General features: G+C 36.0%; 3 protein-coding genes across 7 annotated transcripts; 2 read left to right on the top strand and 1 right to left on the bottom strand.

Annotated features, from left to right (window-relative positions):
• Positions 1 to 8,471: 8,471 nt before the first annotated feature.
• On the top strand, positions 8,472 to 58,201 carry LOC137390786 (protein unc-80 homolog). Its single transcript, XM_068077104.1, has 32 exons — positions 8,472 to 8,507; positions 8,593 to 9,025; positions 10,648 to 10,790; positions 11,177 to 11,329; positions 11,887 to 12,022; positions 15,776 to 15,868; positions 17,466 to 17,637; positions 22,510 to 22,560; positions 22,858 to 22,991; positions 24,300 to 24,427; positions 25,005 to 25,135; positions 25,987 to 26,207; positions 28,430 to 28,627; positions 28,920 to 29,023; positions 30,766 to 30,915; positions 32,219 to 32,272; positions 32,421 to 32,487; positions 33,847 to 34,032; positions 34,628 to 34,809; positions 35,087 to 35,263; positions 37,545 to 37,659; positions 39,438 to 39,556; positions 39,839 to 39,957; positions 41,137 to 41,201; positions 42,393 to 42,521; positions 44,745 to 44,867; positions 47,167 to 47,339; positions 51,550 to 51,762; positions 52,705 to 52,863; positions 55,333 to 55,471; positions 56,114 to 56,222; positions 58,120 to 58,201. Exons 1-32 carry the CDS (start codon positions 8,472 to 8,474, stop codon positions 58,199 to 58,201), a joined length of 4,494 nt encoding a protein of 1,497 aa, XP_067933205.1.
• A 2,745-nt stretch (positions 58,202 to 60,946) lies between these two features.
• Positions 60,947 to 111,854, top strand: LOC137389799 (protein unc-80 homolog). Of its 5 annotated transcripts, XM_068075901.1 has the most exons (30): positions 60,947 to 61,030; positions 63,348 to 63,531; positions 67,297 to 67,434; positions 68,146 to 68,333; positions 68,678 to 68,830; positions 68,979 to 69,171; positions 69,380 to 69,501; positions 70,957 to 71,034; positions 72,858 to 73,010; positions 78,495 to 78,679; positions 79,564 to 79,693; positions 79,993 to 80,049; positions 80,541 to 80,648; positions 81,358 to 81,465; positions 83,511 to 83,764; positions 84,646 to 84,847; positions 86,234 to 86,339; positions 89,354 to 89,451; positions 94,468 to 94,710; positions 96,567 to 96,684; positions 97,283 to 97,480; positions 97,667 to 97,762; positions 98,231 to 98,476; positions 100,327 to 100,494; positions 100,854 to 101,135; positions 104,572 to 104,757; positions 107,886 to 108,065; positions 109,799 to 109,840; positions 110,414 to 110,517; positions 111,142 to 111,854. In XM_068075901.1, the coding sequence occupies exons 1-30, from the start codon at positions 60,977 to 60,979 to the stop codon at positions 111,493 to 111,495; spliced, it is 4,728 nt and encodes a 1,575-aa protein (XP_067932002.1). In that variant the 5' UTR covers positions 60,947 to 60,976; the 3' UTR covers positions 111,496 to 111,854. The 5 variants fall into 5 exon arrangements, with proteins under 5 accessions (XP_067932002.1, XP_067932003.1, XP_067932004.1 ...); XM_068075902.1 differs by lacking the exon at positions 109,799 to 109,840; XM_068075903.1 differs by lacking the exon at positions 110,414 to 110,517 and having other exon boundaries at positions 111,142 to 111,363.
• Positions 73,059 to 78,110, bottom strand: LOC137391576 (uncharacterized). Its single transcript, XM_068078089.1, has 2 exons — positions 77,986 to 78,110; positions 73,059 to 73,977 (listed from the first exon to the last, which is right to left on the bottom strand). Exons 1-2 carry the CDS (start codon positions 78,007 to 78,009, stop codon positions 73,126 to 73,128), a joined length of 876 nt encoding a protein of 291 aa, XP_067934190.1. The 5' UTR covers positions 78,010 to 78,110; the 3' UTR covers positions 73,059 to 73,125.
• Positions 111,855 to 128,811: the final 16,957 nt, after the last annotated feature.

Genomic DNA, 128,811 nt, shown 5'->3' with positions numbered 1-128,811 from the left:
ATTGTTAAATAATTTACTTTTCCATTTTCAATAAAAACCGTGATTCACCCTCTCAGTAACTTGCTGATAAGTGAATAATTTTTTGAGTTGTTCACAATGAGAAACCGCTGATGACCAAGAAAAAGTTCATGGCTTTTGTAAATAACCACGTAATGATAAAATCTAGCACAACATACTAGCTATTAGGTATCTTATTACTAGCTATTATTGTATGTTACATTATAAGAATATAAGCTATTAAAGTTGTAAAGCAGCTTTGCCAGTTGTCCTTACATAAACTGGGTAGCATTTTTAGGGAGTTCAGTGGGTTTGTGAACTGAAATGAGGTAGACTAGAGACTGGAATAGAGCTTTGTTACAGTTCAATTGCTTATTTTTGCAAGCTATTTCTATATTGCTTATCTTTATAACTTATTTTGGTATATTAATGACTACAAGTATTAGATCTTCGAACATTACAAAGCCCTATGAAGACCAAAGCACAGAGGTAAATTTTTTGTTTGGATAAAAAGCTCATCTCCAGAGAATTCCTAATTTGCCTAACTTTTGCCCCCTTTTTTCACTGGCTCTGCATTCTCGGTATAGCATCAGCTTAGCTCTGAAGTCAGGAGTGATTATCACAGTTTGAAAAGTGCATTGTGTAAGGTATGTATTTAGTATTGAGTTTTGCCGATCCTATAAGCAGTTGAGTAGGGTACAGGGTAGTGGTGAGTCTGCTGATATATACCTTGCTGACATTAGGCACCTGGTCAGTAGATCAACATAAGTTGATCTACTTATTAGGTGCGACTGCCAGCTTAACAACAGATGTTGTTACGTAATTAAAATAACCTGTGAATATCGAGAAGCTAGAATTGGCAAAGTTAGTAAGCAAAGCCAGGGAGGTAGCTTTACTTAGGCGTTGAAGTGAAACCAAAAGCTCCTAATACTTGATTTACTGAAAAAAACTAATTTGAGTTTTTATACAGCGATAGTGTGGTGATATCTGAATGCGCCAGTGCTGAAGTGTCTCCATTGGGTGCTCCAGTAAAGTGATGGTTGTGGGCCTCCTTATGTCAAGGTTCTATTTTCAACAGGTCAGGGACAAAACAAACCACGGATGATAAAAAAACAACTGTTATTTGTGGCACTATTGATTGTGCATATGACACCAGTTCATTAACATTTGATCATACAGCCTTCTTTTCTGCCACTTCAATTTCACGTAAAAACAGATAAGATCATTTGAACATCAAAGAATTTATGGATGAAGCAGCAGGAAAGCAAAGCCTAAGAGCACGAATTAATGCTACGGTGTTGGTTGCCAAGGCCGTTTGTATGGCACAAAGATGGTGTATATCACAGGTGTTTTGCTTCCAAAAAATGATACTGAATCAAAACAGAATGGAAGCTCCATATAAGGATGTGTTGCTTTGCTACTAGTTTCTGTAAACTTGGTAAAAACTAAATTGCGATTATGTTATGCTTGCGCATGTGAACGGCATATCACATGTGAGTGTCGTACTAGTACTAAGAAGTGTGAAAATGGTGGTCAGCAAGGTCATAGATGCTATGCTCATGATTCTGTTGATCATTTTGCTCTTAAGTATCCTAATTATTCAGGAAAAGCCAACGAGGAGAACCTGCTTCGGATATTCACCTCGAGTCAAAACAATAACATAGAACCAAGAACATATCAATGGTGTTAAATACGAATCACTGGCAAATTCTGGCTGTCAGAAAACTACTGTCTGTGTATCAGCATGTTATTCAATCTGTGGTTGTAAGACAGCCAACTAGAGTCAACTGGCTTGATGTGTTCACATCAACCATAAGAAGCATGGTAGCTAGCGTTCTGGGGTTGCAAAGCTCATCGAAGGAAATCGATGGTAAGAGGACAATCTAAAAAGAAGAACCGGTGTGTTCAAGAGTATTGCTACTAGACAGCAGATCAGTGGAAAAAATTGTATTTAGTGAAAAGTCGACCGTCACCATACAAAAATCATTCAGAAAATCATTGATGAAAATCCTTTTATCATCAAAATCTATCATCAAAATCAACGAACACGTGTGAAAGAAAACTGGTGAAGAGTTTCGTTTACGGTCTTGCCAACAACCAAGCAATTTATTTCAGTGAAGTTTTAGGTTGTGTGACAGGTAAAGACGCTGACCGCCTGAAGTTTGTATTTAGCGTGTTGAATAATGATGAAATGTGTAAAAAGATGTCAAGGTTTGACATAAAAATACACACAAGATACTCATAACCCTTTCCGCCTACTTTTTAGCACATTGAGTTTGCTCACGGAACTTATAAGGAGTAACCAACGAAGTTTCTCAAATCTATATGTGTCAACCATAATGTTGGTCTGTCTGTTGGTCTGTCTATTTGTCTGTCCGCGTGTCCACTTATAGAGATAAAGTTTTAGGAACAAAAAATCCGCTGCGCACTGAATTTGAACTCCCAACCTCCAGTTCTGCAGAAACCTTCAGAAACATTGAATCTCCAGGTCAATGTTCAATCTCCAGTTCAAAGATGAGAAAAAGCTTTTGCATGTTTCAAGCCAAACGAAATAGAAAAGTGGTTGTACCATAGAAATAATGCAATTTGTCACTATGTCAAAATAGTGAAGCAATAAGTTGGTTGTTGCAATATCAAAATGCTTGATTGGCCTGCACAGAACCAAAATATGAACCCTATTAAAGATTTTTGGTATAGAATGGAGCAACAGATTAGAGGCCAAACAGCATCTATCACCAGGTTTATCACAACTTTTCATCATAAAAGAGCTTCAGAAACTTGTTGCTAGTAAGCCCAGAACGTACTCAAAAACATTGGTTGGCCAACCAAATGTTAAGCAAAAGTTCAAATAAGCATCATCCTAACTGCCCTTTTCAAAAACACCTACCCTAATACTTTTAAAGAAATTGTTAAAATAATATGGCTTCAAATCTCAAAGATACAAACTAAAATTTATGTAGTACTAGCTGAATGCTTGGCAATGCACAAAAAATAAAAAACAGCTTATAAACAGTAGCAGATAATGTAGTTGTCATTGGCTAATTTCTTACCGAATGAATTTGAATAACTTAAGCTAGTAACTTAAGCTAGCTATAATAAACTTATAAACTAGTAAATCTGCAAACCTGGAAGTTCTGAGTTCAGTTCCAGTGCAAAGCGGATTTTTCATTCCTAAAATGTTATCGCTATAACTGGACACATAAGCATCGGACCAACAAACGCTGAGATTTATATATATATGCTCCCGTATGTACAGATTATTACTGTAAATCTAAAAAATTTATACATATCACATATGTATAGAAAGTTAAAAAAAACTGGAGGTACTTAGACTCGGGTAGGTATACTCATTCAAAAATACAAGTTTTTAAGCAATTATGTTTACATATCTTAACTAGGGCAAAATAAAAATTAATTTGATATATACATTTAGTTCACAATTGTTGGCAAAATGAATGATATGTAACAACGCTGTAAATGTGAAATTTAGTTTTCCAACAAAGAAGTTTGGCATATTTTGTACATCATTGTTATTGCAAGCTAATTTTTATGTTTCAAACTTTTCAGTCGTGCAATTTGCTTATTAATATCTGGCAATTGCATTAAACATAGGCACAGAAAAATTGCAAAAATTTCTTGCATGTATCTACATGTATATAGTTATACAAGCTGAATTATCGGCATTGCATGGGTAATAAAAAAATTTTACAAGAAAGTTTTTTGTTTCTTACTGTGTACTGTGTTTAGTTATGTGCACCCGTTTATTTCTGTGTAATTCATCCTGTACCGGCTACAGTGCCTACTGAATATCTATAATGTTTTCAATAGTGTTGTTGGCTATGTGAATTTAAACCTTTTTCTTCATGTATGGGCACACATTTGTCTTCTGGTATGGCTTCACGCATAACGCTAACTGCAGTGCTAAATGTGAAGCCATGTAAGATTGGCATGGGTAATAAGATTGTACCCAATTAATTTCACAGTATAGTCAGTTGGACAGCGTAGTGTATTCAATAAATACATGTCGGCAAACCATGAGGTTAGGAGTTCAAATATAGTGCGCAGAAAATTTTTCATTCCTAAAACATTATCTCTATAACCGGACACAAGGACAGACAAACAGACAGATCAACATTAAGATTTATGTATATATATATATAGATTTGGGAAACTTTGTTGGATACACCTCATGAGTTCCATGAGCAAACTTAGTGTGCTAGAGAGTAGGCAGAAAGAGTTATCTTGTGTGTATTTATATATCAAACCTTAACATCGTCTAGTGCTCATATCACATGGTTATGAGGATCAATCAGCTCTACTATTATATCATGTTACATTCTCATGACTAGTTAACAGAGAGACTAATTCTGCTGTTGACAGGAGTTTACAAGAAAAACAGCAAGTTCTTCTTAGAAACAAACCATGCCGGACACTGAATACAAAAATGTTAGAACCTGGTTAGTATTAGTAAATCTGTTAGGATCTGGTTAGTGTTAGTAACTCTGTAAGTAGGAATAGAGGTATCTGACTATTGTAGTAAATAAACCCCTAGTTATATTAGTACATGTTATATATTAATATTAAATATTGCTATGAAAGTATAAACTATGATACACTAATGAAATAACACTAAATCTGTAATTGATGAACATGGTCACTATTAGTAGCAGCTGTTAATCTGTAATTCTTGAAGATATTTTTATATAGAGACTGTCTGTTGACCTTATAAGGTTGGTTATTCCTTCAGCTCCAAATAGATTACATAACAACTTTACTTTAGTAATGGGGCAGATATACTTAATAATGAGCTAAAGCTTTGAATTAATTTACTAGACTTGGCATATTGTTTCACTATCAAAATTGTGTCTGATGGAATAAGATTGTCATACTTGTGTTTGTGGTACATGCATTGTGAACATTTGATGTCTGATAGTTTTTCACAGTATATACATGTACATCTCATAAAAACATATAACCTGAGACAATTATTATGGTATTTGAAAAAAGAATTGCTAAATGACAGGCAGAATTTGAATGTAGATCATCAAATGGAAATAAGATCAATGGCATGAGCTGAGAACCTAATTACTTGTTCTACTACCACTACATAGCATGTGAATTAGTATGTTTTTATCTGAAAAATTGATTACAGCATTTTCAAATTGCAAGATATACTTTCCATCATGTGATTCAATCACTTGTTGTCACAACTGAGCCAAAAAGTATTTGCTTACAACAGAGGGAGTTGAAGCAGACCCGGATAAAGTTCAAGGCATACAAGACATCCACAAACAACAGTTGGGAGCTAATGTGAAAAACTTTTTAAGATAAGTTAACTACTTGTCAAAGCACATATCTCAGTTATCACAGATGGCGATGTCGCTGAGAGAGCTAACTGAAATAGAAGATGAGGATTTTGTGTTCAGAAAAAAGGATAGGAGTGTTTGAAACAAACTCAAAAAGACAATAACTGAAAACGTCATGCTAAGGTATTCTGACCCTTTGCAACCGGCTGTTATAGAATGGGATGCAAGTGAAAGTGGTCTGGGGCCTGTATTACTACAAGATGGAAAGCTGGTATATCTTGCTTCAAAGACTCTATTGGATGCAAAGACAAGGTATCACCCTCCATAGCTGGAGTGATTATTTGTGGTATTATCTATGAAAAGCATGACCTGACTATACTATCTGTTCATAAGTTCCTAGTAGACCCTCATAAACCCCGAAGGAACGACTCCACAGAGTAGGCCAGACAATATAGCCTCTCTCATGCCACCACGATTTTGTTGGCGAGGCGAGATGTCCAATGCAGAGAAGCATGATAGGCTCATGAAAGAACGAGGTACTCGAGCTGCTATATATAAAGAAAAGACTTTTGGAACTGAGGTTGACACAAAAAATGAAAGACGCCATTTGCCAAGATGATTACAAATTTTTAAGAAGTTGACAATCTCTAAGGAATTTATACTGTTTGTAGGTCAGTAAAATTTATGTTCATGGTTGTATTCAGAAACAGCGTGAGTATCTTTTCGAATTAGTTACTAGCTGTTGAAATTCCTTCAAGTATTATTTTTCTGTTTTGTTCATACTTTTTTTCGCGATGAGATTTTGCATTCACTACTTTTCGTCTTGAGAATAAGCCTCTCTATCACTTGAGAGTACTGATCCTTACATATTGAATGAAATTTTTCATGGGAATTTTGTTAGTGCTTAGTTTACTGCACCATGACGGCTAGTTGCAGCACAATAAATTTTTCATTGTTGCATATGTAAAAATTTTGCCAGGTTAGCAGACAGCAAATTAACGTGATTGGTTAGTTTGAACAACCATTGTTCTAGCTCGCCCGCTTATGCAGCATAAATACTGCTATACTTGTTAGACAGGTCAGCTTGTGTTTTGTTCCTAAGAGACACATGGATGTATTACAGCAAAAAAATTGTTTATTCGTTGGAGAAATATTATCACTTTATGATCATCAGTTAAATAATTGAAAGCAAGCTCAATGAAGGTTGCAATGATGATTAGAATTAATGAGGTGTTGTTCTTATGAAGAGTTTAGTTCCTTTCTGTTGGGTTCAGCAGGTAGTATTATAGGAAGCGTTGGGTTCAACGCACTCTGGTGGTTTCAGCAGAGCACAGGTGAGTTGGTTTCAGCAAGTTGGATTGTGAGAAGCAATGGGTTCAGCGCACTTTGTTGGTTTCAGCAGAGAACAAATGAGTTGGAATCAGCTCCTTGTTGGGTTCAGTAGGTTGTACTATAGAAAGCGTTTGGTTCAGCGCACTTTGTTGGTTTAACAGAGCACAAATGAGTTGATTTTAGCTTCTTCCTGTTGGGTTCAACAGGTTGTACTATAAAAAGCATTTGGTTCAGTGCACTCTGTTGGTTTCAGCAAAACACAAGTGAGTTGGTTCAATGATATACAGGCCCCACTGTATATCATTGGTTGTATATCATTGGTTGGTTCCAGCATTCGCCTGTTGGGCTTTGTCACAGACTTGTGAGTCGGTCTCAAGAACGTAACTTAGAGACGCTAAAATTGAGAGTTGTTACCGCCACATTCCTAACAGTTTTGCTTCAACTAGTACAAAAACCTTGTCTATGTTTCCAAAGGCCAACCCTTTTTGCGTTAAAATCTGAAAGAATAACATTGCAGTATATATTTGTCGATATATATATATTTCAGCAAACTTATCATAATTGAAAAACACCAAAAGATCTCACCACGATTTGTTTGAAAATTTTGCACACATACTCTATTGATCACAGTAACAACTTGGCTTGAAGGTTCGTCATGAAAAGTACGGTACTTGCTTTTCTAAAGTCTAAAACGCAACGATCGGCAGCCTTGACATTGTAGCGTAACCTAAGACTTCGGGATATAATTAGGTTTGTAAATTTTCGGACTAGTTCTCGTCCAGCTACTCGTTTGACAACAGGAACTTTCGTCTATTGGCAATTCCAATAAGAGCCGCTTTAATAATTTCCGGAATAGTTTTTATCAACATTTAGTACCGCTAGTATAGAGCCCAGACTGCCGTGATAAAACAGTCGTCTGTATTTGGTGTATTTTTTTGTGGATACTAAAAGACTCACATCAGTTTTGGTTTAAAGCATGTATTTATAGTATTGAAAAGCCATCGTTTTTTTCAATAGTACAATAAAAACTGAATATACCCTCAACTCTTAACCAGCTGTTATCAGTGGATTAATTAGAGAGTTTGTCATTAACTTATTAAAAAAATAATTAGTATTTAGTTACGATTTTTTATCGTTATGCATTAAGATCGATGTATGTTTATATTAGATAATGCTCCACAAGTCAAGCTTGCTTTAATAGAACACTTGCGTATTTGTATTCAGCTAACTTAATAACTCGCCTTTGTTTTGCAACTACATTCATTTTGTTAGAAAAATGTCACTGGTTTTGCTCATGTATTTATCTCAATATCGTATTTGTCGCTAATGTGTGTTTTTATATTTATTTTAGTTCTTGTAATACTCTACTTTCCCATTACATAATGCATCTCCTATGTTGTAATTAGGTTTTGGAGATTGAGATGTGGAAACTTCCTGGCATCACATGGTTTTTTTGAAGTGAAGCTTTCAAGATGTCAGAAGAATCTTCTGAAAAGATACCAGTTTGCATACAAACATTTCTTTGGCGAACGTCTAGGTACCTACAGGCTCAATCTAATTTCAGCAGTCTTCTCTTACCCTCTTTTTGCGTATCATAACTTAGCAGTGTAAAAATCTTTTATTTTTTGTTGCTTGAAGCAGTGTAATTTATAGATGTTGAGTCTTATATGTACTTTTGGGATTGCCTGTATTTTTTTGCTCACGGCTCAACTACAATTCTTGCATATGAACAGATTCGTTGTGTTTGTTATTTATAGTAAGTGCTGTTTTTTATTTACGGGTCCGAGACATCCAATCTCTTTTAACTCTTTCATTTTTTGTAGTGCTTATTTCAACATGCGACAGACAAAACAGTGGGAGTCCAGCAGCTTGGTAAGTTCACAAATATTATCAAGTAAAGATTCCCTAATTGTTTATCACGCTGCTTTAGTGCATTGAGATATATTTTCTTTTTCAGCAATTTGAGAGAACTTTGGTGCAGAATATACACTATGGACTGTCTACAAGTATAACAGACGCGTTAAATGAAACACCACGTTGGCTTGTTCTAAAAACAGCACTTCCTTTTGTTATGCATTGCTGCACGCAGGTAGTTGGCCAATTTGATGACTCGTTCAACAATTTTGAATCCAAGATATTATATACAATGCATTGGCTGCTGCTAGATGCTGCAGCGGAGTGTGGTGTACAGGCACACCATCCTCTTAGCAGTCTACAACTTTTTGTTTACCTCTTCGCACCTCTACTTAAGAGGCTAAAGCCTCGTCACTTTGCATCGCTTAAACTGCAACATGGGCTGAAGATATGGGATGCTCTGTGGAACTACAGTCAACCATCTGTTCCAGGCATGTGCTCTGCTGTGAAGAGACGGAGGAATCGTGCACAAGAAGGTTTGGTTCTATTGCTGATGAGATATCTTTGTTATTTTAAATAATGTATGTATGGTAAGAAATGTTGAAAGCTCACAAAAACAACTTATTTAAGAATAATCAGTTATTAGCAAAACGAGGGAAAATATATTAAAAGACTAATGCATAAAAAAAGTGTTCACTTTATGCTTTTATCACCATTCCATAAATACCCAACAAAAATGCTATCATGTAGATGACCAACTGCTACTTGCATTTGGTCCTTATGATTTTTATAACAATCTCAATGCAGGTTTTTGGAATAATAAAAATAATTCTAAAGCTATGAAGCATTGGTACTATTTCAGGATTGCTTGTAGGAACCTCAAAAATTTTGTGATATACATTTTCCTCTTTTACTATTGTGATCATAGACATTAATACTTCTTCATAATTGTGAGCATAGATATCAATATTCCTTCATAATTGTTAACATAGACATCAGTACTCCTTCATGATTGTTAACGTCGACTAGAGATGCCCCGATTCTGGTATTAATATCGGCACCATTATGGAGCTTATGTATCTTAATCGACATTGGCCGATATTTTCTTAAACAAATCTGAACTTTTCTACAAATCAACTATTGATCATAGAATAGTATTTAGCATACCACACTAACAAAGATCTTAAACTACAAGTTTCCATCCTTCATTAGATGAATTCTTAGCCTCCCAAAATGTTTGTTTCGTGACCCTTTTTTAATCAACATAGATGATTCATTTTATGGTTTTATTCAAGATAGAAATAAAAGGTGTCGCATATCTCATTTACAATGGTGAAATTTATTACAGCCAGCAATAAACAAAGAAAATTGGAATGCCTTGTAATACTTCTATTTGCTAGCATTGCGAAACTAATTTGTGCAGACAATTCATAAAGTTACATCTTCTCCTAATGATAGTTTGTTTCCATTCCTTTGGTTGCGTTTTAAAGTTTGTTTGTTTCATTTTGCCATTACATTTATACATTGAGTTTTGAAGTTCATATAAATAATATTGATTTACAGTAATTAGAGAAAAATAGATTTGCTTTAAGCTCGTGTATGTGTTCAGTGATAGACAAAAGACTTAGAGAAAGAACCGAAATGCTAACAGTATTTATAAATTACAAGAAATGTTCACTGATTTTGGCAAAATTGGTTACAAGATGCGCAATATTTGAATATGATGTATTTTTTTCACAAATAAATGCGAAAAAGTAAGCACATTTATATTTTTTGTAATAAAATTAAAATTTGGATTGGTATCTGATTCGGATTAGTTGTCAATAAGAGTCGGTAAATCGGATGGATCAGCTGGTGCGTTATGAATGTTTCTCTAGCATAGAAATCTTCAATCTTTCATGATTGTTAAAATAAAAATTTTAATAGCTGTATATTATTCATTCAAATCTTTATATCACCAATGTACATGTAAAACCAGCTTTTTTTATCATGTTTGTAATTAATTACATAGATGTATTTGTTAATTAAGCTCAGATGTATCAGCACTTGTTAGTCATGATCATCAAATTTATGAGCCATGTTTTTAGTTTCAGAGTTGAATTAACTCAACTCGTAGTTTGCATGAATATATGCAGCTTTACGTTATTTACCACTGCAGAAGATGCCGGACTGACAGTCCCTGATGACTATGCGAGTCAAGACTCTATTTACTGCGGCATGTCTTCTGATTACGCCCGAGATTTTGAGATTGACCGATTGGACACACTCCAGGCAACATATTTTGATGTCGCAGTTTTGCAGGTAGAGCTCATTGTACACATTGATATTGCTAATTATATCTGCATTGTGTAGCTCACTATGCCTATGCCATATTGTCCACTGTAACTCGTATTGTGTTGCCCGCTGCATCACACATTCTGTATACATAATGCTGCCAGTTGCAACCCACGTGGTGTGACTACCTGTATCTCTGATCTTGTGACCCTTTCTACCACACATCTGTGACCTCCTCTACCCAATATCATGGTATCCATTATACCCAATGTTACCCTACATCATGGGATTCACTATATCACACATCATTGGATTATCTACATCATGACACACACAATCCTTGAATAGATATACACTGCAGAGCATGCAATATATAAAGTCACTTGAGGCGCTATGTTTGATGCGTTTTTCAGTGTCTGATGAACAGTCGGTGGGCAACAAGTGGTGTTCTTTGGGCACTTTGCTACATACAAAAGAGGCTAGAAGAAATCATACAGTGCCACCTGCAGACAGTGCAGAGCATAGAATTAAATCGTAGTACTTCCATGCCTTTACCAATGATTGAGGTGAGATTAACCGATCAAATTTAAACAATGTTTTTGCTATGAAAGTTAATTTTACTTTAGATGAGCAATTCTTCTTGACTGTAGAGACAATTATCAGGTAGTTAGAATATGCCACTATATGAGCTCGTTTCCCACTGGCTAAGCTACAAGTGTCCATGTTGTCTGTGGTGCTACGTTGATGTGAATACCTGTCGCAACTTGAATTGATTTTAAAACTAAACATACCTAATCTAGTATAAGAAGCTGAATTCGTTTAGTAGGTTCACATTTACTTCATATATATTTGCTGCATAAATGTTGTTTGAATATCTAGAAATAAATTATTAGGTTAAAGTTTGGAACAAAATAAGTCACTATAAATCAGTTATAATTCTTGTTCAATTGTATATTTTAAAGAGAATATTATACAGTGAATAACTATGTGCACCTTGTAAAGATTTGTCAGTCTTGTTTTCTGTTTAATGAGGTGCAAAAATTGAGGCGTTCATGGCGAGCATTATACAATCATATAAATTACTGAGCCGGTGTTGAACCACCTATCTGAACCACTGCTGCAGGTGAGCACTGATGGATCCTCTGCACAGGCCTACAATGAACAGCTGCCATCGCTAACTTTGCCCAAAGATGATGATGAGCTGTTTATTCCTAGAATAATATCAGAAGACACACTACTTCAGAATACACGTACTAAAAGTATGTTCAATCGCTATCAGCTCTAACTCTAACTTTAACCTATTACGACCTGCCATTATCAAGTTGAACTGCATCTTGGAATGCATCCTTTATTTCTGCTTATTTGAGATATGTTATAGGTTAGTCAGGAGACATGGATTATATCTAGATGAGATATGTGATGGGTTAGTCAGGTGACATGGATTATATCTAGATGAGATATGTGATGGGTTAGTCAGGTGACATACATGTAGATTATATCTAGATGAGATATGTGATGGGTTAGTCAGGTGACATGGATTATATCTAGATGAGATATGGTATGGGTTAGTCAGGTGACATGGATTATATCTAGATGAGATATGTACTGGGTTAGTCAGGTGACATGGATTATATCTAGATGAGATATGTGATGGGTTAGTCAGGTGACATAGATTATATCTAGATGAGATATGTGATGGGTTAGTCAGGTGACATGGATTATATCTAGATGAGATATGTGATAGGCTAGTCAGGTGACATAGATTATATCTAGATGAGATATGTGATAGGTTCGTCAGGTGACATAGATTATATCTAGATGAGATATATGGTAGGTCAGTCAGGTGACATAGATTACCGTAAATCCTCTAATTGAAGGCCACCTCTATTTGAACGTCACCTCTATTTGAACGCCACCTCTATTTGAACGCCACCTCTACTTGAATGCTACCTCTACTTGAACACCACCTCTATTTGACCGCCACCTCTATGCGCCCGCCACTACGAGAGAAGGGTTGCAAAATAGTGCGCCACCCTCTATTTGAAGTTCATGTGCCTATATAAAAAGCGGTTTAATTTTACGTTGGTAGATAAACTTTGAAAGCAACACCATAGAAATAATTACTGTCTCAGACTAATAGTAGTTTCTTGTTTAAAGCAGTCTTAATACTTTGAAGAATATGCATATAAAAACGGTCAGCAAGTTCTGAGCCAAAGGTTACATTTAACGAGCAAACCTTTGCGCGTTGCATTTTTCAAAGTGTTGCTCTGTCAAAAAATTGATTGGAGGCAAATATCGACTGGCTCATCAATGCAGAAGAGCGTTGAGGCCAGATGATATTGTGGAATGTATTGGACAACTAAAAAATGTTCATTCCATCGACAACAATTAAAACGCTACTATCCGAGCAAACGATGGAGATATTTCTGTTTTAAAAATTTTAATTTTTGTTTCTGCATGTAATATAAGTATGGTTCGTTTATGTCATTTGTTCATGATCTTTGTATCATTTGATGGATTAGCATTATATAACTTATAAATATGCAGATTTATAGCATTTTATTCAATAGCATCCTTGCGGCTATCTTAACCCTTTTGCAGGTGATACGACATTAATGTCGTTTTGCGATAGTGATTCTAGTGGGTAGTGCGACATTAATGTCGGTATCGTACACACTATGTATTAAGACTTACTATTGGTCTCTGTTCATTTTTCTATTCAATTAAATACTTTCTAAAGTAAAAGAACACATGTGAGGACTTGAATAACTACATTTTAGACATGTATCTTTTTATTTCAACTTGTTTTGGGCGATCGTTATCAAACGCCCTTTCTATGTTTTTTTTACTCATTAAAATACTAAGCCTTTTTCCTCCGAATTGATATTTATGCTTTACGATCATTGTCGATGCCCTTTCTATGTGCCTTTTTTACTTAGTAAGATCCAAGCATTGATTTTTTGTGAACACAAAAAAAGATTTTATAATCATGGCTTCATCTTCCCAACGACCAGCTAGATCAACTCGAAGGGCACAGTTTGTTTTGGCAGCTTCTATAGCTGATGACTCAGACAATGACTCAAACTTTTCTGATGTCAATCTGATGATAGACAGTATGGACTATAGACCACAAATAGACTGTATGGACTATGGATATGTGCTATGGACTAAGTCTAAACAGTGGCTAATATGCATTACAAAGTGTGGTTCTACTTGTAAAATGCTTTATTTGTAATATAAATACAGAATATGTTTTATTCAACAATATAACATTATCGCAACAACAATCAAATTTTTCACTTTTTTTTTTAAATTTACATGTGCAAGGATAGTTTAAATAGCTCAAACAGGCACAAAGAGTGTAAAACTGTTTTTAAAATGCCTTGTTATATGATACAAGCCTATCATACAACCATAGTGTAGCAAAAAAATATCATTTCAATAAAATTTCACAGTTTTCATTTTTTCTTAAAATTAATCCACTCAAGGCGATCAGAAATAGGCTCAAAAACTCACCTGCGAAAGGGTTAACATGGCTTACAATGGATCGATGCTCATAACTCCACTTCTATTGCACATAAAAAGCTAGTTTTGGCTGCAAACTGTAGCAAACATATCAATGAGTGCAACGAAATTTTGTGCAACATTGTTAAATATAGATAAAAAATACAAATATGTTTTCAAATTTAGAATGAGATAAATATTGAAAATGCCAACAATGTGCCAAGAAGGACACAGGCTATAATATCATTGCAGGTCAGTTGCAAGCAATAAATATCAACTGGTAGAGATATTTTTCTGTTTCTTGATGCATATTTATTAAGAGATCTTTGACAAGTTGAAGGTAAGTTAGCAGATTTTTTGCATCCAAAAGGTTTCATATCGCTCCACCGGAAAAAGAGAGCAAAATATAGGCGACATTCACTTTGCCCATAATAGTGCTTAATTTATCTTCCGAAAATTTTGACGCGCCACTTAAGAAATAGACCGCCAACCTCTATTTGAAGGGCCCCTCCGATTGACGCCACTATAGAAGAAAGTTGGTTCAACACTATACAGGGTTGACAAATAGAGCGTCATGGCATTCAATTAGAGGTTTTACGGTAGATCTAATCTATGAGTGTCATGCTAGTATCATATAACTGGAGGGTGCTCTCTGTGAGGGGTGTAACAACAACCTCTGTTTTGATGACTTGCAAATCCTAGATTATGTTCGCCTTGCTCATATTGCTAATAGGATATCCTAGATGACACACACTTACTTTGATAGGTTGATATGTATAGTTAATAGTAGCTTATTAACAATTCATTTATTTCATTCCAAAAATCTTTTTTAAATGTCACTCATTTACATCCTGGCCATCAAATACTATTTTTCAAGTTTTTATATGGAAATACTGACTTGTTGTCTTTAAGGTGCAGCAGGTTTAATCGTGTTGACATCTGAGTAGCAAAAATTTAGTAACCCGTATTAACCGGTAAATACCGGCCATTTATTAACTTTTGACATCATTAATTATACTGGCAGACATTGTTACAACCCAACCCTGTTATCAACATGTTAACTAAATAAATGTATTCTGTTTCTACTTCTTAGAAGACATCCATTGTTTTGTTTGAGCTAGGAGGTTTATCATCACCAACCCTGCAGCAGTCGTTATGGCTGATATTACTTCCTATATACACCTAGCACACTCGTGCTCTAGATCAGTTGGTTTACTATAGATCAGCTCATCAATAGATTATCTACTGATCAACAATTATTGACAGCTGCAAGTTGGTGCTGATTAATCTGATCTATCTAAGACTACGCCGTAGCTTAGCTTATCGCACCTGTACTTGTTCGGGAGGCTCTGTGGCATCAGATTATTCTCGGACTCGCATGCAGCCCAACTCTTCTTTCACCATATTGTATTGATTCCTGTTGATTAGTTTATGTGCCTCTAGGTTTGTGTGGCTGACTGCTAGCTCAGCAACGTGTTGTGTCATTATTCTTTCACCTCTGTAATTAGCTCACCCCAACAGTAGAAAGCCCGTGCACAAGAGGAAGTCCAAAACTTTGTCTGCCAATAAGGAGAGTTGTGAAACAGCGGAACGTATTGAGGGTATGACCATTCTTTACATTCTAGTTAGCGTGGCTCATGTTCTGTTTGCCCCCTATTTTTGGACTCACAGCTGTCTAGGGTCTACACGTAGATATGTTACTCAAATCTGTAATCTCCTAGTGATTAAATGAGGTGATGGGGCGCGGCATATTGGGAATGAGAATATATAAAACTTCAAGGAAACCTTTTAAATTTAGTTAGTAGGTACACTCGTCTTGTAACTCTTTTATCTTTTTCATTACTGGTATTGCTGCCAGCCACCTATCCACAATCATTATCATAATTGATTTTCTTGAAACATACAAGAGGCCTTGAAGGTTAGGCAGCGGTAGGACTTGTGTTTATTATACATTGCTGCGCTGTCCTGCCGCCAGTCTCTTATAGTCTCTATAGGAGCTCAGCTAAATCTATAACTATCAGAGATACACGCTTGTGCAGCATGCTGTTCAGAGAAACTAGTATGTACAATGATACAGTGCCAATTCATCTCAATTAATTAGCTCTCTTGTTCGATAGCATTCAAAGCCCGTTTTATTACGGCTGAGCCGATTACGAGTAAATGTTAGTCGCAGTTTCTGGGTTAGTTTCCGTGTACTACTGAAAATCATAAAATATTGCTCACTTCTGCTGCAGATGTGGTAATAACCCAACTTCCTGTGTTTTCCTTCTCCAAACTCCATTGTTACACGCATGATTTTATGATATTCCTTGTGTCTTATACCTGGTAGCTCTACATCATTTTCCTTCAACTTATACAGACTCTTTTTGAATTAGAATTTTGTTTTCAGTTTTAGCCTGAGATTAAGGAGTCTATAGTTTCACATAGAAGAAACTCTTTAGTCGGGAAACAGTGCATTTTATTTAATTAGCCAATGCAGCAGTGTTTGAATATGGTTTGAGTGCATGAGGATACATTTTTAAATTGCATTAAACTATATTAATGTTAGGTGACTGCTGGTGTTTTTAACTATTATTACATTCCTTAGTCTGTGTATGTTTTCAGCTAGCGACACCTAGACAAGTCTCTCAGCTAGTTCCCCTCTACATTCTACAAGCTTATCGATTGTCATCCGTTATTTTTTTCTGTGCTACTGTCCACTCCTACTGTATTACAAAGATTAACAATTTTGTTTGTTATTAATACATATATTTTTGACATCGGTTTTATGTTATTCACAAGTACAATACTCAGGATGTAGATTAATAAAAATGAGTTGTATATTAGTTCAAAATAGCTAAGAAAGGATTTGTCAAATTATCAGGAGAATCTCAGCTGCACAATGCCGATATTTTATTACCTGTGCTTTGTCGTTCATATCTCAAAGCTGTGAAAGGTTTTAGCTGTACAGGCACAAGAAAAGGTCATTGCCCAATCATAACGCGCAATTGAATGTTAAGGAATTTGAACTAAGCAGTTAGATTTAGCAAATATCTATGATTTGGTCTTTGTGTATATTGATTGGCTGAATATCCAAGTAACTACGAGTTGAAATTTTAGAATCAATTTAATTTTCTCAAAGATCGTTGTCATGTGGAAAGACAAGTGATGCATTTTTCAAGTTTTGGTGTGTGAAGTAAATGTTATCTCTGTACGCAGTGACGATGCATGCAAGAAAATTTGTAGACCCTTTGGCTGACATCAAGGAAAAGAATGAAATGCCTGACTGGTCCACAAATGCACTTTTCACTGATGGTCGCAGCTCCACTGTTGTGAATGGAACGACTGACCTCAACGTTCCTAATGTGCGTTTTGATAACGGAAAACGCGGGTAAGTTGCTTTAAATGTACCCATTATACTTTTGGGTTTCTTACAGTAATAAATATTAATAATGCATACTTAACCATTGAAATGAATTTTTAAAAAAATCATTTTTATTTGTTGCAATTCTTTTCGCAATTTGTTTTTTTCAAAAGTTCTTTTCTTACAGTAATAATGCATTCTTAACCATCGAAATGACGGAAAAAATTTCACTTTTGTCTTTTGCAACTGTCTTTTGGCAATTTGGTTTGTTGCAACTTTTTCAAAAGCTTTCCTCATGTATTTATTCAAGTATAAGACGTATGCATGTGATGCATGCACCCTTATATTTGATGCGAAAAACAGCACAACTTTTTTTAACATTGTTTATTCATTTTAATCATGTAATGAGGGATCATAGTCATATGCGACGTCAGAGTTTAATTAGATGCGATGCGATGATAGCTGGTAGGAAATACCTCAGAAAGATTTATTTGTGTGTAAGTCACACCTGAACTTTTGGGTGATTTTTTAGTACAAAAACTGTGACTTATACATGAATAAATATGGTACTTACACATATCAGCATGCTTTAAGCTATTTATTATAACTCTAGTTTCTTCTTATAGAACTCTTGAAGTATATTGCATTATGGGTTATCGTGCTAAGCTGCCTATTTCATGCTCGCTGTGCGAGGGCTTTTATTTATCTTTACTATATCTGTATCTCACTCCAGCCTGCTGCCTAGATGATGCGCTAATAGGCACTAATATTGTAAGGAACACTTTGTTTACAGTGATTGCCTTCTGTATACCTCGCTCTCAAGGGAGATCATAATAGCTCCGTTACACAATTTATATCATTAATTTGAAAGGCCACAAGGCTGTAAATTGACTTTTGAGTTAGTGTTAAGTGGATGTGAACAGTCTAAAACTGGTTTGATGATCAGCTCTAAAACGGACGATGAAGTCGCGTTTACTCCGCGTAGCATAGGTTTATTGCTCTTAATCAATGGTGATCCACATGTTAGAAACAGGAGTTGAAGTCTCTTCTTTCGATCAACCGATCCCGAATATGCAGTTTTCAAAATGCTTTTAGCAAGGCTTGGTTTTCACGCATCTCGCCAACCTTATAACTGCTAATACTGTGCGACACTAAACATTCTCATTGATAGCGCTTATAAGCTCTTTGTCTCAAGTGCTCATTTACTATTCAGCGCCTTAGAATATTGCTAGTGCTGCTTATTCGTGTTACCAAAAAAATCTTGCATCAAAAGATGTAACTGTAACTTTACATGGGAAGAAAGGAAACTGATATTAACAGCCCGTTATGTTTATGAAAGACCTGACAGTCAGCGTTACAGAGAGGTTGTTGAATAAGCTGCCGATTGTGCTCATTTTCATCATCTTTGAATTTAATAGAAAAAATTTACAGTTCATAATTGGGGAACATCGAATGAGAACCATAAGAATGAATAAATGTAACATTTCAGCAGACGAATATATTAAGAAAACCTTTTTAAAATTTCGTCTGAGGAATCACATAACAATGGGATGCAATAAGTAATATAATCTTCTCTTATCGCATGTGCCATAGGGTCTTCTAGTTGAAATTATTATTTAACCCTTGCCACAATATAGAGATAAACAAAATTTTCTGCTGCTCAGTTGTAAGTTTGGAACACTGCTAACACGCTAACGCTGTAATAAGTTGGCAACATTAGCGTAGGCCTGTAGACAGCCCTTGCATGTATTCTACGCATGACAGTGATATTGATTGGCTGTGTCTGACCATAGCCTAGACTTGTATGAAGTCGTATGCTATGATTATGTAAATGACAATCATTAGACTCCACTGATTGCTACTCCACTATTCTAGCCTACACTGACACCAGTGCTTTATTGCATTGATATTTCGCTGTCTGCTAATGTAGTTCACTGCCGCTTTACTATCTGGCTTCAAAGATTATTCGACCGTTTGTTTTCAAGAAGCTATCATCTCTATGTTGTCACACGACATTCTAACCAGATTTATAGGCTCAGTAGAGTGTAGACATTTGTGGAGTTGGGGGATGTTGGTTGTTCATGATGTTTTGTCACATGTTTATCATCATTGGGTATTGACTATTCTTCAAGATATAAACAAAAGTTAAAAATAATTTTTTCATCGGTTGTCAACATTTCAGTATCTTTGTCCGCGATTCATGCTTTTTAAAGATGAACTTACACAAAATTTTAGTAGATTTTATCAGAAAGTATCGGTATTTTTCTATCATTTGCGATCGTTTTGTATGTTTGAGGTGATCTGACTGTCAGGATGTTTCAAGATTTAAGTCGACAAAACCTGATCACGGTTAAATCGCTCAGAAGAGAAATGCGTGCGTAATGATGTCACTAGTTGTTTTCCTTGCTATATGTGATATGAGCTATTGTGTTTCAAGTTGCATGATTTTGCATCTTGAACTAGTTCTTTGTAACTAGTTACAAAGAAGCTGACAGAATAGAGATGTGCAATGCTGTAACTTGAATGCAATAGCTGATATCAACTATAGTAACGATAGCAACTAGTGATGTCATTGTGCACGTATTTTTTTTCTGAGCTCTTTAACCGAGATCAAGTTTTGCCAATTTTAATCTTGAAGCATCCTGGCAGTCAGGTCACTTTAAACATCAAAAACAATCACAAATGATAGAAAAATATCGATACTTTTTGATAAAATTTACTAAAATTTAAGGTCATTTAAGGTTCATTTTAAGGTCTATTTAAAAGCTATGTAATGGCTACATATGGCAGTAATAAGCAAACCCCATCCTGTCACCTGCTTTACGCCTTGACCTATATACCCAAAGGTTAGATTTTCCGTGACCTTTTGATGAAGTTGGCCTTTTAATGTGTCATACCATATTCCAATACAATTCCTAATGTGTGCTAATCTAAATTTCTGCTGGGTCTGTATGGCTTGCAGTGAGTTTGGTGCTCTTTATTCCAATGTTGCAGGAAGCCTTACAACTGTTCGTGGCTTTCGATGTGGGTTAGATTTTGTGTTATGAGGATGACCAGAATTCGGAACCTCCCGATTAAATTTGACTGAAAATATACTTTAACATGTAATTTTACAAAAAAGTTATTGATTTTTACATTCACATTTTATTCTATCATTAACTGTACAATATGATAATTATAGTGAAATTGAAATAAACGTTTTATTGGTCATTGAGGTACCAATATTAATGCGTCTGGAATTATCATTCAGTTTTTACCATTGCTCTCTGAATAAAAATAAAATATGAATTCCAAAATGTTATCAAGGTAAAGTGAAACGACTTTTGTTACAGTTTAAATATAATTCACAAGCCATTTAATCTTTAAGCACCAGTCCAGTTATACAGTTATTCACACCTGCAAAACAGCGTCACACACACCATTGAAAGTTGCCATGGTAGCAATAGGCTCACTGAGCCTTGAAACACCAGCGTTGCAAAAATGTATCCATAGTGAACATGACACACTTATTCTACTATGATTATCACGCCAGCAGCGCTTATTTAAAATTATCCAGGTCTCTATCTTCAACAATGAAAAAACAGTTACGATATACACTTCATTGGCAAAATAGAATATACATAAACTTGCAGAAGAGGTCATTGCGAATTGATCTTTATTAATTTCAATAATATAGACTGGCTATAGCCCTTTCAAAATATAGTAATTCTGATGATGGTGTGTATGAAATAGTGTGTATAAACATGATGATTGTCACAGTGTCCACTTTTCAGTACATAACTACATTTCTGTGAGTGATTTACGATGTGAACAAATAACAAGACTGGGAGTAAATTTTCATTTAAAATAAAGTTTTTACATAATATAATACGTAAGTTTACTAATAAGTAAATTTAATGTGCTTTTGAGCTATTCTTGTGACTTGTCGATTTTTTAGTAAATAACGATATAGCAAAACAAACGTTAAAAAAACTAATTAATTTCGTTTGTAACAATATATTATGTATGTAGTACTTTATTGGCAATAATTTCATTTCACAAATAGAAATGTTTTTCAAATTAGGCCATACAACAATAGTAAACAATATGAATATTATCTTTTTCTCAATTATAATTTTTTTCATTTTTACATCAAATTGAATAGTGTTTTAAATATAATATCTAACAAGTATGTTTTATTTATTTTTAATATATGTACGTTCATCGCGTTATATTCATCGTTTATTCGATTGTGATTTACCATTTACGTTTGTTATCTAAATAATGATTATTGTATTATTTCTAAATATGATATAGTAATATTAGAAATTATTATTAATGTAAAAGGTACATTAAAATATCACCTGCTAATCTCAGACTACAACTGCTACTAGTAAATATTTATTGTTCATATTCTATAAAATCTTTATTATTAGTGTTTCAAATGTTTGTTATCAAGAATTTAACAAGTCACAAAAAGAGTTACGAGTTTTTATTTAGAGGAATTGATAAGAAAATAAATTTTAAATATTGTTCAACAAATATAGATAAATTTATTGACTGCCGCATTTGTTTATTGATGCAATTTTATTTGAAATAGATCTCTTTTTAATTTAATGAAATATATGTTGTTATTTTCCATACATCAATTAAACAATAATTTGTTTACTTAAATTGGTTTAGGAATTAAGGACTATAATAGCTATGTAGACTACCTGGTATAATGCGCTGCTGGTGCAACTAACATATGCCATTTCAAATAGACCTTTAGGAAACATGCCACCTAAAGTGAAAGAAAGTAAAAGTCAACGAACGCTACGCAAAGCGCAGGAAGAAAAGGCCAAAAAAAATAAGCAGTGGTGTGGCAATTATTATTATAATATGACTGAGGAGAAGAGACATGCTAAGAGAGAGATGAAGTATTCTAAACACTAACAGTGTACTATATTCTTGGAAGTCAGTAAACATAGGGTGTCATGTCACGCTGTGTTACCAAGTTCATTAGTGTCTTATGACTATCATGTTGTCGTTTTGTCACATGCAATTGCATCTCCACGAGATGTTAAAAAGTCGTTAATATATCATGTACTAATAAGCGAATTTTAAAAATGTTTACAGTTTTAGATAGCTATGGTGCTATATTATGACATGCTAAAATTTGAGAAAGTTTGAAAAACTGAAAACTCACTAAATTTTACACAAAATTCTCATAAAAAATCTTACCCATATACTTCTCTCTCTTTTAGCATCTTTTTGTTATTTTAGCAGTTTGTTAAAAAAAGCCAGCACGACAACTCCCGCTCTAAAAGTCACACCACCAAATGCTCTCAATTTAGAGTCATCTTCACTCGACAATCTTCCTAGGAGCAAGTCGGAGCCAGCAACAATTAATGCATCCTCTGGTATGTGGTAGTACTGTAAACTCTAGTTCCTAATTAACCTTGTTAGACTAATTCCTAAGGGACAGGTTCGAGTTTTTTGTTTTAGGAGGTTGAAGTGTTTCAGTTGAAAAAGTTTCTTTTAGCAGAAAGATTTTGTATTAAATTTTATCGCTGTTTTTGAATTTCCATTATTCACATTGTTAGTAATCTCTGTCAGCATAAAGGAGCTATTTAGTGATCAACAAAACAGCTGTTTCTTCTGGTCAGTGGCTCGTCTCAGTTCAGCTACCGCAGTTTATCCATTTTTGATGTTACCTTTTGGCAGTTCCAGTTTCAGTAATGATTGAATTGAATAAAGTAATACATATACTGTATTTTGCAGGAAGGAGTCTTTGAATTCCAGCTCTGAGTAAATAGTTCGCTCACTCGCTCATTTTTAAATCGCTGTTCCACAACATTTTTATTTGCATTTGCTCCAAGCTTGTATTTAGAAAAAAACATGCTCGTCAGCATCCGCTCCTTCATTATGAATATATAATTTCTACTCGGTTAATTAGTGTTGTTCTCATGCTCACCAACTACCATATTTTTGCCATCCATCCAATTGTCATTCAACATTCATTTCCTAGCAGGATAAACTAGCAGTTGAATCAGACTAGAGAGCAAGATACAGCCTAGAAAAAGATATCGCTGATAATGCTCTGAAAATGAACTGTTTTTTTTTGTACACCCTCTTATTAATTAAGTAGTCAATTAAACACTATGCATAATTATGGAAGAGATTTGATTGTATATTTAGTTAGTCATATGGACTAGTAGGTATTTTATTTGAAGGCGTAGACTGACAGACCTACTGGTTTTGTGTCTGTTGGTGAGATGGTAATAAGTAGCCATGATTAGTCTACCCGCGGTTTGATACATCGACATAAGGATTATCATGTAAACATCTTTAAAGTATGTCTATATTGATTACTAGCATTAAGTCTGGTGATGCCCGGGATTTCTGTCATATTTGATCAGATATCCTGTAGGTTTACGGAGCTGGTTTTTAAAAACCTGATGGAGTTTTTTAATATTTTTCCCCAATATTTTTAGTGACCTAGTATAATGCGTGGAACACATACCATGCGTGTGAAGCTCAGATGAACTCAACCAAAAAAATGTGGAAACGCTAGTGTTTATGCAGACTAACAGACAGACAATGAAAAATTGGGACTTAATTAATATAGATTTCTAACATATTGTAGATGTTTCTGTTTTCTTTTGGTCTTTATGTTGAGCTTGAATGTTTTTTTTGGCTTGCTCTAGTAAACAGCCACTGTGTTGCAGAGTTCATGGAAGAAGTGGCTGGCTCCGTCCATTACATAACTTCAGATGGCAGTATCAACCATTTTGTTATACTGCAAGCCGTCTCACAGATTATGCTGAACAACAAAGAACAAGACATCGCGAACGAGGTTTGTATTGTAAGGAAGTCAGTACTTTACTCTGACCTCTGACCTTGTTTTATTAGCCATCCTTAAATTTCTTGTTACAGAAATTACAATGTTGCTAAGCTGAGGCCTATCAGTGTCATTATTCTACTTACACGGTTGAAATGATCTAGCTTGTTTAAAATCCTAATTTTAGCTTAACAGTATAAAAAACTCATTGTTCTTACATCATATATCAGCTAGTCTATCTTGCGCAAAAGTGTTTGATCATTGCTAATCCTTGAAGAGCTAAGTTAGTATTATTGATGTTTGACAGTGAGTTGTACCCTAAAAAACTGAAAAATTCTAGACCTAACAACATTTTAAAAATTTGTTATTAAATTTGAACATCCATTATAGCAATCTTAATGCTATTGTCAAGAGTTTTTGCTAAATGGCTTTCAATGGATTTTTATTTTGCAATATGACCAGTGCCTATGCACTTTCTTGGTTGGGTTCAAGTTTAGCTGAAGAATGTGAAATTTTAAATTTTGTTTCTTAGCAGCCGTTTTGATCACCTTCTATCTAAGACGTCACCTAAACTGCTGCCTCGTTGTTGTAGGTCTTACAAGTAGTCGACAAGCTGCTGCAGTTATATGCCGCTCTTGAGCAAGGTAAATCACCTCTCAAGAGCCCTCCCAAGTGTTCGCTAAATGATGAGCAATTCCTCTTGACTGTGGAGACAATTATCAGGTAGTTAGAATATGCCACTATATGAGCTCGTTTTTCACTGGCTGAGCTACAAGTGTCCATGTTGTCTATGGTGCTACGCTGACTTGGATACCTGTGCATCTGATAATGTGTCATCGTTAGTAATCTGCAACTTGAAATGATTTTAAAACTAAACATTCCTACATGTATCTCTTCTAGTATAAGCAAGCTGGCTTCACTTATTAGATTCATGTTCATGTTGACTTCATATATTTGATGTAAATAAAGTCTGCTTCATGTAAATAAAGTCTGAGCACACAGACTGAGAACTTCAAGCTTGTGTCTTGTTGATCCTCTATGCAAGTTTTATGCAGACTATTAATTAATATACAAAATATATAGAAAATTGATTGTAAAATTATATTTATTAATTATATGCATCTATATATTTATCTATATGATTAATATTATTTATGTACAATTTGTATATGTATTAGTTATATAAAAGATATTTATATTTTTGTTTTATATACATACATCGTATATATTATATATTTATTATATAAATATTAACTACCAAAATAAATAAAAAAATTACGTGTTTAATTTGTTATCATGGCCTTTTTGTCATGATAATAGAACTGGTAGCAGCTCAGCTGTGATTGGCACATAGTTCTTCTCAAAGCAAGTACAACCAATGGATAGATTGCAAAATCTATCCATTGGCCTTATGAAAAATCATCTCCCCTTGAGTAGAAGATTATCACATGGGTCTAAGAGGGTGCAACTTTTAACTTTTCAAGCAAGTGTTTGGTACGGTACAATTTCTTAATACAGACATCAGTGATAGCCAATACTCAATGCATTTTGTTGTCATGTGTTGTATATTACAGGTCTCTCGTCGCTTTAGGGTGCTCTACCTGTTCACCCCAAAGTGCAACTGCCTCTAACGCTAGTAGAACTCAGGCAAATGCAATGCTACAGAGCCTTCAGCGGATGTGTAATGAACGTTTCTGTAAATTCTTTAAAGAGTTTGCCGAGCGCAAAGCTCTTGAAGACATCATCGATTTTTTTCATGCATCCATGAACTACTGCACGAGGGAGAATGTGAGAAGTAGGTATAATATCACTTTTCTTGGTGCCCAGGCTTATCGACGGTTGAGACATCTATACGTACTAGTTCAGTTTTTCATTACAATGTGAATATATGAAATATGGTTGTTAATAAATTTGCATTATTATGAGTAGTGAAGAGGACTAAAAGTCCTTTAGTATGTGTGTCTTTTCAAAGAAACCTGTGTACAATGACAGTCGACAATTTTTGAATGAGATGTCAGTAATGAACATGGATGGGTGTGCTTCATTTCCAAGCTTTTTAGCTAACAAGAACCACTGAACACACCAGACATAATCATCTTGCCCATCCTATATTTAGAAGATCTTTATATAACACAATTTCCTTTAAACGCTATTGATTTTTTATGTCATTTTGGTTCTACATGGTCTGATTAGCTTTTATTGGCCGGTGAAATAAGTTAAGATAAAATCAGTTACCATCTTATAAATTTGTGCCACTCTTTAATGTATAAGTAGGGTTACGTTAGCAGAAGTTTGTATAATTCTTTATTGCTATAAGTAATTGTCTTGTGTCTTCAATCTCTAATTGTAACAACTTCTCAAGTATCATGCATTCAAACAAACATATTTCAATTATAATAATACTTTTTCAGCTGACTAACCTTCAACTCATACTTTTATCAAGTGCTTCATCTCCATATCGTCTCATTTTATTTATTTTAAAGATTTCTGTTATTTACCTTAACCTTACCATTAACTTTTTGGCTGGCAGCTTACCAACAACAACACCCTTGTTCTGTGATGTTCTTTTTTAGAGCTGCTAAAGTGAAAAAAGCATTCATTGCGGATAAAATTTATAGCCGCTTCTGCTTGAATTCAGTTTAATAAATACTTTACGATATTATAATGTACTTTAAATGCAAAATTGGAAATAATTATTGAATAAAACTCAAATATCGAAATTTATTTAACCTTAAACACCTTATATACATGTATACATCGATAGGTATTTTAAAGACAAAAGTTTCAATATTGTAGGTATTACTCGTGTATAAGCCAACCCCGTTATTCCAAAATATCATGGAATCATTATATTGCCTTTAAATGGGTTTTTGCTATCCGAAATAAAAACATAACTTTCAAAATTTAATGTCGTTTTATTCGATATGATAAATAGAGTCGTGCGGCATTTTTTAAATTGAGGTTTGGAGTGTGCAATGACGGCGCGTTCAAACGCGAGTTAAGCATTGCCTGTTTTCAATCACCAGTTTGCTACTTTATAGTGACTAGTAAACAGTGAGTAGTAAACTGACCAGTAAACAGTGAGTAGTGAACAGTGATTAGTGAGCAGTGAGTAGTAAACAGTGACTAGTAAACAGTGAGTAGTAAACAGTGACCAGTAAACAAACAGCGAATATTTATCGAGCAATATTTATTTGGAATTTACAGTTGTAAAGTGTCGTTTGGCGTTTTTCTAAATATATCATTTATTAAATTTAAAACCAACCGTTGGCCGTACAGCACAACAATGGCAGCTGCCATGTTCTGATTGAAAGCACCGTTGTTAGCTTGTTTGCTAGTAATATATACCGTATTTTCACTGATATTTGATACCATTAATTCTGTGAAGTAACTTTAACATTTATATATAGCTAGTGGAATGCCGGTAATAGAATAATTGAATTTGAGTAGCTTACCTGGAAAGTTAGATCTTTACTAAAATCTTTACTAAAATCTTCACCACTTTTTGGGCCAGCTTAATAATTGTTACGCGTAACGATCAACAGTGCTAGTTATTAACCTTAAGCAAGCGCGTATCTTAACCAACTTAACTATTTGCCCAATGAATCTATTGTATACTGTGTAGCTTAATGGTCAAGTTTGCCGCCTCTAGATATGGAGGTCCCGAGATCAAATCTTGTTTCATGCAGTTTTTTCATTGCGAGATTTTAATTGCTGTAGCTGGTCACAGGGTTTAATGAAAGAACTAAAAGGCAAAAAGACAAACGTTGAGATCATATAAATATATATATATATATATCATATATATATATATATATATGATATATATAACATTACTCATGTATAATGCCAAAAATCTTTTACCTTGAAGTCGTCTCCCAGAAACTCGACTTATGCACGAGTATATATGGTAACTGCAATATATCCCTCTATGTATGGTACAAAACTGTAAATAATAACTTGTCTAAGCATATATTCTTTTAAATGTTGCTGTTTATGCGGCTCCATTTCATTCAGACTTCAGCAGCAAACACCCGTTCAGCAGCAGACAAAGTGGGTTCGCTACAAACTTTGGCCATAGTATCTCAGGTGAGGGTCACCTGGGTGTGGAGGGTATCATCGTGGTGCAGACTCTCAAAGTGTTTGTTAGCCGACTCACTACGACGCTCAGTGACCCGACCAAGTCGGATAACGTGGTAAGAGTTTATCAATTAGGTATCAGATTTGCATGAGGATGTTAAAGTCATGGTGGGAAAAACTTGAAAATAACTTAGTTTATTTTATGATCAATCGGTTTTGGTTACAATCAGTTAGTTTTTATTCCAAAATTCACCCAGTTTTAAATGTAAGTTATCAGTCACGTTCCAGAATGGTCAGCTAATCATTTTCCTTATTTAGTAATGAATACATATATATTACTAACACTTTATGGAGTTGGTTTTCTTTATACTTCACCATTCTCCACACTAGAGTAACTCTTAAAATGCCACTTTTGACTGTGTTCTAGGCAAGCCAAGCATAGCTTGGGTTCTCATACATTCCGAACCATTCTGGTTTGCATGCAATGCTATTGGGATGCATTTTCTCTTTCAGCCTCAGACAGAGACGGAGGTAGGCCCTAGCTTTAGGCCCTAGCCCTAGTAGAACCCAGCTTGTTCATGCTAGCATGTCTGGTTGAACGAATGTTTTGTCTCGCTCACCGTGTGTCTTTTGCTATTCGCTTAGCAATAAAATCCGGTGCTGCTTTAATTCTTGGGAAGTCACTTGTACATCTTGCTCGTGCTCTGTTTGCTTAGTTTAACCTTGCGTGGTAACAGCTTATGGTAAAATACTATCAACATTACTAAGCCTGTCTTACCTGCATCCATCACATCTTGTGTAAGCATCATATAAATGCAACTATGTATAGGATGCAAAGCTACAAACTAGTGCGCACAGTCTTTCATACGGTGTCTCTCTTTGTATGATAGTTTGTATTATGATATGGAGTGTATCATAGAGAGCTCTTTCTACTATCTTGTAACAAAAGCTTGCTTTGACCATGGCTCTGTTACTAATAGACTTAGTAATTGATGCCTTTGTGATATTTACACACATTCAACTCCCTTATTACCATGTCTATATATGCTCGGCCTGTAATACAGCACCTTATTGTCTCTGTTTATATTCACTTGCAATGACTACTATGTAGTGTCATATACCAACAACTATAACGGCAGCAAACTAGTGACAACAAGCAAAGGTGGTTTTGATTAAGTCACTATCTATTATTGATCAAAAACTGGAGACCATTCATATTGGTTTCTTCAAATCCTTTTGGCCCATGATTCTTGCTGAGCTATATAAAATGACCGCAGAACTCCTGGCGTTGCACGAGTAATAATAAAATGTTTTTGCATAGAAATTTTTGTTCAATTGGCTAAGTTTTTTTACATAATGAATTTGAGTTACTTAAGCTAGTCTAAATTTTTACTATAATAAGTGCCGTGTCCATCCTTTTTAAGCCAACTTTAGGAAAAAGATTGCGTCATGATCTCTCACGCAACCATGATCTTTAAGCGTGCTAGATGAAGTGTGAAATGTGCGATTTTAACCAATTGGCATTAAAGATTGGCCGGTGCTTAACTATGTGCACAATTATTCCATTGTATAGCAATGTGGCCGCTTGGTGTACCTGCTAGCTCGCAAAGCTGCAAAACTGGAGGTTCAGTGTTCAAATTCATTGTGAAGCGGAATTTTTGTTTATAAAACTTTATCGCTTTAATTGGACACACCAATCACAGACCAACAATCGACAAACATTGAAATTCATATATAAATAGATAGATAATATTCAGCGCTGACTCTGTAAAAGCTGTTTTTATTTTCAGAAGCTTAGTGCTACAAGTTTGTTAATTAATTTATTTGAATTTATTTGTTGAGTTGTGATCTGATCGATCTGCCGTTGTTAATTTTTTTTTATAAAATTTTTACTTTGTGTCCGGATATAACTTTTTAGCCTATGATTAACATGGACTTAGTGTAAACATTGACAATGGTGTCAGGGTTGTCATCTCGCTTTGGAATAATCGAGACAATGTTGGTGAATGTTTTTTGACATTTTTTAATACAATAGCAGACAGCAAACTGGCTAAAATAAAAAATTACTGTTACATTTAAAAAGATATTAAAATACACACTCGTATCTTTGTAAAGATTATTAGTTGATTTCAAGTGAGAAATCTATTTCTTTTAGGGTCACAGTGTGTATAATATTTTGGATGCATTCTCTCACATTATTTGCTATGTTTTGTTTTAACGTTCTTAGATGTGATAGCATAAATCAAATTTCCAAATGTCAATATTTCTTGTAGCGTTTGTCGTACAATGCACGAAAGTTTCTCAACTACGCGTTGGAAATTCATGGTGGAACATTTCGGCGAGTCGCTTTTAGCGGTCTGCTTGATCCTGCTCAGAAGCTACGAGAGGAAACGAAAGCTGCTGTCACTGCTGCCTCTACACCTGTTGGCGGCAGGTAAGCAGGTTTTTCTGGACTTTCTACATGATTCAAAACACAACCTGAAGTGGAGGATAGTGGGTAATAAATGCTGGACAATAAAGATTGGAAAATATAAACTGACAGATAGTGTATGATTAGGGTGGCACACAATAGGTAATCGATCGTCTTTCATTTTTATGGAAATAGAGATACTACAAAGAATCTAGTTATATATTAATATAGTACAGTTAAATAGCTTTGTAAAATAATAGATAACAACATATTATAATGATAGTCATAATGCTAAACTTGCCTACATTTGTGTATGTCATCACTCTATTATTGTTCATCACTCTATTATTTTATTTATTATGTTAGAGCCTAGGCATTTGACATTAGGAAAAATTGACTGCATTTACTGAGGTGCATTATGAGATATTAATGTAATAAAATTTAATTACATACATATATATATAATATTAAAAATATAATTACATACATATATATAGTCTTATGGGCCTTAATATTTAAAACCTTGGTCTAGTATGTTGATCTCTTCTTATAACCATGAGCTAAGTGACCTGTTACTAAAGCCTGAATGGATAAATGTGAGATACGTTGTTATACTTACTATGGCAGTTAGTAGGCGTCAGTTAGTATGAGTCGGTAGGGAAGTGTCGGTTGCTAGGCGTCAGTTGGTAGGCTTCAGTTAATAGACAAAAACTTGCTTGAATACTCATTTGTTACATGTCTACAGACCAGCATTCAGCGCATCAAGTGAACAGTCTAAATTATAACATTGATAAAATTATAATAGAACAATTGCATTGCCAACCCATTACCTACCTGATTTCAAGCTAGCTGTTTAAGCTAGAAATGTAGCAGTCGGCAGCCATTATGGAACTATGTTCTGATGACTTAGTTATGAAGCGATAAGAAAGCAATGATGTCTTTATATTATATAGTGTATTTATGTCTTGAAATTACATGTAAAATTATGTTTTGTCAAATTTTAGTCTGCTGACCAACTAGTTCTTCAACAAATGCCCTTGTTCTAAATATGATGTTAATTTTGTTTGTTTATATAGCTGCTTATGAGAACAGCAGTGTGATTTATTATAATACAAGTGCATTTTTTAAGAATAGGTTCTTGTTACCAATTGATTTGCATATTGTCTAATTTTCAGAGTTTTTTGCCTCTTTTTTCAAATTTGTACTCTCTCTGATCTTGCAGTTTGATATTATTAATCGCTTGTTATGATTGGTTTTGAATGACCAGACGATAAAAGTGAAACTCTTACTTTCGTAGATACCCAAAAATACAAGAGAGAAAACAGATGCGCAAAACGCGGAATCCTCTGCGAGACTCTATGACAAACAGGGTAGGTTATACATTAAAGTATAAGTGGTCACATTTATGATTTATAAGGCTGACCTTTTGTATTTACTCATGTAGTTGCATGTTGTTTACCTCTATTAAAAGTTGGAGGAAGCCAAAGGCTCAGAGGTTTGAGTGGCTTTTTACTGTAGAGAGCTCTTAGTGATACAGAAATAGGGGATGAATCTGAAGCAGAAGTGAAGGGTCGGCTGATACCAGGTAAGAATCGTCTTATCATGGTCACTTGTGGCTAAAGATTTTTTAAACACTCATTTGTGCATGCATTGATTATCATTTGCTGGTTTTCTGTGAAAGTGAAACAAGTCTGCACAAGCTTTGATCTATGCATATGAGCTCAGATTTAGTATTAGAGAAAGTCTATTTTTATTATATAATGATAGAAGTGAGGAATAAAAACAAAGGCGAGGCATGAGTATTGAGTATTATTTACAACAAATACACGACGCTTCTCTCGCGTAAACCTCCTATTACATAAATTCCAATTAACATAAATAATCTATGTAAAGTTTTTGCTTTGTATTATGTTAGAAATTCCATATATAACATAAAGCGTCAAATCTCTGCAAGTTCTCAAATACAACTTGAATAACAAGAGTTCAATAGTTAGCCTAAAAATATCGGTTTCTCACTTGCCGCATTTTGGTGAGAACAGACAGACACCGTTTTTGTTAGAGTAAAGATAAGGGGTTAGTTTGAGAAGATCATAGAATGAGTTAGGCAATTTATTTGTATTTTATGGTTCATATGATGGAAATCCCTATAACATAAACGTTCTTGGGACGGATCATCGCCCAATATTCGGAATGCTCAACAGATTGTCTACGTGGTAGGAGTGTCTAGTGTATTTTTATGACCTGATGAAGGTGTCTCTGTTTCACTGCAGAACAGGCTGGTATGTAAGGGAAGGAACGACAATGTGAGGGCTTGTAGTAATAGCTTGGAACATGTTATCCACCGTTTATCTCATCAGCGTTTTTTCTTAGCAGTCGATTGATTCGTTAAACTTCATCAACATTCAACATGAGAAATAACTTAACTTGATTTACATTCAAGACACGTTTATTCATATCTTCGCACCCTGTCCAAATATTGACAGGCTTGCACGATCGCGTGTAGTCACCTTATTACTACCCCATTACTGTTCAGCCACCACACCTTGTAGTCTGGTCAGTTGTAACATCATGTGAACTTTATTATTTTATAAGTGTGAATAGTCGCTAGAAAGGACAGATATTTGTATACGCGTTGATTATGTTTGATTTAGGATTATAATCACCAGCCGAATGTTTCCTAAGCAGCCTGTTCAAAAAAATTTTTTCGTGTAATACTGCTTGGCAGGCATGTTATTAGGATGGTATGTGGCTGCGCTACTAGTTGATGCTCAATTAATGCTGACTGCGGTGTTAGCTTTAGCATTGAAAGATGACTACTAACCAGTTTCACTTTTTCTTCCTCACACGACTGCCAAGAACCTGATAGCACTAGACGACATGTGTCACTCCAGCTAGCATGTGCCCACTGTTGTATGGAATGCCTTGTTGGCTTTGTTGTTGTAAGGTGCTAGTGCAAGGGCATCCAAATCAGATGTGGAGGACTCGTATACTGATGAAGAGGATGTCAAACCTAAACTTTCATTCCAAGCTGTGAGTCAGGCAACTTTGGCAATAGTCAAAGCCAGACGAAAGGTTAAAGGGCATATTAGAATGATTACCGCTAAGCAATCTGCAAAAGATGCATCAACTGGTGGGTTTAGTAACAAGCATCTTACTCTCTGCCTGGCTCACGTGTGGTTAGTGTGCGCACAGCAGTAGATATAACAGTAGTGCTCAGCTCGGGCACCATGCCAGATGAGCTTGTCTTTCTCCGTTCACTTATCAAATAGAACTATGCTAAACTTGTTGCTATCTGTTATCGTTTTTTATAGTTAAAAATCCTAAGCAGGAGAACACAACTTTGTCAATATAGCACATGAATTTAAACTCAATCTCAGTGTTTATCTATCTTGTAAAATTTAGGAAAGTGTGAATAAGAAAAACCTATTTTATGCTTCAGGATTCTAAATAATAAAGATTTGCGTATTGCTTTATTCCAGCAGCTTGCTTTGAGAAAAGTATCTACCGTATTTCATGTTTTACACTCAACTGAAAAGGTTTTATCTAGTGCTTGAGCTGCTCTTTGTCATACTAATCAAGCTGTCTTCAGAGTTCCTCAGTCAGACCCTCACATACCATCTATTGTACTCATTGTGTATTATGTTTTAGTCGTAGCAATTCCGTTATCTCTGTAGCCAACAATTCATATCTTTCTTTTTTCTTTTAATTATCACTGTCGTTTATAGGCCTTTCACGAAGAGCTAGCGACCTCCTCGCAAATAGGTCTTTTCAGAATGAGACGAAAGAGAAAAGAATGGTTGATATGTATCTCATCAGATCTGGTATGCTGAGATTTAGTTTTCTCACCTCTGTCTGTCATCCAGGCTCGATACCTGATCCGGAATTCCTTGCCGCACTTCTACAGCTGGTAAACATCACTCCTCTTTACTACAAAATATCGTTTAGAAACATTCTGACTAGCAACACTTAGACTAGGAATCATCTGTTGGTCTGCGAAGTTTTTCTCTTTCGATTTCCTCGCTAATTTATTTATGTTCGGCATTTAATAGAAACTTTGCCAATTGCAGTTCACCTTTATTATTGTTTTATAAAAAAATTTGAATTTGCTTAAACCTTTAATCTTTGGTTGAAAATGCAAAGTGTCACATCTGTTGTGCCAGCATTTTATTTTTGTGCGGTTTTAGGATGCCCCTGTAGCGGCCCGAGCTAGCATGTATCTCGAATGTGCCTACTTTGTGAACCAATGCACTCAAGGAAACTGGCCATCATGGATGCAGACGAACCTCTCAACTCCAGGAGCTTACAAAAGAACTATTACTCTGCAGAGGACGGCTGCAGCTCTCTTTTACAGATGGGCAGAGGTGGGTGAGCATCTGAATGAACATATATGGTTCAGTATGGCTTTGAGTGTTTCAGCATGATAATATAACAATGTATGCTGTGGTGCCCATATGATGCAACATGATATCATAACAGTATATGCTGTGGTGCCATATAGTGCAACATATCATAACAGTGTATGCTGTGGTGCCCATATAGTGCAACATATCATAACAGTGTATGCTGTGGTGCCCATATGATGCAGCATTATATCACAACAGTGTATGCTGTGGTGCCCATATGATGCAACATGATATCATAACAGTATATGTTGCGGTTCTATGTGATGTAACATGATATCGTAACAATGTATGCTGTAGTGCCATAAGATGCAACGTGGTATAATAACAGTATTATTGTATGCTGTAAATTTATTTAATGTGTTATGCTAAAGTACTTAGCCTAACCGATAATGTTGTCCGTTATAATGGTTTGTGATTATGATCCCTAAAGCTGCATTCAACCATGATAAGCAGCATGTACTCTATATATACATACTGTTATATATATATACTGTAAATATGTACTGTTATATATATATATACTGTATATATATATGTACTGTTATATATATATACTGTATATATGTACTGTTATATATATATATATATATATATATATATATATGTACTGTTATATATATACGGTACATACTAGTATATACATATACATGTATATACTAGCTAGTTTATATATACTAACCGAATGTCCGTCATTGCAAGAGTAATAGAATAGTTACCTAACAAATTTGAGTAGCTTACATTTACCTGGAAAGATAGATCTTTACTAAAACAATACCTGCGTTTTTGGCCAGCTTAACAGTTGTTACGCGTAACAGTCAACATTGCTAGTTATTTACCCCAAGCAAGCACTTCAAGTGTGAGTATCTTAACCAATGTAATTTGCCCAATGAATCTATTGTATTCCGTGTAGCTTAATGGTCAAATTCGCCGCCTTTGGATCTATATATATATATATAGATTATCTATATATATATAGATCCAGTGGTGCAATCACCAGACTGCAGATCTCATTAGGCGTTGAGATCTACAGCCTGATGATTGCGTAAGCGAAAACTGACAGTTGCTGACAAAAGGTAAGTACACTATCTAATTCCCTACTAATTTATATGTATAATACTAGAAATTCCACTGTCATACAGCCCACGACCAAAGTGATAATGGAAAAAAGAAAGGGTACTGTTGGTTGTTGAAAAAGTAGTTCCCAGCAGGAATTGACAGAGTATAGTGTAAATGAGACTTATTTGAAATAGAAATGTTCTAGAAATAGCTTGAAAAGCTTGGTTTAATACAATAATAAATCACACCTAATCACACAAAAAATCACACCTAATCTACTACTATCTCAAACCTGTTTTACAAAGATAAAAAAATATTAATTTAAGCTGTAGGCCTAACCTACTGTAATGTATGTATTTTACCAACAACGATAAGGAAATATGTTTATTAAAATATTAATATATTAAACTAAAATAAAAAATGTTCTCGTCATAAAGGGGTGTTGTAGTTTGGCCCTAGCTTGTACATAAGTTGTAAATATTTTCGGCTAACGTTTTAAATAATGAAACCTTCGGTGATTGGACAAAAAACATAGGCTGATAAACTGTTTACCACAATTTCGTACCTGTAATTCGGTCTATGCCTCAAACAGTCTACGTTCATTACAGAAACCTTCGAATAAATTCGATTACATGTAAACAATGCCATAGGCTGGTGAAATGAGCACGGGTTTCTCGTGAAATGCGCACTGCTAAATAGTTCTACTATCTGTTGCACGGCTTTATTGGCGTATCGTAGGCCGGTCTTAACTTTTATTAAACCGAGCTTTTCAAGCGTTTTGTGGCAATTTTCGTCCTAATTAATCTGTCTATTTGTGTATAATCCGATCAGATGGGTAAGTTTTAAGATAATGCCGATGGTTTACAAAGACTTGGTAACATATTTAAGTAGGTTTAGATGTGTTTTGTATCGTTATTATACTTTAACGACTCTACAAAACTATGGCTAAATTTGTTGATGAGATTTCAAAACAAGGGTTCGTCTCATTGTTGATGAATAATTTTCGTAAGTTGCGTGCACATGCATTTATCATAAAAACTCCCAAACTTCGCGTCCGCTCGTTTGGTCGTGGGAATATATATTATATATATAGTTTACATATTATATATATAATATATATATTTATATATATATTAAGTAGCAATAGGACACACTAAAAGTTTTTTATGGTTATGTCGAGCAGGCAGTTGGATTGAAGCTCAAATCAGTAATAGAGAGCCAAGGAAAGGATGCTTACTGTGTGCTAGATGACAGCAAGATCATCATGGATAGCCAAGAGGAAGATTTTCTAGATGAAGGTGATTTTATAGCATTTGTATTACTCATGTTTATTAATGTAATAGTAATTAATGTAATAATAATGCCTGCACATATCTTAATTTGTGAATTTCTGTAACTGTACAGAAGCGGCTGTCTGTTTATTACACATGTATATATGCACTAGTTGAATGCCTGGCGTTGCACTAGTAATAATATACTTTTTGCACCGAAAATTCAATTTTAAACAATATATACAACATTTATGATTCTACATGTAACTTTTACATGAAGGTGTTTGTTTATTTCTGTGTATGCTGTAAGTTTCATTAAGTTTATGTTATATATACATATATTTATAGCATTTTGGGAAGTCTGGGCACATATTTTTTTTACTAGTTCAAGCGTACTAGCTGAAGTGTGAGTATTTTAACCACTCGCCATTAAAGATAAGCAGGTGTAATAAGTATGTGCACAATTATTCCATAGTACGGGAAGGTGGTCGAGTGGCGTAATGGTTAGTGCACCTGTCTGCAAAATTGATGTTTTCGCTTTCAAGTTCAGTGCGAAGCAGCTTTTTGTGCGTATTTTACCGCTATACGACATACGACAGTCTTACAAACCAACAAACAAATACTTAGATTTATATACCGTAAAACCTTTATTTGAACACCATGGCACTCTATTTTTCAACCCTTCAATTTGATGCATTTGTAGATATGTAAATTTTTGTCCAATTGCATTGACGTGTGGTTTGATTTGTTCAGCTGTTTCTATCACAAAAAAGATTTTAGTTTTTTTCATTTTGAATTTATTTTTATTTATTAAATAATTCCAATTGTACAAGCATATAAGGAATGTTTTGGATATCAGACTTCTCTGGTGCGAAGGTACAGTACCTGTGCACTCCAGGCTAGTCAAAGTATAAGCTTTCAATGTCTAAAGTCAGTTGCAAACTAAAATCTAGCATTAGTAAATAATGATGTGATTTCCATGCTTCTGGTCAGTGCAATGTGTATGTGATTCAATCCACAAAAGGCTGAAATTGCATGTCGATGGACATTATTATGCGGCATACCTCAGCCAAAGAGTCTGATGTGTATCAGTAGGCCATTATTTGACTCTCTACCTTGAGGCAACATCAATGATGTGCTACATAGTCGAAGGATGGTGAATATCGCCATGTCAGTAACTTGCCACAACTGGACTAGCTGGCTGGCTGATTAATCTATACATTGATGATCTTAGGCTGAATTAATGCTATTTATACGTGACACAGCCCCTCAACCATAGTGTTTCATTATGTCTAGAGGTTACATGCAGATGACCCAACCAGAAGTACCGGAGGTCTGCAACAGACATGAAACAGATTTTCTCACAAACTATGGTTGTGTTTACAAGTCTGAAAAACTGGCGAGGAGTCTAGCTATTTCTGTCATTATATATACTATATTATATGATATATATTATATTTTCATGTTATAATACTCATTTTTCAGATTAGCATTCGTAATGCAACAATATTCACGACGTAGTTATTCACTTTACAAAATTAATGCAAGTTTTTTATAGATAGCTTCTCTCACAAGTAATTCAACCATGTTATCTGCTGATCTCTGGGAGATAGTAATATGAATCTTGATACGTGTAATGTACATGTACAGTGATACGTGTAATGTACATGTACAGTGATACGTGTAATGTACATGTACAGTGATACGTGCAATGTACATGTACAGTGATATGTGTAATGTACATGTACATCACATAGCAATGAAATATGCAATATGTCGTTGTATTCTATTATATGTGCTTGTAGCATCATTGAATCCAACTGGAGAGGCAAAGGTTTGCCCTCATGCGCTAAAGATTATTGCATCACTGCTAATTTATGAAGTGACTGTCTTTCTCAGAGAGGTTTACCAGAATGCACCAGTGGTTAGTACAGTTTACTAATAATAATCTCTGCACTTTTTGTGTTATTCACGATTGCTTGAACTACCCATTGCATCTTGTATTATATGTGTGGTTTATTATGCTTGACACGATATTGATGTTTTTATTCAAATAGTTTGACTTTAAAGTTATTCTCTTTCTCTGAATGTTTTTGCGATTCCGTATACTTGCATTTATTGTGATTTCAAAAAGAATTTTATTTCAAACAGCATAACATGCATAACTATATGATTTCATGCTAAAAGGCGATATCTCTGTAACTAGGTTGATCCTCAGTACCTCAAATCTTGGCATGGGAAAAGTCAGGGCAGGCGCACCAGTTCGGCGGCAGCTGCCCCTCAAAGACCAGCTTCCCCTTCACCTGATATTTCAGGTAAAAACCAGTCACTCAGTTGTGTTGATATCCCTTCAATAATTAGGTTGACCAAATCTATGCTAGGTTCATAGGCTTTATTGACCGCCCTGTTTAGGAGTCCCAGTGTTTAGGAGTCACCTCATTGGTCTATAGTTAGACACGTGGAGTCATCGGATTGGTTTGTTAAAGTACATGTATGGGCAAACACTAGATGACAAACAGGTTTACTAGTGGCATTCTGCGAATATAATATTCATGCCAGATAATTTAGCTTGTATTCTTGAGCTGTTGGAAATGAGCTTTCCATCCGCAGTAGCATAATGTTACTCCGTTGTTATGCGTAACAGGAAGCAAATAATTCCTACATGTTATAGAGCTATTAGCGAGTCTAAGGGACTAATTTGGTGTTGTGATGGAAAATAACTCCTGTTGTCCACTGGTTTTTTATTGACTTTGACGTCATTTATTGTCGTGAAATTAGGTGTTGAAAATCTAGTTTCGAATAATTTAGTTTTTGATGGTAGGCCTACCGTAGAGAAATAGATAAAAAATTTGCAGTCAAGAAGTTTATTTCCATGTAAATTTAATTATATTTAAATAGTTGTTTCATTTTTAAACCATTCTGTTCTCATTGGGCCTAGCTGAAGCTAGAGATAATACGCTGTCACACAGTACATATTTATTTCTTTAGTTTCCCACTGAGTTCTTGCCTTACCGTTTTTTGTTTTTATTACAGTCAAACGTATTCCTCTCCGTAACTTGACAATGGTATCTCTTTTTCAAACATTGATATTGTTTGTTAAAAGGTTTGAGCTTTATTATGTCTCACTATTCTTCCACCTTCCGTAATCCTACACAAAATTGCAATTGGTTTACAGGGTTTCGTCGATCAATTCTTCGAGGTAGGAACTTATGCACTGCTGTAGCGCAGCTCTTAGTCTCGGCTTTTTTAGCCTAAATTCTTGTTTAAGCATTATGCACCTCACTCCGCTGGCTCCGCTAGCATCATTGGCACCAAGCTCTCTTGCACATGAATATGCGTAATACACGCAAGCCATAGACATTCATCATCACTTTTTACTAAGTAGATGTGCGTTTGATGTTACTGGCATTGTCCTGACTGATTGACATCTGTTGACTCATGACCTACGTGTACATCTGATTGTTCATGTTTCGATACAGCTTTATCCGCTGGTACCTCCACCAGCGGCAGCCATAAAAAGCCCAATCGCTGGGCTTTGGTCTCGGCTTCAATAGCTAAAGTCAGGAAAGGTATATTGGACTGTCATGATGCTAGATTGTGTTATGAATCATTGCATTTCCCCTGCAAATATTACGATCATCACAAATTCCAAAGACATTTCACTGAGCAATGGCTTTCTTCTGTCAGCCTTTAAATTGCTAGTCCGACAGTGAGCGCCGACAGCGAGCGAGTTCTACTAGGTCACCTACTAGGTCAAATTATGCCATATTAGTATTCACTGACAGCGTGTCACCAGATGAATGTTTTGGCAGCAAAGCCCTAGATTGATTGCGGAATGGCAGTCAGGCACAAACTGAGGATAGCAGCAGACATTGGCTAGCGGGATCGCTGACTTGCTTGCTTGGCATCGCTTCAAAACTTTTAATATGATAAATTCCAACAAGTTTCCAGCTAATGACAATACTAATGGCAGCATGGTGGTAAAGATGGTTGCTCAGTGAAAAGTCTTGACTGCTCATAACAGTTCTCAGAGCACACTAATACATCTGACTAGGAGAACTAACCTTTCTGTTTTATTCGTGCGTATAATTTACATCTTTTGTCCAGAGTTTTCGCTCGATGATTGCCTCGATGATTGTTGGATGGCTGCTTACCTTTTGCTTGTTTCTTGCATGTCTTTCTTGGTTGTTTCTACTAATATGACAATGGTCGCTCATCTTTTTCAAAAGGTTTTCTTTATCAAAAAACTAGCTTCAAGTGTTTCACATTTTGTAGCTTGTTTGTGTTTTTATAGTGTAAAGAATTTTGTTAGTGGCTGTTGTTAGGTGATATAAAATAATGGTTTTCCTTGCGTGGCAGCATACTAACTACTTTCAACCAAGTATAATTTGCTGTAAAATGATAGTGATCACATGATCTTGCTTCAAGAGTTACTCTTCATTTTTGGAGTTACTCCTCCGAAAATGAGCATTTCCTGGCAAGAAAATGTTCATTTTCGAAAAATTTCCTTGCCAGTAAATGCTCCAAAAATGAACAGATAAATTTATGTTTGCATTTATGTTTTTAAAATCTTACCTTCTCCACAATGGTACTGACTGCACATGTATTCACCTGTATTGTGGCATCATTCAAGTGCATTTCAACACATTTTGGCCAGCATTAGGCTTGCTCAGAAAAATTATTTTAGCAACTTATGTAATTTTGTCGTATCTCACATTTGGATGTTTAGTAAAAGTTGATTCGATGTGACTGTCTTGTAGACCCAACTGTTTCTAGTGCTCGTTCTCAGCGTATCTCTCTTGTGGGCGGGGCTGAGGCTCGCTCTAGTGGCCTCTTTGGCAGCACAAGCTCCGTAAACTCTGCTGGTGACTCGGCACATCATCGCAAGGGTAATCTTGTATTACAGTATCCAACAGCAAATCATACTAAAAAATAATTCGACCGTGTTTTACAAAAGCTGAACCTACTCAGTAGTTTTTCAGTATATACAACGACAAAATCTTAAATACATTTCTGAGCAAATGTGGCATGCTTTTAAACATCGACACATGGACCAGAAAAAATGAGTAATGTATTACCGCTGTACATGGAGCAAGGTTTTATTGTTTTCGTGGTAGTTGCAAAATTTTAGATTCAGTTAAACGGTTTCTCCCGGCACCTCCTAACCTTAAAAACAAAGCCATTCCTCTGTTTGGGTTGTACATTGTATATAAGCTGCGGTTAGTTGCTCAGCTACCTGCAGGGCTTTGGAATGGACCCAATAAAAATTATTCACCTGCCAGCTAAATGCTGATTGATTTTTACATTTGTGGCTGCTCTGCCAATTTTGTGCTTGCTGCATGTGCAAAGATATATGTTTCTACAAAGTGGCGGACTAATGGGTTTATATATTGTTAAAGAGTAGCATGAGTAATGGTTTCACATATTTGCAAGATGCTGTCCAGAATATTAGTGATGGTCTAAAGATTGTTAGGAAACTGGATTTGGATATTTTTCATAATATTTACTATTGTATTGCCTTTGTACATATTTTTCATGTTTTTTTATGGTTCTTCGATTCCAGCATATGAAATTTTTGTATCTTACTGGCTAACAAAGTACTAGAATCTGATTCCTACTCGACTAGCATTTCCTTGCAGTTGAATAACTATTTACTAACACTTAACAACCAAGTGGCAAGTGACTAACAGCTGAGTAATCATTACTAGAACCTGAATAAAATGTACGTAAACACTAACTAGAACTAACTAGATTTGTAACTGACTAGCAGTTAGCACTACTAGCAACTAACTGGTCACTGGCTGGTAATTGACTGGCGATTGACTGAAAACTGGCTACAAACTGGCTAGTGACTGACTGGTATTATACTGTTGATTAAACCACAAACTAAATACGTATTTATAGTTTTAGGAGTGTTTTATGTGTAAGCCCTGCTACATGTAGCATTGCTTATCTATTTGGTTATCTAGACACATGTGAGTAGTATGCCTATTAGTGTGAAAAGTCGGGATGCTCATGATCAGGAATGTTATTGGAAAAAAATGTGTCAGAGTATTTTGTTTAGGTTATGGAATACAGAGTGTGGCTAGTGGTAATACAAAGTGTGGCTAGTGGTAATACAAGGTGTGGCTAGTGGTAATACAAGGTGTGGCTAGTGGTAATACAAGGTGTGGCTAGTGGTAATACAAAGTGTGGCTAGTGGTAATACAAGGTGTTGCTAGTGGTAATACAAAGTGTGGCTAGTGGTAATACAAGGTGTGGCTAGTGGTAATACAAGGTGTAGCTAGTGGTAATACAAGGTGTGGCTAGTGGTAATACAAGGTGTGGCTAGTGGTAATACAAGGTGTGGCTAGTGGTAATACAAAGTGTGGTTAGTGGTAATACAAGGTGTGGCTAGTGGTAATACAAAGTGTGGCTAGTGGTAATTCAAAGTGTGGCTAGTGGTAATACAAGGTGTGGCTAGTGGTAACACAAGGTGTGGCTAGTGGTAATACAAAGTGTGGCTAGTGGTAATACAAAGTGTGGCTAGTGGTAATACAAGGTGTGGCTAGTGGTAATACAAGGTGTGGCTAGTGGTAATACAAAGTGCGGCTAATGGTAATACAAGGTGTGGCTAGTGGTAATATACTGTGCCATTCATATGCACTCTTGACTTACACCTCAACTTGCACTATTGACTGAAAGATCAAAGTTGTCAACCTTTGTATTATTCAAATTGTCAATGTTCGTTAGTTTATCAAGGATGCTTGAAGGTCATCAACAGACAGTCTTGTCAGTTTTTAGCTCATTCGCAAGCCGAAATGAATGCTCAGTCTTTCGTTTGCTGACCAAGTTATAGCCACAGTAATTACTTGTTTCAACGATTTTTCAGCAATCTTCTCTTAGACAAGCAAACATTATGGTAAAAGCTACTTTTGTGCATACGTACTTCTTCATCTATGATATGACAATACCTTCTCATCAGCCGTCTCTCTACGCCATGAGATTTGCCTTGGTTTATCAGTTACTCTGTGCATTATTTTTGGCCTGTAAATAACTAACCAGTTGAGTTCGGCATATTGTACTGTCTGTTTAAATTCCTACTGATTGCCATATCTGTCTCCATTCTTTAGCTTCAGCAGGCACTAACAAACCTAGTAAAAAGCTGTCAACATCTGGGAGTGCCGGTTCAAGCACCGGTGTGCTCATGAGGTCAGCGAGGAGCATCAAGCTGAAGTCTAAGGAACACGGAGGAGGTAAAAATATTACTGAGTATGGCAAATGGTTACCTATCATAATGATATACATGTACATATACATGTATGTGTATTTTCTTCTAGGCCAAGTGCTGCCACTTCCCGTCATTTTTAGCGTAGTAACCTATCACCAACTGGACAACTTCATTGAAAAAGCCACAAAACAATCTAGACTCATCAAAGCAGACTACTAGAAGGCTAGCATTTTGGCCAAATCAGCGGAATCTAGCATAACTTTTTAGTACTTTACACACAAAGGAAATAAAACACTAACTAGCCCACCAACTAATGTTGGGGCATACATGTAGGTAGTGATCTATTACACCCTTTCATGCAATGAACCATCACCAGGAAATATGAAGTGTTGCACCTGCATTATTTTAGCGCATTTTTTTGTTTTTTTATTTGTGCACTCAACTTTTAATTCTGGCTATATTCAAGTGGAAGGTTTTAAATGCTGTCTCATATAATTGAGCTAAAAACCTATTGATAACACTTTCAATATTTTTTAAAATACTCCACTTTATTTCATTTTTATTCTTATTTGCTAAAAGATATATTATAAAGGGTTTTGCCACGCTTCCTTTACCTATGCCGCGCCTAAACAACACCGTATGTTTCAGAAGATGAAGATATTTGCTTTCACTTGCAAAATATACAGAATACAACATTAGCAAGAAAAGTGCAAATTTAACTATGCTGGCTTGCTGTTCGGTTCCATCTTATATAGGCGGCAAGCTCCGCCCTTTCACATCATCTGTGCCAAGCCAGCCCGGGCTGGGCTGAACCACGTCATCCTGGCATGAGTCGGTCTAACATCCATCACAATATCTTCACTTCAAGCGCGATGCTGCTGTCTAGCTTGATGCAGGACATGCTAGTGAAAGTTGTGACATTTCAAAAGTGTTTAATACTGTTTCACTATTTTGATAAGCACAGATAGTGTCGGCTATAACTGCTTTTCGTTTCAGCTTATTAAACATGCCAACACTCTTATCAAACTACTTGTACAACTAATTATCAAGTTTTTGTTCACTCTATTAAGAAGTTATCATCTCATGTGTGCATGTTGTATATCACAACTGTCTGATATCACAACTATCACTCCTGTGTGCCTGTTGTCTATCACAACTGTCTGATATCACAACTATCACTCCTGTGTGCCTGTTATCTATCACAACTGTCTGATATCACAACTATCACTCCTCTGTGCCTGTTGTCTATCACAACTGCCTGACAACAGTCTCAATGTTGGGATTGTCTGTTTAAACCATAACTGCCACGAACAACTTTTATCATATTTACTAGGTAAATCAGACATGCTGATTCCGATTTTGTAATCAAAATAAAGATTAGGCCGCTAACTTTCAGAGTAATGAAGAACTTTTTATAGCGTTTTAATATCGGTCTCGAAAACAACACGATCGGCATAACAAGCTCCGCCCATAAATACTTGACGTAACCTAGCTTTTTAGGAACAGAAGTTACGTAGGGATGTTTAGACCGATTTAGAATAATAGAGATGGGTGTTTTAAAATCCATTAATATCTAAATTCAGCCTTAAAAATAATATCAGTCTTTTCTGAAAGGTAGATAAGCTATTTAGCATTGCATATTTAAAAAGCGCAATAACAACGCTAGCTCGTGATAAAACCGCGCTTTTTGAGCTCATTTTTCTCGGCGTCCAGCCCATTTAAACGTCATGTAACAAGCTGCGAGCAATTTTAAATAGTTTATATCCCTTTCATAAAAAACTGAAACTATTTTACAGGCTGGATTTAGATAATAATGGGTTTTAAGACACCCATCTCTATTATTCTAAATCGGACTGAACATTCTTAACTTCCGTTTCTGAAAAAGCTAGGTTTCGTCACATATTTATGGACTGAGCTTGTAATGCCGATTGTGTTGTTTTTGAAACGGATATTGAAACGCTTTAGAAAAGCCTAAATGACTTCGAAGGTTAGTGGACTAATCTTTATTTTGAGTGCAAAATCGGAATCAGCGTGTCTGATTTTCCTAGAAAATACGATAAAAGTTGTTTGTGACAGTTATGGTTTAACACTGATCTGCTAGGTTGTAAGGTTTTCAATATGGCACTTAACTGAGAATATTAGAAAATAACATGTTTTGGGGCGATAGAAATTTACTCTTGGGCTATTTATGTGGGATTGTGTTTGCAGTTTTCTGCTCTCAAACTACTGCGAGTAAAGATTATCCTTTAATAATGCTGCAACTGTATAACTAGTGAATTCCATCCTGTGGGAAGTTAAGCTATTTGGATAACTTTTGTTTGCAGCTGGGCGATCTACTAAAGGTGTGCAGAGTGGAATAAGTCTTCCCACGTGCAGCGATGGTCACTCAGAGGAGGCTGCTGTCTTTCCTATGAGCGGTGAACCCGCCACGACATCAGAGCAGGAGAGTTACGCCGAGATATATGATGAGTTACACAACAAACTCAACTGGCTTGCAGTATGTTTGCTTTTTTATTCTTGTGTTTACCAATGCCGATGTGGTCTTTGTTGTGTTCAAGTCTGTGCTGCTTACCATCAATTTGAAGTTGTAAGATTCAATATGTACGTTTGATTGTAGTTGGTGAATGTATATACAGTCATACTTCGACTTACGAGCTTAATGCGTTCCGAAACTGAGCGCGTATGTCAATTTACTCGCATGTTGGTGCAATTTATTTATATATAGAACAATTAAATATAAATTGATTGGTTTCCATACTCTAAAAAATGCAAATAAAACACTCAAAACAAGATATTGTAACAGAAAAAACATGTTGGTTATTGTCCTAACTTACCACATGCTTTCAAAAATCAAAAAATAATGCAAAGAAATGTGATTAATTAAAATGTAAAATTAAATAGGCCTACGTACATACAATAGCAGCTAAGGCTAGCATTTGCCAGAGAGGGAAATATAAGTTATCTTTCATTACAACAGTTGACTTTGATAAATTTGGATTTTATCGAAGTCTTAAAAGACAAACATAACAGCAAATTTTCATTTTTAACTTAACTTAGTTGGAAGTTTCTCGCTGGTTAGCTAATTTTTCCTTTGTTTCGCTCTCACGACTAGTCGGCTGTTCTAAGATAAACCTATCTAAGGACGTTTGCCTTTGTCGCTCTTTCAACATGTTGCGATTGGGACGAACACAGATGTCGTCACAAAGTGTTAATGCACGACCACTAGCCAACTTGTCCGAATGTCTATTTTTATAGTTTTGATAGATAGAACCGGCCTTTTCACATAGCATCGTTTCAGTTACGCTGTCATCGGCCAATTGTTTATCTTTCATCCCATGCCTGAGCAGTCTCTCCATCAGCGGTCGTGAACATCGCTGCGCCGTTTAGAAACTATGGTTAGTCCTTTTGCGAACTAAATGCCCTGAATATAATCCTTCTGTTTGATAATTGTGGATGTATTTCTGTCATATTGCTGAGCTAGCTCAATCACGCATACACATTTCGCATATTTTTCAATAATTTTCCGTTTAATATCAATTGTTATCATTTGCTTTTTCTTTGCATTATCTTTCATTTTACTGACACACTTTCGGTCTACGCACAGTACTTTTAATTCACATAATTCTGCACCGAAAATCGCGCACAAAAAAACACAGTATAACCTGAGCAGTTGAAAAATACAGAGTGATGCTGTTCTCATAAAACACCTCTGGCATACTTGGCAACTGAATCACGTGCTCGTATCTCAAACATGGCTTGTATGTTAGTGCTAAAACTTGCTTGAAAGCTTGCTCGTATCTCAAGTTTCTCGTACGTTGGAGCACTCGTAAGTTGAAGTATTACTGTATTACAATACTTGCACCTAATCACATGGGAGACAACTCCCTTTATTAAAATTAGATGGCACAAGCAGAAATGATCAGTAGTTTGTTTGAGTACAAATGAAAAGTGGGAGGAATACCAGTGTGTGAGTTCAAGTGGTAAATATATTAGATGTAGTTGTTTCTGGCGTATTTGGATTATCGCCGTGTTACCATAGAGTCAAAATAAAACATGGAATAGATATTGCAATTTTATGCTAGCACAAGTTCAACAAAATAATAGAACATAAAAATTTTTATGTACATGTATATATATGGAAAAGTTTTATTTCATATCTCCTCTGCCCTTTGGGTAGATTAGCCCAGAGGGTTCACTCTCAACTTTTATCCCCAAGGGCTCGACGGAAAAAGCACGTTTTAGAGGGGTTTTTTGGTGGCCTGACACTCTAGAGTGTCGTTATATAAAGAATATGTTTTTCAGCTTGGTACATGAATACCCCTTTTCACACAGTGGAAAGGGGTATTCTTGAGTAAAAAAGGGGCAATTAGTCTGTGGAGAGGAGGTGATAAGGGGTAGTTTTTTATTTATGTGTAAGTCAGTGGAAAGGGTGCATTTCATATCATCTCAGACTAGACCTTGGGGATGAATAGAAGAGAGTGAACCCCCCTTGGTAGTTTAGCTACTGACACGCGAGACTCTTACCAGAGAGCTGGATGTTTCAGCATTCACCTTAAGATTTTCGTCGTTCCAAGTAGTGAGCTTTCTGCAACTGATTGTTATTCCTTGTCACTGGAAGCTGGCTAAGCCTACCTGATTAGTCAATGTTATTATACCCAGAGCTCCTATGACAACTGGTATAACTGATACTCTCATGTTCCAACATCTTTCTATTTTCTCTGTGGGTGGTATTTTTCCTTCTTCCCTTTTTTTAGCTAATTACATGGCAATTACTAGGTGAGTGCCGGTATTGTATTAAAAGTCTTAGCATAAAAAATTGATTTGTATTTAACACATACAACATTTACCATTCTAACTTTCAAACTTCATAACATGAGAAAAATGTTTTGCGCAGTTCAAATAAATTGAGAAAAAAATAAAACAACTTTTAAGGTGTTTAAATGTGAAATAATTAGCAATTAATAGCTAGATAGTCTGTTTTGCTACAATGATTACAATGAACAATAAATTGATACTGATGCAATTAATATGAACTGATGAAACAAAATAAAAATCATAAGTATGCTGAAAAAGGTTTTAAAAAAGGGTATAAAAAATGTTAGTTGCAGCAGAAGCTATCCCCCAAAGCTTTTAATACAACGATACTGGTACCTCTTGATACTGGCGCAGACGTATAGCAGTAAAGCGCAGTGAGGGTACTTTGTCCGATCGAACAGAAAGAGAATATAGAGGTGATTCCAACTCGAGATAGCAACTATACAACTGCCCATATGAGAAGTTATGAGAAGCACAACATACAACTGCCCATTTGAGAAGTTTTAACTATTCACAGTTTTTAACAATTACCTTTGAGAAGAACCGGAAATTAAAGGGGCAAAAAGGCACATTCGAAATTGAAACGTCACATTTTAAAATGACAAATAAAAAAAGATAATGTATATAAGGCTTTTAAATAACTTCTAATAGAAAAGCAGACGCAAAAAGCAATAATTATTAATAATAAAAAAGTACATGCCTATCTTATATCCAGCAATCGCGATAAGAATAGTTAAGATAATTAAGAATGATAAGGATGCCTTAGCGTAGTGGTTAGATGCACCTGTATGCAGACTTGCAAATTAAAGATTACAAGTTGAAATCCGGTGCGTTGCAGGTATTTTTCATTCCCAGATTTTGATCGCTATAACTGAAAATATCGAGGACAGATGAACAAAAGACAAACACTGAGATGTATATAGGGTTGTCAATGTCAATTATTTGGGCCTTCGGTCACCATCTATAACCAAATGTTTTTAATTCTCATTTATTTTGGGTTTATTAAGCTTATATCTGAGGTTTCCTCAAATATTTTAATGCTTGAGCTTGCTTAGCCATGATACAAACTCAGCTGAATTAGTAGGAGTTTACTCTTTCAAGTGTATTGCATAGGGCTCATCTAGAGCAGAATGTGAGTCAGGAGCCTCTTTCCTTCTATCTTCTATCTATATATATGAATGTGAAAGTATGTGTGTCCCTCCAGCTATAGCTATTATTAGAATAGCGTAGCTGGACAATGCTGATGCAACATAATGGCTTACTGGCTTGTTTAGAAGCCTAGCGCTTATTAACTAGCTTATTGGAATTTTTCATTGGCAATGTGCCAGGCTAATAGCTTGAATGTTACAGTTGTTTGACAAAGTTTTAAAACCTTTGCAGTTGTTTTTATTTTTCTCTTAATTTATTTCAACTACACAAAACACTTCTCTCGTGATATGTAGTTTGAAAGTTAGAATGGCAAATGTTGTTATATGTTAAATACAAATCAATTTTCTGTCCAAAGACTTTTTGATTACCCGAGCAACGCCAGGTAGCGCAGCTAGTAAATTACTATAATATTGCTGCGAAATGCAAACAATTTTCTAGCCATCCAGCAATTTATCATATGAGCACTTTGACATTTTTTTCAACCATTTTTTCTTTTAATGCGATAGAAATAGCTAGTATATTGTTATCCTAGGACATCATAACATAAAATAATGTCATACAATAGCAGCTTCTTCAACAAAACTTGTTATGTTTAAATTTTGAGATTTTTATATGTATTTTGCTTTGACCTAACTGAAGAAGGCACCTATATAAATTAACAAGACGTTTTTGTGTTTTCTTTACCATCATCTATTGTAAAGACATTTTTTGCAAAGGTCAAGGTTTTTTCAATTACTTTGCAGCCAATAATTCAGCTTTCAAGCCAGTCAAATTTCATTTGTGAGCACACTGGTGGATGTCACCCTTACTGCCTGATGAGACAGAACAAGAGTTGTCTTCTCCTCACAAAAGCCCTAGAAAAGATATACGAAGTGGATGTGGGCAAGATGGAAGAGCCTGGAATGTTTTTTCCAACCGTAGCAGTTAGTGAGGCTAAACGACCATCAGTGACGAGAGTAAGTGTGTCCTTACCTTATGAATGATGTTATTCCTTTCTGTATCTCTACGTTCTCAATTCTTACGATGCTGTGGTGTTAATATTGTAACAAAACGTCAGACTTTAGTCTATGTGCCACGTAGAGCAGCTCAAGAATGGTCAGAATTCAGCCTCACTGGTTCTCTGAACCTTTCCTTACATACTGGAAAATGATTGTATTATGCATTAATTTGATTTCGTAAACTCTCTAAGTATTTTTTAAATTCTATCGAGTTTGTTGTCAGAGTAAAATGAAAAGCTTAAATTAGGTTGCTGACAGGAAGTGCAACTAATAAATCTTATGCTTCTTTATTACCTCAGATTGAGATACAAAATAATATTGAATTAACAAAAGCAGTGCATAGTTTTTTAATCCTTGATCAATGATACTAAAATTTCATCTAAATCTAAATTTCATCTATTTTCACTAAAAAATCAAAATATTTTATTCGTCGATCAATTAGCAATATTGTTGAAAACCCTGATTAATTGGCAAAAGACCACTACATACTAACATCTGCTTTGGTTCAATCAGTGATCACTGTATGACTTACATTTATTTCTGTCTGAATTGTAGTTTCTTTTAAATATTGCTGAGTTGCTGTGGTTTTCCTGTGATGTTCACCATACTGCCTGTATCTGTGTTTCATTGGAATGTTTCTATACTTTGTGTGTGAAAAGATATTAGCATGCATTTATAGGTAATTATCAGTTTAAACATACGCGTGTAAAGTGGTTATAGGGCTGATTTGAGCGAAACCTCTTGCTAGAATCCCAGGCTACGTGTAAACATCCTTGTAATCTAAGCGTTCTCCAGAGTCGCATGATATCACACGCAATTAATTGTGTTATAGTATGCTCCTCGTTGGCTTGCATGGTTTGCGGTTTTATGCATCTTGTTTTCCACTCTCTTTTCTACCAGTTCAATAAGTCATCTTCCCAGATGCTCCTCAACAATGTGGTTGAAGCGACCATTGGTAAAAGACGCAGCTTTGACAAGACCATTCAATTTGGGGCCCAGATTAAAGAAACCAAGAAAGTGGCACAGGTTCCTCCAGTTGTTCTTTACCTGCGTAAGCATGTAAGTATGGCACAATTTCCTCCAGTCATTTTTTACCTGCGTAAGCATGTAAGAATTGCACAGATTTCTCCAGTCGTTCTTTACCTGCGTAAGCATGTATGTATAGCCAGGTTTTATCTTCACTAGTTTTACATCCTCAAAATAATAAATGTTTTGAGCTTATCTATGCAAAGCTTTGGTTTTTATCTAGTCTAGTACTCTGACAGTCAGGTGTGCCGTGAGAGATCGTCATGTGTGCCAACAAAGCACAGATAATAAGTATGCGCACAATCATTTTAAAACATGGAAGGCGAATGATTAGAACAGGTGGTAGTGCGCCTGTTGGTAAAGCGGCTTCGAATCCTATATGGTTCAATCTTTTCCGCAACCTTCAATCATGGTGACGAACAGAGACGAATCTAATTATAGTAAAGACGAGAGGAATGTCTGGCGTAGCTTATAAATAGTGGCAGGTAATGTAGTTGCCAATGGCTAATTTGAGTAAGCTAGTATCCGTATTGCTAAACTTACTAATAAGAGCCATGAGAGCAAGCTTTAGTGACGTTGCGCGCAACACAGCATTGTTACGCGTTATTTTACCTAGATAATGCCTATTTGCCCAATGATTTCGTTGTATCTCGTGTAGCCTAATGGATTTGCTTGTGGCCTTGTGAGTGGGAGGTTGCGAGACCAAATCCTCTGCGGTGCGGATTTGTCATTGCTAGATTTTAATCGCTAAACTGGACACACAGATCAAAACAAAAAGACCAACAAATGCTGAGATTTATATACATGTATATAGACTAGCAGAATTTCTGACATTGCATGGATAATGAAAAACAGCTTATAAACAGTGGCAGGTTATGTAGTTTCCTAATGGCAACTACATAATAAGAGCCGTGAAACCTGCTTGTAAATGTACGTTACATTATGTTATGGCCTCTCACACGAACAATCATGATCTTTAAGCATGCTAGTAGAAACCAATAGTATTTTTTGTAATTGCTTTATGTGTGAGTAATGACTATGTGCACAATTAATCCATTGTATCGCAAGTAGGCTGTCTGGCTTAATGAATAGAACATATGCCTGTAGACCTAGAGGTTTTAAGCTCAATTAAAGTGTGAAGCGGGTTTTTTATTGCTATAACCTTGTCACCATAACTGGACACACAAATGGCAACCAAACAGACAAACACTGAGATTTTTATAGTGAAGATTAAAGCAGTAATTACATTAGCTATACGATGATCAGGTACAGATCATACATGGACATTAATTATTTGAATTACCGTATATCCCTGCATATAAGCCTATTCTAGAATGCAAAAGGTTTACTAAACTAAGGGGTCCGACTAATACTCGCATAATTCTGATTGAAAGCAAATGAATGCGAACTTAATTTCAACTGCTACAACTCAAACCTTTATTAACTCAACTTTATTAATAAAAAGTACAACATAACAATATCGGGTACCATTAACTCTTTTGCTACCAAATTATTTTTTACGAAAACAATTAAATATTCGATAAAACTAAATATTTGACATTGGCGATATAAGTTGTCATAGCATTTGAGCAAATTAGGATAAAACTTCACATCACCTTATGCCATAAATAGACCACAAACGTTTTGCAGAATGACTTCGGATCCTTTTTTATCTTCTACATACAGTTGTGGTTAACAAACTAAACATGTTCCAAGTCAGACGAGTTACTGCTATACTATTGCTTACGGCATAAAAATAAATAAAATATGGCATAAAAATAAATAATCACTGTCACTACTACTATTGCCCAATAAATACTCACTGTCACTACTGCTATTGCCCAATAAATACTCACTGTCACAACTACTATTGCCCAATAAATACTCACTGTCACTACTACTATTGCCCAATAAATACTCACTGTCACTACTATTGCCCAATAAATACTCACTGTCGCTACTACTATTGCCCAATTGATAATCATGAGAGGTCCATTGATTTACAATTTGTGAAGCTTATGTAGATGTAATGCATCTGATCATCGCGAAGAAAAAATAACTATAAAATGCACTTTCGCAAAGCGAAACTAAAGTCACCGTAAAAAGCAAACATTTTTTCTATTGACTCAACGTGAACAGATGATTGTTTCTGTTCAATTAGGGGAGACACGATAGGCTAATTATACTACTCACCAATCGAAAATGTTTTGTGCTAAGCCTCTATTTCCGCAACCTTTTTCTTTGGTAGGTATGCACGGTATGTGCAAATTCCTATAAATCCCTGATTTTAGGGCTGTTTTTCTAGGGTTGGTTTATAAGTGGGGTAGGCTTATATGCGGGGAACAGTAAGTATGTAGACTCGCTGGTGAGCTATCCTTATTCACTTTACAGCTTTGAATAAATCTTTAAGACAAATCTGATCTAGCATGTGTAGGGGTGACAACTATGAAACCTGTTCAAATCTATTATGAATTTGCTTTCATGAATGTGTAAATGTTTTAGGCTAACAGCCTCATGTCTATTCCGCTGTCGATTATCATGAAGAGTGCTGCCATCATGAAAGAAGAGGAAATGGTTGGTGCTGCCGCTGTTGCTTGGGAGTTTCTGTTGCAAAGGGACAAGGAGATAGTTGCCACTGCAGGTAGAAAAGGCAATAATGTTATGCATTGAAACCTCTAACAGGGAATGTACAATGTAGTTATAAGCAATTATCAGCTACTGGCCACATATCTGATACTCATATGCCTGCCACACGTATACATATAATTCTGAGACCAATATTCTGTATTGCTACTTATTGTAATTGCCACTTATTTGATGACTGAAAGTTATGCTGAAGTTTATTATACTCAACTAGCAGTAAGCTCAGCGCTGCCCAAGATTTCTTTCCTTTTTAATCAGATAGTCAGCAGGTGGGTGTTTAACAGGCTGGTTCTCACGAACCAGGTGAAGTTTTAAAACGGAATATTTTTAGTCGCCTGGCAGAAGGCACAGAGCATATGCGGGTGTAATTTGGATGAAATCGGTCAAAAAAATGCGGAAATGCTTGGCGTTTCTGCGGACTAACAGATACACACAATGACACAGTGGGATTTATTAATCGAGATGAATGCTTGCCATTTTTATATTTCAGTTTATTCGCAGGCAAGTAGAAGTTATATGCTCTTACCATATATGCCCGGCTTGTTTAGCTATTAACTGTAAGACACTTGGGAGTTATCTACTTTTTATTCACATTTAATTTCTTACATTGTCATTGCCATGTCTATGCTATGCATTGTAGCATCTATTGTACTGATGGCTGCTGGACAAGTTGCTCAAGGTGTTCAAGATATGATTCTCAATGAACTACATCATGCTAATCCTGAAAACAGAATAGCTGCTGTTAAGAGGTTGGCAAATCTTTATATATAACTCGTACAGCAGACCATAATATGTTCTACATCATAGGAGAACTCATACAACACATGATAGTATGTACTACATTATAGGAGAACTCATACAACACATGATAGTATGTACTACATTATAGGAGAATTCATACAACACATGATAGTATGTACTACATTATAGGAGAACTCATACAACACATGATAGTATGTACTATGTACTACATCATAGGAGAACTCATACAACACATGATAGTATGTACTATGTACTACATCATAGGAGAACTCATACAACACATGATAGTATGTACTACATTATAGGAGAACTCATACAACACATGATAGTATGTACTACATTATAGGAGAATTCATACAACACATGATAGTATGTACTACATTATAGGAGAACTCATACAACACATGATAGTATGTACTATGTACTACATCATAGGAGAACTCATACAACACATGATAGTATGTACTATGTACTACATCATAGGAGAATTCATACAACACATGATAGTATGTACTACATCATAGGAGAACTCATACAACAGGTGATAGTATGTACTATGTACTACATCATAGGAGAACTCATACAACACATGATAGTATGTACTATGTTCTACATCATAGGAGAACTCATACAACACATGATAGTATGTACTATGTACTACTTCATAAGAGAACTCATACAACACATCATAGTATGTACTACATCATAGGAGAACTCATACAACACATCATAGTATGTACTACATCATAGGAGAACTCATACAACGCATCATAGTATGTACTACATCATAGGAGAACTCATACAACACATCATATATCATGCAATATATCATGTAGTATAAGCCATAATTTAACCTACATTATATCTCTGAAGAAATATTTCCATTTCTTCAGAGTTTATATTTTGTTCAGTACACTATGTAATTTATAACATTAAATTATATTAAGTGAAGAATTTAGTTCTAGTAAGTTTTTGGTCAAACAATGATAAAACATAAACACTTAGAAGGCCGACTGCAAGTTGTTGTTGTTTTATTTCAGTTATCAGCTCTGCTAGAGATCATGTGGTCGGACACACACTCTTATTGCACTTTCCTTTTCTACTTTCCATTCTACACTTACAGTCTCAACTTTGCAGCTGCAATATCTGCTCAACTCTTCTCCAACTTCACTTCAGCTGCCTAGCCTCACTTTATTACCATTTACCAATTCTCTCTTCAATCCCTCAACTCTTTCCCATCTTCCCTTTTGTCTCCCATTCTCTCCCTATCTATTTGTTATGACACTTCAAATTATCAGTGAACTGACATGTCTTTTTCCTTCTTCTTTTAGGAAATGTTTGCAAGAGTAAACTTGTGGTTCATGTCAATATTTCCGTGACATACTCTGTATAACATCTTCCTTGTAGTGTCTGTGTCAGCAAGATAGGATTACTCTGTTTAAGTTACACACTATCCAGGCCTCTAAAAACAAACATATTGGGCTTGTTTAAGGACTCTAGTTTTGGTAGTGGTAATGTCCAGGGTATGCGACTGTTGATTGAAATACATGTATACATGGAATATGCTATATTAGCTTAAGCCTTGTGTAGGTTGATCGCTGGGAAAAAGTTAGTAAATATATCATTGCATTGTAGGAGCCTTCTGAATATCACTTACTGCAAAACTCAATTTGAAAATACTCATGCTGATTTTCTGTTGCTCACTAATGACCATGCCACTCTTTAAAAAAGCTCATAAGGCGGGTTCTTTACATCCCACATTGTCAACTAAAGTTCTTGTTCCATGATTTTAATTTACTTTTAAAAACAAGTTCAGTGCAGTATTGTTATCTGCGTATCTGGTGTAGTTATATCATTCCATGAATACTTTAAATTGTGTTGCAGGTTCTACGTGCTTTGGACATACAGATATCAGGTTTGGTCAAGGCTGGAGTCTGGAGCTCAGTCATGGTTCAAGGTAACGTGACTAGCTATTAGTTCAGCTGTCTTCACTGTCGTCTGTTGTGTAATCTATTTTAAAGATATATTCTACGTGTTCTACAGTGAATCCATTGTATCCTGTGTAGCCTAGTGGGTTATTAGCTTGTCATCTTGTGAACAGGAGGTTCTGAGATCAAATCCTTTGGGATGCAAATTGTTCGCCGTTAGATTTTAATTGCTATAATTGGACACTCGGATGAAAACAAAAAGACCAACAAACACTGGGATTTATTTATATATATAGACCAGCAAAATGTCCTGCATTGCGTGAGTAATAAAAAACAGCTTATACACAGTGGCAAGTAATGTAGCTGCCATTGGATAAGTTGATTAATTAACCAATGGTAAAATTGGCCATATGCTCGCCGATCTATCTCAAGAGTAAGTTTGTGGTGGAAATTAGCAATTTGTGTTAAATAGAGAAGACTAGTTGCTATTGGTTGGCTTTGCTTTCATCAATGTTTGAATTCTGACATTGTCATTCACCTATAGCATATCTTCAATATTTGACTTGTCAGTTCTATCCACTTGTCTGTACTCACTCAACAGATGTAATCACTAAAGGAATTTCTAAGCTGTTCTTTTATATTTAAGACTAGCTGAATACCCGGCGTCGCATGGGTAATAAAATAATTACCTATTGAACTGGAGTAAGATACCTCGTAAGCTAGTAGTCAAAATATTTATTAAAACAATAGTGGTGTTTTAAGCCAGCTTAATAATCGTAATGATTAACTGTGCTAGTTGATAACCCCAAGCGCTTTAAGTGTGAGTATTTTAACCGATGTAAAGAATGTCATCACGATCATTCATTGCTAGGCTCAATTGAAAGACTGTAGTTTAATATAACTCTCAACGACTCAATGCCTTCAGAACTGGAGGTTCCGACGTCATATCCTCGGCAAAGCGGATTTGTCGTTACTAAAACTTTATCGCTATAACTGGATAGACAGACACTGAGCTTTATATATATAGACTAACAAACCTTTTTCGGAAGGAAAACAGTTAAATATTCATGTTCGGTATGTCTGGCAGAAAATAGCTGAAACATTTTAATTATTGGTATGCTCTTTTTTCGAAGCTTCCATATTGTGATTGTTTGAAACTTCACTTCTGTATGAATTGTTGGAAATTAAAGTATTTTGATTTCATGAGCTTAGTTTAGCAGGTTTTGACTCTTCATGTGGATGCAAACAGTTTTTCTCTTATTAACTGGTAGAACTGTACATTCAGGCATATCACGGGCATCCTAAAAGCCAATCAGTAGTGGTAAGTATATCATGATGTGCACATACAGATTGGTTGACTGCGATACTCTCTACTAGTGAGCTCCTTTCTGCATGACTTCTCAGAGCTCTTGCGTTCTAGCACTGCTCTCTATTTCAACATAAACCTTGTTTGCTCGATATAGGCTAATCAAGAGAAATTCACTCGCACGTACGTTTCCAGCAAAGCTAATGAAAAACCAATTGTCCAGCTAATTGGTGCACTGAAAAATTAAGTCACTAAAATATTTTCTGCTTCGTAAATTTTGTTCTGATGGAACTTCTTTTCAACATTCTTTATCGCAACATTACTGACAGCACTTCTGCAAATTCAGGTCTGCATTCAAAATATAGCTTCATTTTTTGTGATGCCTTGATTTGAGCTCCGTCAACTGATTCTAGATAACAGAGCTCTCGCTTTGATTGAGAGTTTGGTTAATATGTTATGCAAGTTTCAATTTACTTGGAAATAATTAATTTTATAGTAATTTCGTACAACTAAATTGAGTGAATTAACTGTCTCTCGGACTTCATTCTGTGACTGACGCAAGATTTTAGTGTATTAAGTTATGTCAAGTCATGCATCTGTGAATATATACCCTAAATATTCTTATTCAATTAACCTTTTTTGTATATTTGTATCGTAGTGTATAAAATATCTGGTGTTTATTATATATTGTAACAGACCCCACATTTATGAGGAGTACTCTCAATATCAACTTGATCGTAGTATATTTCACTGACCATCATTTTGCTTATGATGATGTCATGCCATCTTACCTAGATTTAAACTGCTGAGTTACAATTTGACTGTTTCGTGTTTGTTTGTACTCTTCTCATAAATTTTGTGCGATTACAGTATGTGCAGTTCTCTGGCTCAAAGTTGTCATCATAAAACCGGTGATTCAGTGATTAGATAGTCTCATTGGGAAAATTTACATTATTAATGTTTCTGAGCTTAAAGATGGACTTAGAAACAATTTCAGAAAGTATTGGCATTTTTTAATCATGTGCGATTGTTTTCTGTTGGAGGTGGTCTGACTGCTAGGATGTTTCAAGATTAAAATCGACAAAACTTATTTGTGGTTCAAATGCTCAGATCAAGCAAAAGTGTGATTATGACATCTATAGTTGCAAAGAGATCGACAGAATAGAGACGCTTATCGCTGCAAATTGAGAGCGATAGCAGATATCAACTATCTCAATGATAACAACTAGTGACTTCAATTTGCCCGGATTTTTCTTTTGAGGGGTTTAACCGCGATCAAGTTTTGTTGATTAATCTTGAAACATCCTCACAGTCAGATCACCTTGAGCATCAAAAACAATCACAAATAATAGAAAAATACTGATACTTTATAATAAAATCTGCTATAATTTTGTGTAAGATCATCATTAAGTGTGTTTATGTTTAGCTGATGCCACCATCAATAGATTACACCTTGCCTTCTCCTCCTGTCGGTCTTCCTGGTCAGATCGTTCCTGACCCTCCGTGGATGCCGCTGTACAAACTCAAGTTAGAGGAGCTTGCTGCCAATCAGGAGGGCTCGGTGGGTTCTCTATTCTGATATTGTATTAGGATATTCTGAACACCTGAGTAATTAACAGACTGCATGCTTGTGTTTATGCTGCCAATCAGGAGGGCTCGGTGGGTTCTCTACTCTGATATTGTATTAGGATATTCTGAACACCTGAGTAATTAATAGACTGCATGCTTGTGTTTATGCTGCCAATCAGGAGGGCTCGGTGGGTTCTCTACTCTGATATTGTATTAGGATATTCTGCACACCTAGGTAATTAACAGACTGCATGCTTGTGTTTATGCTGCCAATCAGGAGGGCTCGGTGGGTTCTCTATTCTGATATTGTATTAGGATATTCTGAACACCTAGGTAATTAACAGACTGCATGCTTGTGTTTATGCTGCCAATCAGGAGGGCTCGGTAGGTTCTCTATTCTGATATTGTATTAGGATATTCTGCACACCTAGGTAATTAACAGACTGCATGATTGCTTTTATGCACCAGCTTATTATTTTACATTTTGGAATATTATTGAAATATTAGTAAAACATGCTATGGTTAGTAGATGATAAATCCGTTATTTATTAGCTTTGTTAACCAGAGTTGATAAATCAACTCTGGTTAACATAGTTAATAACTCTGGTTCTGACTCATGACTCAACTCTGGTTAAGACTTGTGACTCAACTCTGGTTTCGACCTGTTACTTAACTCTGGTTTCGACCTGTTACTTAACTCTGGTTCCGACTTGTTACTTAAAGATTGACTTGCAACAAAATTCACATTACAGTTATTTGGTATCAAAAGATTCACCATGTTTTACTCTGTTGTGTTGTAGGTGCAAAATATGTGGGAATGTGATCACAAGCTCTTAAAAGCTCAAAAACGAACAGTTAGTCGCAGCCACACGAGACCACCGTAGTTTGGATTCTCTTTCCAAAACGGCTCGAATGTGACGTAGTTGTGGTAGATGGTTTCTGTTTACACTTTCATGCAACCTTATTCGTCGAAATATTTTCGCAAATATATTTCACGCATTCAATAAAACCATGTCTATTGTTCTTACGCGTCTATTTTATTATCATTGTAATGCTGTCACTTTTAGCACTGCTATCTTATAACTTACCGTAAAAATTCATTTAATTTTTTAACCTTATCTCAAAGGAGTACATATCATTGTCTGATAATCATGACGAGCCTGTTGGTCACCTGTGATAATCAAAAATTGCTGCAAAAATTATTTTCGATGTATTGGGTCACATGATGAGATTACGACTTGACGATTAGTTCAAGCCGAAACAAAACTGTAAAGTATCGAGCATCTATATTTGATACGGGGTCTTCGGTAGAACCCGAAGAATTTGTCATAAGCTAGTGCTACGATAAGTTGGTATTGAGCTTTTTATTGGCCTTTCGATTCATGTGAGAACATCACCGTGACAAGACAATAAGCAAACTGTCATGACTACGTCAGAGAAATAAACGGGTTCTAAATAAAGAGAAATCTACGGCGGCTTTTCGTTTCTGAGCTTTTAAGAGCTTGTAATCACATTTCCACATATTTGGCACCTACAACACAGCAGAGTAAGACATGGTGAATCTTTTGATACCAAATAACTGTAGTGTGAATTTTGTTGCAAGTCAACCTTTAGCTCTGGTTCAGACCAGTTGCTTGATTCTGGTTTAGACGTGTTACTTAACTCTGATTCAGACTTGTTACTTGACTCTGGTTGAGATGTGTTACTTAACTCTGGTTCAGACTTGTTACTTGACTCTGGTTGAGACGTGTTACTTAACTCTGGTTCAGATTTGTTACTTGACTCTAGTTGAGACGTGCTACTTAACTCTGGTTCAGACTTGTTACTTGACTCTAGTTGAGACGTGTTACTTAACTCTGGTTCAGACTTGTTACTTGACTCTGGTTGAGACGTGATACTTACCTCTGGTTCAGACCAGTTTTTTTATTTTGGTTGAGACGTGTTACTTAACTCTGGTTCAGACTTGTTACTTGACTCTAGTTGAGACGTGCTACTTAACTCTGGTTCAGACTTGTTACTTGACTCTGGTTGAGACGTGTTACTTACCTCTGGTTCAGACCAGTTTTTTACTCTGGTTGAGACGTGTTACTTAACTCTGGTTGAGACGTGTTACTTAGCTCTGGTTCAGACTTGTTACTTAGCTGTGACTAGTTGGATGGTTTGCTAATGATTTCGATTGAACAAACATACCTTACATACACTTCCTCTACATCTATGAGCTTTGATCTAGTCGATATGAGATTAGCTTAGCTGTACAAAGGACAGCAAAAATTAATGTAGTGAGTAAGCCAAATTCCTACGATTTACAGAAATCTCTTGTAACGGCAACGAACACAAGACGTAAGCAGCAACAGGAAATGGTAGCCATGGCTCTTGTGGCAGAAGAGTGTAAGAAGAGGGAGGCTAGAGAGGCGTTTCCTCTAAGTAGTGTTGCGGTTAACGTGCAGGCAGCTCAGGAGTTCACCAAAGTTAACCAGCTGGAGTCGGATGAAAGTAAGATTAAAATGATATTCTTTTTGCTCAAGTTTATGTTCCATTCTGTTTTATTTATAATTGAGAAAGTTGCAAGCCACTAATCAAATGATCCAGTAGTAGGTCTTGGTTAAAAAGCCAAAAAAACCAAGTTTCAAAAACTCTAAATTGACAACTAAACTCTAAAGATGTTAAGATAGTACTAATTTAGCGCAGTTAGAAATGGTTTAACAATAAAATGGAGATATAGCAACCAATGTTTAAAAGAAAAAATGTGACAAGTCAACTCATTTTGAATGCAAATGAGGTCAAGTCGCAAAGTTTTTTTTAGCCCTTTGTTATAGAAAAATTTCTCAGATTTTTAAAACTGTTTTCGGAATTGAAATTGAAGCACTTTGATCTAAGATACAGCTTTTATCGAAGGTGGTGTACTAAATACGGTCAACACAAAAAACTGAGAATTTTGTTTTCAAAGATGACAGATTGGATTTTAAACAGTATTATTTGTTGACGTTTAGGAAGGTCTAAGCCACATTGACAATTTTCACTTTTGTAGCCCATTGTGCACTATATAAAATGCCTCATTTGTTATTGAAAATGATACGACCTGTCACAAATTGGCAGCCGACTTTTGGAAAATCAAATGCCTGTATCAAAGAAAGCCACTTCGCAAAGAAGCTGATATGTTATTACGGTTGCTCACTACGTATGAATGGATGCCGAATACACAAATGAATGAAAGTTCCGCTGTTATTCCACACTTCCCCTGCTGGTACCAGCTGAATCAGATTTACCTGCCGTCATGTGTTTATTTTTCTTTTCAGGTTGAAAAAGCAAATTTGGTGATTGTTGGTTAATATTGTTTAGATAGTAAGTTCCTGGCTCTAGACTGTCTAGTTACTTGCACAATTATGTCTGGTCAAGTGATGACTCACAATTAGTGATGCACCCAGTCTGGTCAACCCACAGCCTCTGATTAATGGTCTGTGAAGTTTAGGTCAATCGTTTACTTTTTCTAAGAAATGGACATCTAGATTTAATAACAGTTAATAAGAACAACACGCCAAAAAATTTAGATAAATGTTATAAATCTGATGACATCATTAAGTCTTATTAAGAAACTAACAAAGCTGCTATGTTGGAGTTTGTTAAGTGTTAACATTTAAATTATCCTTCTATCGCATATTACAGCGTTATTAATTTCGCTATGTCATAGGTGATATTTATTTTAGAATAAGTTTAATAATAAATATAATAAAATAAAAATCATCTATAAGTATTTGAAATTTACCTACAACTGACTGCGCAACCAGTTGCTCGTGTGTAACTCGCCAATGAACAGATTTAGGGTAATACAATTTATCAGCCAAAGATCGAGCTTTTTAAGTATCGCTGTCATTTGACTGAACATTCTAATTGACGGAGCAGCATGTATATATATATATATATATATATATACCCTCTTTAGCCATAAAAAAGAAGAACATCAAATTGCTATGAATTTATGTAGCGAGGAAGTGATGTAATATCATGCTGTTTGTGTCGGGCACATTGAGACTCGATGTTTGTAGGTTTTATTTTGTAGCAGAAAATTTATGTTGCATGTAGAGCAAACTCTATTTTATGCAATTAAACTAAATTCTCTTTTTATGGATGTCTCATTTGTAAAGGTTTTTCTGTTAAAGACTACTGTAAGGCGTTTAAAAATGCCATCTAAAAAAATTGTTTTTCTAAGTTTAGCGACTTTTAGTTTAAGATGAGTAGTTTCTTTCTAGCTCATTTGCCTTTAGTCTCACAGCTATGATGATCGAATTAATAACATATCATATATATTCAGCTGTTTATTATTACTCATTTACTTTCATTCCATTTTTTATAATAACAGCAGTATTATGGCTTCATTATAGCTCAACACGGAACTGCTAAGCATGACAACTTTTGTACGACAGCACCGCAGCAGCCATTAACTTTTTCATCCGCTCTCCGCAGTCCCTCATTCGTATCCGGCAATGCCGGATCGAAGGGCGCGGGTGATACGGCTGGCTTGCGCAAAACGATTTCAGGTAGTATTCGTGGTGTTTAGAATGCTCTATATGGCTGTTGTTCATGTTCTCTATTAGTTGTGACTGGCTGGTCTGACAGCTACTCGGAATGTATCCAGTGTCAAATGACAGTTTATTAGCATGAGAAAGTTTGTTATATCTCTAGACTCTATAACAGATGTTAACAGGTGTTTATTCACCTGTTAACATTCATCAGCTTCAACCTAATCTGCAGAAGCTTTCATTGTTAATATCGAAACAGCGTACAAAGATGTTAGCTGTTAGACTCCTGTACAGGTTTTTTATGGTACAAAAATGGCAGTAAATAAAATGTTAAGCATGGCACTGCTAACATTTGTTTTGTAAAGAGTCTCTAGAATGACCTTTGCCACATTTAATTATTTCTCAAGTCATAAGATTTTGTATGTCAGCTTTGTAATTCACAAATCAAGTTGAACACCTTTAAGCCTGGTGCTTATTTTATTATATGCCAAATGCTCCTCTGAATAATGACATCACTACCAGGAATCCAAGTCACACAAGGCTAGTTGTATTTGAGCTACAGAGCTATGATAAAAGATTTTTTAACTTATAGAGGAATTTTAAATGCAGTTCGTTCCGCGCTGTGTGTAACACTACTTGTGTCTGGACACTTGAGAGGACATTTGTTAGGTTATCAATGGATGTGGTATCCACAATCTGCGTTTACTGACTAGAGCCTACTAACTTGTCACTTGCAACTAGTCTAACCCTCATAGGTATGAGTTTTTAAAAAGGTAGACTCTGTATTGTAGATTTGTTGCCTCGTATGTCTATCATTTTGAGAGTAGATAAATCCTCTATAGTGGTGTGCTCCTACATTTCTTAACTCACTCATTATTTATATCTGATAACATCAATGAGTTGTTTGTGAGAGCTCATTGCGTTCTGTTATCATATTTTCTTCAGTTATTTTACTTGTTTTATTCTTCCAACTTTGTGAATAGGGGATTGTTTACATGGTATTATAAGGTATTATATTAATATGGTATGACAAATCTACTATATATGGTATATCATACATAACGGCTCCAAAGTTTTCCAAGCAAGTTGTCACAATTGATGATATGTGTTTTACCAAACACACCGTGGTAAGGCTTTATTGGATTTCAGCTATTTTACTTAAACTCGTTTGCTAAAAGAATAAATTGAAGATGATCAGCAACTCTGGTGACTAATCATAATTAAAGTTTTCCAACTTTTCTTTTCAAGTAAGTCTTTTAGATCATCTAATCATTTTTGCTATATTCTAATCTGAATCATTTCAATATGGCTGTTTATGAGAGACGCAATGCAGGTTACTAGCGCTGATGGAATAAGATGACTCACTCACCGATTGGTTATACTCTCCAGGAACTAACTAGTTGTTATCATTTATATCATTGCCTATCTTGGCTTGTTCTCATATGATTGAAAGATAAAAATATGACATCAAAGTGAGTGACAGTACAATATATATTCCAAGTGGTTTGAGTCCAAAGGTACAGTCATACTCTTTAATACTTGGTTTATCTGCTTGATGATACTTTAATATTTCAATTGCCCTCCATTCAATTTAGTCAGATGTTTTGAAGTTCACGCTCCTTCTAGCAGTTAGAGACTAGTTTGTAGTTAGAGTGTAAATGCATTCAGCAAGCATGATTCGTCCGAGGCTTTCCGTCTATGTTGTTAACAGGTTGTAACTACTAGTTCTTTCTTTTTGTAGCCTCAGATGAAGCCCAAGAGGCGGTTCTCGCAAGGGAGGTGGTTACTGCCCACTCTGTATTTCCTACATGCGTGTGTTTGGTTGGATTGGCTATGTTTGACCTGTTAGAAGACAGTGAATCTTGCAATGGTACTACAGGTAAATCTTTTTCAGTAATATAATGGAGTTTCTTTTAATTCAATAGATTTGAATAGGCTTAAAAGGCAAGAGTTGTTGTTTTATTTACCCTTGACAACCTAAACTTGAAAATAAGGATTCAATCTTCGTCGATCAATATTCTACCACAAGATGTTGTTAAATGGAACACCGAATTAGGTTTTATTAATATAAGAATATCACAAATGTGGTTATAGAATTTTCTTTGTAAACTCAATTTTGTCAGATCATCGCATACATCACTACAATCTTCTACAAAGCTAAACATAATATCTTTTGATCCAAAAATCACCCACCTTTCACCTCAATTTTCCCTTCACCTTATCTTATTTTTTACCTCAGCTCACCTTCACTCTAGCTCATCTCACGTTACCTTCTACCCTATCGTCTTCTACCTCATTTCTCGTTCTATCTCAACTCATCTTCCATCTCATGTCACCTCGCATAGTTGTTTAATGTAACTTCAACGTGATTCAAGGTTTGAAGAGCCTGATAATCTTCGCCTTAGAAACTTCTCCAATATTTCAAACTGCTTCACAGATCTGATGTGATATTATCTAACTTCTTTCATTACCTACAGACTAGCTATAGACGCACCCAAATATTAGGAGTAGTAATTGCTTCAGGTTCTTTTACCATACTTATGCACATTTCATTGTACTGATTGATGTAAAGCATTTGATGTTCTCACAGTTGGATGCACAGTGGAAAGTGTGATCAAAGCATGCATGGTAGAAGATGCATCTCTTTTCTTCCGTTATCTCTTTGAGAAACTCACGGATCCTTCAAGAAGGAGCGATATGTTTAAGGTCTTGAGGAAGCTAGTTGTGTCTATTCCTAATTTACCCTCCAACGCAGCCTACATTCTCTTCAACAACTTGGTTAGTGCCGTCTTGATTTACTTCTCCCAAAAATCCTCTGCTTTGACCATTGGTTGGTTTTGCATAGCTTCCAAATCAAAAACCTTATCTTAGAGTTTCACTTTTATTTAGATTTAAAAACCGAAGAAATAGCTGCACACCTTGACTTTTGTTAATACTATAGTAAAATCATTTTTAGAGACCGCATTCAGGCATTAGCTACAGAATGTTGTCTGAGTTATAAGGTAGGATTGTGAGGGTCATTGCATTAGCCATGTTGGCATTGCTTCAAATATTTCTGCTACATGATATGATCATTATATAATATGGCTTGGAGTTCTAGTATCTCTTAAATTTTTTACTAGGTTGGATACGTGCTCTTCTACCATCGAACTGCTAACATCACTGCCAGCATATGCATAAACCAAGCGATGTCAGTCATATGGCAGCTGGTTCCCAGCGTTCAAGGCCTCAACTTCAAGGATCTGAAAACCATGTTGAAAAAGGTTCAAAGTGAGGTAGGTGTTAGCTGCATCTTCTTTTGTGTATATGGTTGCTGCTATTAACCATAACTTTGACACTGCTGAAAGTGTGTTGTATTCTGTATTATTTATCGGTATTACCCTCTTTGACACTACTGCGAGTTAATAAAAAGGTTTTTGGCAGCAAACTCTGATGATCACGGCTCATTTAACATCTGCTAAGAAGATCATCGTGCATGGCATAGATGGTGCTCTTCCACCTCAACAGTTTGTGGTTCATGAGGACACACAGTTTAAGGTCATTCTTCAAGAAAGCTTGGAATATTTTTCCATCACCGAAGAGATTGATCATTATCAGCTGGCAGATGCAAAAACAAGTATGGCTATAGGATGGATGGTATTATTACGCACCATCACTTTTTGTACCGAAATGACATTTATTATTGGTAGTTTTTTCACTTTCGTTTTTGCTCTACATGTTTGTTCTCACTTAGGAAATTGCTGATGTTAGTGTATATTTTGTTCTATGCTATTAGCATTTATTGCATGTGTTGCACTGTACATTGGGTCATTTAAACTCGATAGGTCGGATGCGCTGTGGACACTGCTATGTCCGAGACTTCTATGTCTTTAGAAGAAACAACACGCCGCAGTTGAAGCTTGTAAAACTACCACCTGCAGATGCCTCTGCTATTCTGCAGAAACAGGTGCAGTTTTCATCTATCTTAGTTTATTTTACTGGTCATAGTTTATAGAATTTAGAATATGATGTCACTTGGCTGTTAAAAGTAAGTTTTTATGAGTGTTGAGTTATGGAAGGTTTTTCAATCTTTTTGCTCTGGTTCATTGAATCAGAGATGTACATGTTTTAGTAAGTAAATTCATGAAAATGATTGAAAAGTTTTGTTGTATTAAAAATTTATCTTTATGAATTAGGCATATATTTAGAGATCTCAAGCTGTGGAATTGGTATGCGAGACTCAACCATTCTTCAGAGATTGTAAATGCGGTAAATTTATATTATGTGGTAGTTCAAATAATACGGCTTCACAGAAGTCTTTGGATATTAAAATTTTTAAGCAGCTACTAGCTAAGATAAAATTGTTACAAAACTGAGTGATAGTATTGAACAGACATGACTTGGTCTAATATTACTAGTTATATAACTCTGTGTATGAAATAACTCTGAACAACCACTCAGACTGTGTTTTATCTATCTGGTCTAATATCACTAGTTGAATAACTCTGTGTATGAAATAACTCTGAACAACCACTCAGACTGTGTTTTATCTATCTGGTCTAATATCACTAGTTAAATAACTCTGTATATGAAATAACTCTGAACAACCACTCAGGCTGTGTTTTATCTATCTGGTCTAATATCACTAGTTGAATAACTGAGTGTATGAAATAACTCTGAACAACCACTCAGGCTGTGTTTTATCTATCTGGTCTAATATCACTAGTTAAATAACTCTGTGTATGAAATAACTCTGAACAACCACTCAGACTGTGTTTTATCTATCTGGTCTAATATCACTAGTTGAATAACTCTGTGTATGAAATAACTCTGAACAACCACTCAGACTGTGTTTTATCTATCTGGTCTAATATCACTAGTTAAATAACTCTGTATATGAAATAACTCTGAACAACCACTCAGGCTGTGTTTTATCTATCTGGTCTAATATCACTAGTTAAATAACTCTGTGTATGAAATAACTCTGAACAACCACTCAGGCTGTGTTTTATCTATCTGGTCTAATATCACTAGTTAAATAACTCTGTGTATGAAATAACTCTGAACAACCACTCAGACTGTGTTTTATCTATTTGGTCTAATATCACTAGTTGAATAACTCAGTGTATGAAATAACTCTGAACAACCACTCAGACTGTGTTTTATCTATCTGGTCTAATATCACTAGTTAAATAACTCTGTGTATGGAGTAACTCTGAACAACCACTCAGACTGTGTTTTATCTATCTGGTCTAATGTCAATAGTTAAATAACTCTGTGTGTGAATTAACTCTGAACAACCACTCGGGGTGTTTATCTATTTGGCCTAAGATGACTAGAAATTGCATGGAAATATGCCATTTGTACATCGCTAATCTAAATTTAATTCGTACTATTTTGAGGACTTGTGTTGCATCTGCAGGCGATGAGCATCAAGTTCACAGAGCTCTGTAAAGTGGAGCTGGCCAAGAACATACTCAAGTTCACCAACCATGCTCATGTTAGTACCAGTAGTTATTAGATATATTTTCTACCTGTGGTATATTATGTGATAGTTATGTGTCTTTGTTTTGTTGCTAAAATCTGATTTGAAATCAGCATCAAGGAGAGTCAACTCTTGTTTGCTAAATGTTAAGATTATCTGTGAGAGGTGAATGTGTGATTGACTACAAACTGAATTGTTTAATCAAATGGACTGACTATAAACTGAACTGTTTATTCAAATGGACTGACTATAAACTGAACTGTTTAATCAAAGGTACTGACTATAAACTGAACTGTTTAATCAAATGGACTGACTATAAACTGAACTGTTTATTCAAATGGACTGACTATAAACTGAACTGTTTAATCAAAGGTACTGACTATAAACTGAACTGTTTAATCAAATGAACTGATTATAAACTAAACTGTTTAATCAAATGTACTGACTATAAATTGAACTGTTTAATCAAACGGACTGACTATAAACTGAACTGTTTAATCGAAGGTACTGACTATAAACTGAACTGTTTAATCAAATGGACTGATTATAAACTGAACTGTTTAATCAAATGTACTGACTATAAATTGAACTGTTTAATCAAACGGAATGACTATAAACTGAACTGTTTAATCAAATTAACTCACTAAAAATTGTTACATACATACATGAATACTTTACATATATACCTTGCATACAATAAGTATTGTGCCAATTTGTAAATTACTGAATTTTAGTCATGCTGTTTATGTTGGCTTTTCTGACCTTGGAAAGTAACAAAGTTATCCTTACAAGCTTTAATAGCTGTGTATGTAGCTCGTTGTCACTATATTGTTGAGTTGAATCACTTGAGCTGACACTGCCTATCATGTTTCTGAAAAACCATTTTCACACTTTTCATGAGAGAAGGATGAGAAGACTTGTTGAGCTTATATCCAGTTTATACAGGCTTGTATAAACTTGACTGATTCTTGTTATTTATTGCACAGGTTAATTCTATTTCATTATTCAACATAAATGAGTACATGACATTTAACCCAAATCACGTGTAAACATTTTTATTTGGTTTTAGAATGTTCACCTTTTAAAATATTTCTTTAGGTTTTGAAATATGGCTTTCTGGAATATCAGTTGAGGCCAGCTGTATCTTTTAGATCAGGGGTAAAATTGGTAGTTTAAAGAGTAGAATTGGGAAAGTCAACTCAAATATTTGATAAATTATGTATGTTTATGTTTATCTTTAAATTGAACCATGAGGTGCTGCAGAAATAGATCTGTTGGAAACTGTAAACATAATGCTGCCATAAAAGAGATGCAGGTGATATACATGTAGGTACTATATTGGTGCTTTATATACATTATATATGTTAGATCAGCTTGTAATATATATGCTGTGTAGCAATGTGGGTCTTTCAAGCTTTGCTGCAAATTATTATAAACTTTTTACATATTTTCCAATATTTGTTGTGATCTCTTTGATGTGATATACACTCACTGCAAACAATGCCACATTTGAAGAACTTTGCTTGCTGGTTATCATGTCTTAGAAAGTTGGCACAAACACGCCTGGAATCATCAGATTTGCCCATCAATTTTCTGCACGATGTAATTACTCTTCATCTTGTGGTTATTAGTAATTACTGACTGGTTGAGTGCAGATCTACTGCTATCAGTGTATGATCATGTTTATAACCACTGGTACTTTGTTCACATCACTCTGTGCAGGAGGGGGAGGGGGAGGTATGCATAAGATAAACGTGCCTTGTTGATGGGATTACACAGCTAAGAAAGCCTATGGTTGCTAGTGCCAGATGTTGTGATTGCATGACTTTGAGTTTTAGATGGAGAACCAGGTACTGTTTCTGCATGAGGAATTCAACAAGCAAGCTGCTTTCCCTCGAAAGGCTTTAGAGACTGAGTTCTCATATTTTGTGTCTGGACTGGGGGATGAGATGCAAGGCATCGATGTCACTCACAAGATGTGCTGGGTTCAGGTTAGTGGCTATACTCGTTGTACCCATAGAGAGTTTCTAGTTTTAGAATGTTTGACTAACGGTTATATTATGATAAAACAACTTTGACCCACAGAGAATCAAGTGGTGATAGACTTCATAGAAGTCCATCAATGAGAGCAGGTACATTCCCAAACAAGAGCGGAGCTCGTATATCATAGTCATAAATAAGTATATGCTTAGAAGTGAGTATTAGTAGGTGATCATGTTTATCAATGGAAACATACAGTGGACGGTATACATCACTAATTAGTGTTTCAGAGTACTTCATGTTGTCGCCCATGAATCGTACAACTCTATCATTTCTCGTATCCGCGACTATTACGTTTCCTTTTATGTCGGCGCATATCGATGACGGATTGTGTAGGTTTCCTTGGAGAAATCCTTGCTTGCTCACATTGTACTGCACTGTACCATCGAGCAGGTGTTGCGCTATCGTGCAACTGGATTGGTCAAGAGTTAGAATGTTGCTTGGCAGCTGGTATATACTATAGAAGGGTCCATCTGGGTTAGAGTATGGATGGGTTGGAATTTCTAAAAAGTGTAGCACAAATCCTGTCGCCGCATCTCGGATGCTGACGATGCGTTTGTTACCACTACCCGTGTGAGCCATGATCATGTGACCGTAGTGATTTACATTGAGTGAGTGCGTCGGCATTCCTATCTCAAACGTCTTCAATAGTTCTTCATTTTTGCTCATCTTTTTCACCTGATTAGTTGATTTATCAAAGACTGCGAGAGTTTTGTCATTCAGTTCAGCGATGAGGGATGGAGTGGTAATGCGCTTGCTGAACAAACTGTTGCCAAAGTTGGATTGAAGGAGGGCACCAGCTTCACTGTAGACTAGAATCTTGTTTGTTCCTCCGTTGATTACCATGTAACAGCCGTCACAACGGCAGCACATGGCTATGAAAAAGCTGTGTGGTTCAGGCACTTTAATAGTCAGAACCTGCAAAACAGTGTAGAAAGGTGTAAGAACATTAGTTTCGATGTTTTCATCTCTTCAGTGTTTATACCTACTTACGCTATATCTAGTTATGTTACATCTACTTGTGCTATATCTAGTTACGTTATATCTACTTATGCTATATCTAGTTACGTTATATCTACTTATGCTATATCTAGTTATGTTATATCTACTTGGGCTCTATCTAGTTATGTTATATCTCGTTATGTTATATCTAGTTGCGTTATATCTAGGTACGTTATATCTACATAGTCCCACGACCAAACACGAGTGAAGCGATCGTTTGGGAGATTTATGATAAATGCATATGTGCACACAACTCACGAAAATTATTCTTCAACGGCCGTCGCAAACCCTTGTACCGAAATCTCATCAACAAATTTAACCATTTTTCAATGGAGTCGTTTAAGTATAATAACGATACAAAACACATATAAACCTATTTATTAAGTCTTTATTATTTGTAGAAAATTTCCTAAACCTTTCCCATCTGATCAGATTATACATAAATAGACAGATTAATTCGGCCTAAAATTGTTATTAAAACTTGCCAAGCCTTATTTTTATCAATATTAAGACCGGCAAACGAAACGCCGAGCGACAGAGAATAGAACCATTAAGTCGTGGGCATTTCACGAAAAAAACGTGCACATTTCACCAGTCTATAACATTGTCCAATTGCCGATGGTTTCTGTAATTAACGTAAAAGTACTGAAAAGTAATCGTTTCTTTTTTTGCTGATTTCAAAGTAACTGACATTTTGGACACTTATGAGTACTTTGGTATTCCAACTGATGTCCAAAGCAGTGAAAGTAAAGGAAACGACGATGATATTAATTCTAACGATTCTTATGAGATTATTACAATATTTAATTATAAGAGTAATTATTCAATTTTATAAGATTTAATTATAAGAATAAGCATTCGAATTTACAAGATCGAAGTATATAGCGACCGATGTTGGGCAATATGTTACTGTTATTATTTTTTCTAAATAGTTTTGTTAAATAGATTTCTTTTAAATCTATAAATATCACAACTTTTTGATATTGTTAGCTATGATGTTTTGAAATGTAAACAAAATTGTGCATTGGTTTTCTATTATTACCGTATTACTATATTAATAATATTGGTTATTCTGATGATATCAGTGCATTTTACTTCTAATATTGTATTTCTCCTATTGCGGGGGAGAGATATAAACATATAATCTTTTCCTTTCATTATTGCTGTTTGTTGTGCACAATAACACCCAGTACATTATAGCTACTATTGCAGTTATCCTATTGCACTGCAGTGCCATTTGACTGCTAATATTGCATTTCTCAACCATCAGTACACTTTCTTTTTTTTCAATATCACTTTGGTCGTGGGCTGTATGACAGGGAAATTTCTAGTTATGTTATCTCTAGTTACATTATATCTAGTAACATTACACCAAATGATTGTTATATCTAGTTATATTATACCTAGCAGAAGCAATTGTTTTGCATAAAAACTGAGATGGTGCAGAAAATTCTTACATTTACTAATCTGTATTCAAAAGATATCTGTATGCACCTATTTATAATCAAAGGTATCTGTATGCACCTATTTGTAATCAAAGATATCTGTATGTATTCATTTGTAGTCAAAGGTATGTATGCACCTATTTGTAATCAAAAGTATCTGTATGCACCTATCTGTAATCAAAGATATCTGTATGCATCTATCTGTAATCAAAGGTATTTGTATGCACCTATCTGTATTCAAAAGATATCTGTATTCAAAAGATATATGTATGCATCTATCTGTAATCAAAGGTATCTGTATGCGCCTATTTGTAATCAAAAGTACCTGTATGCATCTATCTGCAATTAAAGTTATCTGTATGCACAGATCTGTATTCAAAATATATCTGTATGTACTTGACTGTAATCAAAGATATATGTATGGATCTATTTGCAATCAAAGGTATCTGTATGCACCTATTTGTAATCAAAGATATCTGTATGCACCTATCTGTAATCAAAGATATCTGTATGCACCTATCTGGAATAAAAAAAATTGTATGCACCTATCTGTAATCAAGGTATCTGTAATCAAGATATCTGTATGCATTTATCTGTAATCAAAGATATTTGTATGCATCTATCTTTAATCAAAAAAATCTGTATGCACCTATCTGTAATCAAGGTATCTGTATGCACCTATATGTAATCAAAGATATATGTATGCATCTATCTGTAATCAAAGGTATCTGTATACGTATCAGTAATCAAAGATCTATTATGAAAACATTTTATCCTATAAAATGTATAGTGTTTATTGAATCTTGTAATAGCACGTTTTATGTCTTTTACTGAGACTCGTAGGCTGTGTAAGCATCAAATAGAAACCTTGTGACTACAGCTTCTGTCATACAGCCTGTCATATGCTTTAAATTCAATTGATCAATGTTGTGTCGACGATATGTTGCCACAAAGTCGCTGCAAGATGTAATATGATAAGAGGTTCTAATATTTTTAATTGAAGTACGTTGTGTGGTTTTATAAATGAGATGATAGCAGCCAGATAAATATAAGTTGGATACTTGAGTAGCGCTCAATCACATTGGATCTAGACAGTATTATTTAGCCTGTGCCTTCTCAAGTTACTGTGGAATCAAAGGTTTTGAGCACCAAACATTCATGCGCAGTCACCCTAAACCTGAATGCTCAAAAACATAGAATAACAGGTTATTTAAATATGTTAATACTCCACAATAGATCTCCATGTTTAGTCTTTGTTTCAATTTAAATATAGCATATTTTCAGTTAAGACTCTCGGCTCACGAGTGCGCAGCTAATCTCTCTTCTTAGATTAACGGTGCAATCATCCACCGCCCTTTGTAACTGATAACGCAGGTGTGTGATCAACTTTCCGAAATGGCTAGTTTACGATTTGCTGCATAATTACATTTTATGCAAATAGGCTAGACTCTATAGCAACCAAAGCAATTAAACAACATTGTTATATAAAGGATTTGTCTCTCCGTTTAACTGATTCTCAGCCATTAGTATCATCTAAGTTACTGCTGTGGGCAGTCATTAATTATCATAGAGATGTGCATGTTACTTGTGCACATCTGTGGGTGCTTTCACCAAATATCATCAGTCGCGTCTGCAGTCAATATTCAGCTCTCCTTCTATGATACTCGACAATCATGCAGGATTAGCTTCATTCTAATTTACCTGCTTTAGTAACATAAAAATAAAGTACAGGCTTTCACTCGATCAATATTGTGTTTGAAATACTGAGTTGTTTTAGCTTTTAGTTTGCAATTATCAACATTTGAGTACTGCACCATGATATTCAATTGCATAAGCATGGGAACCTCAAATCTTTGCATACATTAGATTAACCCAAACTCCTGAATTACAGTACTAGCAGTAGTGTAAGAAAGCTCTCCATTGACTTCATGATTTTGAATTGCGTGTGCGTTCATTCTTTAAAAGTTGTTTACAAACTATCAGACAGTTGTTTACAAACTATCAGTTGTTTACAAACTATCTGACAGTTGTTACAAACTATCTGACAGTTGTTACAAACTATCTGACAGTTGTTACAAACTATCTGACAGTTGTTACAAACTATCTGACAGTTGTTACAAACTATCTGACAGTTGTTACAAACTATCTGACAGTTGTTACAAACTATCTGACAGTTGTTACAAACTATCTGACAGTTGTTACAAACTATCTGACAGTTGTTACAAACTATCTGACAGTTGTTACAAACTATCTGACAGTTGTTACAAACTATCAGACAGTTGTTACAAACTATCAGACAGTTGTTACAAACTATCTGACAGTTGTTACAAACTATCTGACAGTTGTTACAAACTATCAGACAGTTGTTACAAACTATCTGACAGTTGTTACAAACTATCTGACAGTTGTTACAAACTGTCTAACGACAAGCCATAACTTCAAATTCTTAACTTTAGTTCACAGTGCATAAGTAACTTACCTGGTCTATCCTAGCACACGACATCTCTCTCTCTCCTTGAGACAATCGTTATCTCGCGGAAGAGTGAGGGAGTATTGTAGCTACGACTGGACTGGTCTATGGCTATGTGGAGTCACAGACCTGCAACTGGAGGATATGGGTCAGCGCACAGCACTAGTCACTGCTTAGTGATTTGCTCCGCATGCTCCTTCATGCAGCTAATGCTGCATGACCTTGACTCATGGTTACTATTCACCTTATTTGTTTAACAGCGCTGCACGAGCATAATTCATTGATAAGAGAGGTCAACTAGGCGGAATAGAGCAGGGGAGATAACACTCCAGTGAATGCCTTAGCCTCCACATTGAGTACAACTAGTTTACGAGTATTTTATATATTTCCCTGTAAAGCAGGGTTGTCTACCAAGAGCATGATAGTTCACCTGTCTAGGGACATCGCAGCCTTGTCTAGATTGGCAGACATTTCACTGCAATAAATAAGTCCATTTTATTGTTACCCACTTATTTCAGTTTTTGAACACCCTCTTCAAGTCGATGCCTGGCACATTTGGATGGACAAATGAGCTCAAGCTCTTCCTCAATGTAATCAATGGCTGTCTCATACTCAACTGCGCTGACCACGGGATGCTGAGGATGTGCATGGCTATCTACCTTAATCTTGCCAACCATTTTAAGCAAGTCTTTTCCACAGAAGGGTAGGTTCTGCCTTGAGCGAACTTAATTAGACAAGTCGCCTGATGTTTAGGAGTTGTCATTTCAGATTTATGCTTACCTATGAGAATAGCCCTTTTTTTATTCCTCTTCCATATATACTACCCAATACTGCTTAATAATACCTAATCCACTAGCTTTATCTACCTACTGTAAATGATGCGATCACCTGCAACAGCTTTGAGCTCATATGCCAATATAGCCTGAGCCTCACAAATCCTATATACAACAACCTATACCTAAAATGTCTCACTGTTTAATAATTTAATGGCTATAGATATAGAAAAAGAATCCACTATTTCACTTGAAGCTCAACTAGATTAATGTTTATCCCAGATTTAGTTATGTGTTCTAAACACATGATGTTAGTAGTTCTCAGTTGGGTTAACATTAACACATGATGTTAGTAGTTTTCAGCCGGGCTAACATTAAAAATGATGTTAGTAGTTCTCAGTTGGGTTAACATTAACACATGATGTTAGTAGTTCTCAGTTGGGTTAACATTAAGACATGATGTTAGTAGTTTTCAGCCGGGCTAACATTAAAAATGATGTTAGTAGTTCTCAGTTGGGTTAACATTAACACATGATGTTAGTAGTTCTCAGTTGGGTTAACATTAACACATGATGTTAGTAGTTCTCAGTTGGGTTAACATTAACACATGATGTTAGTAGTTTTCAGTTGGGTTAACATTAACACATGATGTTAGTAGTTTTCAGCCGGGCTAACATTAAAAATGATGTTAGTAGTTCTCAGTTGGGTTAACATTAACACATGATGTTAGTAGTTCTAAGTTGGGTTAACATTAACACATGATGTTAGTAGTTCTCAGCTGGGCTAACATAAACAAAGGCAATGACACTTTTAGGTTCCTGCTGATAATGCCAACTATGATAAAAGTGTTCAACACTCACCTAAACTACCCCACCGTCAGATCTGCGCTCATATTCCTGCATGCTCAATTCTTCAAGCTGCATCGACGACCCTACTTGCTACAGGTATCACACATGTGTGCGTGTGTGTGTGTGCGTGCGTGTGTGTGTGTGTGTGTGTGTGTGCATGTGCGCGTTTGTGTGCGTGTGTGTTTGCGCGCGTGTTCGCCACACATCGCACAAATTTTGCTACATGTATGCTGTACATCACACATAGGCTGCTACAGGTTTCGCATGTGCATGCATTTTTGCTACGATTTACGTAAAGGTTAAGTGATATGTTTTCAAAATATAACCTTTCTGTTGGCTGTACTTTGTAATAGATTATTTTTGGCAAGTCTAGGATGTGTACAATCCTTTTTCAGTTTCTGGGAAGCTATGAGCCGTTTATATCCTTTGCAGAGACAAAAGAAGACAAGCAGGTGTGTCTTAAGTCTTTTTTTCCTATTTGTTTAGTTCAGGAAAGGTTGCACACTCGACAATTGAAATTAGTAGTCATCAGTATTTCAATATCTAATCACACAAAGGACATACCAAGGAGGGCAATTATATAATTGGGTTAAACCTTAACTCCAGCCTGGAGAAGTCATCATTGTATCACGTTTTTAATATTTTTGTGATACATTTTTAAGATAAAAACTGCCTTCATCAGTAAGATGAAAACTGCCGTCATCAGTTGACCAGTTTTTTTTCAGTTTTACCAAAACTGGAGGTAAACATTTGAGAAAATGCAATTTCAAGATAACCTTGTCTGATGAAAGAAACTATACTATTGAGTAATTTTTTTTGGGTAATAAACTATATGTTCTGGTTTGCTGTAAGTTCTAACTGCTGTCACAAATGATGTCTGCACTTTGTCTTATTGGTTTCTATTGCTGGTGCACTGGCTTGTGTTCTAACCTCTCTCCTGCAGGCGCTGTCAAAGCAGCTGTTCAACTTGTTGCACAGTCTAGAGAAGCAGGAGGAGGATGTGCTCGGCATTTTACATCTGGTCTGGGGGAATGAGCCTATAAGGACTTTGGTATGTGTTAGACCTTGAAACCTTGTTGTTGTGGTTACCACTGCGCGCAAGCATTTTCTACTGAAACAAACAATGTGTTTAGTTTTGTATTTGTGCTACTGGCTAGCAGAACCATTTGGGTGTGTCATGGATCGTATTAAAACTGCGATCATACATCTATTTATGATTGCCTTAGCATACATATTTTTCAATATGGGATGTACATTTTAGGCAAACGTTTGAACTGACGTGTACATATTTACGCGTACAATAATTTTTAATTAAATATGTCGATAGAAGTTTTTAGACGAATCGCAGTTTTGTTTAATGCGAGCTTCAAATGTAAAAATCACAAACAATATGTAAGCTAAGCTAGTTTAAATTTCACGCAGTGCACATTAAGGTACACTGGATTGCCTATCTTGATCACCATTTTTACCTCCTGGATCTGCAGCAGACTTGGCATCAGCGGTACCACATCTGTCATATAATGAGATGAATTTGTTTGTTGCATCATGTATCGGCGTTCTTTTCCACATACCCAACTTGATGACTCACTTACTGATAGACACTGTAGTTGCGTGTGTCCCGGAGGTGTTGGTTTTTATTCCTCAGGAAGCTTCATCGTCATCCCTTACTAGCATTTCAAACAGCAAGTACATACTACATTCTAGCATGTTTAATGTTATTTGTGTACATTATGTCATGGAAATTCCTTGGTTTGCTGTAGGACTTTTGTTACGATGAGAATGAGGAATACAAGGTGCTGGACGCTATCAACACAATCATAACAGTCGTGGCCTATCAGACGGAGTCACACAGATCTACGCAGATGCTTGTAAGCTGTTGCAACTTCTAACCAATGCACTCACCTCTTTCCGCTTGTCGGTAAAAGTCGTGGCAGGTCCTGATTATGAATAGCATTCTTCTACGATTGACTTTGTTTTCGCCTCAATTCTGTCAGCTGGCAGCAAGTTACCCGTAGTTTTGCATCTGCTCGTGAGGATTTCAGGTGAGGTCAGCAGTTTTTGTCAAGTAACGCAGTGATGCTAATATATCAGTAGGTTTTCTATTGCACTGTTAAAGCTCATCACAGCTGAGTACAATAAGGTTTGTGTGTGGACAACCAAACAGATGTGGAACATGCCGATAAGGTAGAGGGTAACCTCTACTAAGAGTGACTAGCTTTCTCATTCTGAACTGAGAAGTGAGATTATCTCTACTAATAAACCTCACTTTGTCATTGTGTGTGCACATGTGTGGGTGTGCATGTGCATGCACGCACATGTGTGTGCATGCATGTGTGTTTGTGCGTGCATGCGCTTGTGCATGCACGCACATGTGTGTGTGCGTGTGTGTGCGCACGCATGCACATGTGTGTACATGCACATGTGTACATGCACGCGTGTTTGTCTGTGTGTGTGCATGCACGCACAAATGTGTGCATGCACGTGTGTTTGTGCGTGCATGCGTGTGTGTGCATGCACGTGTGTGTACATGCATGTGTGTGTGCGCGCTCATGTGTGTGTGCATGTCTGTGCGTGCATGCATATGTGTGCATGCGTAAGTGCGTGTGTGTGCGTGCGTGTATGCATGTGTGTAGGAGTGTACATGCGTGTGTGCATGCGTGTGTGTCGTGTGTTAGCCAATGTACATGTTATGTATTTCCACATTTCTTGGCTGATTTTGTCCAAACTTCACAAGCATATGTTCGCGCCTTCCAACAAGTCGCTAAAACCATTTGGTTTCAAAACTATCAACAACTATCATTATCATTGTTCCTTAAAACTAGTTTTTTAATCTGATTAAAAACTCATGATTGTGCCTTGGCATGTCTTAAAGACAAGTGCCTTAAATGAATGCTTTTATGGATTTTTGTCATGGAAGCTGTGTAGCAATTTGCATTAAAAATCTACACTGTTGCTGCGGGCTGTTGCTGCAGGCTCTCTGATTGAAAAGGAAAAAGATCCTGGGGTATGCCGGGCTTAATGCTGGTGAAATATGAATCAACATCAACATCGCAACTTAAGTATTTACAACTGTATACGTGGGCTGAATTTGGTGCAAGCTGTGGTACAAAGGCAACTTCTGCAACGCACTCTTGCCAAACAAACACAAAGATGTCACTGTACTATGAAAAGTCCTATTAACTGGCAAACATAGACCTGTTAACTATACTAAGTATAGTTAATAGGTCTATGCTCGCAAAGTACATAATCCTGTAATGTGAAGGCTTACATAAACTTGGCTTCTACTAGAATAGGGACTATCCAGATCCAGCCAGGTGCCAATTGCATGGTATTTCTGAAAAGGAACGTTAAACACGATTAAATAGCTACAGTCAACTCCTTGAAGTAAATAGCTACGGCCTACTCCTTGAAGTAAATAGCTACAGTCAACTCTTTGAAGTAAATAGCTAGTCAACTCCTTGAAGTAAATAGCTACAGTCAACTCCTTGAAATAAATAGCTACACTCAATACCTTAAAGTAAATAGCTAGTCAATTTCTTGAAGTAAATAGCTACAGTCAACTTCTTGAAATAAATAGCTACAGTCAACTCCTTGAAATAAATAGCTATAGTCAACTCCTTGAAGACATACTCAACATTTATGTAATGTATCAGAACTGGCCGGGTATATATGATAAGAGCTATAAAAAAATTCTGTATGTTGCTGGACGTGATAGATATTGCTTAAGGATGTTCTCTTACCATATTTTACTTTGCTCTTTGGATTAAACTGCAGTCAATAGTGAGGGTCATCAACTGCATGTGTGATTGGTTTCAAATATGCTTATACCCAAACTATTGTGTATACAATGCAGGAACAGGTTATTAGAGTGCTTTGAACACTGGGTAAGGGTTAGCATTCTCTGTAATTGAAGGTGGTGCTGGAGGCCATAATGCCGTGGTACATGCAGTCCTTGCTGACGCAGGCTCAGCAAAATCCATTTCATGATGCTGTTCAGACAGCAACAGATGAAGTTAGCCTCTATTTCAAGCTGTCTCAGTCTATTAGAGCTCTCATCATTGGCTCAGAAGCTTTGATGAAGCCAATGGCAGCACACCGCAGTTTGGAAGCTGTTACAAGTCTCTCAGGTCACAAGAAGGATGCTGAGGACTCAGTGTTTAGTGCCAGGTTAGCCTCTGCGTGTTCTAACTGGGAGTTGTCCTCTTTCTATTATCTCTTTTGTCAACTTCTTTTCCTCTCACCACTCCCCTGTACACATCAATAACTCTATTACTATTTGGAGTTGTCTGCTCTGGTGTGGTCGGCATTGTGGGCTGTATGTGGTCTCTAAAGTGTGCATGTAATTTTTTAGCTATCATTAATATCTTCTCCATTTTCTATTTAGCTATCCTACCATTCTTTGTCATTTTTGTTATAAATTGCAAGCAATCACGTTACTGTAATCATAGTGGGGAGTTAGTAGATCTGTTTTGCTCATGTTATACCAGCTCATATTTATATTTGAGCTAGATTTTTTTCATATTTTTGAAAATTTTTAGCTATATTCAAGGACAGCTCTATCTACATGTATAGTTGAGTAATGTTTTATCTATAGTTATCTTTAGTTTAATCTAGGTTTTATTTATATTAGACTAGGTGATTTATAACAATATATATAAATATATAAAACCTCAATAAAGATGTTAATATAGACGTATACCTATTTAGCAAGGCTGTGCATATATGTATTTGCCAAGGTTTCTTGAATGTTAGATAAGAGTTTATCTGTAATACACTAGATTTGTTTATATTAGGAAAAACTTTAAACTCCAGAATAGAAATGGTTAAAAAAGAACATTATCTGAAAGAAAAGTATTCATGGCGAGTAGAATTAGTTGGCATGCCGTTGCGTGTTCTCTAGTTTACCTTTAATAGGCCTGCAAGGCTAGTTTATATTGTTCACTCCGGTTTCATGCTCTACATTTGAGCGTTATTAGGAGAGTATTTAATTAAATAGGATTTAAATCTCCGGTTTGCTTAACATCCTAACATTTGCTTCTTACTAACAGGGTTGAGGAAGGAAGGTATGATCATGAACAGGAACTGGAAACAAGAAATCGAAGTAAAGAATTTCGTAGACCAAGAGATGCATTACTCAGTATCGTCTCTGAGTTCTTCTCCACCTGCCTCGTCCGGCTTGAACTTGAAAAAAAGCATATTGAGCGTTTAAAGATAACACCTTCATACTATCTTGACTCAAAGTCTCATGAGGTACGTGTTGAGGTTATGGTAGATACATTATATACAGAGTCTCATGAGGTACGTGTTGAGTCTATGGTATATACATTATATACAGAGTCTCATGAGGTATGTGTTGAGGCTATGGTATATACATTATATACAAAGTCTCATGAGGTACGTGTTGAGGTTATGGTATATACATTATATACAAAGTCTCATGAGGTATGTGTTGAGGCTATGGTATATACATTATATACAAAGTCTCATGAGGTACGTGTTGAGGTTATGGTATATACATTATATACAGAGTCTCATGAGGTACGTGTTGAGTCTATGGTATATACATTATATACAGAGTCTCATGAGGTATGTGTTGAGGCTATGGTATATACATTATATACAGAGTCTCATGAGGTACGTGTTGAGTCTATGGTATATACATTATATACAGAGTCTCATGAGGTATGTGTTGAGGCTATGGTATATACATTATATACAGAGTCTCATGAGGTACGTGTTGAGACTATGGTATATACATTATATACAGAGTCTCATGAGGTACGTGTTGAGTCTATGGTATATACATTATATACAGAGTCTCATGAGGTATGTGTTGAGGCTATGGTATATACATTATATACAGAGTCTCATGAGGTACGTGTTGAGGCTATGGTATATACATTATATACAGAGTCTCATGAGGTATGTGTTGAGGCTATGGTATATACATTATATACAGAGTTTCATGAGGTACGTGTGGAGGCTATGGTATATACATTATATGCAGAGTCTCATGAGGTACGTGTTGAGGTTATGGTATATACATTATATACAGAGTCTCGTGAGGTATGTGTTGAGTCTATGGTATATACATTATATACAGAGTCTCATGAGGTACGTGTTGAGTCTGGTATATACATTATATACAGAGTCTCATGAGGAACGTGTCGAGGCTATGGTATATACATTATATACAGAGTCTCATGAGGAACGTGTCGAGGCTATGGTATATACATTATATACAGAGTCTCATGAGGAACGTGTCGAGGCTATGGTATATACATTAGATGGTTTCAAAATTACTTTTAATAGCAGTTCTATATAAACGAATGTTTTGACCTAAATGCTCAGCATAAACTTTACTTCTCAAAAAGTGATCATATTCTCACAATCAATTTCCCTAAACAGTTATAGTTCTTGTTAGGCCTTATTTATTACAGCTGCTGGCTCAACTTTACTTGTAGGTAAATTTATCGGAAGTACTATTACTTGCTTTTCCGTTGCTACATGAATAGAGTATTGTCAGCTATTGAGCTGGTGCAAACATCACATTACGTTCTTCCTGTACTTTTCTTTTTTCATATGAACTATTGCTGGGCTGTGTGCGTAGCAGGTTTTATATTATTCGTATTGCAGAGACTGGCCGAAGTGGCTCATTCTTTACTCAGAGCAGGGACGTACGACCCTGAGACGATGTCGTGCAGAGGTCTTCAACGGTACATGCAAGAGATCCTTCCCGAGGGTAGGTTTAATATATGACTCATACTCCGCATATTGTATTTTTGCGCTCACATGAGTTAATCATCATGCGTCAGCTTGCTTTTAAGTAAAGCTGTGTCATATGATGCAGGAACTAATCAGAGTAGATTTAACATGTATTGGGACTGGGTAAATCACATATACCTTTGCTAATGCACTCTGTTTTGATGAAGTGAGGAACTAAAGGTATGAAATTGTTGCCTGAAGTCTCCTACCTGCACAAAGTTTGCAGAACTCTGATGTAAATGTTAGCTTTAACTAATCCAATCATGTTAAATATAACCTTAGTAACCAATCATATGTTAATTATAACCTTAGTAACCAATCATATGTTAAATATATCCTTCGTAACCAATCATATGTTAAATATAACCTTAGTAACCAATCATGTGTTAAATATAACCTTAGTAACCAATCATATGTTAAATATAACCTTAGTAACCAATCATGTGTTAAATATAACCTTAGTAACCAATCATATGTTAAATATAACCTTAGTAACCAATCATGTGTTAAATATAACCTTAGTAACCAATCATATGTTAAATATATCCTTCGTAACCCATTTTATGTTAAATATATTCTTAGTAACCAATCATAAGTTAAATATAACCTTAGTAACCAGTCATATGTTTAATATATCTTTAGTAACCAATCATGTGTTAAATATATCCTTAGTAATCAATCATATATTAAATATATCCTTAGTAACCAATCATGTGTCAAATATAACCTTAGTAATCAATCATATGTTTTATATAACCTTAGTAAAATACTAATGGGAGTTCTGAAGTAACTGAAAGTGAAAACCCTTTGCTCAAACAGTTTGTCTTTTGGCCATTCTTATTTCTTGGATCTATGACGAATTTAGTAAACAGTGGTGTAGATTCAGAGTCACATATATATGCTGTATATTATTCTATGTTTTATTAGTTAACTTTTTTACATATTATATATTAGCTGAATGCCAGTTTTGCATGGGTAATAAACAAAATTTACAATTATAATTTTTAAATGAATGTGTTTGTTTATTTCTGCGTGTGTCCGGCCAATGCATAATTCAAATATTTAAAAGCTCGGGGCACAGCTAAAACAGGTTGTTGAAAAACATTTCTCACTTATGCTACACATTTGCTTAAGATTTAAAACAGCTTATAAACAGTGGTAAGTAGTGTAGTTGCCATTAGCTAAGTTTTTTTACCCAATGAATTTGAGTAACTTACAGTAAGATAGTTTAGTGGACGACAGACCTGCCAACAAACAAACGCTTAAATTTATATGTATACTAGCTGTGCTACCCGGCGTTGCTCGGGTAATAAAAAAGTTTGGACAGAAAATTGATTTGTATTTAACATATAACAACATTTACTATTCTAACTTTCAAACTACATATCATGAGAGAAGTGTTTTGTGTAGTTGAAGTAAATTAAGAGAAAAATGAAAACAACTGTAAAGGTTTTAAAACTTTGTCAAACAACTGTAACTTTCAAGCTATTAGCCTGGCACATTGCCAATGGAGAATTCTAGTAAGCTGCTAGGCTTCTAATGACGGCATTCCATGGCATTGCGTCAGTATTATTGTCCAGCTACAGTTATTCTAACAATAGCTATAGCCGGAATGCAGACAGACATACGAACATACTTTGAGAAATATATATATAGAAGATAGACTAGCCGAATTCCTGGCATTGCACGGGTAATAAAAAGGTTTTTGAGTAACCTATGAATTTGTATGAATTTATGAATATATGAATTGCATGAATGTGAGTAATTTATGGTAGTCTACTTCTTTACCATAATAAAAGTCATGTCCATCCTTCCGCCTGGGATTTAGAAGAAACATTACGATTGGGCGGATGCACAGATGTGAAGCCAAGCGCATCACCACTAAGCCATGCAGCCAGCTTGCAGCTGCTTGGAATAATTGTACTTATAATTTGATCTCTCACGCAATCAGGATCTTCAAACGTGCTGGTAGCAATTAAACAATTATTTTAAAATATGACAAGGTGACTGTATGATGTAGTGGGTAGTGCGCCTGTTTGCAAAACCGGAGTTCAATTCCAGTGCGAAGTATTTTTAGTTCCTGTTGCTATAACTGGACATACGGATGACAGACCAACAAGACAAACAAACACTTAAGGCTGGTTCACACCATATCACCGTATCTCGCCGTCGATGCCACAATACTTTGTTGATCGTCGGTGATAACGATGTTCACTCTCTCAAATCTATCCACGTTTGCATCAGCAAGTACTCCACGACGTAGTGCCTTCATTTTTCTTTTTAATTTTTTTCAAAGGAAGGTTTTTTGTTGCCACGTGTCCGAATCTAATGCTAGTCCTGCAGCAACTATCAGAAACAAAAGTATTTAGATTACACTGTCCATGACAGCAAATTACCATCGCCGAAGTGGTGCATATTGTACAGGTTGTCGCTGATGCTCGGCGAACTATCGGGAAGTTTGACAGCTGCAATTTTTCCCGACGCATCCGACGTATTGATGCCATCGGTTTACGGTGCACAAGATCGACGATGAATGCCAAAAGGACACCGCCGACATACGGTTATATAGTGTGAACCAACCTTTACATTTATATACAGTCACATCTCTACATACGAGTGCTCCGTGCAAGAGACTCAAGATACAAACTGACGTTCGAGCAAATTTCTTCTTTGTTGTATGGGTAATTTTTGAGATACAAGCCAGTTATCGATGGCCACTATAAGGCCAAGTATCCAAGGTATTTTTGATAACAGTATCGCTTGGTCTTTCTCATTGAATCAGTTTGAAAATAGCTTTTGAGAGGTTGGCTAAAATTTATAGCGAGCTCGAGGCAAAACGCGAGAACCTACCTTAAAAAGTGCCAGTGCACAAACTTGTTTTATGGTATTACCGTATATTAGATATAATCTCAAATTGAATGTTAAATGGTGTAGACTAGAAGCTCGGTTATGGTGCATTCATAACTGTCACTCGCTGACATCTTTCTGCAGGTGATTGGTTGCAGGAGACGATGAAACCTTCAATAAATACCATCACCAAAAGACTGGAGCGAATCTTTTCAAAAGTTCAAAAGAAAACACTTAATCGGGTAAGCTATATATTTTTTGTCAGACAAAACAATAATGTTGCTCTGGTAATACAAATTTATGACTGTGATCTAGCCGGGAATATTTCTCATGCTTATCAACCACTGCATTTCCGTGATCCGCCGTTATCTGGATATCAATATCCAGGAACTACTATTATCTAGCTAGATACCCATATTCATGCGCTAGTGCTCTGTGGATATCAAAAGTCATGAATTTCTTTTATCAAAATATTAAAATTCATTAGCCATTGTTATCGGGATATATCTATGTCTAGTATATGTTGATTTCAGTACTATATAGTATATAGCAAAACAGCTTCTCCTTTTGTAGTTGGTGCCAGCAAACTGGTTACACATAGCGATGCTTTATGTTAGCGACGCTTTATGTTAGCAATGCTTTATGTTAGCAATGCTTTATGTTAGCAATGCTTTATATTAGCAATGCTTTATGTTAGCGATGCTTTATGTTAGCAATGCTTTATGTTAGCTATGCTTTATATTAGCTATGCTTTATGTTAGCAATGCTTTATATTAGCAATGCTTTATGTTAACGATGCTTTATGTTAGCGATGCTTTATGTTAGCGATGCTTTATGTTAGCAATGCTTTATGTTAGCAATGCTTTATATTAGCGATGCTTTATATTAGCGATGCTTTATGTTAGCGATGCTTTATGTTAGCGAAGCTTTGTTAGCGATGCTTTATGTTAGCGATGCTTTATGTTAGCGATGCTTTATGTTAGCGATGCTTTATGTTAGCGTTGCTTTATGTTAGCGACGCTTTATGTTAGCAACGCTTTATGTTAGCAACGCTTTATGTTAGCAACGCTTTATGTTAGCGACGCTTTATGTTAGCGATGCTTTATATTAGCAATGCTTTGTTAGCAATGCTTTATGTTAGCGATGCTTTATGTTAGCGATGCTTTATGTTAGCGATGCTTTATGTTAGCGATGCTTTATGTTAGCGATGCTTTATGTTAGCATTGCTTTATATTAGCAATGCTTTATGTTAGCAATGCTTTATGTTAGCGATGCTTTATGTTAGCGATGCTTTATGTTAGCGATGCTTTATGTTAGCGATGCTTTATGTTAGCGTTGCTTTATGTTAGCAACGCTTTATGTTAGCGACGCTTTATGTTAGCGATGCTTTATATTAGCAATGCTTTGTTAGCGATGCTTTATGTTAGCGATGCTTTATGTTAGCGATGCTTTATGTTAGCGATGCTTTATGTTAGCGATGCTTTATGTTAGCGATGCTTTATGTTAGCATTGCTTTATATTAGCAATGCTTTATGTTAGCAATGCTTTATGTTAGCGATGCTTTATGTTAGCGATGCTTTATGTTAGCGATGCTTTATGTTAGCGATGCTTTATGTTAGCGATGCTTTATGTTAGCGTTGCTTTATGTTAGCGACGCTTTATGTTAGCAACGCTTTATGTTAGCAACGCTTTATGTTAGCAACGCTTTATGTTAGCGACGCTTTATGTTAGCGATGCTTTATATTAGCAATGCTTTGTTAGCGATGCTTTATGTTAGCGATGCTTTATGTTAGCGATGCTTTATGTTAGCGATGCTTTATGTTAGCGATGCTTTATGTTAGCGATGCTTTATGTTAGCGATGCTTTATGTTAGCATTGCTTTATATTAGCAATGCTTTATGTTAGCAATGCTTTATGTTAGCAATGCTTTATGTTAGCAATGCTTTATGTTAGCAATGCTTTATGTTAGCAATGCTTTATGTTAGCAATGCTTTATGTTAGCGATGCTTTATATTAGCAATGCTTTGTTAGCAATGCTTTATGTTAGCGATGCTTTATGTTAGCAATGCTTTATGTTAGCAATGCTTTATGTTAGCAATGCTTTATGTTAGCAATGCTTTATGTTAGCGATGCTTTATATTAGCAATGCTTTGTTAGCAATGCTTTATGTTAGCGATGCTTTATGTTAGCGATGCTTTATGTTGGCGATGCTTTATGTTAGCATTGCTTTATGTTAGCGACGCTTTTTATTAGCAATGCTTTATGTTAGCAATGCTTTATGTTAGCAATGCTTTATGTTAGCAATGCTTTATGTTAGCGATGCTTTATGTTAGCGATGCTTTATATTAGCGATGCTTTATGTTAGCGATGCTTTATGTTAGCGATGCTTTATGTTAGCGATGCTTTATATTAGCGATGCTTTATATTAGCGATGCTTTATGTTAGCGATGCTTTATGTTAGCAATGCTTTATGTTAGCAATGCTTTATATTAGCAATGCTTTATGTTAGCTATGCTTTATGTTAGCGATGCTTTATGTTAGCGATGCTTTATGTTAGCATTGCTTTATGTTAGCGACGCTTTATATTAGCAACGCTTTATGTTAGCGATGCTTTATGTTAGCGATGCTTTATGTTAGCGATGCTTTATGTTAGCGATGCTTTATGTTAGCGATGCTTTATGTTAGCAATGCTTTAATTTAGCGATGCTTTATGTTAGCGATGCTTTATATTAGCGATGCTTTATGTTAGCGATGCTTTATGTTAGCAATGCTTTATGTTAGCAATGCTTTATATTAGCAATGCTTTATGTTAGCTATGCTTTATGTTAGCGATGCTTTATGTTAGCGATGCTTTATGTTAGCATTGCTTTATGTTAGCGACGCTTTATATTAGCAACGCTTTATGTTAGCAATGCTTTATGTTAGCGATGCTTTATGTTAGCGATGCTTTATGTTAGCGATGCTTCATGTTAGCGATGCTTTATGTTAGCGATGCTTTATGTTAGCGATGCTTTAATTTAGCAAAGCTTTATATTAGCGATGCTTTATGTTAGCGATGCTTTATGTTAGCGATGCTTTATGTTAACGATGCTTTAATTTAGCAAAGCTTTATATTAGCGATGCTGTATTAAATGACAAATCCATTATTTCCAGTGGGTTTCACAAAAAATTAACAATGAGATGTGCTTATTAAATACCAACGTGTTTGAGGTAGCGCATTATATTTTATAATAATGAAATGAACTTCTAGCATTAATATCCATGGTACTATTGAGTTCTTTTTAACAGCTAAGATTCAGCTGTTTGCAAGTTTATGTTACATAGAAACTAAATAACAAACAAAATCTAATTTTAGTCAAAAGGTAAATTTTTGTGTGATTTGAAGTCAAATTATTTCTGCAGTTCTGTATTAATTGTTAGATTGTGTGTTTTAACTTAGTTTGATGAGAAAACTACCTAGAATGGTTTTAACTTGCGCTGTACATTATGTATCTATCAATATACTTCTATGTGTTCATATTTATTCATATTTAGTTGGGTTCAAGCTATATCAAACAGGTTTGTTCTATTCTTTGAACGTCGTGTCTGTGCATGGAGTAGCATAACCATATTGTTGCCTCTTTGATTTTCTTTCTATTCACTGTTTCAAGTATATATGTATGTGTATATATAAATATATATGCACATGTATACATATGTCTATGTATATGTATGTACATGTATGTATATATTTATACATATATATGTGTATAAAGGTATATATATGTATATATATAATTACAATTAAAGTTTTACTATATTATAAGTTAATACGATAAAGTAATACTAAAATAAAAGTAAAATTATTTTCTTTTTCAGTTTGATTAATGATACCAGTTATTTGGTTGTCAAAGTTTTAAGAGATGTTTTTGTAGTTGATCAAAATTACAAAGTCTACATTGTCGAAGATTTCTCTGAATTGGAGGCCAGATGATATCATTGCTATTATATGAGTCTCTACCCTTATAGTAGTTATAAATAATAAATATAATCCCTGCTTATAAAAATAAAGATATCATATTTTGCGTTGATATATTCTAAGATGAACAAATATTTTTCAGTGTTTCTAGCCCATTGCTTTTCCACATCGCTTTGTAATAGAACCTGTTGCAGCATGGCAATTAGCAATAGTTATTTCGTGTGATTAAGTGTTCACACTTTCATATAGGGACATTTTGAGGTAACATAAGGACACTTTTATAAGTAACAGTTCATTTTAGGATACGAGCTGTTGGTGTAAACATAAGATCAGTGCTTAAACTTTTGGAATCTGAAATGGATTCGATAAAATCCTATAGCGAATTTGAAGCAATAATAATCATATTTTTATAATTTCATTGTAATATATTATAATAATTTGATATGTTTTTAAAAACTCGTTCTTGGTCAATTTTAGGGGGGGTTAATAGTTGTTTCCTTGTGGTTAAAAGAACGAAGGAAGGTTTTCACTATATAAAGGACTTATTGAGACTGCACCAGAGTTTGTATAGCTTATCAGGTTTGGTAGACTACATGTGTGTGTCATGGGTTCGCGAACTTCTCATATTCATAACGCTAAATCTTTTTAAGAACTGCATCATCTGATATCTATAAAAATTACTATTTTGTTGGTCACATAAAATATTGAACAGAGTGCGTTAAAACCACAAAGTAAAAGTATTGTTTTTAAAGAACAAGTTGAATTTCAAGTAAAAAAGAAATTTTAAGGCCAAGGATACAATCTGTACATAATAGAATATGGTTGTCAATGCTGGGTTTAAAAGTGCTGAGCTTTTATCACAATCTTGAGCCAGTTGAGAGAGAAATGTTATCAGAATAACTAAACTAAAACCATTATACAAACGTTTACATCATAAAATGCTCTCTAGTAATTAGTCCTGACACTGCATTTCATCTGTTCTGCTCTGTTGTTAAACTGGGGAGACAGAAAGGTCATTTTAATTAGGTTTTAGCTACAGAATTACAGCTAGCTGGTTGTACAATTGTTGCCTGGATTGCCATGAGGAAAACTAACATGTTCAATGAGTCATTGTTGTCATTCACTTTTAGATTGGTGGTTGTTTGATTAAATTGAAGTTGAAAAACCTTTCACTGTCACGGCAGTCGAGAAAATTTAGTTGTCAAGGAAATGGCGAGGTTTTCGATCATTGCGCTTGCAGTTATGTAATTCCGGTATAGTAATTGTTTTTTTGCGTGTAATAGCTCATTTTTTGGTTTAGACACAGACTGATTGGGATGCCTTAGCCACCCTCCTCCGTGGAGTCTGCCTGACGTTGGAGACAAGGCCATCGCTCCACCATCTGCCACACATAAAGAGTCTGGTGAATGCTTGCACCAACATCGTGCTTGAATATGGTCCCGGACCTGAGGCTAGCTGTCCTGAGAAGAGTAATCTACTCCCTAACCACATATTTTGCACCATGGTGGCCAAACTCGCTGCTCTTCATGCTGCTGTCTTAGGGGTACGCTGCCAGCTCCCCCTTTTTTCATGACTCGCTTATATATTCATTGCATTTTTTACAAAATATTAATGTGCGTTTCATCTTGTGGTCGCAGTTTGGTGAAGACTATCAATTGCTATAAAAGGTGTAACTTGACGCAATCCTGTGTACTATTCATTATCAGAGATGAGCTTTGTATTGAATCGAAATTTTTATTGACTGAGTCAAGTAAGCTTCAAAAAAATTAGTCAACTTTAACAAACACTGTATATTCATTGTAAAGTTCCTTGTTTACTTTCCTGTAGTTATTCACAGTTCACTAGTTAAAGATGAACCTACACAAAATTTTGTAGATTTTATCAGAAAATATCAGTATTTTTTATTATTTGTGATTGTTTTTGGTTTGCGGCAGTCTGACTACCGGATGTTTTAAGATTAAAATTCGATAAAACTTGATCGCAATTGAAACGCTCAGATCAATTAAAAGTGCAATTATGACGTCTATTAATAATAATCACAAAAAGACTGACAGAACAGAGGTGAGTAATACAGCAACTTGAAAGCAAAAGCCGAGATCAACTATTGCAACGATAGCCACTAGTCACATCATTCCGCACATTTTTTCTTTCTAAGCATTTTAATCGTGACCAAGTTTTGTCAATTTTAATCTAGAAGCATCCTGGCAGTCAGATCACCTCAAACATCAAAAACAGTTGCAAATTATAGAAAACTACTGATACTTTCTGATAAAATCTACTCAAATTTTATGCAAGTTCATCTTCAACTAGTGAACTGTGAATAACTACAGGAAAGTAAACAAGGAACTTTACAATGAATATACAGTCTTTGTTAAAGTTGACAAATCTTTTTGAAACATACTTGACTGGGTCAATAAAAATTTCGACTCAATATTTACTTTATTAACTCAATATTTACTCAATATTAACAAATTTACTTCAGTCGCAAGTTAGATGATAAAAATATCCTGCAGTGGTTGTCATTTGAGCAGTTTTTTAGTCATCTTAGTCAACGAGCGACTAACACGCTTTTGCTTGTCATTCAGATGTCATACCTTAGGATCGAGTCGGTAACGTGTTTATTTTTAATGTTTCTACTCCGAGCATTGTGTGAGTGTTGTTTCCTTCCAAATTTAATAATACATGTACAGGTATTGTCTAGGCTGTTTTAATTAATTTGTTAAATAAAGTTTAAATTTGTAAATTTTGATTGTTCACAAAAGATACTGCTACTAGCCGCACATAAATTAAATTATGAACAACAGCCATAGTTTCTTACCCATCCATTGCATTATAAATGTATTCTAGCTTTTAATAAATGGACTGCCCATGTCATACATGTATATTTAGTTCTCCGTGTGTCACGTCCAATTTGATATTGTTATTAGCTTTGACTGTACACTACCACATGACTCATAGTGAATTTAGACTGGCAAGTAAATACTAATATAACCTAATCTAAATCATACGGTTTGTAGTACATGTTGGTTCTGTGCTTTGCTAAGTATAGTTTGTATTGTTGTTCTCAACCCTAATGTGTATATTACTAGTTACTACTATAAACTCCAGCATGTTCAAAGACTCTTCTTTGATGTCGCACCCTATCTGAAACTCTGTCATAACAAACTACCTGTCTATGCAATTGTATAGCGAAGCCTTCCGATTGAAGCAAATGATCTCAAATATTTGATATATCCTTCTACATGCTTGGTCATCGTTATACTTGCCCTTTTTTCATATAATGAAAATAATTTTAGTCAAGAGCAAGAATATAGTTGTAAAAAGATCTCGTATAATACAGTTTATAAGGTTAAAATACTAAGGTGCCCGTCGTGTTTTGTATTTATGTTGTTCCTGTAGGAAACTGGCGGCATCGAACAAATGGCGTATGGCCCAGTACCATCACGCGAAAAGGTAGAGATGATATTAGCAAACTTTGTCGTACCTCTTTGCTTGAGAATTGGAGGCAATGATAAAGGTAGGAAGGCCCGCAAGTCTTTGTTTCTACTGAATCATAAAAAACACAGTTTGAACAATTTTAATTCGGAAAAAGATTTAAAGTACGAATTGGTTGACAGTTACTAGTTACTAGTTGTTTGGTTAGTTTTTTGGTGCTGTCATGGCCGTTACCTCGCATCCGCTCCTACCTTATTGTGTGAATAATATGATGGCAATTCCATTTTACATGTACATTGTATGTGATACCAAACCTTATGACTAGTGCTTGTATCATATCTTATACTAGTATCATATCTTATGCTAGTACGACTAGGTTGCGTGCCAACAATGATATTATGATTGATTTCCCAAATATTGTTCATATTGTGCAGCTGGTTTAACTTATGCTGTTGTTTTGTTTACTGCTTAGGTGTAGAGCTGTCAGCAGCAAATTTTAGTGAATAACTGCAGAAAATTAGATAACAATGTATGTCTAACAGTATTATAGCTTTCCTTATTTAACTATAGATAATGCTATCAATATTATAGCTTTCCTTATTTAACTAAAGATAATGCTGTCGCAGAGGATTTATGTGGGTGTTTAAGAGCACTCACGGCACATGTCAGTTTTATTGTAGAGAAGCATGTGCTGCCGCAGACAGATATAAGGTTCATCTTGTGCCTCATCTTGTCGTCTCTCATTCCTCATTCCAAATATGTTGATATGTTGAAACCGATGCCCCGAGAACCGGTTCAGTTTGGCGGACAGCCACACCACTCCGTCAACTACGGGCATCATCAACCCACTCATTTGCTCCAGAAACTAGCTTTTTTAGGTAATCCTCTGGTAGCATGTGCTGTCATCAACTTGTTTTGAGACTTTTCCTTGTCTCAATGGCATTATGCTCAGCTTTTCATATCAACTGAATTCTGATTGTTATTGTAAAATATGTAGTACAAGATCAGATTCTTTTGTCATAGTCTTCTGATTATTATATATGCAATTAGTACTGCCACTGTAGGGATGAAAGCTATGCTTGTCTGCTGCGAGGGACAACTCCTCAATCTCCTCACCCCATTAGTGCAAGCGCTCATAGAGGTTGCCCAGAGATGTGCAGGTACGTTAACAAAGGTGACTATAGGTTAAATATGTCGCGACAGCAGTCTATGAACTTCGGCTATGCATCCTTGAATAAAAGCAAACTTGAAGCAACGATATTGCAATAGACAGGATTGACTTGCGTCTCTCCTGTTGTTCGCTTCATATGACTAGGAGTGTTGGCTAATTATTGCAACTATCAATGCAATCGTTATATTTGTGATGATAGATAATGTTGAAATCTACAAGGACAGCTAAATACAGTGTAGAAAGCTAGTATTATCTTTCTGATGGTTGGCTGTTAGCTGTTTTGTTTTCAGTGATGCAGTTGTTCATGACAGTTTGTTAGATACATCACATAACAAATTTTTATAACTGAATAATTTATTTTTCGTGATAGCTTATCCTTCAATTTCCGAAGTAGGTGTTATATTTTACGCGTCAATCCACAGTTGTGCTGGAAACACTCTAGACTTCATTATTTTAGGAGTGGAGATGTGGCAGTTTTTTGACTTCACTGTCTCAGTGCGGACCATTGTCTATCCTTTGATAAAGCCATACCTGCAAGGAGTACTGCTTGCCAAAACTCCTGATACAGAAGAGGAAGCTCTGCTGCTGCATTCGATAAGAGACAAAATTTACAGTGCTCCAACGCATCTCAACAAAACCCACCTCTTGGCCAGTTTTGCTGACGAACTCAGCAAGTTGCGCGTTCATCTCAGCCAGACTCTCGGTATGATGTACCATGATCAATTCAATATATCATCTCTGTTGAGCCTTTCTTACATACACATACCACTATATCATCCCTGTTGAGCCTTTCTTACATACACATACCACTATATCATCCCTGTTGAGCCTTTCTTACATACACATACCACTATATCATCCCTGTTGAGCCTTTCTTACATACACATACCACTATATCATCCCTGTTGAGCCTTTCTTACATACACATACCACTATATCATCCCTGTTGAGCCTTTCTTACATACACATACCACTATATCATCCCTGTTGAGCCTTTCTTACATACACATACCACTATATCATCCCTGTTGAGCTTTTCTTACATACACATACCACTATATCATCCCTGTTGAGCCTTTCTTACATACACATACCACTATATCATCCCTGTTGAGCCTTTCTTACATACACATACCACTATATCATCCCTGTTGAGCCTTTCTTACATACACATACCACTATATCATCCCTGTTGAGCCTTTCTTACATACACATACCACTATATCATCCCTGTTGAGCCTTTCTTACATACACATACCACTATATCATCCCTGTTGAGCCTTTCTTACATACACATACCACTATATCGCCATACCAAATTAGTACTAAACAGTACTCTCAAATGTAATGTACATCTATATTCACCTCTACTTACAAATATTTCAACGTATGACATAAAATTTGAGCAAATTTGTCTGTACGTACAAACTGGTTTTTAAGATACAATTTCTAAAAACATTACAGTTTGTAAGTAAAAGTAATAAAGGAGGTAGAAGTTGGAGATGGAACTTTTAAATAATAAATAAACGTTAATTTGCTCTAGTATGAGCTAAAATGAATTTCCCTGCATATTTTTTTCACTCGTTCTTCTGCTGAATTTACACACTGCTTAGCCTGCAGTTTGGCTCCCGTGTAACAAGTAACAATAAAAATCTTTTTCTCTGATTATTACATTATTAGTTTCACTTTTTCGTATAATTTAAACTTAAAATTAGTTTTCTCATAGCTTTATATAACGCATTTGTTTTAATGGTACATGTTATCGCTTTTAGTATTTATCATTGTTTTTGAGCTCTGGAGCAACTCAGGCGAATTACAATGTATTCTTATAAAAATTATTTGCTATTATTTGATTTTCAACATATCAGACCGGATTAGCTTGGTATATCCAGATTGGTCTGTACTAGGTTTGCTCTAGTTAACCTGCATCCTGGATTTCTAAGCACAAATTTAGATTTTGGATACGAACATTAAATATTCTCGGTAGAGTTTTCATGAAGAATAAGAGCTTGCGTGTGTTTGTAAGCAGAATATATCATTTCTTATTGAAGCTTCCTGTTTGGATCTCCTTCCAGCAAGTGTGTAATCTAGTGATATATTTTCTTGTAGAACTCCTACACTAGGTTGGTGATCCGGTGACCTATTTTCTTTTAGAAATCTCACAGTGATTGAGTGATGCTGTGATATTTTTCTTTGTAGAGATGTGCTAAAGGTGTGATAAAATGACCTATTTTATCCTAGAAATCATGTACCAAGTGTGTAATCTAGTGACCTCTTTTCTTGTAAAGGTTATGCACTAGTTTGTAATTTAGTGACATATTTTCTTGCCGAGATCATGATATAGCTTGTAATCTAGCGACCTCTTTTCTTGTAAAGGCTATGCACTAGTTTGTAATTTAGTGACATATTTTCTTGCCGAGATCATGCAATAGCTTGTAATCTAGCGACCTCTTTTCTTGTAAAGGTTATGCACTAGTTTGTAATTTAGTGACCTATTTCCTTGCCGAACTTTTGTACCGAGTGTTTAATCTCATGATACGAATGCTATTTCAGGCTCGGGCGAAATTACACGTACACATTCAATATCGGCAAATACTGGAGTGAGGCGACGGTTTTCCACCTGGCGAAAGAATAGTCTGATATCTCGAATTCACCAATCTGACAACAACACGCAGGTGTCTGATCGGTCACAGAGCATGGCACATGTTACTCCTGCAAAAGGTGGGTGTTAACTAGTCCCAACTCTCTCTGATCAATAAACAGAAGCCGTTGGTTGCAGTGACCTAATGTGGACTTGCTTATGCATAGGGAAGATTAGTACGAATGAGCCATTTGTCAATGTATATCTATAAGCTACCTGCCCTTGCCATATTTATGAATCATACGATGCTACGCTGACATTTTTGTCATCGGATGTTACCCGCTTTATTAGTTTTACTACAGACCGTAGATTTTGCCTGTGAGGTTTCTTTAGCTCTCATATGAATTCAGCTGCCCATACTTTGGTTGAAACCTTCATTTTTTTATGTTATTGGCCTTTTTTTCCCATTCTTATTGAGTTTCTCCTTACATTTACACAGCTGATCACATTGTTTCCGCTACCAGTCTTACTGCCAGCCCTGCCACCAGCCACGCCATTGCTGATGAACTTTTTCTTGTTTCAAAAGACAATCTTGTTACTGATGAAATAGCTCCACTGGCGCCTAAGCTCTCTCGTAACTCTACCCGTAAAGGGTCTCGCCGCGGCTCATCTGTACCACTCAAGCGCATATCCGCTTCTGATGGTGCTAATTTACTGCTGGAAAAATTTGGTGCCCTCAACAACAGTCCACCACATCTTTCTAGAAACAAAAAATATTATGGTGAGTGTCATATTATGTAGATTTCTTAGCAACCAGGTTATTCCTCTCAAAGCTCTACGCTGCTATTTGTTCTAGAAAATAGTATTTTGTTTTCTTGACACCCAAAATGTTTTGTTACAAAATTTTATAAGTTTAATTTTTTTAATTCTTTTTTGCGTTTGAATGCGATATTTTTGTTGTGGAAGCTTTTTTTTGTAAAACTTTAAAAACAAGAAATCTTTGTCACGATGCACTAGCTGTGGCATTACAAAGGTATGGATTTTTGCTAGTTGTGTTTATTATCTTTGCTTTCATGCAAACATGGTAGCATTTCATAAGTCTGTAGGTTTCTCCTTTGTTGGTAAGGAGATGCGCATGTTTCTTAATACTATTGCGTAGTAATTATGTTCCAGAAAGCTCAGTATTCTATGGATAACCGATATTCCGGGTACTGTTGGGACATGTTCAGGTGAAACAGTCTGTCATCTGTCTTATGGTGTTAACAAATAAAACAATCATGCCAAAATAATAGCTCAAATTTTCAGTAGTCCTTTTGAATATAGTTAGATGATTACCAGAACAGATAAAGGACTACCTTCACCTAAATCTTCATCGCTTGTTTGAAATATTCAGACCTATCACTAAAATATTTACTCAAGAAATAGATCATGATTATTTGAAGCATTTTGGATCTCAGGCTAGCCTTTTATAAGCAATAATCCGCTATTCTTTTTACACATCAAGTGACTGGTGAAGACAGTAGTTGCTCTTTTCAGTCATTGCCAAATAAGCATGTAGATTTTGGTCAATTAGAAGGAAAATAATGCTGCAAATGATATAAAATTTGGTGAATATACATAATAAAAGGCTCTTATTAACAAGATACTGTTAACAGGTTTTACCTAAACATGGCCCAACCGGATTTTTAATTATTACCTTTTTAATTCTTATTAATTTTCAGCTATTTCCTAGATGTTCATGATAGTAGATCATGTCATAGAAGTACTATGACATGATCTACTAGTGATATGTGCATTATTTTTTATGCAGCAGTTTTGGAAGTCTAAAAGCTGTTGTATGTTTGTAAACTAAATTTTACGCTTTGTTCTATGAAAGCCGCTTCATCGGCTGATACTGCTGTTCTCAAACAGTCAGCAGGGGAAGGTAACTACGAGTGTGCATTTTCAACATGCTGTTTTTGGTTTAAATTTGTAGTTGTATGATGAAAACCAGCATGATATTTTATTGTTGTGCTTATGCATTGCGAGGTCCCTTCAGAGATGATGAATTTTTACATTGTGTTGTTGGCAAATTGATTACCTTGAATTGATGCAAGTTTATGATATATGTACATGTAATCGCAAATGTTGTTAGTCCAAATTATGCTTTATGATGTTTGATGCTGGCAGAGCATTTGTATGCATGTTTGTTTGATACCATACCTTTCTCAATTGGTTTGTAACATTGCTCATGCATACTATGGTAGTGTGCTGTTCCGTCAATCTAGCTATTAGTGTGAATGTTACTAACCAACTAACAACTTCTACTTGAAGTATCGTATGAGAGAGGCATAAGCTAAACTCAAGGTATATAGATTTATGTGGTAGATAGTTTGGCTACGTGACAATCATGTAGTTTACAGTGCTAGAGTTCTTCATATTTCTGTTGCTTTTAGCTTGTATATGTAGAGTCCGCTCCAAAAGCTTTGAACATTTTCAAGGATTTTTTTTAACTTTTTAAAAGTTTACTTGCTAAATAGATTAATGAATGACTGACTGTTGTAGCTGCTTTTACTAAATGAATTCTATAAGCGATCTTCATGGAGGTGATCTTCTGAGTTTATCATGGGCAGCTTCGAATTTAAGAAAAAAATTCTTAAAATTTGAAATGAAAGTAGAATGGTGCCACTCAAAAATTAGACGTTTGAAACAGAGAATTCAGACCATGAACAAATCGAAAACAGTTTTTTTTAAATTGAACTTTTATTAATATAATATTTTTTTATTAATTGGGAGCATAACTACAATAGAAAATAATATTTAGTATTTAATATAAATTTAATGGTGTTTTCCTATCTTTGATATAATTATTAACAGATTTTTATAGACAGTGTGTAGCACGTTTATGGTTAGTTTTTAACTAATTCAGTAAGCTGTTGGACTATATTATTTATGATATGCTGATTAATGCTGTATTTTGCTTTTTTTATCAAACAAACAGTTGAAACTTTGCAAGAGTATTCTGAGTATACTTTGCAAAATTTTTTTTGCTGTATTTAATGTACAATATATTATCAAACGTTAAATCAAAAAAGCTATCATTGTAAGCAAGCACTGCATTAGCATATCTAATTGTAACAAACCAGTAGCATGCTTCGAAATTGTTGGCTAATTTCAAATTTTTATCTTTGTTGATAATAGTAATAAAAACATCACAAATTTATTATTTTGCTCTGTTCAGATTACTAAAACATCTAAATCTAACAACCATATTCCTCTGGGCCATCTTTGCCCACTTGGCCTGCCCATATTCCTCTGGGCCATCTTAGCCCACTTGACCTGCCCATATTCCTCTGGGCCATCTTAGCCCACTTGACCTGCCCATATTCCTCAGGGCCATCTTAGCCCACTTGACCTGCCCATATTCCTCTGGGCCATCTTTGCCCACTTGACCTGCCCATATTCCTCTGGGCCATCTTTGCCCACTGACCTGCCCATATTCCTTTGGGCCATCTTAGCCCACTTGACCTGCCCATATTCCTCTGGGCCATCTTAGCCCACTTGACCTGCCCATATTCCTCTGGGCCATCTTAGCCCACTTGACCTGCCCATATTCCTCTGGGCCATCTTTGCCCACTTGGCCTGCCCATATTCCTCAGAGCCATCTTAGCCCACTTGACCTGCCCATATTCCTCAGGGCCATCTTAGCCCACTTGACCTGCCCATATTCCTCTGGGCCATCTTAGCCCACTTGACCTGCCCATATTCCTTTGGGTCATCTTAGCCCGCTTGACCTGCCCATATTTCTCAGGATTCGTTAATGTTTCTTTAAATCCGTAGAAATATTCCTGTAGGACTGCCTGCACTATTCTAAAACCATAAAACTGCTCAGATTTCCACGCTGCATGTGGAAATCAGATTTCAGCTTTCATAATCAGTTTTAATGAATGTTTATCATAAATGGCCTCAATAAGTGAGCTTTAAATCCATGTGATAAATCGTCGACATCCAATTCAACTCTAACACGTTAAGTTGTTTGTTCCTGAAGATGGTATTTGCCATTGATTCAATATCTATCATAGTTGTGGAAGCTTTAGTTGATTCCGCCCAATAGCTTGTACTTCTTGTTTCCTAAGCTACTATTTGGTGTTATCCATGTTATGATAGTAAAGCTTGTAGCAACCCCCACTTAGCTAGGCTGTCACTGTCGTAGTTGCTACGCGTACTCTGTGTTGTAGAGAGGCTTGTGCATACCGGTCGCAAGGCTCATGCTTTGCAACTGGTTAAACAGCCCAATGTAATCATTGAAGAGGAGACGACTCTTAGCTGTTCCACTGCTGACCATACAAATGTACAGCAAGCTTGTAGCAGTTTGGTAACAGAGTCTACGGAGATGGGTAATAGGGCTAAGGGGAAACCGCAAGGTGAGCAGCGGAGACTGCGCTACTTTCATAGTACTCAACTGGCATTCGGCGCTCTCGCCAAGTGATGCGCGTGTCAAACTGATATTTTTGTGAATTGTCGCCATCGCTGCATGCTACTAATTTTGCATTGATTTTTGAAACGCTGATATGCATCTTGCAATTGAGTTTTAAGTTGCTAATGCAAAGCATGCGAAGATGCTATCTTTATACTGTATGCCTTAACTATTCACTATGTATTTTGGGAACGAGTCACATCTAGTTCTTGACAATGAAGTTGGTTAGTAGCTGTGTGACATCGGAGAGAGTCTTTGTCTAACCCAGTTATTTGTTCTACATATTTCATATTCCTTTTCCTTCTTCCGAAACCTTGTAATTTTTGCAGGCTAATTTTGGCTTGTTTTTTAAGTACTTGTGTAATATCATGCTGTGCGGTGTTTAAACTGGTGGTAGTTGAAACCCGACATTGTGTCAAGCGCTGGAGATGCCAATTTTATCTTCGTTATTCAGCTTGCAGTGATTGTAACCTGTGCATGCTGCATGTTTTCTCAGCTGACCTTAATGGGAACGGGCATGATGTTGTGCTTATGCTGGAATCTGTCCCTCCTGCTTCTTGTGTACCAGCTACTAAACCAATCATCTTCCCTAAGAATAGTACCTTCCCTCGTTCCCTTCTCTCTCTGAAAGTCGGGTCAGATATGGATGATATAAGGCAGTTTCGTAGACGCCCTGCGGTAATACATAGGAATTCAAGATCTGTTGCTCATGAGCCGATATTTGGGAACACAATAGACTTGCCGCCACATTTTTGCTGCCTTGACCTTGATGAGGCGCATAAGAAAGGTATTTTAGCAAGGTCACATACTCGATGCAATGATTAAAGTATTTGCTGTTATATGATATATTTTCATTCAGCAAAGGCTGTTTTTTATTCGATTACATGTCTGTTAGGAACTACTTTGGCTTCATGGCCCCATAAATGAACTATTTATGACTGGTATCTTTGCCTTGGTTGAAAACATTTCTGTTCAATGTGGAATGCTTACTCGTTAATTGCGTTGTTTTTTTCTATAAACTGAAAGAGCAACTATATATAAACATCACATATTTTCATGAACTTTTCTGAATTTGAACTAGATTAAGCATTCAAATAATCATTACCATATATTCCTTCTCAGGTTATAATTTGCTGCTCGCTTGCTCAGGTTGGCTTGTTAAAATTACTGTCATAAATGTGGAATTACACATAAAATCAAAAAATTATGTAATGTTGATAGTTGGTCTTTAAATTTTCCATTGTACAAACGGTATACAGAATTCCCGAGTATTCGTCATTAGATGAGAAAAAGATACAAATCAATCTTTGCGCAATGATCACATTTGCAGGTGATTCTCTACACGGGCGGTTATAGGGGTACAAATATAGATAGCCATAAAAATCGTGAGAATACTATGCCATTTGAGAGCGGGTGCAGCTCTGGCCGATAATTTCCATCAGATAAGAAACTGAGAAAATGTCAAGACCTATAATTCTTGTTGTATTTGGCATTTATTATTAGGTTTGGGTTTTGCATCAATCAATAGGTTTTAGCTATTACAATATTGATTCTGTGGGTCCACTTTGATATAGTTTTACCGGTTTATATTGCTTTCAGTATTATTAAATAGATTATAAAATAGAATGAAGATAAATATGCTTTGGAGCTCATTTATCATCGTAAATGCGCCGGCATTGACTGTTCCTATCTACGTTTGCTCTAATATAAGCATGCCGCTCGGTGAACAACTGACCTGTCTTTATAGTTGTTCAGGTCTATTATTGATCCCTTCTATGGATTCTGTTATTACTGCAACTTCTACCACATTTCCTCTAACTCTTTATGGTCCTGAAGCTATGTTTTATATGCTCTACAATTGTTCTATTAAATTAAGCCTTCTTCACAAAGCTGACTTTAATTTATGATAAATTTTATCAACAGCTCTCAAATGAAAACAAGTTTAAAACATATTTTTATTGCTGTGCTGTTATAAACTTGACGACCATTTTTTAAGTAATATGCGAATCTCAGAAGTTATCAAATTATTTCACAGTCAGTATTAATAAATGTTTATGGTGATGAAATAATGAAATAATAACCTGATGAGCTCTTCTTCTGCAAATTTAACCTAAGACTAAGATTTTCAAGTTTTCGGCTTACTGTGTTCAGACGAATCTGGTGATGAGGAAACCACACCTTTGCTTCATTTCGGTAATGGTTGCTTTTATCGAGTTACCAAGCAAAAAGGTAACTACATGTAGATAAAAAATATAATTATTTGCCTCAGAGGTTGCTCCTATTTTCATAAACAAAAACTCTTTGAGTGTCGCTGTTCGGAATAAAATTGTCATCTTCGAGTAACAAGTTTGCGGATCCATCGTTTTTTCACCAAAGAGCAATAATTTGTTGTTAAATTGCTATGGAGTTAGATGGTGTTTAACAACTACAACAACTTCAGTTGTTAGTCATACTCTTGGAGATGGCTTTTTAGTCGGCCTCGCCAAGTGTGTAACTGTTGTGGCAGGTGAAAACTGGCAGCTAGAATAATCATTATTTATATCTGGTTGGCATTAGCTGCTAGGCTTCAGGTTTTTTTTAGGTACATAGAAGATTCTAAAAATTTACCGCGGTGATTCGGCGTATGATATATATCTATGGATGTCACAGCATATTTGATTACTGTTGTCGAAGCTTCATTGTCGTAAGCATTGCTAAGTAAAAATAGATACGTTGGAGAGCTTTTTGCCTAATGCTAATGAGCTTGTACGTTTTAGCTGCTGCCTGCTGCATCTCGCCTGGCCAAAAATATGACTGCATTTGGCTAGTTCTTATATAAACCATTCTATTGGCTAGTTTTTATATAAGCCATTCTATTGACTAGTTTTTATATAAACCATTCTATTGGCTAGTTTTTATATAAACCATTTTATTGGCTAGTTTTTCTATAAACCGTTCTATTGGCTCGTTTTTATATAAACCATTCTATTGGCTAGTTTTTATATAAACCATTCTATTGGCTAGTTTTTATATAAACCATTCTGTTGGCTAGTTTTTATATAAACCATTCTATTGGCTAGGACTGATCTATTCTAGCTCCAAATGTCACCCAGTCAGATGGTGACAGCGCTGCCATTAACTCAGCAGAAATACATATAACAATCCCTTCATCTGATGGTGATGATCCTCTACTCCCTTCCAACCTTTTGAGTCCACCCGCTCCACATGGCCTACATAGACACGGAGGCCTTTACCAGCATCCACATGAGCACAATGGTAAACGTTTGCTTGTTACTGTGTTAGTCAAGAAAGCACCAAATGCACGTACATTTAATGCAAAGCTTTCTAACTAAACAGGTCAGCGGAGGCTAATGGATTAGCTGATTTGGAGTGCACAATGCGAGGTCACAATAATTGCCAGCTTGTCTGAACCTGGTTGTACTAAACTAAATAGTTAAATTTGTGGCTTCTGTTGCATGCGTCAGGATTGCAAACAATGCTTTGCTTACCATCTTCATTGTAAAACAGAGTTGCTTATTTCTGTGGAGCCTTGCAAATAATAACTAACAGGTTCAATTGCACTTCTTGCATCTACTGTTGCATTTAACATGCTAGCAATATTTGCTGTTGCAATCTACCAGTCTCTGTGATCTTATTTGATGCCTATCTTGTACACCTTAGTTCATCCAGTGATTGCCCCATGGCACACTTTTTACATATGATTACTCTTCCATGTCTTCTCGCTTGGCTCATTCCAGCATCATCTTCTGTTGCAACTAACAGGGTGCTTTTTAGTTTTCCCTTCCATAGTGCTCCAAAAACTGGCATTAGTAGGCTAGTTAGCTTAGAAAATTAAAAACAACTGGTGGTCGGTGAATAGCTGGTCTCCATGTCTATGTCAAGGTCAATGTCATCATTTGGGCTGACAAAGATGGATGAATGTTGTCGGTTTGTGAAAGTTATTCTTCATGATGAATATTTTGACTTTTTAACTGAAATAGTACGTAAAAAGTACCGACGGTTTGGCAAACAATTATACAGATTTGATGCATGGTTCAGGTTGATACGTGGTCTTGGTTGAGGATATGGTGAACGTCTCAGTTTATTTCATAACAAATACAATGGATATAGGTCTATTAATTTTATATGTATTGAACAGGCTAGTTTAAAGACAAGTCTATGTCTTCGGTCTATGTGCATGTGTTTCTTGAGGACCTCTAGCTAATCTGTATCTGATAAGAATTAATAAGGGGTAATTTGGCCCTAGCTCTCACTTAGTTGAGGTAAAAATCTTGGAAAGATATATATGATGAACTATCACAATTAACATAGCCCTACCACGGCCAAGCCGATACAATGGTAATGTCTAAAAACATGCATAGCAGATTAATTGAACTGTTAATTATAAATGTATACATAAAAGTATATATTTTACTTGAACTGAAGTTTGCTTGGCGATTCTGAGTGTTTACTAAAACCCTAAAATACCAATTATATGTTAAACACATAAAACTGTCATTGCATGATAGGCTAATCCTAAATCAAGTCTGCTGTATAGTGACTAAATTGGGTCAGAATTTAATATTCAACAGCTTCCAACAGTAATTAGGTAACTAAAATATAATGTCAAGGCCGTAACAAATACCTTGATATTTCGGCTTGAATGGTCAGACCTTGCTGTGAATAAGCATTCCCTAGTCATGTGAGTTACTGGTGTTTCATATAAAACTAGTAAGGATATAAACATACCTAGTTCCTCCCGCAGACTAATTAGATTCCATTTCCCCCTTCCATTTTCAGGCATGCAAAAAATATTATACATTATTTATTTATGAACTCCTTATTGCATCACTGACTGCATGTAGATGATTCGTGTCTGTGTTTGGGACAATCTTACAGCATATTTGAGCAATCTATTGAATATTTAGACACTCTCTACGTCTTCGATATATGTTAGGGTAATTTGAAGAAAATAAGCCTCTCATATGTTTTCGGCTTACTGTGTTCAGACGAATCTGGTGATGAGGAAACCACACCTTTGCTTCATTTCGGTAAGGCCAAAAACTAACAGTTATTACCCCTCACCAGTTGCAGTTGCCATTGAAAGCTGTCACACCGATTTTTTGTGATACCACCACTCTTCTTTGTGCTTCGAGCTGATATTTCTTTGGAATGAAAATTTGTAACAAAGATATTTGTGAAGTTGTTGATTTCATAGATATTTTGTTGTGATTAGTAGCATGTTTCACCGCTATTATTATTGAACATCTGATTACCTTTAGTTGGGAACCAAGTGTTCCCTTAGCCCGAGATGTTTTAGTTTTATAGTTTTCTATTCATTGGCTTTCTGTTCTGTGCTGCTAAACACTTGATGTGCGAGAAGATACTACAGTATAACATCGCGCAGGGTCAGACAATTTTCAAATGTAACTGTAAATGTTGTGAAATACCAGCTTCAACAACGCATGTATGTCTAGGACCCAGTCGCTTCTACCGTAGTACTTTCATACCGCTCGTTCCTAATCATAACAAATTAACATCTCCACACATTGCTGCTTTCAAATTGCCACAACTGCTCTGCTTGTCTGTGCTCTCTGGATGTCTCAAATGTTGTTTTGTAATAGGAGGGCAAAGTCAGGGCTCTCTGGCTGGATATGGAGTCTCTGCATCTATTGACTCGACCTTGTCCGCCGAGAATATAACTCCCAATATTGCTGCTGCACTGAAGGTTAATATACAGCTAGAGCTGGTCATACAATATGTGAGATGAATTTGGTTTTGCCAAGTATTATATACGGGGTTATACAGTAAAATAAACTGTTACGAGTGTGTTCTTTATACAACGGTATAGAAATGACCATCAAAGGCTGTTTTGGTAGTTACAGTATGCAAAGAGGTATGAATAGCTTATCCGTTGGTATGCTGTTTCTTAGTTGGGTACAGTTGCTGAAAGAAATTCTCCATCCAAGGTGAAGGATTTATTTATATTGTGCATTCCATCATCTTCCCTGCCAGCTATACCTACCTGTATGATAGCATGAGTTTGTGATTGTTATGTCTTACAGAACATGACAGTTCCACAGGCTATTAATTTTCATATTTCTAATCGCTTCCTAGCAGCTCTGCAGATTATTTTGTAGTACTCCAAATTGAAATGGCTGCTTTAACCCAAAGCTAAATTGGTGGAACTATGACTTTCTGCTAATTCCATTTCTGCTAATGAATCAATCTGTGTGTTTGTACATTAGGCATGGCTGCTCTTTCTGCTCTCTGTTCTCCTCTAACAGTGATATGCTGATGCTTATTCATAATGCTTCTTATAAGAGATCTCTAGCCTATGCTTATTTGTCAGCGGAGAAGCATGAACACAGAAGACATCAGCCATTGCGAAGGGAAACAGCTGCGAAAGATACCAGTGATTCCTGCTGATTCTGACTTGGTCACCATTGATATTACTCGAAACGATTCTGTTGCTTCCTCGAGCTCAGGTCTAGCCAATAAAATGCTGCGACGCAAGGGTACAGATACTGATGTTTTGGTGCAAAATGAGCAGCCGCTAGCAACCAATGAGACTGTTAATAAATTTGGAGGAATTATGAATCCTATGAGTGAAAACACTACATTTTCATCAAGACGAAACAGTCGTTTACCTGAAAACATACCTTATATGGACCATACGAGCTCTTCTGATGATGAACAGCTGTGAATCTCTTTTAATCAATGGTTACAGAAAAAAAGAATTTCTAAAACATTTATTATTATATTTTCGAGAATATCCAATATTTTTCTGTTGTGATATATTTTAAGCTGAAATGTATCTAGTCAATCACATTCATATTCAACATCTACAGTTTTAAAATGGTTCTCATCATTCTGTTATCTAAAATGTTGATCATGTTTAGCGCTTGTATTTGTTGTATTTTATATAATTTATTTTTGTTATACTGACTGCAGATCAGTGGATAAAGGTTAAATACAGGCTGCTAATATTTCTGCTACAGTTACGATGAATTTTTGAAAAGGTCGGTTTTTACTTATGCTTACACAATAGAACACATGTGTGGGTTGTGCACCATTGCATTGCTGTTTAAGTTTGACTCACGATGCTTAACTTTAACACCCCAATTTTGTGGTAAATTTAATATCACTTGATAACAGTATCAAAAGATTTCTGCAAGATTGTTACTGCAGACTATTCTGCTCCACCAGTAGCTTGTCAATAATTATTCATGTGTAATGATGAGGCTAAGCACTTTAGATCACTAAACCATAACTCTTCTGTACCAGCATAGCATGGATAAAATAGTGATGCAGTAATAAATAATACGGAAATTCCCAACATGTCCAAACTTATGAAGGTTTGTGGCGAATTACAGTTACAAAACCAAAAGTTGTCCTCTCTTTTTAATTGCCAATAAAACTATCGAAACCATTTTTGAGTTTGTAGGTAAAAGGAATTGCCAAGTGTAAAAAATCCCAGTCGTTCAAAAGAAAGTGTGTCTATAGTTACTGTATCTATAGTATCTAGAGCAAACACTCTTTGTGTTGTTGTTGTGTATCATCATTCCAGTATAAATGAAAGGTTTTGTCATTTTAAGAGATCAGACTAGTTAATCACATTCCAAGTTTTTACATCTGTCATACTCTTCTGTGTGTATCAAACATAAGACAATTTGAATTTTACAAATATCTTAATCGAAAATGAAGTTATGACTATTTTAAGAGGAAGATGTCACTGCCACAGCCTTACAATACAAACGAAAAAAGCAAGCCGCAAAGTTAAAATTGTTACAATGTTGCATCATTTTATATATTTGCCTATTTAGCAACATGGGATAAAGGATTGACTGATATGAACCAGAATTTACCAAAAGGGAAAATCAAAGGTGTAGATTCTGAGAACCTTGTTCATATCTTTCTAGATAGAGGTTGAAGTGTTATATAAGCACTCACCACCGTCTGTACTAAATGGGAAAAGATGGCTCCTCAATACACCGCTGTATGTATATGTTTGGGGCGTCCAAACCCATGCAGACACTAGGCTCCTATAGGTCCACGTACTTGAGGCATAATCTTCCAATGCTGATCTAGCATCTTGCAACGCTATCGATAATACAACAGACACACGAATATAGAACATGAAGGTCGCAAATTCAGAGTAAAGGTTACAAGTCTAAGTCACAAAGTGTTTCGGACTAATCGCCGTGCAGAGGTTAGAATGAGCTAATATAATTCTGTCAATATGCTCCATAAATTTCTAGTTTGTGACAAGAAGCTTTGTTCTTCACATGTGCTGCAATCAACTGTTCTAATAGACACTATAAAGGATGTGAACAAACATTTCATTCGTAAGTTCAATTATGCTTTCAATGTATTCACAAAATAAAGTTGGAAGTTCACCTGTATTGGAAATTGTTAGCATGTAGCCCTTTGTGTGGTTCCATGTATTATATTTTATGTACGGTTATGTACCGTTTAGTTCACCATTTTGTAAAATGTTTCCAGTTGAACAACAACAACAAATACTTTTTATTTTTAGCAAGTGTTCACATATTGCCATAATTCTACATCTCACAGTTGTAAAATGATTTTCAAGTTTACTTATTTCTTTGAAAACTTCTTTCAAGGAACTGTATGATTCTAATGTTACTTGTTATGTTAGTCATCATGATCGACATCAGTCACAGTGTTGTCAATGTCAGTCTATAGAGTCCTTAAGCGATTATGACTCGTTGCCATGGCTCTGAAAAACTCAGTTTTAAACAAACTCGCATTTCGATCGAAATGGCCCCGCTATCTATTGCATCGCTGCTTTCTTCTCAGACAGAAAGAAGTCGATTAAAAAGGGAGAAAATCACTTTTACTCTGATCATGTGAAAGCATTTAATTATCAGCAAGGAGTTTTATGAGGAGAAGTCCACGCAAGTATGAAAAAGAACTAAAGGTTTATAAAGTCATGGCGAGTTAACGTTACAATTTATCAACTAATTAAGCATAATGTGTTGTTTTAATTCGAAAATGACAAACTGAAAAAAAGAAAACAGAAAAATGAAAAAAGACACTCGATTTCTCAAATGTTCGTAGATCGAAAATAAACAAACAATTTTGCGTATATTTTGGTTTGTTCAAAAAATTACCACAAACAGTGCAAGTTTAGCCAATTAAAACATCTTTTTGATGATCTACTGTAATTTATCTTTGATGCCTTTAATATTAAAAATTGCAGATTTACTTGGATGATCCACAAGAGATAAAATCGACCAAATGCGAATGTCCGAGAGGAGCATTTAAATGTAGCCTTGCAACTGGCACTTTCTATTCACGGAATCCACAATCTTAGCCGAACAGATGTCGAATGCCAGAGGAAAAAAAGTAAAGTCACAACTACGCTGTCAAATCAAGTGGTTTCAGAGCTATTTTCTCAAACAAAAAAGTACTGTGCTCTGTCGAAGAACCCTACGCAAGCTAAAGCACTACATGTATATGAGGATCTAAAGGAATATGGAAAGTTTACAGGACTCTGCTGGCTGCTAAGCCCTGAGCCACCTGTTGCTACCAAGCTGCCCATGTCTTCCATCGAAAAAGTTATTTTCACTGACAAGTTTTTTCAAGCAAAAGAGAGTCAAGAACAGCTGGATTGCTTGATTTGTCGTTCCAAACTAGATGTACATAAAATTGCAACAATTAGCCAGTTAACTGTGTGTGGGCCAAAGAGGGAACCCTGTTTGGCATTTGGCCAGAAGGGGTCGACTTATTGCCAGTAACCTTGGCTCTGTCCTCAAAGCTAAAGAAGTCACTCCTTCACTAGTACAACGTCTCCTTGGGGAGTATGATTTATCAAGAGTCAAAGCAGTCTAGTGGGGAGTTAACAATAAAAAAGGCCAACACAGCGTTCACCTTGAAAACGGAAAATTTTTATTGATACTGATATCTGGTTTGATTCATCTGGGATTCCTGGTGCTTCACCTGATGGCATTGTCAGCGGCAACACTGTCATAGAGACAAAGTGTCTACATACTGAATGAAACCTAACAATAGCAGAGACTTTGAATTCACCATCATTCTGCCTTGAAAAAGCTGAAAGTGGGCAGGGTTACACCTTGAGGAAAGACCATGTGTACTGGGATCAAGTCCAGAGACAAATGTAGTTGCCTCGCAGAAAGTTTTGTTTTTTCATTGTCTGGACTACAAAAGATGTAGCAGTTATGAAAATAGAAAGGGATGACTCATGGTCTGCAAACATCCCACAATTAATTAAGCTTTATTGTGATTATATTTTTCCCAAAATTGTGGAAGGAGAATTGTAAATTATTTTATTTGTAACCTTCCATGTGACTGTATTTAAGAAATGTTAAATTTGCAGTATGCAGCTGTTGAGCTATGAATTAAATTTAAGATTTAATATATTTTCTTGCCAAAGTTGCCTTTTATACTGTAGCATTCATGTAATCTCACTCAATAATATACTAGGAACAAAACTATTTGAAACCACATTTTCACGTTTTTCTTTGATTAGTAGAAATTGCAAAATTACAAGTGCTGCAACCAGCTGAAACAATAAATCAGCATAATTACGAAAATAAAAGGGAATGAAACTTAAAATTTTATAATCTTTCAGTATTGCATTGGCTCTTTTCACATGTATTCGACATCTGGCTATAGTCTTTGTGGCCTTTGCTTCGCTCTCAGTAAAGGTTCCATTATTCAGAAATGGTGGGGTGTTTACAAAAACCCTCATGGTACAATATCTTGAATAAAAAATTCCTTGTCTGCAAGTATCATATCCCCAGAAGTTAAGTGATTGAGAAGGCCTGACTTTTGGACAATGGCTTTGTCGGAAATAGAACCTGGGTAGAGCTTGCTTACATATGTGATGACTGCATTTGGTGCAACACCAATAAGGACTTTAAATGAATTCATCCCACGGTAAGATGAATAGGTTGCACTTTGTCGACTCATTAGTCCAGGGGCTGCAACCTCAATATCAGTGCAGTCTATGACAATCTGGCAAGAACCATAGTGATCATTCTGATAGATGATGCGTGCTCATGATGATGCAGATAGTTTGTTTTTATCTCGCTAAAAAATAGATGTCATAACGTCTTTACAATGTCATAATGTCTTAAATAAAATGGCATGTAACACGTGAATAAATGTTGAAATAATGTTTGCAATTGCAGCTACACTGCAATTAAATAGCTGAGCAAAACGCAGGTTGGTGTAGTTCTGTTTTACTTGAAAATGAAAATAAGACATGGCGAATCTTTTGATACCAAATAACTGTAATGTGAATTTTGTTGCAAGTCAACCTTTAAAGTAATGAAAATCTGGTCTTCAAAATTAATTCAACCGTCTGGCCAGCAAAATAAATAATGCTCTTACTCTTCTCAGTGGATAGCGCCTTATTTGCGAGCGTCTTCGATCATCTCAGTGAGAGTATTTCCCTTGAAGGCAGTCTCAGTTTTTGTTTTTTCTTCCAACAACCATGTGGTTAACGTTTTTTGAAAGTCTTATGATTTAAAACCCAGCCAACTCACAGAAGTTTTACAAAGTTGAATACAAGGCAGATAAAACAATTTTTGGTGATGTCTCATCATTTACGCATGTTGCACTTAATAGCTCCAGAACTACTATTTGAAAACAGTAAACTTTATGTTGTCTGAAAGCCAAGGAAATTCTGCATCAATTAATTCAAAGAATTTTATAATGGGAAGAAATGTGTATGTGTAGTTGGCATCAAATAACCCTAAATGTCCCATCATTATTTATGAACAAGCCTAAATAAGCATGTGACGAACTGCAAACGGGGCTTTTTCCCTTGTGGAACATTTGGGGAGTGTATATTTTTTACATGGTGCAGTCAGCAGGATCGCCGCTGCGTGCTTGTTAAAAGTGATAGTGATCTGTGCTGTGTTACTTGTGGTGTTTAGTGTTTTACAGGTACTAATCTCGTGGTAAGTGTTTAGTGTATGGTTTCCGAGCTTTCAGTGTTTTAGGGTTTATAGCGTAGATGTGATAAGTAAAATTTTGGTGGCGCTTTTAAGACTTGTGTGGTGTTCGTGTTGTTTCGGGTTCCGCGTCAATTATAGTGTTTAATTTTAATGAGTTTGACTCCTTAAAATTGGATAGTGGTGACATTACTGGCTCATGGAGAAGATGGTTTGATAGTTTCCAAATTGTAGTGAAAATGGTTGGCATGAAATTGGGTAAGGGTGAAGACGGCAACGATAAACTTAGTGGCTGTATGAAACTTCTTGCATTATTACATGCAATAGGTAGTGCCGGTAGAGATGCTGTATGCTCTGTTGGTTTTCGTATGTGGAATGAAAATTCTATCTATGAGGATGCTATTGGCTCATTTAGTTACTATTTATGGCACTGATGAAACGGTATGTGCAAAAATGGTGAAATTCGTTACTGTTTCACAAACAGCTGGTGAAAAGAAAAGCGACTATATACTTCGAGTTGGAAAACTCAGTAGAAACGTTAATTTTGGTAGGAACGAAATGTAAATAGGAAATTTGCACTTCCAATAGCTATTATTGGCTTGCAAAAAAGTTCTATACGTAGGTAATTAATGCCACAAATGGAGTTAAAATAGAAAAATTTAATGGATACTTTGATGGCCAGAAAACTCACGTGAGAATCTGACGCCATATTGGAAGGTGCTAGGAGTAAAGCTAGCAAAATTAGCGTTTCGGAAATTAGTGGTCGGACAAAGTGAGACCCGTAGAAATAGGAAACACCTTTTTGTACTTCACCCTGAAGGAGAAAGTATAAAGATTGATGATATGGAAGACCTACCAACTCTAGTTAAAGAATCGATAGAACAGAGCGGGAATGTGACACCTCCCTTGACACTCTAGCAGGCTTAACCAGTCAGCATGTTGGTGGTGGTGTAGTTACGAGGAGTAGTAGACAAGTGAGATGTAATCGCAATCCTTACTACGTTTACTAACACTTCTGCCTGTATATTAAGGTTTCAGAGACTTTACTGAGCAATTATATATACTGATGTCTGTTGCCTCTGGTAGAGGAGGACTGGGAGACGAGGATTTACCGAGAGACAGGAATGGAGCGAACAGCCACAGAAGCCAACCAGCTAAAGGGATGGTCACACAAGAACTGAAACGTACTAAACGACGCAAAACGACGTTGGTGTCAGTTGTAAACTGTTCGGCCGAAAACATTTCTGGTCAAAACGAACCATTTCGGTCTTGCTCATAATTTCGTGGCCAAATCCCTGCTGTTATTGGCTGGTTAAAATTCTAGCGAGCACGCGCCACATTTTCTTTTGTGTGTGAGCAAAGTTGAAAAAGAAATGAGACAATTTTTTTATTTCATTAATTAAACAACATGTAGCACTTTACGACAAAGCTCACCCGCACTACATCGAAAAATATGGCATTTACAATATTTAGTCCTTCATTTTGAATGAAATGAGAGCGTAAAACCATATGAAATTCGTTGGTAAATAAGTAAAATAATTACAAGACATCATCCATTGCTATATGATAACATACTGTGAAAGGATTTTGCCGGACTTTACTCAGGCACAATTTAGCTTGTGATTGTGTTGCATAAAGGTAAGTGCTTCTTACAAGCATCTGAATCAATCACTGCATTCAGACCACATGCAAAACCAGAAAATATAAGTAGGCCTATTAAAATCAAATTTAAAGTTTGACTTGCAACAAAATTCACATTGCAGTTATTTGATATGAAAAGATTCACCATGTCTTACTCTGTTGTGTTGTAGGTGCCAAATATGTGGAAATGTGATTACAAGCTCTTAAAAGCTCAAAAATGAACAATGAACAGAAAATCGCAGCCACACGAGACCGACGGATTTTGGATTCTCTTTCCAAAACGGCTCGAATGTGACGTAGTTGTGAGAGATGGATCCTGTTTACACTTTCATGCAACCTTATTCGTCGAAATATTTTCACAAATATACTTCACGCATTCAATAAAACCATGTCTATTGTTGTTATGCGTCTATTTTATCGTCATCGTAATGCTGTCACTTTTAGCAGTGATATCCTATAACTTACCGTAAAAATTCGTTTAATTTTTTAGCCTTATCTTGAAGGAGTACAGATCATTGTCTGATAATCATGACGAGCATGTTGGTCACTTGTGATAATCGAAAAGTGCTGCAGAAATTATTTGCGAAGTATTGGGTCACAGGATCAGATTACGGCTTGCCGATTAGGCCAAACCGAAACAAAACTGTAAAGTAGCGAGCATCTATATTTGATACGGGGTCTTCGGTAAAACCCGAAGTGTTTGTCATAAACTAGTGCTACGATAAGTTTTATATTGAGCTTTTTATTGGCTTTTCAATTCACGTGAGAACATCACGTGACAAGACAATAACCAAATTTTATGACTACGTCATCGAAATAAAGAGATTCCAATCTTCGGCGGCTTTTCGTTTTAGAGCGTTTAAGAGCTTGTAATCACATTTCCACATACTTGGTACTTACAGCACAACAGAGTAAGACATGGTGAATCTTTTGATACCAAATAACTGTAATGTGAATGTTATTGCAAGTCAACCTTTAAGGATGAAGCAGGGAAATGGGATTTTTTGAAACGGGTAAATCAAACCTAGGAATACACCCACCTTCTGTCTGCTGGATAGAACTAAAAAAGTGTGTAATGAAAAATACATACTGCGTCAAGCTGGAAAACAACTCAACCAAACAAATACAAGTGAAAAACATTGGGTTTGTGATATGAAAGTTCAAGTCCAAAACACATCGGGGAATGGAACAATATGAAGAAAGACCAAGGAAAATGGATCAAAAATACCAACCGTTAAATCATTTTTATAGAAATTGCCGGTCTGCCAAAGGTAAATTGACTGAACTTTCTGGTTTGACAATAAACCAAGACATTATATGTTTAACTGAAACTCACATAGATGACACTATTGCCAGTAGGTCAGTTATAAATCGTAATGACTTAGTTTTCTTTAGAAAAGATTGTAATACTAATGGGAGTGTATTAATAGGGGTATGCAATCTATTACATCCTAAAGAAATAAAATTACAATCTTGTGAATCAGAATCACTTTATGTGCAGGTTGACGGTTGTATCATTGTCTGCTGCTACTATCGACCTCACCAAAGTATTGATATCACAAACTGTACCGAGTTTTTTCATCAAATAACAACTATGTACCCCAAAGACCATTTTATACTAGGAGACATGAATTTTCCAAGGTTTGATTGGCTTGAAAACAGAATAAAACCTAATGTATATACCTAACCTATATACCTACACACCAAGTTCTAATCCTTCCTATGTGAAAATAACCTAACGCAACAAATTGAAACACCAACACATGTCAAAGGAAACACACTAGACCTCATGTGCACAAACAATGTAGCAAGTGTGGCAACATCAGTGATATCTCCAGGCATAAGTGATCACTTTACTATAAATGCAGAGATACGACACTTTCACCAACGAGTAGAACCACAACCTCGCAAACTTTACCACAAGGCTAATATTGACAAATTTCAGGACTTGCTTTGGCACGCTCAATGCAAACTTACAGAGATGTCCGATGTTGACGAAATGTGGAACCTCTTTTCCTAAGAACTCAAAAAGCTGTTGATGAATTTGTACCTATTCAAGCTATTAAACCTAAGCCATCTAAACAACCCTTTTGGTTTAATAAAAAAGCCAATAAACTTGTAGCTTAACATAGAAAAACATATAACAAACTCAAACAGACGAAGGATCTATTCTTTTTGAACAAGTACAAGCAAGAGAGTAGGAAACACAAGGCTGAGTTACGAGAAATTGAACAAGAATACATCACAAATAAGATCTGTAAACGCCTTGAAACTGGAAACAGCAAGCCCTTCTATCATCATTATCTGGAACGAGCATTAGGAGTCACAAAACCCATGAAACTTATTACTATAAATGGTTTTCACACAGAAAATCCTAGTGAGTGTGCCAACATTTTGAATGTATTTTTTAGTTCTCAGTTTTGCAAACAACACATACTTGAAGTAGCGGACTATAGTCACGCAGGATCATCAAAACAAATCAAAATCTCTGTTGACGGAGTCTTCCAACTACTCAAATCTCTCAAAAATAGAAAATCTCCCGGTCCCGATGAAATTCGTAAGGATGACCTGACCATTGACCCTGTTATGACAGATAAATGTTTGACGGCTATATTTCAAGCATTTTTATCTACTTCAAGGCTCCCCACAGAATGAAAGTTAGCCCATGTCACTCCCTTGCACAAACGCTGACCAACTGATCAACCAAACGATTACAGACCTATTTCTTTAATATATCATGCATAATACTTGAACATAATATGTTCAAGTATTATGCATGATATATTAAAGAAATAGGTCTGTAATCGTAATTAATGTTGTTGATTCTACAAGACTTTGTCAAATATTATATTAAAATGACGCGGTACAATATTATTGTACCGCGTCATTTTAATATAATATTTGACAAAGTCTTGTAGAATCAACAACACGGTTTCTGAAAGGTTTTGTCTTATGTAACCCAACTAAGCGAGACTTATCACGAAATAGCCAAGCATATAGACAAAGGCAATACGGTTCATGCCGTAGTTTGACTTTGCAAAGGCCTTTGATAAAGTTCCCACGAACTTCTGATGCAGAAAATATCAAGGCTTCCAGACATAACCAACCAAATGTTGATGTGGATTCACGATTTCCTCTTGAACCGCAAACAAAAAGTGATGATCAGGAGTATACTATCCAACGAGCTACCAGTAACCTCAGGTGTAGCAAATGGTCTGTTCTCACACCAATCTTGTTTCTAATATACATCAATGACCCTCCAAAGGCAGTGATCTGTAGCAGCAGTCTGTTTGCTGATGATGCCCTACTTTACTAGCCGATCAACAATGATCAAGAAAAACAATTGTTTCAAACTCTTTACAAAACTGGGCTCAGACATGGTGTATGTCATTTAACATTATCAAGTGTTCTGTGTTAGCTTTTAACACCACTCCTTCCTCTCAACAAGCTGATTATCTACTAAATGACACCACTCTTGAAGTAGTTCAAGAGACAAAACATCTAGGAGTGGTACTAAAATCCAACTTGAAGTTTAACAACCAAATACAGTCCAAAGTATTGAAAGCTAAGCGCCAGTTAGGCATGCTCAAGCGTGCTCTTTATGCTGCTCCCAAAAAAGTGCATCTTCTGGCTTACACTAGTCTCTGCAGACTGCATCTAGAATATGGTGCAGCAATTTGGGATACTTCACTTGAATATTTAAAAAATGACATTGAAATGGTGCAGCACATGGCAATAAGATTCATAAGTCAGCTGAAAGGTAGGGAAAGCATCACTGAAGCTCGCAATAACTTGCAACTAGATACACTTGCTGACAGACGTACTAATAATGAGAATTCTGTCAAGAGAAGAAAATCATACATCCCTGTCTAGTGCATATGACGAGTTGATGAACGTCAAACCAGACAGTATGCCAAACACTAAAGCAGCTACAAGAGGAGATCCACTATGCACCAACAATGTACGTAAAAACATCGGTATATCACAACAGCTTCCTACCGAAAGCAGTTCGGGAACTAAAAACCAAGCTAACAAATCACGGCTAACACATGTACATAACACAGCTAACTTACAATTAACCAACAATAACCGAGAACAGTATAATACATTATAAATTATGACATTCTATTGTTTTTTCCCCCTAGTTGCACAATAAGGCAACAATTTTGATATACAAATGCTGGTGAAGGACTAAAATTATCTGAGGCGCACTTGTTTTCACTCTAGTGCGTACTAATGAAGAGGAGGTGAGAGGTATGATCTTGTTGTATGGAGAAACTATGAAAACAAGATACCAACAGGGAATGTAGCCAGCCCACGGTATAAGCATATCAAACCTACAAGCAGCAAGACGTCTAAGAGACATCAAAAGATTCGATAATTGGAAACGTTAAAGGTTGACTTGCAACAAAATTCTCATTACAGTTATTTGATGTCAAAAGATTCACTATGTTTTACTCTGCTGTGTTGTAGGTGCAAAATATGTGGAAATGTGATTACAAGCTCTTGAAAGCTAAAAAACGAACAGTTAATCACAGCTATCACGAAACCGCTGTAGGTTAGAATCTCTTACCAAAACGGCTCAAAAAGAGACGAAGTTGTACAAAATGGCTTCAGTTTACACTTTCAAGCAACCTCATTCGTTGAAATATTTTCACTAATATACTTCACGCATTCAATAAAACCATGTCTATTGTTCTTACGCGTCTATTTTATCATCATTGTAATGCTGTCACTCTCAGCACTAATATCTTATAACCTACCGTGAAAACTCATTTAATTTTTAACCTTAGCTCGAAGGAGTACATATCATTGTCTGATAAACATGACAAGCCTGTTGGTCACCTGCGATAATGGAAAAATGCTGCAGAAATTAATCACGAAGTATGGGTCACATGATCAGATTATGACTAGACAATTAGACCAAGCCGAATCAAAACTGTAAAGTCGCGAGTATCTATATTTGATATGGGCTCTTCGGTAAAACCCGATGTGTTAGTCATAAACTAGTGCTACGAGAAGTTTTATATTGAGCCTTTTATTGGCCTTTCAATGTACATGAGAACATCACGTGACAAAACAATAACCAAACGTAATGACTACGTCAGAGAAATAAACTGATTCCAATCTACGGCGGCTTTTCAGTTTTGAGCTTTTAAGAGCTTGTCCTTCCATTTCCACATATTTTGCACCTACAACACAGCAGAGTAAGACATGGTGAATCTTCTGATACCAAATAGCGGTAATGTGAATTTTGTTGCAAGTCAACCTTTAAAAGAAAATTATGAACTTCAGAATTGGAAGAAATCAATCATAGGAACTGCGTCAACACCATCTGCAGAAACCGCCAAAGGAATGTAGAAGCAATCAAATCTACCAACCACCATCAAGCACAGCCAAAAATAACTGAACTTACCATTACCCTGCCACCCAGCTATAATCAAAAACAAAAGAGACTCACTGACTCCGAAGAAGCCTGAACGGACAGAAAATTTCAAATATTACGAATAACTACAGTTACCTACACAAATGAAACAAGATCTTGAACTAAGACAGATTCTTCCTCAGGAATTAACTCCACCAAGACTATGACTAACGGAACAAGACTAACGGAAACCTAATCATATTTTATTTTCTCTTACAACAATAACAGGTAACGACAGTAACAACAACAATCACCACCGCGCCCCCTAAAATAAGAAACACCACGAGTTTGGGATTTGAAAGACAACGATAAATACTGCATGCCGGAGACAACCATTCGGAAAATATTCATTTTGGGATTCAATTTCATCCATGCAGACATGAGGCGGCGAACGATAGCAAGTCTAATAAATTACCGACGATCACCGGAAGATCGGACGTAACAACTGCCCCAAAGATATGGATCAGTTAATATGCTGGGAGCTACAAGGAAACAACAGTAACACTGAACATTAATACCAATGCGAGATGCGATTGAGTATGGACAAACGATCGGATAAAAGGAAACTTTACTCACCAGGAGTAACCGGAACAGAGATGTCTACTTGGGCGACGCCAGTTGCAGTGACATCTTCCTTGGGAACGACAGCCTTGGTGACATCTTCCAGACTGATAGGGCTCGTCTCGGTAGCACAGACGCTAACCATGTCGAAGCATGTACAGCGCGTGATGTCACAGGGCTAAGGAATAAAAGGATAAATCGTATGACACTTATCAACCCTCGTAAATAAAGATCATTCATGCAAGACTCAAGGGAGGAGAAATAACTTACCGTATCAGAAAAGGGCAGTGGGACAATGCCCACGAGAACAACTATTAGGAAAAAGAAACCTCGGACCGAGTATACCATCCTGACGCTTAACCATTCGAGAAAAGAATGAACCGCCACCATTAGCCAAGGAAATACTTCGCAGAACCATGACACCAAAGAGGTATCGTATTGGCCACTATCTTCCCGCTAATCAACTGATAGCTCCACCCACTCTTCAAAGCCACCAATTGCGCAAACTCTTAAGTGACCACCAGACAGGAACAGACCAATTGCACTCCAATTGTACTGAATGCGACCTCTCACCGTTAAGCGTTGACTAATTAGACTTAACAGCAACATGATTTATCACGGAACACTCCCACCATGATTGATAAGTCGACGACTACATCACTAATGACTATTTGACAAACCACCACTCGGAAACTCCATACATACACCACCTTAAAATTCACAACAGCTTCTCTTACTACACTACAACTGACAGAAAACAACTGAGATACATACGAGATAATTTATTTTGATAGGTTTATTAGAGAATAAAATAGGATGAACAGGAAAGAAGGAAGAGTCAAGGAGGCTACATCCCACTGGCACACTCGCACCAGAGGTCCTGATGCGTAAACTGCCTGCAGTCCTGGCAGAACCAGGCCCAATGAATGCACTCTATATATCCCTCCGAACCCGAGCCAGACATTCCGGGCCAAACTCTGGCAGCCCCGCCAAGTCCTCAGAGCTTGCCTGCCCCGCCGGAAGGACTCTTGCAGTTCGTGACCTAAAGTGAAGACATAGAACATTCACTGACCCACTGACACGGAAACATGGAGATGATTAAGGGACACATAACCACTTTAAAAGCTCACCTGGACTGTTCCTCCAAATATTGGAGAAGCCTTTCCGCTCGCCCCATCGCTTGCCAGCCTCCGATCAGCTAGTGGGGAGGACCACCCGCAGCGGCCTAATCGGCCTCGACGAGGTGACCTCTCGAGCTCTCGCAGCTTGAGAGGACTCTCTTCTTGAGGAGAAGAGCTTCTCGAGCACTCGCTCTTGAGCTCTCGCAGGTTGTTCTTGACCGCCAAAATCTCGCTCAGCGATCTCATTGCGCCTGCCACATACAAAATATAGATCAACACACCTGGTGAGTACATTAATGATAATAAACCTAGCTCAAAACTATAACTGTCCGCCTGCTATCTCGCCTAACTTACCTTCTCACAAATGTCAAAAGTTCAGCAATAACTGCATCTGCGAATGTTCTGTTTGCCTTGAAATGCTGCTGTGAATTTCTCACAGTATCTATACTATGCGTCCTCTAATAACCATCCATTCCTAACTACAAAATATGATATATTGTTTACCGCATTGTAACTATATTTGTTTTAACAGATACAGAGTGCCGTATTTTTCATCAATCCTGACTAGCGGCCGATTGATTACCTAATTTAATTAACCACACCATGGTTCACATAACCTTGAGATGGCAATTAACTATAGCCACTGTAGGAAATACGTGGCGTGCCTCCCTCCATGTAATGAAAATTGACTTTTGAATTTTTTAGGATCAACTTTATTGTAAAATCGACACAGCACATACCAGAAAATGGACCCATTTAAAACTGTTGACTTCTAATATGACTTTCTATTTTTTAGGTTAAGACAGGTTAGTGATGAACCCAGATGCGTGGACAATTTTCTTTCTGTAGGTAGCTCAAGTAGTGGAGAATGAAAATGTCTTACACACAACTGTTTTATGCATACTCTGACATATATTTTTTGTGATTTTAGAATTCCCAGAGGCACACCAGTTTTTGTTATAATGTGATATGGAGTTTATATTTCAAGATTTAGCCTTCGTTCCTGACTATTAGACCAGTGACTACAGCCCGCTTACAGCTGCCTATACATACCAACATACGAGATGACCCGTTTACTTTGCCAAAGGAGACGCGACACAAACACCAAGACAATAATACGCGATTTCGAAATGACAATTGACACTCGCCTAAACTATATGGCAAACTAATAACCCTATACTTTTACTACTAACATATGCTATATAGTCTAGGAGCAGAGTAACTCAATTGTGAGTTGTTATTATTTTTCTCAACTTATGCAATATGATGCGTGTAAAAGATTCTTCAATATTTATATGTTGCCTGTTTGAACGTTGCACTCTGTAACCTCGTTACTTATATACTTTCATGCTTAAATTACATCTCATCAAATGGCGGAGGCGTAATAAACAAGCCGATCATTGTTGCCATTGTGACAAGGAATTTCACAAACTGTGATTGGATATTTGAAATAAAACGTCATAATCCGCCAGTTTGCTTAGTAATAGCGGCCAAAACTAGGACCGTGTGTTGCGTGCCTGAGCGACTAACCGCAAGTGATTTAGTAGTTTTATCACCTCAACAGATAAAAACGGTAACTGAACGTGTTGACCATTATAAGTTCAACCATCTGGAATTATTTACAACTATTGCTAGGAAAGCAGAACTAATTATTTTCATGATCAAACCGAAGACCTCGTTCGTTCACTACGATAGCCATTATTTCATTGTCGTTGAATATCAAGAACGATGTCCATATTAATATGATGATTCAATCACTATTGACTGATAATAAATTGTAAGTAACTAACAGATGTCATCACAGACCAGATTTTACATGTGATGTGGCTAAATATTCCATTGTATCTTGTTGTTTTGTTCGTGTGAATTTGATGATCCGGTCTCCTACTAATCATGCAGCTTGTCCCACAAATCTCGGCTGGAGTAAAGACGACGATGAGATTTCTGTGCAGTGGTTTCCTGATGGACACAGAGCTATTCCCAGGCAGTTTGTCCATTGGACTAGTTGCTCATGCAAAAATAGTAGATGTGAAAGCCGATGATGATGCAAAACTGCATCTTTAGCTTGCACAAGTGTCTGTGTAGACTGCAGCAATGAAATGAACGATGAGGTTGAAGATGGTAATCATATAGACAGTGATGATGAGCTATAAGATTCTATTAAATAGTTTGATTAAATACTTTGCAATAATCTTTCTAGAATCAATTGAGTGTTTTCGATGTATCATGATAAACAGACTGTGTACATGGGTAAACATGCTATATAATATAGGGGAGAGCGGGGTAAGTTGCCACCATTTTTACAAAAATGCAGATTTTTCACTACATATTGGTATTTGCTTTCCTAAACTCTAATAATAGAAACATAGGCCTGTTTGCTATATAGCATCACCTTTACAAGTGATTAGCCATAAAAGTTTGTTTATGGTTTGTTATTTAAAAACGGTTGTTAGTCGGTTCATCTTCCCCCAACCCTGTTCCAACTTGAACCACCTATTGGGGTAAGTTGAACATATGGTAATAATATCATAAGAAACAAAGTTTTAAATAAGAATAATATATCTTGCAGTCAATTATGACAATATAAGTTACATTTAGCGTATATTGTTGTTTTAATGTCAATTTGAAAGGCGACACCACCAACGTTGCACCCCGTAATGCCCTTTGAAATAGGTTTTAGAACTTTTACTATTCTGCCACTTCTAATAGTGTCAGAATCTTTCGTGGTGGACATGATAAACCGATTGGAGTGCCCAACTCTCTTCAGTGAATCGATAGCATACTTTTGACCAGATATTGCCTCAATCTGAGCAGCATGGAACAGTTTTTTTTTGTATTTAACAAGAAAGAAACTTCCTACTTGAACGTCATTGGCTTGAACTTTTTCATCTGTGATTGCATTGTCACTAGAGTGTTCGGATAGCACAGGTTCTGGCTCATCATGGTTGGTGTCAAAACTCTCAACCCCAGTGTGCTTAAAAAAGAAACGATTTGTAGCTATAGGGTATTAATGATAAATACCAAAAATAGCGCAATCTAAGCAGTTGCCCCGTGTGTACTATGTCGAATTGCGCTGATACTTTTATTGTGTGTCATTATACATGTATTGGACTATACTAATTGCAAAAGCTGCTAGAATCGTGCTCTCTAGCACAATTCTAGCAGCACAGAATAATTCTGTGTTTCGTTCATTTCATGATTTCGGTCAGAACCAACGACAAATTCGTTGTGTGGCCGTACCTTTACTAACTTATTATTTGTCCATAAATCAACACGATCAAACGAAACTTCACTAGTTTCGGTTTGAAGCATCTGGCCCAGCATTT

The sequence above is a fragment of the Watersipora subatra genome, chromosome 3 (assembly GCF_963576615.1).
Source record: "Watersipora subatra chromosome 3, tzWatSuba1.1, whole genome shotgun sequence".
Taxonomy (NCBI): Eukaryota; Metazoa; Bryozoa; class Gymnolaemata; order Cheilostomatida; family Watersiporidae; genus Watersipora; species Watersipora subatra.
Note: the sequence above shows the minus strand (reverse complement) of the source record. Positions and strands in the feature narration are given on the sequence as shown.

Coding starts and splice junctions, on each gene's coding strand:
- LOC137389799 (XM_068075901.1), top strand. CDS start 60,977: ATGCCGCTGTACAAACTCAAGTTAGAGGAGCTTGCTGCCAATCAGGAG. Junction 80,050..80,540: donor AGACAAAAGAAGACAAGCAG/GTGTGTCTTAAG, acceptor TCTCTCCTGCAG/GCGCTGTCAAAGCAGCTGTT. Junction 81,466..83,510: donor ACAGATCTACGCAGATGCTT/GTAAGCTGTTGC, acceptor CTGTAATTGAAG/GTGGTGCTGGAGGCCATAAT.
- LOC137391576 (XM_068078089.1), bottom strand. CDS start 78,009: ATGTCGTGTGCTAGGATAGACCAG. Junction 73,978..77,985: donor CGTGTGCTAGGATAGACCAG/GTAAGTTACTTA, acceptor ACTGTTTTGCAG/GTTCTGACTATTAAAGTGCC.
- LOC137390786 (XM_068077104.1), top strand. CDS start 8,472: ATGCGACAGACAAAACAGTGGGAGTCCAGCAGCTTG. Junction 12,023..15,775: donor TCAGAATACACGTACTAAAA/GTATGTTCAATC, acceptor CTCTGTAATTAG/CTCACCCCAACAGTAGAAAG. Junction 15,869..17,465: donor AACAGCGGAACGTATTGAGG/GTATGACCATTC, acceptor CTCTGTACGCAG/TGACGATGCATGCAAGAAAA.